General features: G+C 34.9%; 9 protein-coding genes across 21 annotated transcripts in view; 3 read left to right on the top strand and 6 right to left on the bottom strand.

The window, feature by feature from the left end:
- LOC134276612 (complement C3-like) overlaps positions 1–610 on the top strand; it is a 25,019-nt gene extending 24,409 nt beyond the window's left edge. The window contains exons 37-38 of the mRNA XM_062758844.1: positions 1–3; positions 297–610. The exon at positions 1–3 is cut by the window's left edge and continues 136 nt beyond it. Coding sequence (XP_062614828.1) covers positions 1–3; positions 297–435 — 142 coding nt within the window. The 3' untranslated portion in view covers positions 436–610. The remainder of the gene's footprint in view (positions 4–296) is intronic.
- A 14,912-nt stretch (positions 611–15,522) lies between these two features.
- Positions 15,523–19,947, bottom strand: LOC134276626 (golgin subfamily A member 6-like protein 4). 2 transcript variants are annotated; one of them, XM_062758869.1, is made up of 5 exons: positions 19,839–19,947; positions 18,047–18,671; positions 17,579–17,779; positions 16,372–16,428; positions 15,523–16,133 (listed from the first exon to the last, which is right to left on the bottom strand). In XM_062758869.1, the coding sequence occupies exons 2-5, from the start codon at positions 18,669–18,671 to the stop codon at positions 15,523–15,525; spliced, it is 1,494 nt and encodes a 497-aa protein (XP_062614853.1). In that variant the 5' UTR covers positions 19,839–19,947. The 2 variants fall into 2 exon arrangements, with proteins under 2 accessions (XP_062614853.1, XP_062614854.1); XM_062758870.1 differs by having other exon boundaries at positions 16,378–16,428.
- A 3,223-nt stretch (positions 19,948–23,170) lies between these two features.
- On the bottom strand, positions 23,171–25,428 carry LOC134276627 (transcription factor HES-1-like). Its single transcript, XM_062758871.1, has 4 exons — positions 25,031–25,428; positions 24,584–24,679; positions 24,224–24,314; positions 23,171–23,940 (listed from the first exon to the last, which is right to left on the bottom strand). The coding sequence occupies exons 1-4, from the start codon at positions 25,106–25,108 to the stop codon at positions 23,336–23,338; spliced, it is 870 nt and encodes a 289-aa protein (XP_062614855.1). The 5' UTR covers positions 25,109–25,428; the 3' UTR covers positions 23,171–23,335.
- Positions 25,429–26,341: 913 nt separating this feature from the next.
- On the bottom strand, positions 26,342–46,930 carry LOC134276625 (E3 ubiquitin-protein ligase MIB2-like). Of its 4 annotated transcripts, XM_062758864.1 has the most exons (27): positions 46,856–46,930; positions 45,540–45,791; positions 44,478–44,649; positions 44,049–44,155; positions 43,028–43,201; positions 41,311–41,432; positions 38,873–38,983; positions 38,573–38,677; positions 36,403–36,550; positions 36,108–36,173; positions 34,017–34,250; positions 33,451–33,625; positions 33,054–33,160; positions 32,648–32,842; positions 32,093–32,277; positions 31,872–31,973; positions 31,682–31,786; positions 31,136–31,571; positions 30,870–30,961; positions 30,620–30,765; positions 30,205–30,358; positions 29,831–29,985; positions 29,338–29,464; positions 28,988–29,090; positions 28,778–28,869; positions 28,332–28,516; positions 26,342–27,874 (listed from the first exon to the last, which is right to left on the bottom strand). In XM_062758864.1, exons 2-27 carry the CDS (start codon positions 45,748–45,750, stop codon positions 27,703–27,705), a joined length of 3,981 nt encoding a protein of 1,326 aa, XP_062614848.1. In that variant the 5' UTR covers positions 45,751–45,791; positions 46,856–46,930; the 3' UTR covers positions 26,342–27,702. The 4 variants fall into 4 exon arrangements, with proteins under 4 accessions (XP_062614848.1, XP_062614849.1, XP_062614850.1 ...); XM_062758865.1 differs by lacking the exons at positions 45,540–45,791; positions 46,856–46,930 and adding an exon at positions 45,257–45,276; XM_062758866.1 differs by lacking the exons at positions 45,540–45,791; positions 46,856–46,930 and adding an exon at positions 45,044–45,063.
- Positions 46,931–51,114: 4,184 nt separating this feature from the next.
- Positions 51,115–80,574, bottom strand: LOC134276623 (unconventional myosin-Ic-like). 7 transcript variants are annotated; one of them, XM_062758862.1, is made up of 30 exons: positions 80,554–80,574; positions 71,677–71,868; positions 69,716–69,831; positions 68,469–68,667; positions 67,415–67,495; positions 67,131–67,310; positions 66,802–66,900; positions 65,550–65,663; positions 65,310–65,381; positions 64,912–65,031; positions 64,539–64,712; positions 64,220–64,300; positions 63,936–64,076; positions 63,701–63,796; positions 63,471–63,551; positions 63,243–63,348; positions 62,797–62,914; positions 62,121–62,234; positions 61,950–62,026; positions 59,587–59,740; positions 59,041–59,200; positions 58,187–58,270; positions 55,939–56,032; positions 55,632–55,702; positions 55,376–55,517; positions 54,371–54,441; positions 53,475–53,504; positions 52,559–52,659; positions 52,093–52,192; positions 51,115–51,897 (listed from the first exon to the last, which is right to left on the bottom strand). In XM_062758862.1, exons 2-30 carry the CDS (start codon positions 71,800–71,802, stop codon positions 51,883–51,885), a joined length of 3,117 nt encoding a protein of 1,038 aa, XP_062614846.1. In that variant the 5' UTR covers positions 71,803–71,868; positions 80,554–80,574; the 3' UTR covers positions 51,115–51,882. The 7 variants fall into 7 exon arrangements, with proteins under 7 accessions (XP_062614846.1, XP_062614845.1, XP_062614842.1 ...); XM_062758861.1 differs by lacking the exon at positions 80,554–80,574 and adding an exon at positions 80,458–80,479; XM_062758858.1 differs by lacking the exon at positions 80,554–80,574 and adding an exon at positions 78,976–79,086.
- Positions 80,575–85,885: 5,311 nt separating this feature from the next.
- LOC134276622 (uncharacterized) lies at positions 85,886–94,941 on the top strand. 3 transcript variants are annotated; one of them, XM_062758854.1, is made up of 13 exons: positions 85,886–85,985; positions 87,289–87,422; positions 87,695–87,785; positions 88,120–88,260; positions 89,043–89,198; positions 89,451–89,564; positions 89,946–90,126; positions 90,536–90,636; positions 91,730–91,817; positions 92,026–92,225; positions 92,653–92,793; positions 93,233–93,244; positions 93,549–94,941. In XM_062758854.1, the coding sequence occupies exons 2-13, from the start codon at positions 87,372–87,374 to the stop codon at positions 93,728–93,730; spliced, it is 1,458 nt and encodes a 485-aa protein (XP_062614838.1). In that variant the 5' UTR covers positions 85,886–85,985; positions 87,289–87,371; the 3' UTR covers positions 93,731–94,941. The 3 variants fall into 3 exon arrangements, with proteins under 3 accessions (XP_062614838.1, XP_062614840.1, XP_062614839.1); XM_062758855.1 differs by lacking the exon at positions 85,886–85,985 and adding an exon at positions 87,089–87,124; XM_062758856.1 differs by lacking the exon at positions 93,233–93,244.
- Positions 94,942–101,870: 6,929 nt separating this feature from the next.
- On the bottom strand, positions 101,871–108,792 carry LOC134276621 (SPRY domain-containing SOCS box protein 1-like). Its single transcript, XM_062758853.1, has 3 exons — positions 108,635–108,792; positions 105,553–106,462; positions 101,871–105,348 (listed from the first exon to the last, which is right to left on the bottom strand). The coding sequence occupies exons 2-3, from the start codon at positions 106,253–106,255 to the stop codon at positions 105,218–105,220; spliced, it is 834 nt and encodes a 277-aa protein (XP_062614837.1). The 5' UTR covers positions 106,256–106,462; positions 108,635–108,792; the 3' UTR covers positions 101,871–105,217.
- Positions 108,793–114,066: 5,274 nt separating this feature from the next.
- Positions 114,067–126,915, bottom strand: LOC134276618 (DNA mismatch repair protein Msh2-like). Its single transcript, XM_062758850.1, has 2 exons — positions 126,808–126,915; positions 114,067–116,914 (listed from the first exon to the last, which is right to left on the bottom strand). The coding sequence occupies exon 2, from the start codon at positions 116,880–116,882 to the stop codon at positions 114,135–114,137; it is 2,748 nt and encodes a 915-aa protein (XP_062614834.1). The 5' UTR covers positions 116,883–116,914; positions 126,808–126,915; the 3' UTR covers positions 114,067–114,134.
- Positions 126,916–127,565: 650 nt separating this feature from the next.
- LOC134276617 (DNA ligase 3-like) lies at positions 127,566–143,602 on the top strand. The gene is made up of 24 exons (XM_062758849.1): positions 127,566–127,615; positions 129,111–129,311; positions 129,460–129,731; positions 130,062–130,187; positions 133,225–133,392; positions 133,675–133,781; positions 133,997–134,041; positions 134,225–134,311; positions 134,483–134,562; positions 134,786–134,863; positions 135,175–135,334; positions 135,676–135,831; positions 135,917–136,048; positions 136,153–136,232; positions 136,933–137,020; positions 137,398–137,475; positions 137,736–137,859; positions 138,248–138,402; positions 138,629–138,838; positions 139,226–139,531; positions 139,625–139,705; positions 142,124–142,209; positions 142,467–142,539; positions 142,906–143,602. Exons 2-24 carry the CDS (start codon positions 129,118–129,120, stop codon positions 143,020–143,022), a joined length of 3,003 nt encoding a protein of 1,000 aa, XP_062614833.1. The 5' UTR covers positions 127,566–127,615; positions 129,111–129,117; the 3' UTR covers positions 143,023–143,602.
- The last annotated feature ends 577 nt before the right edge of the window (positions 143,603–144,179 follow it).

Here is a 144,179-nt window from a genome sequence, read left to right as displayed (position 1 = left end):
AAGGTTATCTTAACAACTGTAATATTCTATCTCAGAAATAAGTTACTGAGGGCTAGTATATTATAAATCATTATAAACATATCCCAGATATTGGTTTTATCTTTATTTTAGATACTAGTATTAATTTTACCTTTTATTCTAGATATCGGTTTTACTTTTATTCTAGATATCGGTTTTACCTTTTATTCTAGATATCGGTTTTACATTTTATTCTAGATACATGTATCGGTTTTACCTTTTATTCTAGATATCGGTTTTACCTTTTCCCTAGAAATCGGTTTTACTTTTTTTCCTAGATACCGGTATTACCTACAGGGAGAGACAGCTTTTTTTAAGGATTACATCAGGACTGAGTACGCCGTGGATTCTAATTTACGTTTCTGGGGTCGATATCTCCGGCGCCTGGAGCGCTACATCAGAATCCGTGGCTGCTAAACTGGAACTGTGTAATTTTGTAAATATTATTAGATACTCTATTTTAATATTGGTAACTGAACTGTAAATTTAAAATTGTATGTTCGATGTTAAAGTACATGTACTTAAGTTTTTTATTTATATATTTAATTGTCATATTTTATCAATCAAGGAATTAAAATACAGACCCTGTACAATACAGTGCATATATTATTTTTTTTTATTTCAAGTTAATACTTAAAACTGGTTTAGATAAGAACATGAATTGTCTAAATAAAACTATAAAGAATACAAATTCTGTGAACAGGACTAAAAAAATCCAGAGGTGCCTAGAAGGAATAAGTATCCCCTGTCGAACGCTCTCACGCGCTGTAAGCCCTATGATTTACAAGATAAACGGAGTGATTTTTGTATACAAATTTAATATTAAATCAAAGGCCTATCATCTCAGTCAAAGTAAGATCCAATGAGAAGTTGTATTTGCTAACACGGTCAGTACACGCAGGAAGTGGTCATTTTCTTTTCAGTAAGGTTGCTGAAATTTATCATTAGCTTTCCTTTGTTGCGTGGAACCTGAGACCCTCAAAATCATATGTCAGTTTTGAATATTTTTAATATTCCAAACAACCAAAATGGATTTGAATGACCATATCTATATTGGGTTTCGAAACTTCATTGAAATCCTTACAAACAAAGATACATAGCGGGATCCAGTAAATGTTCAACCAAGCCTCTTTCTTTACTCCTCACTAAGACATTAAGGACAGATGATACAAACTTTTGTCAAATAATTTGAAAATAACGACTTGACTCATGTTCTAATGAATAAAATGAACAAGTTTCACCGCGTAGTTTTTAAACTTTTAGTCAAATTTTCACAAAAATATGATTTGAAGTGAAAAATATTTGTATAGATTAATAAGGATGGTTTCAGAGAGGCTGACTTTTGAACATCATAGTAGGTTTCCAATTTCTTTATACTCTAGAAATATATTATTTGCATCATTTTCAATGAAATTAGACCACAAAATATATACCAATCCAGGCATTCAATGTTTGTTTGTATCATCTGTCCTTAACAGTAGTGAATGAGAAAAAGAGTACTGTGCAACAATATATTCGGGAAGTGGTGTAATCAGATGTGGATACTCAAAAATTCCAAAGAACTTTTGGACAATTTAAAATCACAAGATTTTTCCAAAATCAATAGCTTAAAAAATACGACTTTTCATCTTTATGTATAACTTTTCACCCACGAGAAATTAAAGTCCAGGCTTTCTGAAATAAATCATCTTCCCAAGTCAAGAGTTTCTGATCCGCTCCGCTCCACATAAACCATTGACCGAATAGACTAAGTTTGACGGGGTTAGAAATGCGTTCTGTGATTGGCCTCATGCAAGTCTGCATGAACCAGTCAAAATCATTGTTTTATTTAAACTTAAACTAAATTGTAAACAGAAAAACAAGCCAGTTTTAGTCCCAAGGATAACGTCTTTATCATTGAATAGCCCAGTTAAAGGCTTTGTCTCAGCTTTTTTGTTGAATTATATTGAATTTATTAACAACTTCCAGTATTATCTTGTATTCTCTGTTGAATTCGTTTCATACATGCCAACTTTTCCGATTTAGGCGGGATCCTCCCGATTTTACCCTTTCATCCCGCCTTCCCGATCGGGAGAGAAAAATTGCCCTAATTTCCCGATTTGAAAAAAAAATCACCTTAAAATTTCAGATTTTAAAAGTTTCCCTACCGTGAATTTTGACAATCGGGATAACAATGTCAGACTTGTATACTCAATGCACACAGATAAGTTTCATTGTTTATTTAACCAGATGTTAATTACTAATTAGCCACAGGAAATCACTTCACGCATGAACGCACGCAGTTGTCCAGGTACGAGTAGCTTATAGCTTGGGGCAATTAGGGTATTATCTTGTCAGTTTTAAGGGGTATGCAAGGTGAAACACATAGATTAACGTGATAACTGTTAGTCATTTATTAAAAACATAAATTAAAGACAATAAAATACTAATCAAACCATAAAATCGGAATCCAAAGAGATCGTTTTTTGAAAACGAAAGTAGAAAACTACAAAGCATAACTGATGATTTTATCTACCTATAATGAAAACTATTTCTAAGTTGCCAATTAAAATATCATGAAAAAATTAAGATGAAACAATCAAGTGTATTTCAGTTACAATTTCTTTTCCCTCCCTTCTCCCAGAAGTAATGTGCATGACTTAAGGAAATACCCACATGGCACCATCAAGCCTGACAAATTTCATGACTGTAAAAAAAAAGTAATTTTCTTTTATATAGGTGGTATAAATTTCTGTAAATTTAATATTTAATTAGAATTTCTAATATATATAAAAAAAATCTCAAAAATGTTTCCAGAAACAAGACTTTACAGTATCAAAACTTCATATTTTTTAGCCTTTGAAAAAATGATTTAAAAGTTGTAAAATTTTCAATTTTTCACTAAATTATGTGTTCTGGTAGAAAAAAATGTTGTTTACATATGTAACTAAATACCCCTTCTTCAGTGAAAGAGGCACCTACTTTAGCAGAAATATTTCAATTTTGGAAAGAAAAACATTATTTTTTGTGTTAAATTAATTCTTAAGTTGTATTGATAAGTAATATCAATATTATAAATTAAAAAAAAAAATCATTTCATAATCATTTAATTTCACGACAAAATGTCGTGAATTTAAAGCTTTGAAAATTGTCGTCACGCGCTAAATCCCCCATGGGAATTTTCAAAAGTTGGCATGTATGACGTTTACTCTGATTGGCCAATAGCAGAGGTCAGTAGAGTTCAATATATGTATTCTCACTAGATGGCATGACAGTAAACCCCATCAAACTTAGCCTATTCGGTCAAGGGTTTATGTGGAGCGGAGTGGATCAGAAACTCTTGACTTGGGAAGATGGAAATAAATGACAGTTGAGTTTTCAATAAAAATGAAACTCGTAAATTAACTTACCTTGTCCATGGTCATTTGCAGTATTACTTTGTTAAAAATCATTCTGAATGTACACAAAAGTACTCTGAAATTGATATAAAAAAGATGCTTGAATTTCTGACTGACAATATTTATGTGGTTTTTAGTACCAGGTCTTCCAACAATCTACTGGAATTCCCATTGATACCAACTGCACCCTGCTATTAGCTTTTTTTTATCTTTTTGGTATTCATATGAAGCGGAACTTGTTCAAAATCTTGTACGTGTAAAGAAAAAACACTCGCTGTGGCCTTCAACTCGACATTTAGATATATCGACGACGTATTGTCAATTAATTAACATTGCATGGTTACTTTCATTCTTGTGTGTCGATACGATATATCCCGGTGAACTGGAGATAAAAGATACCACAGAGTCTGACACTTCTGTTTCATATTTGGATATTTTACTAGAAAAAGACGTCAATGCTTATCTAACAAAAAAAACTTAATGATAAACATGATGATGATTTTCACTTATTAATCGTTAACTTCCCTTACTTATGCATCTATACCTTAAGATTGTCACCTGCATATGGAGTTTATATCTCTTAGTTGATTCGATACGGAGGAGCATGTTCTACGTATTAACAGTTTCTAAAACGAGGTAAGTTATTGACAAACAAGTTGAAGAAAAAAAATGTCATCGGTTTCGTTTAAAGTCATCATTTCATAGGTTCTCTGGTGGATATACAATAATATTATCATCTTGTCAGCAAATACAATTTACTAGTATCATTTAGCAAATGGATTCACATTTTTTTCATATGCCAATTGCTAGGCCACTATTTACACACTGAGTTGTCCACGGATTTTTCCATGGTTTTTTTTTCAGAACATGACAAGGAGTGGGTGTGACCGGTCGGCATGGGATGCTCACACTTCCATGGCACCTGATCCCTCCTCTGATGTTTTGGAGGTCCGTGTTTGCTTTGCTCCTATTTTGTAATGTTTAATGGACTTTTGACTAAAATACTTTTCGTTAATTTCATATATTTCAATTCATTTTAGTGATTTTACAATATCCTGCATCGTTGCCTTACCTCCGCAGTGCTGGATTAATTGTTAGGGATGTCTAGTTTTGGCGATTTCAACGCCCTTGTTAATAATAACAAACTTGATTCCTTACTGAAAATTCTGCTTATATGATAGCTATTTTTAGTACTTTTCCGTCATCAACTTCCCTTATTTTTGTAATTATATACAATCATCATCTCCATGAAATATATGGAAATAACAGTTTTCAAGCTCAGAAGTCTGTTGAACAATACAACATTGGAGTTTGTGTCTCCTAGCTGATATAAATAAGAGCTTGTTCGAACTATATACAATTTGTGAAATGACAAAACCTTTTGTCAAATAAGTTGATGTAAAAAGATACCAATAGTCTCCTTTAAAATCAACATTTCTTTCAGATTCTATGATAGACATGATCTTGCCAGTATATACAAATTAAATCGAATGTTTACTGATGTTTTTAATACAAACTGTAACTACATATCCTTAGAAACTGTGAAACTTAGAAAAGTGAGTCAGCACACAAGCGACAAAACAAGGAATAAAAATCATAACATGGCACCTGATTCCACCTCTGATGTTTTGGAGGTCCGTGTTTGCTCTGCTCCTATTTTGTATTGTTTTATGGACTATTGATCTTGAATACTGTTCGTTAACTCCATATGTTTAATAAAATCAAAGGCCTGAAGGGCCACAATGGCACCGCGCTTTAGATATGGCAGTGATACCGTGAAATAATTATATAGCTTAGTTGTACATGTATATCTAGATAAAATACCCCGATTTCAGCATTTATAAAATAAAAGCATTCAATTCATATGGTCCAACTGAACAGCTTGAGAACAGGTTTTAATGTGTAGTCACTAGTCAGTACCCCGGTAAGAGAGTATTAGGACCATACTTGCCAACACCCAAGATGTAAAAATTTGGTCATTTGTGTACATGTATTGATAATTCTTCTATTTAAAAAAAGGCTTTACTGAATTATTTACTTACAATGATGAAAAATTATTGATTAAATTGACATGTTAAATAAGAACATTGGTTTCATTGTCCAGCATTGACCTGAATTATGGTAAGTCTGCATTTAAAAAAAAAAGCCTTTTCGGTTTGTGCTCACAGGGACCTATATCATGTATATACTAATATACATATTGTTTATATATAGGTCCCTGGTGCTAAATTTGAAAGTAATTCCAATTTTAGAGGATTTGAAATTACTTTTCCTCTCTCATAATTAGGCCTAATTAATTTAATTAACCAGTGTAATGTGTACTAAATGTACAGTAAAACCTACACTGTTTTCGAACACTATTTTATGTGATGAAAGTTGTTTTCCAAGATTCCTTGACATGTACATAAATATTGTTTCTCTTTCTTCAACTTGTTCCTGCTGGTCTTGATAACAATCTTGTTCTACACTGTATCGGAAGCCATTTTAAATTTTGATTTGTCAAAACAGTACCAGTTAATTGTTTACACCTCCACCGATAATTTACTGGCCTACTGAACCACATAGCCAACAGGTTTGTTTACGTAGATCAAGCTGGGGTTGTAACTGGAAGTTAAAAATACAACCTAATCTACGAACCAAATCCGGAAATCGGGGATTCGGGCGATAAACATGACTCGCCGTGTCATAGAAAGTAATCAGGTTAATGGTCGAAAAGTAACCCGACGAAAGTGAGTGAGTTGTCAACTATGTATAGGACTGTTAGTCAGGCGGCATATCTAAATTTTTTGAAAGAATTGTGCATTTTGTGATAAAAGCGTAGAATTTTGTATGTAAGTAGAGTAGTTCATTACAGACATATTTTGATATTGGGCCATTTCAATCGGTACCTTGTATGACCTTGACGGCCGAGTTTCAAAATGGCTTACAAATGCAAGCATTTACAAGCACATTTTCTTTTAAAAGTTGAAAATAAAAATAACTTTGCTATATTTATTAATGTACGTATGTTTGTACATGTTCTATGATTTAGAAAAATTGTTAACGCTGATGATTCATTAACTCATCATCGCCTGCGCATGCGTGGCACAGTGGTTAGAGGGTCTGCTCTAGACTCGCGAAGAAAGGAGTTGATCCTTAGTCGCGGGTTTGAATCCCGCTGTGGGACGTGGAGACTGGTCCTTCGGATGAGACTATATTCAAACCGAGGTAGTGTCGCAGTCGGTGCTGGCACGAAAAAGATCCTTCCCTGATCGATGGCCCTGAGTGCCGAGTATAGGGCAACATTTCCACCGGCAAGTGATTGCATCTCAATATGAGTGAAAAATTCTCGAGAGGGACGTTAAACAATTAACAATCAATAAATCATCAACTCATCGGTGGCTAATATGTGCCAGCTGTTGCTATTTGTAGTATAATCTTTCTAAACTGGCTATACTAAAAATCTATGATAATTTTTTTTTTAAAATACACCTGCATATTCTTTTAAAAAGACATTTACGACCTATCTTTAACTAAATGTGCCGGGCAAAGACAAAATGCCAACCCTTAAAATTGACTACATTAATTGTTTGATTAACTTGCATCGTTCAACGTATACCTGTTGTTACTATTTATAGTAAAATTGAACTATCATTCGGCACTACTTATTCAGTCAGATGATGGCCATGCAGATTGAATGAAAATCAACATAAAACATCATTGCCAATTTAATTGTGTTAAATATGTAACGCTTTACAAAATTAAACTATAGTAAGTAGTATATTGTTCAGTAGCTTTATGTATAAGATAAATACATTCATAATAGAGTTTGAAAATGTCTACTAAGGGTTTTAAACTTGTTGATTCTGGATCATTAGCACCTTCTTCATCAAAAGAAGGTTTTCCTCATACAAATTGGAAATTGTGTATGATTTGCCAAGAAGAAAAAGCAGAGGTGCTAACAAGTCCGGTACAATCGAAGAGAAAGAACATCAGAAGCGGCTATATTTCATTGGCTAAAAACTTGACGGAATTCCAGAATCTTGGGCAATTACCCTTTCATTTAGAGAGACTCGATGAAGGGCATGGAATTGAGGAAACTATGGTTAAAAACAGTGCGGTTTACCATCAATCATGTAAACTCAGATACAACAATACAAAGTTAGAGAGAGCGCAAAAGAGATCACTACAAACAAACAATGAGAGTGAAAATTTGAGCAATGTTAGCAAGCGTACAAGGTCTCAAAGTTCCGCCAACAGGATTGAAAAGGCAAAATGCTTCTTTTGCGAAAAATCTGATGGCACAGGTGATCTGCATGAAGTAACAACGCTAGAGATGGACAAGCGGGTAAGAGACAGTGCCGTTTATCTTGAAGACACAGAACTATTAGCAAAACTTAGCCCTGGGGACATGGTGGCCCTGGAGGCGAAATATCATACAAAATGCTTAGTAGGCCTCTACAACCGAGTGAGAACGGCAAAAAATAAAGTGTGCAGGGGTGTTGACAAAAGGGAGATAATGGAAGGTATTGTTTTTGCTGAGTTAGTGATGTACATTGAAGAAGCTGTACTAGATGAAGAAACTGCACCAGTTTTTAAGCTTGCTGATATTGCACAACTATACATGTCCAGAATGGAACAACTTGGCATCATTCTTGATACCAGGGTTCATACGACTCGACTCAAGGATCGCCTTTTAGCTCATTTTCCGGATATGCGGGCACAGAAGAAAGGTAGAGATATTTTGTTGGCATTTGAAGATGACATCAGTAATGCCCTGGCTAAAGCATGCGATTTTGACAAAGATAGGGATGCAGTCCACCTTGCAAGAGCAGCACAAATTGTTCGGCGGAATATGTTTGAAGACAGTAAACCTTTTACTGGGTTCCAAGCATGATGTCAACAAGACTCTGTGCCACCCACTTTACTGGCTCTTGTCAATATGATACTTGAGGGTCCGAGCATCAGTGATCAGATTAAAGAGCAAACGCCTGCTACGCTTTCTATAGCCCAGCTGTTAAAGTTTAACAGCGTCAAACATAAACGGGGAATTTTAAAACCCTCAAGCGTTAGAAACAGCACTGCTCAGGAGACGCCAGTTCCTGTATTTACTGGTTTGATGCTGCACTCTCAGACTCGAAATAAAGAACTTATAGACAGACTGTCTCACTTGGGAATGAGCATTTCATATGATCGTGTTCTCAGGCTGTCAGCTCAAATTGCAAACAGTATATGCAATCTTTATCAAAGAGAACAAGTTGTATGTCCTCCTAAGTTGCGAGGAAGGGTGTTTACATCAGCTGCTGTTGATAACATTGATCACAATCCGAGTTCAACAACATCTAGAGAGTCATTCCACGGAACAGGTATTTCGCTTATCCAGCATCCCCGTTTTGATGGCGAAGGAATAGATAGGACTATTGTCATTGATAAGGAATCTGCAGATTCACATTCCAAATCACTGAATCATCTGCCACACTTTTACACTGATGTTTTTCCAGTCACAAGCAGCATTAAAAACCAACCTGTTCCTTCTACTAGTGTAACAACCTTTAACAGAGATGGCCTCAAGCAGCATGTGAATGAAGAGTATTTGTGGCTTGATCATGTTCGAAGGGTTCTGAAAAATGATCCATGCGAATCAGAGACATTTGATAATACAACATGGGCGGCATACCATTCTAGTCAACAGCCTCAAACAGATCTGCCCACATGTACCAGTGCCTTGCTTCCTCTATTTTCCGAAAGTGCCCATACAGTAGCAATGGTCAGGCATTCAATGGATGTAATTTGGAGAGCGGTGGAATATCTGAATCCAGGACAAACGCCCGTAATTGCTTTTGACCAGCCACTTTATGCCATGGCAAAAGAAATCCAGTGGAAATGGCCAGAGAAATATGGAGAACATAGGATTGTTATAATGTTTGGTGGCCTTCATATTGAGATGGCTGCTCTGAAAATTCTGGGCGATTGGTTGCAAGGCAGTGGGTGGGTACAAGCTCTGATACAGGCGGATATTGCGACACCTGGAATAGCCGACTCATTCTTACATGCATCCCATGTTTCTCGTACAAGGAGAGCTCACGAGGTTACCGTCTCTGCCTTGTATATACTTCAGCAGCAAGCTTATGACTCTTATCGTTTAACTTGTTCAGACGAGGGAAGCGAAATCCTAGAGTTTAAAGACTGGTGCAAACATAGAGCTCAATCCTGCCCTCATTTTCAGTACTGGTCAATTGTTATGGAACTTGAGCTGTGTGTATTGACCTTTGTTCGATCTCTGCGACTTCGATCATTTCCGATGTATCTGGAAGCTCTTACAGAGCTAGCAACTTGGTTCCATGCCTTAGATCACACCAATTATGCAAGATGGATTCCTGTTCATCTCAGGGACATGGCGGAACTCCCTACAAAACACCCTGAAATAAATCAGGAATTTAATGATGGAAATTTCACAGTGCAAAAAACCAAACGCGTTTTCTCTGCTATTCCCATCGACCAGGCACATGAACAAAACAATGCGTATATCAAGGACGACGGGGGAGCAATAGGTCTTACTAATAACCCTCAAGCCCTCCTTCGATGGATGATATCTGGGCCAGAGATTGCGAGATTGATACAGGAGTTTCAAGATGAACAACCCAACAGGAGAGGGTCAGAGGATACCCGTCATCATGATCAAACACCTAGTATACAGGCTTCGTTTGCTAAAGATGTACGCTCTCTTGTCTGTGTGATCAATGACCTTGGCAATCCTTTTGAAGAATTAAGTAAAGATCTTCTAGTTCTAGATACAAAGGAACTTGCAGACCAATCTGCAGTAAGCGCAGTACAATGTATAAAGAGGGTTGGAATCGATAAATTTACAGAGTTCTGTAAAGAACGTCTCATTAACAGATCAAGACCAATCGATGATATTATTCATCGCAATAAGCTGAGCTTATTCAAAAACACAGGCAGTTTAAAATCCAGTAAAAAGAAAGAGGATGTTACTTTACTCAAATGTGATGTGGCTCTCTTTTCTAGACTTTACATTGGTTGTCAAAACAGACAAGGTAATCTTAGAGAATTCTTTCGACATGAGAATCAACCATGCCCGCCTTCACTCTCTGATGGATGTAACATCCACCTTGGAACTAAGAGTGACCTTCTCCAGTGCTTGGAAGAATATGACGAGGAACAATCTGAGCCTCCATTGACAAGCTGTGTAATTCTGGATGGTTCAGTTGTTGTTCAGATGCTTAGGCCAGGTACTGCTAAGACCTTTGAAGATTATGCTCATCAGAACTTCATTCCATATATTTCCTCACAGTTTCTAAACGCTTCGCGTGTAGACCTGGTATGGGACAAATATATAGACAATTCATTAAAAGGTACCGCTAGAGCAAAGCGAGGCAAGGGTGTACGAAGACGTGTGACTGCGGAGTCAACAGTACCTAGAAATTGGCAAGATTTTCTCCGGGTAGACAGCAACAAGACGGAACTTTACAGATTCCTCTCAAGATCTCTCATTAGGACTTTTGAAGAAGGTGTCAACCAAATAGTTATCACCGATGGTGAATATGTTCTTTCAAAACCCCAAATACAAGATGTCGATTCGATTTCTCCATGTAATCACGAGGAAGCAGATAGCCGAATGTTGTTACATGCAGCACATGCATCTCGCCAAGGCCATAACAGAATACTGATCCGCACTGTTGACACTGATGTGGTGGTCCTGGCTGTGTCCGTGGTGCAAAGTTTGAACGCAGAGACGGAACTATGGATAGCCTTTGGAACTGGAAAAAATTTCCGTCACTTGGCAGCCCATGCAATTGCACATGGCCTTGGACCCAGAAAAGCTTTGGCACTTCCAATGTTTCATGCGCTGACCGGATGTGACACAGTGTCCAGCTTTGTTGGGCATGGCAAAAAAACTGCATGGAAAACTTGGAAGGCCCTACCTGAGCTCACTGACGCACTTGTTAAATTAGTTTGTGCACCAACTAACATACCAAGCGAGGTTATTCAAACCATTGAAAGATTTGTCATCCTTCTCTATGACAGGACCAGTACATGTTATGACATTAACCAAGCTCGACAAAAGATCTTCGCAAGGAAACCAGATGTTAAACTAATTCCGCCGACTAGGGCTGCCTTAGAAGAGCATGTCAAGCGAGCAACCTACCAGGGAGGACATGTTTGGGGACAGCTACTGCAACCAAATCCATTGTTGCCCTCCCCTATCGAGTGGGGCTGGATTTTGACAGATGGTCTGTATGAGCCCCAATGGACAACACTGCCGGAAGCCTCCAAAGTCTGTTATGAGCTAATAAGATGCAATTGTGACTTGAAAAAGAAAGGATGTACGTCAAAAAAGTGTAGCTGCAAACTTTCAGATCTCAAGTGCACTAGCATGTGTGGATGTGAAGGGGCTTGCTGAGAGTCAGGACAAACGACTTTTTTTCAAAGCTTTTATTGTGGTCGCCTGATATTGTCTTACTTATGAAAACATGTTGTCTTTAGTCTGTTTCATTACTTAACAGTACATGCATTTATAATTAACCATAGGGTTAAGTCTCGTTGGGTGGTGGTTTTGTTCTAAATTAAATTTGTGAATTAGGAAATTATAAAAATGCTAGTTTCAAACCTGTGTACGATTAGACAAAATAAATAGATGTTTTGAGTCGAAGAAGGCGTTGGCATAAATAAAGACCCAACACTTAGCAATATATTGTGCCGAGTATGGGTTTTTTTGCATACACACACCTCACACCACACGCCAAGCAGAACTTGATGACGTCATAGTACTAATGAAAAATTGTGGAAGGAACATATAATGCTCACGAATAAACATATTTAAATCATAGAGAATATGCACATAAAATGCAGAAAGGAAATATGCATGTGCTTTAAATGATCAATAATGAGGGAAAAGTGGGTATGTTTTTTATTTTATTTCACTCATCATTTTATTTTTCTTTTAAAAGATTCAGAGAGTGTTTTTTGTTTTTTATATACTATGATAATCACTTATTTCGATGTGATGTAGGTAAATTTCAAATATAACGAAAAATTCTGGCGGCCATTTTGTAAAATGGCTGTCATGTCCGCTATGGCGTGATTCTGCGATGGCCCAATATCCAGATTTGTTCAGACAAGAAATGTCTATATTTGTACAAAAATTGGTGCTTTTATCATAAAATGCACAATAGGTTGTCTATGCCGCCTGACTATGTTGAAATTGTATAATTTTCAAGCAATTTATGGAATAAACGCAAAAAGTGGCATGTATATTCCTACGCCAGATACATGAAGGTCTTGGTTCGAGTACTATATTATTTGGCGCATGAAGAAAGCGGTGAACAGTCAGAGATATTTCATCATAGCTATATGTGCACCGAGCTAAAGCTCGACGCCATAAAAACAATGAGGGAGAACACAGGTCATGACAATGGGCATGGGTGACGTACAGATGATAATTTCTAACTCACTCTAACATTGTTGTCCACACGATTCTCTCCATTACATTTAATACATTTTCCCTTGTATTGTGTTTCCCCTTGGAATAAACCAAATACCCCGGGTAAATACTTTGGCAATATTTGTTACACCAAATAATGACATTCCTATGGCTCATCTGTAAAGGTATTTCTTTTGTGTGTAACTTATAAACCAAAAATATACACCTTTTAATATACATATTTTTTATTTATTAATGTATCTTCAGTTCAATGAAGTACATAAATTGCATAGATTTGTCTACAATGAAACTACTACATTATTATTATGTACAATTCTATGTATATACATGAATACATGAAAATTGTAGGAAATGAGTCAGTAAAGAGATAGAAAGAATACAGATCTCTAAGTAAGTAAAACTCCTAAAATGAAATCAAGTCACACAATCCATAATGGATAGAAAATCAATCTGATACATCAGAATAAAGGGATCTGAGAATGTAGTTCCCCTGAAGTCCCATAAAACTAATCAAACATTTAACACATACATATAGCAATCTAAACGTAAAGCATATATACATAGCACTACAGTAGGTATATATATGTACATGTACACTACAGTAAATGTACATAATTATATTTTCTCTGTTTTTTAAAAGACCAGAATTTTTATACTTGCTACACTGTACATAATCAGCACAAAAAATATTACCCCTTTATCAGGTAATTTTGGTGTGCTGCAACAGTTGGTTTTATTGGCAGATTATACTTAATCTCCAGAAAATAAAATGTCAAAAATTTCAAAAAGTTTTAGAGGGTTATTACACAGACAATAGTTCAAGATGTAAAAATCGCCATGTGTAATGAAATTTAATATATTTTTCAGAAATATGTCTGATACTTAAAATCTATAAAAGCACTGATTTACTTAAATTCTATTTTATCATAATTTACAGAAATATAAATAATTTACATGAACTTCATGTACAGTGTACTTTTAAGTAGCAAACTGCCTTGGTACCCTATGCAATGCTTAAAAAACCTGAGCATTTTGTTAAACCTACTAACTTTACAAGATGATGCTGATTTTGGCAGTGTTATAAAAATGGATGTATTTCTTTAAAAATACAGCATTACCGGTAGTCTTTTCTACAGAAGTAGCTAGTAAAAATCTAACATTACATTTCTTAATGACATTTGCACCAAAAAACAATAAATGTACATGCAAAAGTTACAAAATGTCTAATGTTATTAAATTAATGATAAAAAGGTCATAGCTATCAATAATACCAGTATATACAAGTTAAAATGTAAACAATCTCTCACACTTGTTTTTTTTTTGGAAAATAAACAGTTTTTTCTATAAATTGCTGAACTTCTTATTTTGTGAACTAGAATCTTTTTACATACAAAAGTACTTGCTGCCATTCAAAATCGTTTAAATAAAATTGTACCATTTCTTCAGCTCTAAAGCATACACTCAGTACACACAACAAACAGAGTACATATAAAACAAATGACCACATTATCACAGCTCTGTTGCTTGGATTCATACAAAAGTATATTCCTACTCGCACACAATAAAAAGAAGTTAAATCTTCTAACATCATTAAAGTGTTGTTTGTTTTCTTTGTTACATTCATAAACTTAAAAAAAAAAATTCCCAACACAAAAGTATTCATAAATTAGAAAAATCAGATTTAATGAAAAAATTTTGTTACTTAATTGATATCACTGCATCAAAATAATCTCATTCTTACCTTCCTGATGGGATATTTTAGTTAGCCCCCAGTATTAATGATCATGTCTTCACACTCATACGTGAACAATTTCCACAGTTATACAGTTACATTTCCAATCATTACATCAATATATAAGACATGTATACCAAGAAATGAGGAAGAATAAAAATGAATGATGTCATATGATTTAAAACTGGAAAGAGCTAAAATTAATTGCATGTATAATGAAATTTGGAAATGTATATATCCTAAAATGAAACTCTTATATGAAACCCTATGGTATATATACGTGTAAAACTCTCATTCTATTGCACAGGCTGCCCTTAAGTATTAAAATTATACACTGTCAGGTAAAATGAAATTTTATCATTCATACACAAAAGCAAAAATTGCAAGAAAATCTAAACTTAAAAATTGGAATCCTAACAACAGCAAAAATCTTACCAAAATCAGTTTTAAAGACAAAGGAAAATTGCAATAAATTATCAGTTAAAACAAAAATATTATTGAAGAAGGTCCAAACTATGAAAATTTCGTGGTTGAATCAAAAGTTCCATTAACGGTACATAAGGTCCAAACTATGAAAAAGGCTCAACTCTTTTTTTCAACTTAAGACTGCAGAATGTTAACTGGCAAGATTGGAAATATGCAGCTTATGACATTTTCATCTGTAGTGGTCAAAATATTTTAGACATTGAAATGGGTGGGTACAGTTCGAAACAGACATTTGAGAAAACATACAAACCCATTTCATTCTCTATCAGTTAACTTTTTCACTATGAAGATGAAAATGGTGAAAACAGCATATTTTGAATCTTGACAATTAATGTTCTGCAGTCTTAATGAAAGCACTTACAAAGAAAGAATATCAGACAATAAAAAAATAAATGAGAGAACATTGAGAAAAAAAACACCATAATGAGAAAAACAGTCAGCACTAAAATCTCGAATTCCTCACTTTTTTATGCAAAGAACACATTGACTGTACCCTGAATTTGCTGCCTACACATGGGGCATTTTCTCTCTGGTAGACTGTCCACACAAGCCTGACACGAGATGAGGTGGTTACACGGTGTGAACGACACCTGTACCTCCTCCACGCGGCAGATCTTACACTTCGCACGTTCAGACTGGGCTGACAGTCGACGAATCTCATCTTCCATCTCCCTCAGTCTCCTCTGCCACACTCCCTCAGGCAGACACTGAGTTCTCTCCTCCAACACTCTCACCCGTTCTCTCTCTTGATCAAGGAGGCGGTCCTTCTGTTGAAGGGCCTGCTGACTTTGCTGCCTCTCCTGCTGTAAGGCCTGATCTCTCTGCTGTAAGGCCTGCTGATGTTGTTGGAGGGCCTGCTGATTCTGCTGTAGGGCCTGATCTCTCTGCCTCAGTCTCTGTCTGAGTGACTCGTTCTTCTGCTGGGATTCCCTCACTTCCTGTGTGGTCTCCTCCACCACCCGCATTGTCCTCTCTAGTGCCTCAGTTGTCTCCTCCATCTCTCTATCCTTCTCCTCCATCTCTCTATCCTTCTCCTCCATCTCTCTATCCTTCTCCTCCATCTCCCTCTCTAATTGTACTACAATGACATCTCTCATATTCATAAGAGTTGATGAATTGTTAACAGTTCTTAAATCATAATTTTCATAACATATAAGTCTATAAATGATTTAATACTTTTTGTAAAATTAGAAAATAAATTATAAAATTCTTTATTTTAAGATAAAATTACAAGAATGAAATAAAAGTTGATATCATACATGTACTTCTTGCAGATTTTTTTAGATTGTCATGAGAATTCTGAAACTGTTATTTACCTATACCTTTCATGTCATGGTGGATTTCAGCAAACTCCTCTGGAGAGGGGAGGTAACCTTCAAAACAGAAAATTTAACTATGTATACTCTAATATGAATACTCTGTTAAAGTATAGTTTTACCTGCCTTTAGTTGTAACCTAAACCATTCAACTAATTTAAGGACGTTTGATCCTGCACTTTTGAGTCGATATTGGTCTGGACTTTTATTTCTAAAATTCTGTATCGTTTTTAAGATTTAACATTGAATTTAGATTCTATAGTGCAAATTGTACTATATCAATTGCAAAAACCGCAATCAAATTCCATTCAAGAAGGGTTAAGCCAGCGACTATATTTTGTGGCGGAAGGTTTTTTAGAAGAAAATTATCAATTTATCCCTTTTGAACTTTACAGAGTACTGCTAATTTTAGATTCCTATTTTTACATGCTGGTTGCACACAAAGCTGTTTTTTTGCAGTGAAATTGTTATGTGTGTTCTGAAATATCTATTAAATCATTTCTGATGAATTCTTTTGACGAATAATGACAAATATAGTAAATATATTCTGAAAGTCCAGGAAAAAATCGAGCCAATTTTAACAGAAAATTGACATATTTTTCGTAATATCTAAAAATTTACATCATATACCCCCACTTTTGATGTTCTTTTCTGAATATTTAAGATAACTTTGACCTCTCTGCTTAAATTCAGCAAAAGTTTAAGACTTTAAAATAATATTCTTGCTTATTAAATTTTTAATGCCAGAAAAATCACATTTTGTGAGTGCAGAAAGGTCAAATAATTAATTATGCGTAGCAATTTGAAACTTTTTCTTAGTCATAATTTTAAAGTGTCTTTTTTAAAATAGACTTATAGTTTATTTTGTTCCATGCTTTATTTGGATAAAAATATTAGAGGGAAAACGTTGAAGATGTAATTTTTTATTAAGACAGATTTCAGTGCAAAAGGGTCATACTTAATTTACTGTAGTGCCAAAAGAAGCATATTGACCCCTATATTTTGATTTGATTTTTAATTAAGCTATGTGTGTAGAAAGTAAAAATATACTTGACAAAAAAAGTTTAAGACTTTAAATATCAGGATAGAACGTTGTTAAGGGAAACAACTCCATATCAGAATTAAAACTGAGGCTTTGTTTCTTCTCATGAAAACAAAATTGTAGAAAGTAAATTATCAAGCTACAAGTGACATTTATCAAACCTACTGTTGTTTTCCAGCCACTTTTCCACCACTCTCTCAAAATCCTCCAGTAGATAGCCCTTCTCCTCTACTATGATGTCACAGAGTTCCTCATAAGAGAAATCCAGGGGGAGGCCGGAGTCATCCAGGCGTGACATCTGTCCCATCCTCTGGATATGGTCCACTGCATCAATCAGTTTGTCACAGCTTCTGTTGGCTTCTATACCTAGGTAACACATAGAAATAATTCGGACATAAGCTTTTTTGATATACACAAGTCAATAAACATTCAATACAAATTACATACCTATTTTCTTTTTCAAAATATCAAAATGGCTTACTAAAATTTACAAATTACGCATAGTGATAATAAATATTAATAATAAATAAGCATATAATGGTAAACTAGTTTGTTTAATATCTGTGTCTAAAGAGACAAAGCACAATACTGGTAGGTACCAAATAAGTACATGAAAAGTAACACTAGACTTACCCCCCTTGAGTGTGTTGAGGTAGTTTATGGCTGTGATCAGCTCCTCCTGAGTAACCTCCTCCTCATCCACCTGTTTCCTGAACTCCTCCACATACCTCATCCTCAGCTCCTCCTCAACGTTCACCTCAGACTGAGGTCCTGCGGCTGGGGGCAGGGGTGGAATAAACCGAGGCGCCCTGGCCCTGCAGCAGGTGGAGGCGGTGCTCTCCTGGTCCCTGAGGGTAACGGAGGACCTGCCCACTGATTTGTCAGAGACAGAGACTTTGGAGGTTCCTACACATTTATCTGAGACATCTCCTACAGTTGTTTCACTCTGAAGCCAAAACGACAGCAGGACTACAATAGCAGCCCCAGCAATTCTACAGTTCTCTGTGTTGATGGCGAAGTTCTTCATGGAGTTGCTGTACATTAACGCCAGCGCTGATCCAAACAGACAGATGTAGACGTCTTGTCTGATGTTCCTCTTCCTCCACTGAGGGAGGTAACTCTGGATCAGCCTCAGGAGGGAGGTCTCCAGGAAGCTGTGGTTCCAGTCGACGAGGATCACCAGCAGGGAGGAAGACATAAAGAGGGACTCCAGGAGGACCGGGAAAACCGAACTGAGGTGGCTGACATCAGGGCTCATCTGAAGGTAAGAGGTTATAAACATGAGGGTAAGATCAGTAATCAAACACAAATTACAACAATAATATGAAACAACATAATCATTACCCCTCAGCAAATATTTCTTCAAAACAATGTGTAATCAATCTCAAAAATATGAACATGAGAATTAAATGCCCAAGTAATAGTTTGAGCCATGGATATAGGCCTGTGTTGCTTAGTTGGTAAAGCATTTGACAAGAGATTCTTCGGGTTCGATTGCTGGTCCAGCCATACATTTTCTCCTTTCCTGTTATAAAATTTGATGTTATGACCACCCCCTGTATTTAAAGTTTAACATCTTGCCATGGCAAATTAGTACATGTACCTGAGTTTTGTCTTTGAGAGCAATGACAATTTAAGGAGGGAGGATTGTAACAGCTTAGTTGGTAGGATGCCTGACAAGTGATGAAAAGGACTAAAATTCATTTCCCATTCCAGCTATAATAATAAACAAAAGTAGCCATTTGGCACCAAATGTCACACGTAATAAAAACTGGGGTTCGAACCCTGTTCTTCAGGTGTACAGTGCTAGCACTCTAACCACTGAGCTATTGAGACAGGGTGTATTGACTGACTTCTATACACCTGTAATCTAGCGCATGTCATCTACGCATACTGCAACTGGGTATGATAAAATTTACTGCATACTTCTAATTCCTTATAGTTATCATTAGTGCATTCATTGTCATGATTGTGCTAGCTGTTTATCAGTTAATCATGTTAATTAATAAAACTGTTTTTGGAAAGAAAAGTAATATTTTGTGTTATGCAGAGGATAAAAACAAAAAAATATATGAACCATTGATTTGACGCTTATACATGCATTCGAAATGAAACTGACAATTTAATCAAAAATAATGTTGCTACCCGAATTTCCTCTGTGTGTAACATGTATACCTATTAGTACATAGAAAAATGAGTTTTCCTCTAATATCTCCAATCATACCATCACAATCGGTTTTTTACTTGATATTTTGGTGTAAAAAGTGCCTGATTTTAAGTTTAATCATTCAAAACAGATCTTTGGATACATTTTACCGAGAGAAGGGAGTACTCAATGCAAGGGATAATTAAGGTGCTTAGAATTTGCTTCTGCGGGAAATAGCAAATCAGTTACACAGCTGAGATATCAATATATGTGACTTACCTTTGCTTGACTATAAATCCAGTTGTAAAATACTAAAAATTAAAAACTTAATAGAGTAAAAATTTCCCTCGAGATAAATATAAACAAACAAAATGGCGTTCGCCTTTCGGAACCTTTTTTCATTGAAAACGTCCGAGAAAAAATCCGCGAAATATGAAAACTGTCAAAACAAACAACACGTGTTTCTAGCATTCGCAACAATGAATATCAGCTTTGGGGAGCAGCACAGGCGTATAACATCAACCTTACAGAGAATATTGAAACATTGTGGTCCCTATTATACAGTGTTCTGGGTGAGTTTTGGTTTATTTGTTTGTGTGTGATTTGAATTTGACTGAAAAGCCGACTTAATCGACCAATGGTTGAAATAAACTGAACTGATGAGGTAAATAACGACAGAGACATAAATCAGTGGAGGTGATGTGGAGCGCACCTAACGATTCAAGCAAACCAAGTTTATTTAAAATTCATAATTTGTAATTTTGAGCATATAATATCCTACATTTTGTCTTTTTATCTTTTAAGAAATATTTTGATGCTAATAAATTGATCCTTTTCTTTGAATTTCATTTACAATCAGTTTCATTACTTTATTTTGATTAATATACTTAACAAATTAAACTAAAATCATAGGTGCTAAGGGACGGGAAAACTAACCCCCCCCCCCCCCCCGATGGTCCATACGTGCTTGGGGATGGGACAACTGACACCCCCACCCCACTCCCGATGTTCCATACGTATCCCTAATAAATGATACTCTCTGATACTTAAACAATACTTGCAGTTTATTATCACAGAGTATGAATTTTTAGAAAAGACTAGTGTTTTAGCTTAAATTTTGGATTTTTCAGTTTTAATACTTTGTGAATATGGCAAATTTAATGCAAAATTCATAATTTTAAATAATTTAGATATGTCAACTTTTTTCCTGTCTCTCCACTTACATCGTCTCAAGAATCCACACATGGAGAATCTACATTTAATTTTCGGCAGTGATTTGCGACAATGCTCCTCTTAAGGTAGATCGCGGGTTTGCTGACGTCACAATAGGATCTGACGTAAAAAGATTACCGCGTTCAGATTAGCAAGCAAAAAATATCTTCAGCAGTACTGTATGCAGTAAAAAGTGAAATATATATTAAAGGTTGTTTGGTGTTTTTAAATATTTTGTTATGTAATTGAAAATAATTGATGTTCTGATCAAGGTTGTCTTTAACATTATAAGTAGTTTTTAACGCTGAAATCTGTTGTGTACATACGTACCTTTCTAAAATACTATTGACAGTATATGGTAAATCAATATGCTTATCATTTGTACATGAGTTTCTCTTATTGATGATTTTTTTTTTGGGGGGGGGGGGGGGGTTAAATTAGATAATTATCAACAGGAGAGACGTTAATGATTTAGGTATAAAATATGTATGTCCTATAAATTTTCATCTATAATTAACTCAGGCCCTTTTTATTGAAAATCAATAGCGATTCGGCGTACAACTGCGATTTGTGTTTTGTGTGGAAGTTGGGGTATCAAGGCAAGAGTTTCAGGCCCATAGGAATCAGTTTCAATTATGGGCACAGCTACTTGTATATATTTTCAGTTATCAACAACCAAAAATTCCTCGACAAGCATAAAAAAAGGAGGGGGGGGGGGGTTATCAGGCATTTTAATGGAGAGGACACGAGCATGTGGTAGCATTGTTTTCTAAACTATTATTACCTGTTTTCTATAGTACACTGTATGCTTTCTATAGTATTCTAATTATCGGCAAAGTAATGATAAGAAATTGCCTTTACGACATTTTGAAGGGAAAACTGAAGTCTTTAAATTCAGGGATAGACAAAAGTAATTCATTCTATGAAGTATAAATGTATACAACGTAGTTTATAAAGCTTTTTTCATACAACTGCAATATTTCCGATTTAAAATTGGGTCTATTTTATTAATAGATAAAAATGATGCAAAAATGTATATGTTTGAAAATGTTCTCAAATCCGGTAAGATGTTTCTTTTTTTTCTTACATCCATGTACATTTGTTATAATTTTTCTGCACCCCTAGCCTTACGTTTATTACGAGTGCCACGCTGTTGGTTAACTATGACTATGATTTAATATATCGGGAAATTGAATTCACGGATTGCATATTTTATTTTGAGTGAATTGTTAATTAATTCATTTTTTTTTTCGAGTCATGCAGGCATACGAAAATAATGACGTCGCACCAACGTAATATATCGTCGTGATGAAAATATAACACTTTTGCTGAAAAATTATAAAACTTTAAAGTTTTTTTGCAAGAAATTGAGCGAGAACACATATTAACTTTTTTTTAATAAATCGATTCTAAATTTACTTCACATTCATTGTATCGAGTGATATAAAATTCGTCTGCTTCGTTTTAATGTTATGATTATGGTTTTAAAATGCGTATACCGGTAGAAAAGGGACATTTTACTATATATTTCATTGAAAAAGCATCATATGTTCTCATCAGCATTAGCGCATTTGAATTACGATTACAATCTTACCACGCAGACGAATCTCATAAAAATTTCAGAAAGAAAAATTTAAAACGAGAGGAGCTAGCTGACAAATTTTTAGCCGATGTTTTCAGGCAGATAGTAAACCCGCGATCTACCTTAAAGTTAGTTCCATATAATATTACATAAAAATAGAACTCAGTTTATTACGGTCCACGAATTATTATGAAGTACCAAAATAAATTACAGTTGCTAAGGTTATACGCAAACTAAATTACGTATCAAAATAAATAATTCAGTTTACGTATAACCTTAGCAGCTGTAAAAAAAAGTTTTAAATGAGAAAGTTCGAATTCTGCACATAAATAATTTATGTGAAGAGTTAAAGACGAAAGGAACAGAAGGATACCATTGTGGGACTCCACTTTTCTGTGGAATATAATATTTATCTAAAGATATTACTGAATTTATATTAATACAATTAAATAACTTAATTTTATTCTAAATGCTGTCGGACATAAATAAAGTTTGGTTGACATATCTTTAAATTAGTCGATTAAAATATTAATGAAAGAAAATTTGTAAGACATTTAACAGAAAGAAAAAGTTTTTTGTACTAATTATAATCGAAGTCTGCGATACATGTAGGTAAATTGCTCATTTTTCCGAGCTATACCTTTATGACAAATTTTAAGTGTGTATTCTTACTTTGGTTGAATATCATATTCATTTAAGAATGAAAAGACAGTTCTTTTTTACTGGTATTTGATAACACGACAATTTTCCTTTTTGTACCTCAAAAAAGCCTATGAACTTCAATCCCTGTGTTCAATGTAGGAAATAAGAAGAAATTCATGTTTAAAAACTTTATATTTCAATCATTTGGACACATCAAGCTAATAAACAAGTAACGAAACAAACTCAATAAATAGTACTATTCACATAACAACACAAACCAAAAGATAAGGTTTGAATCGTTCATTGGCACTAAGTCATTTTGAAGCACTAGTGTAACTGGTTACCATGGACGCCAGGGCCCGGCGGAACTTCCGCTATCGGAGGAAGAGGAAGTGGTCACACAGTCACTGAGGTTGATGTCCTCCAGAGCGGGGAAGCTGGGAATCACGCTGAGTCTCTTCTTGGCTACAGGGGTGGAGGTGTGGAGAGGAACACCGATGTCTGAGTGGAAGGGAGAGCGCGGTGGCTGGAACTCTGTCGGCACACGATCGGGGATGGCGGAATACACTTCCGTTGGACGGACATCGAGGGGGGCGTTGTAGAAGTCCATGTACATGTTCTGATCCTGGAAGTAGACCTCGGCGTACTTAGGTTGGACGAATGGCGGCACTTCCTGGACACCCTCGTGACACAGAACGTTGCTAGGATACAACTGCTGGCCGGAAGTGGAGGAACTGTCGCTGTGGCTGCTGAGTTCGAACCCCTGGTTGACGTAACCCGTGCTGTGATTGGTGGCGGAGAGATGGCGGAGGGATACGGTGAAGTGGTTGATGAGGTTGGTCTTGGTGACGTTGTCGATCTTCTGCTCAGATCGGAGACAGTGGAGGACCTCGCTGATACAGCGGCTGTACCCCTCTCTATACCTGTCGTCTGGCTCTCTCGTCTCTGGAACAACAAATCAAGACATTAGAACTTTAGAATCTATCACTTAAATAAAATAATATATTCTGAAATGTTCTAAATATTACTTTTTATTTTGACGATTAATCAGATTAAAATCAAACCATCTTTTTAAACATAAGAAATATTGCGTGGATCAAATTCGAACTTTTTCTAAGTTTTCTTTTACCAATATTCAAAGATTGTGAACTCAATGTTTTTCTTTTTGTTTTTTTTTCTGACATACATATAATTTTATATTTTCCTGTAATGTAGATAGATACTTTACCTTGTTTTCCGTCCTTGCTGTTCATGGCGTACAGGTGATTGACCGCCATCTCCAGGATGTCTGCCTTCTCCAGCCGGGGAAACTTCTTCTCCTGGATAAAACAAAATATAAATCAATGTTCAGTTTACATACTTAAGAACTTTGTCATTCATATGTATTCAGAAATTGTTCTTTATATTTTATTCTTTAATAATGTGCCTTTTCTTAGAATTGTCTGTATAATTTAATTATTGGTCGAATATAAAATTTTTACACTTTTTTAAAAATGAGAAAATAGAATTTAAGGTTATTTTCTCTTTATTTCACTATAGTTTGAACACCTAAAAAGTACAATATATAATTTTTTTTAAGTTGACTTACATCTTTGCCTGTGGCTTTCATGACGAGGGATTTAAGTTGTCCCAGACATTTGTTGATTCTCTCCCTTCTCTTCCTCTCTGTCTGAGGTTTGTTAGCCTGAAATTACATTAAAAAAAGATTATTACAAATTCGATAAAAATATCACAATCATATTTTCAACTAATATGTTCTGTTTTGATATAGCAAGTCCTCTTAGTTACTTTAATTAAGACGAAACATCTCGCTAAATAATAATTAAAGAGATTTTTTAAATCAGTAATTTAAGAAATAACCATAGATTAGATTAGATGTTCAATGATTTATTTCCTTTTTTTAATTTTCACGATTTCATTTGCTTCCTCTAAGATTAATACAATTTAATTTGCTTTTTATTTATTTTTTTTTTCAAATGCAAATTTCTTTTTCAGTCTGTTTTCCATTTTTATTTACAAATTGAAATCAATATACCTTTCTGAGGGGAGTTTGGATTTCGGAAGCTTTCTTCATTTTTTCTGCCAAACTAGGTCTCTTTGCACGTACACTCATTGCCTTCTACTAATTTATAAAGTAGTTATGTCTGCGAAAGTTAATTTGTAAATGACCCTGTTCAGTTACTGTCACCTATTGTAATGTATGCAAATCACCACTATTGTCCAATCAGAACGCGCGCTTGGTTCACGTGTCAGCCGTCAAGTGACCCGTGTCGGTAATTAACTGGGGGCACACGGACCTCATCAGCGTGATAGGGTTTTAATCCTGCTAATCACTGTAAAAACAAACCTCGTGTCATTAGTCAGTTTTCGCCACTAACGATGACTTGAGCGCGTGTTTGACGAATTCGTGGACGCCAACATGAAATTTTTAAAACAACATTGGGGTAGCACTGTTTGTCTGTCTTATCTTACGTTTACTCTGTTATAGCTTCTGGCTTCCAGTCCATGAGTAAACTTTATATCAACAAGTGATTTTGTCGCATTAAAAATATATTTTATACAAAGAGAGATTTATTGAGTATATAAACTAAAAGGAAACCATGGTTTTTCTCTGTAGTTTTATGAATTACAGAAATTTTGAGATTTTTTTTTTTAATTATACCATTTCAGTAATATAGGCCCCATAAAGAAATCATTTGTAATTTTCATTTTATTCTACTTTTAATTCTTTTTTTTTCTCTCTTTTTTAAAATAATTTGTTTTAATTTATTCTTCTCTTTTTAATTCTGAATTTATTCAATAAATTATTTTAAAGTTTTTGTTATGATGCAAAACATTATAAACGTTGTTAACTGTGCTCTAATTTATTAGTACATTTTAAGTAAATTAATTTTTTTGAGTAAAGAGTTTTCAAAATGACTTCAAGGTACAAATGTCAACTTGTAAATAGACTAAAACTGAACAAAATTTACTGTGTCATTAGAAATTGACACGTGGTTGACGAGGATGGAATGCTCAACGAACCGGTAATATCACTCGACAAACCGTTAATGTTAAATAGAGCGGAACGGTACACAGGGTCATCTGATAACCCATGACATCTGACCCTCACGGAAAATTAAATTACAATTACATTTTTTTCTTTTGCTAAGGCAATTTTTATAAAAATAAAATTGTAGATAATTTTAAGCAGTCGTAAATAATATGAAACGAGCTTAATGATATAAATCATAACCAAAGTATAATATATTACTCGGTTTGTAATACAAATGTATATTATAAATCTTTAATAATTAGGTTGGGGAAAATCAATAAGAAATCTTCGAATAAAAAATGAAGTAACAACTGAGTCATAAGAATTTATAATATTTAAAATGGCTTTGATTTAATGTTTATGCAAGTATCAGAAACTAAATGACTAATAATACAAGTAAATTTCAGTGTATGAATTGAAACTTAACGTATGTATGCAATAAGTACAATGTAATATATAATAATTAAAGCAATTTCAAGAGGGGGGGGGGGGGCATAAAAGGTTTTCAGTGGACGAAGGTGACCAAAGCAAATGAAAAAAAGGGGGGTCTTCTTCAAGCGTTATCATTGAGGAATCATAAACACATTGAAAGTAGCAGTGTTTTTAATACATGTAGTATGGCAAAACTTGTTTGGGGGCCCCTATCCCTGGTTTTTATGGCCCTAAAGAATATTATAAAATTATTCATTAATAAAATTAACAAAAATAAACAAATGTATTTTCATATCATCCACTTTGCTGGTTATAAGTTTTTCAGTTCAACACAGTCAGAAATGGATGAACAACACATATTTTGCTCTAACAGACGGACTGGCTACAAAAAAAGACAGATGAACAATGTAATTCTTGAACAATGCTAAAGGAATCTTGCATATTCGGTTGGGGGACCTTATTGAACATTTTTCAAATGATTTAAAGTTAGTCTATCCAATAAGTTTAGAGTGGGGAGTGAAATCAAAGAAGTCCATTCTATTTAGTAGAAATCCTTGGAAAAATTAAGAACATACCGTTCATGTCTTTATGTTAATAAATTAAAATATATTAATTAAAAAAAAGAAATTCTTTTCAACCTTTTACTCAGTTTCAATAATTAAATGAGAAAAAAATTCAAACAAAAACATAAATTCATAAAGTGAAAGAATTTTATTTCTAGGAAATAAAATACATGTACTAGTAAGTATATGCATGCAAATAATAACACCTTTAAAAAATTTTGTTACAAACTGAAGTATGCAATCTTTGTTCCAAACATCAGATTTAATGATTACCAACAATCAAATTCCCATGAAGACAGATAAAGGGTATTTTCATTTAATAATTTTATAAAATGAAATCTTTCAAAATCGAAAAGCATTAATGATTTTTTAACATACTTTTCTTAAAGTGCAAACATGGGCATATATTTATGTACATGTACTACACAATATAATTTTTAAAATATTTCAGAATGCAGCCTAAAAGAAAAATGTAAACAAAAAAAAAAACATTGTCACAATAAATTTAATCATTTCTATCAGATTGTTGTGACGTGTACAAAAGATTCTTTTTAGAGTCACATGAGGCAAATGCTTTGGTCCCACTTTGTTTTATGTCTAGTATGAATAAAACATGTAATTTTTTGTCACTTAACCATCAGAGAATGTTAACACCTAGGTGACTTGATCCATATGACTTCACATTTGGCCTTTACCGGCAGCTAGTTCACCGCAGTTAGGACATTTTTTGAGTCGCTTTGGTATGCATTCATCACAGACTCGGCAGCCACAGGGTTTTATTTTTAGTGTGGCATCCTCTTCCTCACAGGCTTGACATTGTGGTGGTTTTTTGGGGCGTACTGATGGACTCCTGTTGAAATTAAACAAATTGTACTCTAATAATGTTGTTCTGTAGTTTGTCATCCTTTTTACTGATTTGAATGTCAATCAGATATTCTAAAATCCTGAAATTTGCCATTTTGAAAATAGACCTCTTTGATTACTTTTACAAATTACTTTGTGATTTGTATAGAACAAAGTGTATTCCAGGTGTTTATTTTGAAGAAGTTAAAGAATTTACAAAAGGGCATGGTTTGTTGTTTATGATTGTAGGAAGTTATATAAAACTGTTTCCATAGTGATAAATTTTACTAAATTGCAGAATTCCCTATAATCCCCCCCCCCCCCCCCCCCCCCCCCCCCCCCCCCCCCCCCCCCCCCCGCATACATTTCTACACAGTTTATGTATTGAAATTTCCCCTAACAGCCGAGTAATTCTTTGTGGTTATACAATTGTGTTTATGTAGAGGGAGGCGTCATTAACTCACAGTTTTTCCTGTATGAGGTTCTCCACCTTCTCCCTCAGGGATGGAGACACGGCGACCTCCAGCGGCGTCTTCCCCTCGTTGTTCCTCAACTCTGTCTGTACGTTATGTTGGATCAGCAGCGCCGCGATCTCCAACTTCTCCTTCTCCAGAGAGCTGTCTGTCTGGCCCGAGTCCGCCTTCTGCATCTGTAAATATAGCATATCATTGTAACAGATGAGGAGAAACATGCAGCAGAGCAGACCGGGATTCTAACCTGGGCCCCCTGAATCTCCAGTCAGGTGCTCTACTGACTGATCTATCCGGCCTATGGCGATGGAACCTGGTTGACTGCCACATCATTATACAGAATGGCACATCTGCTGCTATGTCTTAACTACAGTATGACCAGCATAACCAGGTACCTCAGTCCTTATTAGACCTCAGTAACTCAATCTCACAATGATTACCTTTGCAAACTCCATAACAGCAGGTCTCCCCATCAGACAAAGGTGAAGGGCATTGTTTCCATTCTCGTCTGGGGCATTAACATTGGCCTTCCCTATCAAAAACAATTTATTTATTCATAAGATGTAAAATCATAGTTGCAATTAATATCACAAAGAGACTAGTTACTGAGATTAAATGGAAGGAAATTTTTATAAACTTAGAATCCCTACCTTCTTCAATGAGACATCTCGCTGTTTTGTAGCTGCCATAGATAGCCGCGATGTGAAGTGGTGTCTGACCCTCAGCTTCTGTCTGTTTCGTTGTCCTTGCACGCTGTTCATAATTAATACAGTAAAATAAGGTTATACTGGATGAGATTATACGGTTATGTGATAATCAGGAATTCACTATAATGAAGTTCACTTTAAACAGGCTCTACTGTATCTTTTTACAAATGATGCTTAATAAACTGTAAAATAATATCCTGATTATATTTTGCAATAGGATTTTGAGATGAAAGCTCAAGTGAGCTAAAATCAATCAAATTCTATAAAACTATATACACATATATCATAATTACATTTTGCAGCAGGATTTTGGCGATGTCATCATGATCCATACAGGCGGCGAGGTGGAGCGCTGTGTACCCATCATCCTTCTGTGTATTGATGGCTTTAGGACATTTCTGTAGGATCTGCCGCATAGCACTGAAAAAAGGAGTCTCATTTTACAGATTTTTAAATTCAATCTTAATTTCTAACTCTGCAGTTAGAATCTAAATAATTGAAATTTCTTAGAAGAATTAGGGTTTTTTTTCATGTTAGCAAATTATTCTTTTTTTTTTTAACCCAAGATTTTTATAAAATATCTTTAAAATGAAGTTATGAATCTCACTGTAGCTTAAAAAAAAAGAACTGTCCCATTAAAAAACGATCACTATAAATTAATACCCTCCCACTTTTCAAGCGGGGAATGAAGTCTGATAAAAATGTTATGCCATTCAAAATGCAAGAGGGGGGGGGGGGGGAAAAACTGCTCATGGAATATATTATATCTAAATTTAATAAACTCACTGTGTATCTCCTTTTCTGGCAGCCAGATGGATGGGTGAGAAACCCAGCTTATTTTTAAACTCCAAGTTAATTCTTGGCCAGTTGAAGACAATGTCTATGATTTCAGGGTCCCCTATAGTAATGGCGTCAGACACAGGACTGTCTCCAAGCTTATCCTAGAGCGGCATTACCAAATTTGTCATTATTAAAACTAAATTAACTTTTTTTATCAAAGCTTGTAAAATCCTAGTTACATATTCTATAAAAGACTAGGATAAATTATGTACATGTTCATGCAGTATTAATTAAGGGTCAAATGTTATTTGAATGTTGAGAATAATTTACCAACATCTCTCATTAAAAAGCGAAATTCCTGTAGAATTCCCAGTACTTACAGTGATGTTGAAGTCAGACTTTTTCTGGAGGATCCTGAGGATGTCCTTCTTTTCCCGCTGTACCGCTATGTGGACCGCGGTCTGACCGTTATTGTTAGTGATGTCAGGGTTAGCTCCCCTGTCCAGCAGAAGTTGTACTACTTCTTTATGACCTCTACAAATAAAAGATTTCCAAAATACTGAATTACAATATTAATTATTAAAATGAAGGTTAGATACAACATATAATCTTATTTCTCATTTGTTTTAAAAAAGCTTTAAACTGCTTCTGAAATAACTTGCACAACTTTCATTTTATAGTACAAGAATGGAAGCATGGCTCTTTACGTATAAAAGAAGTGGGTACAATGAAGGAGAGATATTTGCTTTAGATAGAATACGATTGCTGACAGGAAAAAAAATATGGTGATCTTACCTCCTGACTGATATCAACAGAGGAGGTGCTGCCTGGTGGTCCATTTTGGCCCCAAACTTCAACAAAGCCTCCACAATGGCGGGATCGCAGTTCTCCTGATCACAGGCCAAGGTCAGGGCAGAGTAGCCGTTCTCAAACAAACAATGCTGCGGAAAAAAACAGTTAAATGAAATATAAATCTCCAAGCACTAAATCTGTTCTGATGAGCACTTATCATCTTGTTAAGCATTTGTTAAATGAATCTACTCACTGCGAGTGCTGGGGTCTTCTGTAACATTTCTAACACCTCTTTGGTTTTCCCTTTCTTTAAAGCCACCTTAAACTTGTCTTTCACACCTGAGTCTGCAGATTAGATTTAGATTCAATGTTTTGAACAATTCACCAATACATTTCAAATTTACCTTCATATTGCTTGATTTATTTCTCTGTCTACAATTCAGCCATGTCATTAGAGAGAGGGAGGAGAAAATGAACTGTAACAGAAGCTGAATTTATCAAAGAATTAAGTTGGTTTACCTGGTTCTTCATATGACCGTTCATCTGAAGAGCTCCGTGATCTCTGTTCATCAGGGGAGGGAGAGCGTGACCTTGGCGGGGTACGCTGAGGCGTGTGATCTGGGGTGCGCTGAGGGGTGCGCTGTGGTGTACGCTCTGGTGTACGTTCTGGTGTGCGTAGCTGGGTGGTGGTAGAACTTTCTCCCAGATACTGTCTTCCTGTCTCAGAACTTGAGAGGTCCTGGACCACACGTTCCTCCTGAGGTGGTGGAACGTCCTCAGCTGTCTTTACTGTGTCCTCTGCTTTCTGTGGTGTCTCCTCCTCCTTAAATTCATCAGGGCTCCCACTAGATGGCGTCAGACACTCCGGGTTAAACTTAATCTCCTGGATCCCAAAACTGACTATAACATCTCCATCTGAATCCACACTCACAACTCGACCCTTCTTCCCCAGGAACTAAAATAAGACTTTTTATATAATTTCTGGCAATAATCTGTTAAATCAAATCAAATATATCATCTAAAACAATCTTTTAACAAACGCTGTGACCTGATGCATAGATGTACCTTTTTCATGCTTTCCTCCCAGGGTCCGTGGCCATTCTGTAGATGGTGTACACTTGTGGCATCACTTTCCAACTTCACCACTTGGTCCTTCACATACTGCTCTATCTGAAATTAACACAGAAGTGATTAAGACCTGCTGCACTGTTGCAACCCTGACATTCTACAGTTTCCTGTAGCACCAGATTTTTACCTTGGCCAAAGCCATTTCATTAAGAGTCCACTTTTTGCCATCAAAATCCACCGTGACCTGTTGTCCATTGACAAGCAGCACTGATCCATTCACTCCAATACACTGAAGAAAAAAAGATGTAAGGAAATATTTACTATAGGATTAATTAGATATTTTATTAACATCAATCTGATATTAAGTTATTAAATTTCCAATAGATAAGCACTGTATTCTCCGTGTACCTCTATGATTCTCTCGTTCCAGTTCTTGGACTCTTTGAGGATCATCTGGAGGGTATCTAGATCCACCCCTATCTTGACCTTGTCCCCCTTCTTCAGTCTCACCTCCTCCTCCGGAGGAACAACCGCTGAGGCTCCCCCCTCCCTGGCCGCCTGGTTTGGTCCTGGGCGAGGCTGATCTGGTAGCTCTGTTCCCAGAATGCATCAGTCAATGAAAAACTTTAAATCAGTGAACTATTGGTCACATGCCAAAATACTGTAGATCACTAAATTTTCACGACACCTCACATGCCAAAATATTTTCAAACCTCTATATAATCTCTTTTGTGTTGCATGTGCTAAAAAGTGATTTACAGTATTTAAACCAACTCTTTTGTGTTGCATGTGCTCTTCTTTTGACATAATCTATGTATAACTTAAATTTTATTATAAGCTGGCTTTTTATTAAATTAAAGAAACAGTACAAGACTGAACAAATAGGTATTTTACATATCAATCATTTTAAATTGCTGAAAACTAATTGTTTTCTGTACATGATTAGTAGACATCAAGACTCACTAAAGATAGGAAGATGATCCTTGTAATAGAACCCTCCACTGGAAGCTTCCTCGGCCTTGACATCGACGCAGCCTTTGTAACCAAGGCGATAGACATTAGTGTGACCCGAGTCCCAGGCCACCTCGACCCCGTCATGATCCGTGTCCAGCGTAAAGTTCACAATAGCGAGCACCGTACCCTTATTTCCATCTCCACCTTTTAAATTCAATGAATCACAGTTATCATTGTGGTCATCTTGATCAAATATTAACTCAGCATTTCAAATCATAAATGTTTGCCTGACATTTGAAAAAGGATGGACAGAAAAAGATAAAGAAGGATACATCTTCTATCTTCCAAAATAAACTCCACACTTTTGTCTCTTAATCTTGTAAATCCAGTGTATAGAGATTTTGAGAAAACCTACCATCTTGGTTTTCCCATCTCCAGTCAATTCCGCGAGTCACCTTAGCGTCCTCAAAAATCCCAAACACCTTCTGTCTGCTGCTCAGCTGTCTCTTAGGAACGGAGCATCTACAAAAATACGGGAATTCTGAGAACATCTGCTATCAATGAGAAGATTTACCTCCCTTTAGAAAATCAAGTTTGTACTGAAAAATGACTTTGTACTAGAACTTCTCTGAGCCAGTTTTTATTTTCAGAGCTACTTAGTTTCTGTGACATTTTAAAAGCAAATATATTTTGCGTAAGAAAATATTGTTGAATTATTATATTAATTAATTAAAGAGAGTAGCTGCAAAAGAACTTGAAATTGATTAATTATTTTCTTTATATTTCATAACAGATCTAGTAAATCTTCTCACCCCTTGTGACTGGGATAGTCAAACCGTGTGAACTTGTGGATAATGTCATGCTTGTCGCTATGGTAACAGTGACTACACAGGACGACATTGGAGCACTGGTCACACTGCCACAACATCCCGAATATTTCCGGTTCCTCACAGCCCGGGTTTGTACATTGTCTGTCATGCTTAATTCCTGAATCAGAATTATAACTTGGATCAGGTACTAGTATTTATAAGTGGATTTGCAAAACACTGCTTTGTGCTCACACAGCTTTCCATGTAATGGATGCAAAATTCACAAGCAACTCTAGTCATAGATATTTATGGTTATGGAAACAAAGGAACACAGGAAACAGGAAATTTGATTACTTACATTATTTGTGTGTTATTTGTTGTAAATAGGTTTTTCATTGGATGAGTTGCAAAAATTAGTTATGTTTTTCACAAAATAAAATGTCATGTATTTTGGTGTCTTAAGCATGGGCACTGGTAGTTAATGTAAATATTGGGTATGTGCATGTATAAAAACTTAATATTTACATAAACTTCCTGTACCCCTTGTGTCTAGAGTTAATTATACTAACCTAGGGCTGACGTATCGTAGATCCTGAGGTCGTACTGATCTTCATACCCCACCCTGTACATGTTCCTGTACCCCTTGTCCCACTGGACCTGAGCACACATCGGGGGCACCTTGCCAGAACTCTCCTCGTGTCCGATTTCTACCACGGTCCCTAGGTGCCCCTCCCCTCCATCCTGGTCCCCCCATGACCAGTTCTGTCCCCTCACCACACGGATTCCAATGTCAAATACCATACCTACAGGAAAATGTAATATACACAAGTCTTACTGAATACTTTTTTAAGTGATAACTTTTCAAGAGGGTTAAAAATGATGAGTTCTACTGAGTTATATAGATATAAAGAGGGTTCATAATAAAAAAAAGTTACTGGTATTGATAACAATAATATTTATTAGTTTTAACAGATCAGAATACAGTGAAACTTGTCTAATCTAAATGTTGTTTATTCTGAAATCTTGTCTAACCTGAAGCTCCTTTTAGTTAATTCAATGTTCAAGATGTTGTCTTATCCAGCCAATTCTTTTATAAGGCCATGCAAAGTTAATTCCTTGGTTCTCAGGCCCTTTTACAAGAAATATGATAAGGGAGGGATTTTTTTTCTTTTTTTATTGTCCCCAAAACATGATGAGGCAGCTTTTTACATAGTACAAAACCTCAAAAAATGATGAGGGAGGTGATCTGTTGTTTTTATTTTATTGATTTAGCAATAAAAAGGGTCAATGAGGCACCCTTGGAAGAGATGAGGGAGGGCCTGAGAACCAAGAAATTAAATTTTTTTTGCGTAACCATTGGTGTTTAGATTAGACAAATTTTACTGTATATCTTGTTATACCAAGATGGAAATACTGGCCTTGATAATAAAAGCTGTACTTTGAACAAAATTAAACTGAAAAGAATTTATACCTCCATGATAAGGAGGTAATTAAATAAAAATTAATATGAGGTACATATTTTCTAGGCTGCATTATCCCCCTTTTTTCTGCAATATATTTTTTTTTTTTAAATCAAAGCATATACTTTACATTGATTATTTTAAGGAAAAACTGTATTTTTCTTAATCTTTTAAATATGTATTTAAAAAATCCAAGCATATAATATACCACTGAATAAAAAACAACTCTATATAAAAATATAAATCAAATCATACAACTATCAAAATGAAAGTTATGCGTTAATTTACTTTTATATACATGTAAAATGATTAAATTTTATATGGGCCGGGATTGCATTAAAGGCTAGATCATTGTTTGTTTTTTTCCATTAAGTCATGATTGTCTGTCTTTAAAACGGTTAAAAAGAGACTTCTAAATGATTTTTCCCCTAATGAAATACATGCATCTTTTAAAGTTTCCTTAAAATAATTCTGAACAGCTGTATGACTATTTATAATAGCTATTACATTAATTACTACAGTACTAAATAAGTTTTTAAAACACTAAGATTTCAAATAAAACCAAGTGTATTAATTAAAAAAGTTTTAAAGTAGACCTACCCAACAGAAAAAGACCTTTGATTAATCAAACTGAAAGTGGAAATTCACACTGAAGGAACAGGAAATTTTTGTTCTAAAAATAAATCCTGTGGATTGAAATTCCAGATATAGGCTACATTGTCTAGGGAGTAGTAATTATTTACAAAATGGTTTGAAAAGCAGATGCTGTTAAAAAAAATCTAGAGAGGTACTCACAAAAGCTTAAAATAAAATTATTATAATAGCTCTTCCTTTGGTCTTATATAAATTAAACTTTATTGGACAATCAATACCAGGTATTCTTACTTTGGTTGATAAGTTCCAAATAACTAACAAACTAGGCTCTTAAAGCACATTGCATAATTTAACACCAAAATCTCTGAAGTTTTCTTCCTCTTTCCTCTTTCAGAGTTTTTGCCTTTTTATTTTAGATTTGCAAGCTTGATTATGGAGAGGATCATGCAAATGCAAACTCAAGTAAAGTATGTAATCATAATTTCTATGTTGACTGATTGAATTTTATGAGCAAAAAATATCATACTGTACAGAAAACAATTATATATATGCATGATATATAAATCCTAAAATTATTCTTATGAATAAATATAGATGTTATTTTACCACATTTGTTTTGTGAGGCTGCTGCAGTACTCCCTTCTGATTCTAGACTTCCACTCGCTCCAGCACCTGAAGGAAAAAAACAAAGTTGAAGTAATTATCCCAAATTCTCTGTCTATTTATCATCAATCATCATCATCATTACATTAGCAGCAGTAGCATCATTTACATCATCATTATCATCACATTATTATCATCATCATCACCATTATCACAATCATCATCATAACCAACATCATTTACAAAATCATCATCATCATCACATATTAATCATCATCATCACATTATTATCATCTACCTTCCTCTTCCTCAAACAGAAGATCGGGAGGGTTGTACTGCTTCACACAGCAGGAGGGGCTCAGAAGGTACTCTCCCAGTTTGGGGAATCTCACGTACAGTGTCCCATCTCTGTCCACATCAAACACCTTGCCTAGTTTCCCGGGAAGCTGAAAAAAAAATTACATAAAAATTCATTTAAATTTTCATCAATACAATGTATCCAAAATTTATTTTTTTTAAACTATTTAAATCAAGTCCTCTTTCTACCTTCAATGTATCAGGCTGACAGGTGTTTTTGAGCTTTACAGTCACACCTGCTGCTAGAAGCACACCTGATTAATTAACTACAGTCAACTCTGATATCTTGTCATATTTTGTTGGTCCTTCTGATGTTGAGATAACAAAGATGACCTGTTAATCTTTCTACTCCCTTACCGCCTTCATATCCTCCAGCCATCCCCCGTGGTTCCCCTGTAGTCTCAGTATCTGGTTCACTTACCACCTTCATATCCTCCAGCCATCCCCCGTGGTTCCCCTGAAATCTCTGTATCTGGTTAACTTACCGCCTTCATATCCTCCAGCCATCCCCCATGGTTCACTTACCACCTTCATATCCTCCAGCCATCCCCCGTGGTTCCCCTGTAGTCTCAGTATCTGGTTCACTTACCACCTTCATATCCTCCAGCCATCCCCCGTGGTTCCCCTGAAATCTCTGTATCTGGTTAACTTACCGCCTTCATATCCTCCAGCCATCCCCCATGGTTCACTTACCACCTTCATATCCTCCAGCCATCCCCCATGGTTCCCCTGTAGTCTCTGTATCTGGTTCACTTACCGCCTTCATATCCTCCAGTCATCCCCCGTGGTTCCCCTGTAGTCTCTGTATCTGGTTCACTTACCACCTTCATATCCTCACTTAACGCCTTCATATCCTCCAGCCATCCCCCATGGTTCACTTACCACCTTCATATCCTCCAGCCATCCCCCATGGTTCACTTACCGCCTTCATATCCTCCAGCCATCCCCTGTGGTTCACTTACCGCCTTCATATTCTCCAGCCATCCCCCGTGGTTCCCCTGTAGTCTCTGTATCTGGTTCACTTACCACCTTCATATCCTCCAGCCATCCCCTGTGGTTCACTTACCGCCTTCATATCCTCCAGTCATCCCCCGTGGTTCACTTACCGCCTTCATATTCTCCAGCCATCCCCCATAGCTCACTTACCGCCTTCATATCCTCCAGCCATCCCCCGTGGTTCCCCTGTAGTCTCTGTATCTGGTTCACTTACCGCCTTCATATCCTCCAGCCATCCCCCGTGGTTCCCCTGTAGTCTCTGTATCTGGTTCACTTACCACCTTCATATCCTCCATCCATCCACTGTGGTTCCCCTGTAGTCTCTGTATCTGATTCACTTACCATTTTCATATTCTCCAGCCATCCCCCATGGTTCACTTACCACCTTCATATCCTCCAGCCATCCCCCGTGGTTCCCCTGTAGTCTCTGTATCTGGTTAACTTACCACCTTCATATCCTCCAGCCATCCCACATGCTTCACTTACCGCCTTCATATCCTCCAGCCATCCCCCATGGTTCACTTACTGCCTTCATATCCTCCAGCCATCCCCCGTGGTTCACTTACCACCTTCATATCCTCCAGCCATCCCCCATGGTTCCCCTGAAATCTCTGTATCCACCTTCATATCCTCCAGCCATCCCCCCATGGTTCACTTACCACCTTCATATCCTCCAGTCATCCCCCGTGGTTCACTTACTGCCTTCATATCCTCCAGCCATTCCCCATGGTTCACTTACTGCCTTCATATCCTCCAGCCATCCCCCGTGGTTCCCCTGTAGTCTCAGTATCTGGTTCACTTACCACCTTCATATCCTCCAGCCATCCCCCGTGGTTCCCCTGGAATCTCTGTATCTGGTTCACTTACCACCTTCATATCCTCCAGTCATCCCCCGTGGTTCACTTACCGCCTTCATATCCTCCAGTCATCCCCCGTGGTTCCCCTGAAATCTCTGTATCTGGTTCACTTACCACCTTCATATCCTCCAGTCATCCCCCGTGGTTCACTTACTGCCTTCATATCCTCCAGCCATTCCCCATGGTTCACTTACTGCCTTCATATCCTCCAGCCATCCCCCGTGGTTCCCCTGTAGTCTCAGTATCTGGTTCACTTACCACCTTCATATCCTCCAGCCATCCCCCGTGGTTCCCCTGGAATCTCTGTATCTGATTCACATCCTCAATCACTCGGATTACGTCCCCCTTCAGGACGACCGACACCTACAGATAAATGAAGGCTCACATTACTAACATAAATACTGTACAAGTAATATATCACACCCAGGACTCTGTAATGTTATTAACCTTTGTACAAACTTATAAATGTTATAGTGATATTTTCTTTTAATTTTCAGTGGTTAGACACCTTTGTTAAAACTTGTTAAGACAGTATTTCCCTTTGCAATTATTCCATACCTTTGTACAAGCTTGTCTGTAGATCAACCAGGGTCGTCCAGAGACTTCAAAGTGGACCAGGAGTCTGCTGTTGTCTTGTAGCTTTTTGACGACTCCTATCTCACCTACAATCTAGAAAGTTACAAAGTACATATTAAACATCTGTTCATCTGAGTATTACCATGGTAATATTATTAGCTCACCTGAGCCGAAGGCTCAAGTGAGCTTTTCTGATCAAAATTTGTCCGTTGTCTGTTGTTGTCGTCGTTGGCGTCGTTGTCGTCGTCGTTGTAAACTTTTCACATTTTCATCTTCTTCTCAAGAACCATTGGGCCAATTTCAACCAAACTTGAAACAAAGTATCCTTGGGTAAAGGGGATTCAAGTTTGTTCAAATAAAGGGCCACACCCTTTTCCAAGGGGAGATAATTATGAATTAGAGAAAAATTAATGGCATTTTTAAAAAATCTCCTTCTCAAGAACCACTGGGCCAGGGAAGATGAAACTCATGTGTAATCATCCTCAGTTCGTCTAGATTCAAATTTGTACAAATCATGACCCCCGGGGGTAGGGCAGGGACAAAATGGTCGATCAAAGTTTTACATAGGAATATATAGGAAAAATCTTTAAAAATCTTCTCCTCAAGAACCACTGGGTCAGGAAAGATGAAACTCATGTGGAATTATCCTCAGGTAATGTAGATTCAAGTTTGTTCAAATTATGTCAGACTCCCGGGGGTAGGGTGGGGCCAAAATGGCTGATCAAAGTTTTACATAGGAATATAGAGGAAAATTTTTTAAAAATCTTCTCCTCAAGAACCACTGGGTCAGGAAAGATGAAACTCATGTGGAATTATCCTCAGGTAGTGTAGATTCAAGTTTGTTCAAATTATGTCAGACTCCCGGGGGTAGGGTGGGGCCAAAATGGCTGATCAAAGTTTTACATAGGAATATAGAGGAAAATTTTTTAAAAATTTTCTTCTCAAAAACCATTGAGACAGGAAAGATGAAACTCATGTGAAATTATCCTCAGATAGACGTGTAGATTCAATTTTGATCAAATCATGACCCGCGGGTATGGCATGCCAAATTCACAAAAATGAGATAAACATAGTTTCACAGTCGATAAACTAGGTTTATCGGTTGTAAACTGTAGTTTACGGACTGTAAACTATAGTTAACAACGTTAATCTATATTTTACATCCGTAAACCATAGTTAACGCGATAATCTATGTTTCACAACCGTAAACTATACTTAACACTGAAAACAATCATTTGCGATTGTGAATCATAGATTATCTGATAAATACAGTTTCACGATTTGTAAACTATAGTTTACAAACCGTTAACTATAGTTAACGATCTGATAAATATAGTTTCACGATTTGTGAAACTATGATTAACAACTCTTAACTATAGTTTACGATTGTAAACTATAGTTTACAAACGTGAATCTATGTTTATTAACAAAATCTATTGTTAACGCTTATTACAGACAGATAAACTTAGATTATCATTCGTAAACTATAGTTAACAACCGTTAAATATAGTTTTACAGATGAAAACTATACTTAACGAATCGTTAACTATAGTTTACGGTTTGTAAACTATAGTTTACAATCGATAAACCCAGTTTATCAAATGTGAAACTAGGTTTATCTCATTTTTGTGAATTTGGCGTGCCATACGCGGGGGTAGGGTGGGGCCAAAATGGCTGATGAAATTTTTACATAGGAATATATAGGGAAACCTTTTAAAATCCTCTTTTCAAGTACTTCAAATCCATGCTTATTGATATTTATATGGAATCGTCCTCAGGTAGTGTAGATTCTAGTTTGTTCAAATCATGACCCCCTGGGGGTTAAAATTCAAGCCCCCCCCCCCAACTCAGTAAACTTTCAATTCTGATCTCATATGTGCTTTTTTCTAGCCAATTGCTCAAGTGAGCGATGTGGCCCCTGGGCCTCTTGTAAAAATATTGCAAGTAGTTGAGTGTAACATTGAAAATGTTCACCCCTCGAAAACCATTGTCAACCGCGGTGCAGCCAAGGTTTACAATGGTTTTCTTGGGGTGAAAATATTCAATGTTACACTCAACTACATGCAATATTTATTATATTATACTGAATGTTTTATACAAATACATATTACAGTGAACCTTGCGCGCATAAATTCCGCGCAGTCGCTATTTTTTGGAATACCACCCGTCGTCAAGCAATGTTGACTGTTGCTACGCAGGAGGGCATGGCTTCATTATTCAGCGGGTAGTAGTGTTTTTAATCAAATGTATCTCAACGAATCAAATTCAAGTAATTTACATGAAAGTATAATATAACAGTATAATAGGCTATCACTTTCTGTGTCTCTGGTCAATATCAATTGCAATGGGTCTTTATAACCACATATTGACTGTTCACTGAAGTCCATAATTGTATAATATTACAGAGCGTTGATACTGACCTGTTCCATTTCGTTGTTCCATCCCCCGAACTCTTTGTTGAGCTGTTTAAACGTGTCTGTGTTGATGTTCACCTGTACCCGATCTCCAACATTGATGTAGGAAGGTTTCACACAAGACAAGTCTGAAAACAATGAACGAACTTTAATTTATCAGACTCAGTGCTTCAGAGAGTACCAGTACTCTTACTGACTTAAGGTCATACGCAACGTAGTTTGAACTTTATTGGGTTCTTTTCTGGAGTTGAAGAGTACCACTAAATGAAAGACCTGTGTGCAATACTAAATTTTAATGTCTCTATATGGATTTGTACACCTCTTCTAAAAAAAAATTTGATGAAAAAAAATCAAGAATTTATGATTTGTAATTTTTGTACATTTTTCTTTAAAAAATGCAAAAATTTTCATAATTTGATATCTTTTCAAAACCCCTGGTAACGCATGCTGATATTTTGTCTAGAAACATGTAATGGTATTATAAGTTTAAATTTAGAATATCTTGAAAAATTATCAGTAGGTAACGTACCTTGCGTATTTTCTTAAACAATTCTTATACTTTTTCAGCAGCAAAAATTCTTGTATTCTTGTAAACTTTTTTGTTACACATTAAATGTACAAGCTTTCCCTATTCAAAACCAGTTATATGCTTCTATCCTTGGATAGCCCAAAGAGTCCAAATATCTAAACAGAGTAAAAATATCTAGACAAAGAGTCAACAATATCTAGACAAAGAGTCTAAATATCTAGACAATTGAGTCAAGATATCTAGACAAAGAGACAAATATATCTAGACAAAGAGTCAAAAATATCTAGACAAAGGGTAAACTAGAAATATGTCCATAGGACATGAATGCCCCGCCAAGGATATATTAGTAAAGCAACATGAAAATTTGTATGTGTATAAAATTTGATCAGTTTGGTTCAGGTAGGACTTATAGGGAATAAAAATGTAGGTCAGATCCAGCATCCGAAGCAAGTCTGGTAGTGTCCATCCCTAGATGCATGATCCATGCAAGTTTGGTTCAGGCAGGGCTTATAGTTACTTGGGAATGAAAATATAGGTCAGATCCAGCATCCGAAGCAAGTCTGGTAGTGTCCATCCCTAGATGCATCATCCATGCAAGTTTGGTTCAGGCAGGGCTTATAGTTACTTGGGAATGAAAATGTACGTCAGATTCAGCATCCAAAGCAAGTCTGGTATGTCCATTCCTAGATGCATCATCCATGCAAGTTTGGTTCAGGCAGGGCTTATAGTTACTTGGGAATGAAAATGTAGGTCAGATCCAGCATCCGAAGAAAGTCTGGTAATGTTCATCCTGAGATGCATCATCCGTGCAAGTTTGTATCAACATGTGAAGTTTGACAACACCATCTTGAATGATATGTTTAAAACCGAGCTAAACACTACTTAAAGAAAAGTGAGGTCAAGGTCAAAGGAAAGGTCAAGGTAAAAAAATCTTGATGCAGTTGCATAGCTCTCATCAATATCTATCAGCATATGAAGTTTGATGAAAATAACTTGGATAGTTTCTTTGAAACTTATCTTTGAACAGAGCTAAACGCAAAATGTGACGGAAGACGGAAGGACGGAAGACAGACATGACAAACACTATATGCCCCGGCCATATTCATGGCGGGGCATAAAAATATCTAGACAAAGAGTCCAAATATCTAGACAAAGATTCAAAATATCCAGATAATTTCTCTCACACACAAATACCTCCTAGTGGTAGATGATCAGCATACACAGCCCCCACTGGGAAAGGTTCCACCATTATGAGTTCTACTTTTCCATCAGCTCCTAGTTTGTGTTTTGATACGGTCCCTGACCAATCTACCATTACTCCACCATTATTTGACCTCCCAAAATTTGTATATTCCACCACTTTACCCTCTGAAAATTTAGTCAATTTGTATATTCCACCACTTTACCCTCTGAAAATTTAGTCAATTTGTATATTCCACCACTTTAACCTCTGAAAATTTAGTCAATTTGTATATTCCACCACTTTACCCTCTGAAAATTTAGTCAATTTGTATATTCCACCACTTTACCCTCTGAAAATTTAGTCAATTTGTATATTCCACCACTTTACCCTCTGAAAATTTTGTCAATTTGTATATTCCACCACTTTACCCCCTGAAAATTTTGTCAATTTGTATATTCCACCACTTTACCCTCTGAAAATTTAGGCAATTTTCAACTGTTTTTTGTAGAGTGCATTTACAATTATAAAAGATGCTCATAAAAAATTACAAAGTTTCCTTCTTAATAAATGTATATTTGTAATATCCATTACATTTACAATATATTTTTAAAAAATGAGGAATGAATATCACTTCACTTTATGTGTTACTTTATTTTCAGCATGTTTTACTGTATATGGCAACAAAACCTTTTGCCCATTTGTGCTGAGACTTTTACAGCATTTATAAAATATATATTACATATACTGCAAATTGTCTTTTTACTACCTCTTTTTAAAATTAAGTCAAATAATATAGAATAATTTTGCTGAAAGATAAATACAGAAAAGATTTTTCATACCTTTCAAGGAAAAGAACTAATACTCTAAATACTAAATTCACAAATTATGACTTTCATACATTTGAAGCTATGGGCCTACTGCATGCCTTGTTTGCCCATCTTCTTTAAACAACCACATTAAAATCCTACACTTCCCCTTGTTCTGCAGTTTGGCTATAACCCTTGCTTCTATTATATACTGCTCTACCAGTACCTTTCTGTTCCCCCTGTGGCTCGGGTGGGAACCTTTTTACAACAGCATTGGGTCCTATTCCAAATATCTTGGTTTTCCTGCTTCTGTTCCGAGCTGGACAAGGGAAGCTAAACACAGCAAAAAAGAAAATACTGTAAAAGTAGTTTTTTCCGCGTGGTATTAATTTACGCTATGTACGCGGCCTCAAATTTTCCGCGGAAATTTGTCCAAGCATACTTAATATAAATGTAAGGCATATAGTGACAGTCTAAGAAATCCGCGTAATTTTCTACCCGCGGATTAAACGGAAATTGAGATTCCGCGGAATTATGACCCCGCGGATAAAAGTACTTCTACAGTACTCATATTAAATATATATCTTATTCTTTGCATTGTAGAAAGAGAAACTTCATAGATGAAATAACACAAACAATGGTGGGGTTACTTTACCATGCTGTCATACTGCTGTCATATCTAACAAACACGTGACCTTTATCGTGTTTGTCATCCATGTAGCATGCAGTACAGAGGTCAAAGTCATTACACTCCACACATTTCCACCGGAACCCTGTCAAGCCCTGCTGTCCACACTCGTCACATGTGATGGTGCGGAAGAAAATGCCTAAAATATTATGAATATCCATCATCCCTGTTCAAACCACATATTTACCCGTATTAACCTGAACTTGACGCTTGATTGATTTACCTGTCTGCTGATGTCAATAAAGTACCTGGTCCTTACCACATACTAGTATTTAACTTACCTGTATTTACCTTTACTTGTTATGCTTGACTGACTTACCTCATATTTACCTGTACTTGTTACTTGTTACACCTGACAGACATACCTGTCTGTTGGATGTCAATTATTCTAGTCCTTATCATATATGTAATATGTAATTTACCTGTATTTACCTGTACATGTCATGCTTGACTGACTTACCTGTTTGTTGGGTGTCTATTATCCATGTTCTTACCACATATTTACCTGTACATGTTACGCCTGACTGACTTACCTGTCTGTTGGATGTCGATTATCCTGGTTCTTACCTGTATTTACCTGATTGTTACGCCTGACTGACTTACCTGTCTGTTGGGTGTCTATTATCCATGTTCTTACCACATATTTACCTGTACATGTTACACCTGACTGATTACCTGTCTGTTGAATGTCTATTATCCTGGTTCTTACCTGTATTTACCTGTACTTGTTATGCCTGACTGATTACCTGTCTGTTGGATGTCTATTATCCTGGTCCTTACCACATATTTACCTGTATTTACCTGATTGTTACACCTGACTGATTACCTGTCTGTTGGATGTCTATTATCCTGTATATTTACCTGATTGTTACACCTGACTGACTTACCTGTTTGTTGGATGTCTATTATCCTGTATATTTACCTGTATTTACCTGATTGTTATGCCTGACTGACTTACCTGTTTGTTGGATGTCTATTATCCTGTATATTTACCTGTATTTACCTGATTGTTACACCTGACTGACTTACCTGTTTGTTGGATGTCTATTATCCTGAGCTCGTTCTTTCCCTCCTCCCCCTCTGCCAGACATTTGGTCACGTTGCCATGGTAATCCCACTGGACCATGGCAGCTCTCTCCTCCCGTGAGATCCTGATCACCGTCCCTACAAACCCCTGCCCCCCGTCCTCGTTACCATGGTCCCAGTCAGGTCCACGTATCACCCGCACTCCCACCTCCATCCTTCTCAGTCTTAGTTAGCAGCGGCTTTGCCTTGTTTTGACTGAATACAAATAATGAAGTCCTTTATACTTGCTTAATTAAAAGACAATATTTAAGGTCAAGATCTAGTAAATGAAAGGTGCCTACAGATTTATCAAATTTGAGAAATGAATTCCTTTATTGATGCTTTACAACTTTAGCTTGGTCAAATAAGGTGTTTCGGGCATAATTTGTAGATAAACAAGATGAAAAACTGTATTTTAAACTGTCATTTTTTAATGAAAATTAAGAAAACCAGTCATGAATATGGGAGTTTTTTTCGTATTAGGCAAAGGAAATATATCCAGCTTGCCTACAGTCTCTCAGAAAACGGTAATTAGTATGTTCATGGCCTCTTCACTAAATCAATATCAAATTTAATATAGGTATCCGGTTTACTTTTCATATGATTTTGAATTGAATGACATGAAAATACCCTATTTTCTACAAAATTCTACTAAAGCCGTAAAGTACGGGAAAAAGAAAGTTGAAATGGATTATGACGTCATAATGGATCTAGCACCAAAAAAATAGTCTCAAGTTATTTACTAGATCTTGACCTTAACATCAGATTATTAAAAATTTATAATTGAAAAAAAAAGATAGGGACAGCTGTCTGAAATGTTCAGCAAGGTATAAATAAACATGAAAACATCATATATTGCTCATTCAAAAATGTAGTCACTTTTTAAATCAAGATTACAATTACTTAAATAACTTTTCTTTATAAATAGATCCCTAATGCATTAAATCTGCAATCGTCCTTACTGCTATACCGAATTGTGTGCGATATATACAAGAGTTATCGCCCTTAAAATGCGTTGGTCGACCAAACGGACCTTGACTAAAATGTGCAGCAGGTCAAAGAGCACGAGACGATTTCTTTCTTATTGATAAGTTTTAATATATTTTTAAAATTTCTACTCGGCCTATTAACTCAATTAAAACACAAACCAAAAGTGTAAAGATTATTTTCTTTCTTTATTAATGTATTTTTCCGAATTTACACCAAAACATTTCATCAATCTTTTTTTTGAAATGTAAAGATTTTTTATTTAAAAATGTGTATAAACAAGCTTACTTTACCTTATTTAGCAAACTGTCAATGTACTCGACAAGAAAACAAACCGAAAGTAGGGTTTACCTGTACGTACGCGGGGGATCGTTCATTGTATTCCTCCTTTTTTCTTGACAAAGTAATCATATTGAAAACAAGATTTCTGAAAACCTTATTAATTCCTTCACTGCCTTTTACATTAATAACTATACGGGTTCTTTCTTTTCTGAGTAAAAACATTCATGCATTTAAGGGGGGGGGGATACTTTCCACACTCGAAAATTCACAGGTGCTTGAGGACAGGAACCCCCCCCCCCTTATATAGACCCTGAGCCTGTTAGACTTTTTTTCACATAAATTATATATGGATTACACATTTGTGATATAATCTATTCTATCAATTCAGAAAATTTGCTTAAACTTGCATTTTATATAAAATATCTACCATCTCTATATATAAATTAACAAGGTTGACTTTTATATAGAGAATGTAGGGTAGATCTAATAGAACGTTTGTTTTAGGTAATTTTTCGATTTGCTGGTATAGATCTTATCACAAATATGACAATGAAAGATTTTTTATGAGAAATAAATCAAAAAAGCCCAGGGGTCTATATCGAAGGGGGGGGGGGGGTTCCTGTCCTCAAGCACCTGTGCGAAAATTAAGAGAGAGGATACACTCCCATTACTGCAGTTGCCCACGTCTCAGTATGTGTGTGTGCGGGGGTTAGTTTGTCATTGTGTGCGTAACGGAAGTAACGTAAATTGCATCAGGATCGAATATTATGCTTTTATTGCGAGAGGATGTATCCTTGTTCATTTATAGAAATTTTATAACACGGGAGAATGCCATGCATGATCAGAAAAACGTGAAAATGCATGATTGATCGTATGTATTTGCTGACAAGGTCAGTTTATCGACCATATAACTTGCAAAATCATACGATTTTAAAAGAAACTGTTAATATTCTTTCAACAAATTGTTTGTCAATAGTTTGCCTCGTTTTAAAAATTGTTCGTACGTTGAGCATTCTCTTGCGTATAGATCTAATCAACTGTGACGTCACAGTGAGGTACAGAAACGTTGATAAACACATAATAAAACATGACGATAGAAGTTCAAATATTCAGTTATTTTTGCAGCTTTTAAACATGTAAAATGAAAATATGAGGATTTTTTTTAAAGTTTAGTGTGAAGTAGCGTGCTTTATGAAATATGCAAATACAAATACAAATATTTATTGGCAATACAATAATTGGCAAAGGCACATCATCAATTTTTCATTATATTTAAACAATAATCTGGTAAAGAATGTGAGGCTATACATAATCACAGCTAAATTGTACATCAATTGTAAAATAATTATGATATGCAGTCATTTCTAGATGTAATACATTTTTTTTAATAAATGAGTTTGTTATTTTCAGTACTTCTGGACAATGGATATTAAAGCAAAGTTTACCTTTTTGAGTATTAGACATATTTAATATTTTTTCATGAAAAAAATTCATCAAATTCCTTTCAAAAGTTAACCTATAATTCTTGTATTTATGGCAGATGAAGAGAAAATGAAATTCATCTTCAACCTCCCCTGTGTTACATATTTTACAAATTCTTTTATCTGTGGGTATAGAAGAATGTCTTCCTTTTTCTATTGCAAGGTTATGCATACGTGACAAGTATGTATTGTTTACACACCAAAAACTCAAAGAAAACTTTAAAATATTTAGAGAATGTATTCGTGAGTCAGTAAACACGAAAATGACATTAAAAAAATCTAATTTATAGTTGGATATAAAGAAACACGGCAAATGAAAATACATAAATATATAGCAGTTGACGATAGAAAAATTGGTCATCCATTAACACCATTACGTCACAAAGGCTATTGTGACGTCATCCATCCATTACGTCATAAAGACTATTATGACGTCACTCATGGTAACATGAGAGAGGCGAATGGCGGACATCAACTTAGCCTCTTCCAGGGCGATATGTAGAACATGTGGCATCTCCGATGACTTGGCTCAGGAAATTGTGCGGACGCGGCGGCGACAGGGTGCCTTTCGCTCTTTAGCGGATCTTTGGAAGGTTGAGGGCATGACAAACACCGCAGCGGGGGTCCTATCGTCAGTATATCCCATTAGTATCGGCACGCGGCGCTCCCCAGCAAAAAAAGATTACCCCAGAGTCTCGCGGAAAGATTCCCCAAGTCCTAAAATAAGAGACCAGTCACAATCAAGGGACAGGAGGCAACGATCGCGTTCGACCAGTCGGAAAGGCAGAAGAGGAGAGGGGAGGCTAGAATCAGACAACAAAAAAGAAATGGTTTCTGTTGCTGTTATTGATGTTAATGGCCAAGAACACTGCACTCTGGCAAAGTCGGTCCACATGGAGAAATCCCCTTCTGGAAACAAACTCTACATCAAATGTGAGGGTATCCAGGGTTATCGGGTGACGGAGGCGGATCAAGGGGGTGAAACCACGACACCGTCAGCCACGACGGCTTCCAGCAGTACAGGACCAGGAGATAGAAACGATGTTTACACGGAGAGGAAAAGTAATGTAAGAGGTTCTAATGCTAATAAAAGCTTATCTAAATCAAAGAGTCCCCCAAGGGACCGAAAATTCGAGCAGATTCGTGATGATTTCTCCAAAACAGAATACAAGTTTTGGGACCACATAGAGAAAAGTCGACAGGAAATGGAGTCTAGTTTACGACATCTGAACTCGATAAAAGGAAATCAAACTGCTAACTGGGTCCGCTCTTTACCGGATAACTCGGAAGTCAACGTACAGAACTCATGGTTTGACCCACAACCCGCCGAAAATCATCCAGGGACGAGCAAGCAACCACCCCCGAAAGTTAAACGACTGAAAACTCGTCACCATCATCATCAGCATCATCGGAAAGACAAGCATCACCATAAAGCCAAGAAAAGGAGAGAGAATCGCGTCCAGGATATAGATAACGCCGATATCGCTGTTTGCACAATATTGTAACTTAAAACAACTTTTCTTATTAATGAAAATAAAATACTGCTCTTAAACCATACCTCATTTAACAAATTAAAGTTTCCATTTTATGATTTTTTTTGTTTTCCTTCATATTTTTTCCATGACGTAAAGAGGAAATGGTGATAATTATCCTCCGATGATGGAAATGGGTTGTTTTTTTTCGAATTGAATGAAAAGTGTTTCTTCCGCGAATGTAATGTTGATATTTAGCGCAATTTTTTATAAAGTGGTATAAAATAAAATTGCATTTTCTGAAAAGGCTTCGAATTCAATCGTGGTCATACAATCACAGATCAAATAACAGTTTTACGCACATTGGCGTCGGAACCGGGAGGGGGGGGGGGGGCTTAGCCCCTCACATTTTGGACCAAACTTTAGATATAGTATACACATGGTATAGACTTTAACATTGCGGCGTAGGTTTAGCCCCCCCCCCCCCACCTTCCACAGACACGTTGCAGTATAGGTTAATACCGGTAATTATAGGGAAGGTGGTGGTGTTTGGGGAAAAATGGTACTGAAAGAAGTTCGAAACTCAGGTATCTAACTCCATCCTTAACGCCAAATAATACGTCTTCTACATAGTTTTTTTTTAAATTTAAACGCATAATATATAAAAGATTTTGGGGGATATACGCATAAATAAATAAAATAAAATAAAGGACAAGAGGATGCTCCCTCCCATTTAGCAAATCACGTTATAGTATCAATGTGACATGCTCTTTTAATGGGAGCTTAAAAGGTTGTTTTTCATATTTGCAAAAAAAAATAAATATTAAATAAATGTTGGGAAATGAAAGAAGCCTCTCACACGAATTTTGCTATTTTAATGCCCCAGGATCGAAAAATACCGTGGGTATATTGTTAGTCCTGTCTGTCTGTTGTCAACTTTAACCTAGTTCATAACTATTGCGCTGTCAAAGGTAAGACTTTAATATTTGAAATAAGTGTCCATTATGACAAGACCTTTCTTTTTGGTACAGAAATTTTTGATCATGTGATCTCAACTGTGACCTTTGACCTACATTTGAAAAACCCTAGAATTGTGTTACCATCTGGGACATGGTGTTTCACAAACACATCTTGTTTTCTTATTTTTTCTGTTATTTTTTCGACTTATTATAAGAAAAAAATTACAAAACAAGGTGGACAAGTCACCAGAGGATGCTCACTCCTACATGACACTTGATCCCCTATATCAACACATGATAGATCTGTATAAATTCATAATTATGTGTGATCAGGAGCTTTGGGAACAACACAACCAAGTTAGGAGAAAATAAACATTTAATTAGATTGAATTATACAATAATTTAACAAATAACAACAATAAATGTTTCTATAGGATTTGCAAACCAGCAAAAAATGGAGGGCAAATCTTGCAACATATCACGACTTAGCAATAGGCACAATATAGTATAGGATGTATATATATAAATAGAAATGATGTATACAATATGCTACAAGTTAAACAAGTGCAATATAATGGCAAATGTATAAGTGACCCCAATGCATATCCCCAAACACAAAATTTATGGCATCATATAACAAAATCTTATCTAGGTTAACTTCTGGAGCACACATTACAATTAGAAATCAAGCACCAGCATTAATTTCCTAGACACATTAAATGATGTATTAACAAATGAGACAATATCACAAAAGAGTCAATATGGGTTATAAAGTAAGCATGTACAGTTCTACAATGGCAGTATAACTATAGGTCTACTGACTGAACACAGGCAGGATATAGAAATGTTGTGGACACAGTCCTCATCAGCTGGCCACATTTCATCATGGATTCTTGTTCACTAAAGTACAGAAAGGATGTGGGAAAAATACAGCAACAAAAATTGACATTTATGAAAAATGAGTCCTCCTGCAGATTCCTGTAGCAGACGGTACTGGGACACACAGGTGTAGATGTTATATAATGGATTCTTTTGAAGATGGTTGAGGTATGTCAGATATCTGGATATCAGAAGTTTAGATATCTGGATATCAGAAGTATAGATAACTTTGGCAGGTGCTTGGATTTCACTGAGCCACCATCTAAAATAAAACATACTCTGAGAATCATACACATCAAAACAAGACTTACATTTGCAAATTGGTAACTGATTTGAAAATGATGGTATAGTTAAGTTTATTTAAACTGGAAGTCTCTACTTTTTATATATCACCACTGCATTTATAAAATAAATATTAAATGTTTTATTTGAGTATCCTCTATTTATGTTAACTTACCACACAGAGATTGCCGTTCTTGGCTTTTTTGACGGCTGACGTCTGACCTCGTGTGAACTCGATACACCCCTTCTTCCCACCAGATATACCATGGGTAATGCTGAAATTAAAATGTGTTCTAGTTGAAATTTAAAACGCTTATGCTAATTTGTATATATTTGATGAAACACCATAAAGATTGGAAACAAAATCATACTTTATCTCCAGTTTGTATTGATATCAATCATTTCGTTTTTAATACGATTTGAAAATTCTCCAAATGCAACTTCAAATTTAAAGATGCCCAAAGTAAAGCATGGTTATTTTTCTCATTTCACATATGAACCACGCTCCAGAGCCATAAAACTTTCATGAGCTTTTTTGTGACCTCATGCAGTCTCGCTTTTAAAAAAAATATATAAATGGTGAAAAAATGAGAGATCAAAAGTATGCTTGTTAAGATTACAGCCCCCTGACCTAGATTTACCTTGCATCACTAATGACCCTGAAGGCCTCTGACTTCTTTCCATGGATGACCGTTTTAGTAACAAGTTCTATAACTCTGTCAGAGTGTAATATCAAGTCTCCCTGAAACAATAAAACCAAACTGTTAAGGCCATCCAAAAGTTGTAGAACTATTTATTTATTTTAAGAACTTCAATATCCTCTAAATGTCGGTGATGTGCTACTAAAATTAAAATCCACTTTTCTGTTACAGTGTACTCTGCAGATACGAACATAACTTACTATGTGTATAATTTATGATATTTAAGATGTAAAACAAGAGAATCTATCTGAACACTTGTAGAGAGGAAAAATATGATTAAAAATCTGGTTTACCTAGGAAAATGTACTAGTTAGCATATAGAGAAAGGAGAATACTGATTTTTATTTTGTTTTTTAATACAGAAAAGCCAATTGAAAAGGAACAAATTGGTATAAAAGCTACGAACAGCCAAAAGAAATTTTTAACTGACAATTTCCAAAAGCTTTCTAAAATAAAATTAATCAAGAATTACACTGAAACATGCTTTATATAACAGGTACATGTACTGATAAAATATTTAATACTTTCCATGCTTCCCTGAATGTTAAAGAAGGTCACTTAATTTTGACTTTTTACTTTTACCCACCAGTTGTCTAAAAGGTAGTCCATACATGTACAACAATAGAGAGAAAGATGTATATGTTTAGAACTCCTAGGTATTAATTGATAAGCATTTAACTGATGCTGAACAAATTCAAGGAGAACTTATTTTCCAAACAAGATTAAAAACATAATATACATATATAATGAAAAAAAGATTTTTTAAATCATGAAAATGGCAGCTTATAAAAGAGGAGACAATATAATATACAAGTAAATAATAATTAACAATAACATCAGTTTTTATACATGATACCTTAGAATCCAAAGGTCCATCTATATTTTCCTGTTAATTAAAATAAACTTCAAAATTTATTTTTTAATTAATTACACATAATACCAATGGTGCCTTTAAGCAGAATTAATTAGAGTTTTATAAGCGTACACAAGAACGTGTATTTTCAAAATAACGAGCCTTCCTTCCTGTCCACATAAAGCACCTGCTTGACTGAATGTTGCTCACTTTAGTTTGAGTGTACGTCAGGTTCACAATTAACAATTTCCTGTACTACAGTCCATAGACAGGTAAGTCTTTTGACAGAGAACACCTGCTTATGATTATGATTTTTTAAGATCTACTTGTTAAATGTACACAAATTTTCTTTTTTAGCACAGGCTTAATTTGCCCTTGTTTAATATTGAAATATTTGATGACATTACATTTTTTCCCAATATTTAGGCCTATGTTGCAATGATTATACAACAAGAATTTATTGGTAAACAAAACATTTTCACAATATGTATTCAACATCTCTTCACTACATATTTTGTTACTGAGTGTAAATACATATAGTTTGTAAATGAATAGTTTAAAGTAGGTCTAGGTAAAAAGAAATGTCACATGTCACCCGATCAGCCACTTTTGATATTAACCCCCTACTGATTTTTTTAATAAAGTTGAGTGGAAGGGGGTGGTGGGTCTTTTAACTTGGCTTTTTTTCCAAATCTAAATACTGTTGAAATTAGTGTAATATTTAGGGAAACATATATTTAATTTTTTTTTTTATTTGGGAAGGAGAGGGGGGAGGTGAGAATTGTTCAAAATAAAAACTTTGTAACCCTGAATCCTTGAAGCATATGTTACAGGAATCAAACAGATATTTTTGATTTGCCTGACAGTAAGTGACAGACAGACAGACAAAGTGTTCTCACCTTGCTGCCGTTGTCGTCCATGTTGATTGTGATAACAAACAGACCGTCACTGAGACTGCTGGTGAGGAGGCCTGAAAAAAACAGTCACACACTGTCAATAAACAATAAATGTCAAGAGTTACTCATTTATATCAATTCTATACTAAATTTCCTAATGTCAGAACTGAATTTTAATGGAGAGTAAAATTATGTACAAACAGGGAAGTCCCTTTTTTTCTACTACGTGTATATAAAATCTATAAATTACAAAAATGAAGTTCAGGAACTAATATAAACACAAAGATCTCTCAATCAATTCCATTTCACACCCCTCTACACATCTACCTCAGTAAATTAAAATTAATAAGTGAATCGAGTTAGAATTTGTTTAGCTATATACATGTAAAATTACATTTATTTCCTCAACTCATATAGCCTTCAGGATCTAATTCAAGAAACAGTCCCTGAAATCTTCTACTTTCCCATTTGAACAGTGAACAAACGCAGAGCGAATGGTGAGTGAACGATGTGGGAACGCTGAAAGCAACTTGGTGAACGATGTGTGAACTCTGAGTGAACGCAGAACACAAACGTAGCGCAAACGGTGAACGGTGAGCAAACAGAAAAATGGGAAAGTAGAATGTTTCAGGGACTGTATGACACAAAATTAATTTTGCTTTATTTGTTTTGCTACCCTGTAAAAAAGTCAGTCCCTATAGCCCTGAGAGTACAAAAAAGGTAACAGTCATACCTGTCATCTGTAGGAAAGGTAACAAGGTCAAGGTCATACCTGTCATCTGTAGGAAAGGTAACAAGGTTATAGACATACCTGTCATCTGTAGGAAAGGTAACAAGGTTATAGACATACCTGTCATCTGTAGGAAAGGTAACAAGGTCAGGATCATACCTATTATTTGTTTAAAAGGTAACAAGGTCATGGTTATACCTGTAATCTGTTGGAAAGGTAACACAAAGTCAAGGTCATATCTATCACCTGCAGGATAGACAACAAGGTCAAGGTCATACCTGTGATCTGTTGGAAAGGTAATTTGTCCTTCACCAGATCTGATTTCTCGTCCAGTAAGTACAGATGTTTGTCTGTTAACACTAGTAGCCTCTTCCTGGACTTGTAACCATGGCGATCAAACTTGGTAACAGGTGCTGAATACTAGGAGAGTAGAGTAAAACACTTTATCAAAGCCTTTGTTATACTTAGTCATTTATACTCTGATCCTCACCAGTGATCATATTTTACTAATTAGTTAATTGTTTGAGGGCTTACCTGGACTTTTTCACCTGGTTCTTTAATCTTAGAGTCAAATGTGCTACAGAGCATGTCTTGTTGTGTGCTGTCTGAAAAAAATATATGAAAGATCAAATTTTGCAGTTCATTTGTCAAATGAATTGCTATTCAAACATTAATGCCCATGGTCATGTTGCAAGAAAAGTTTTGTATATAGTCATGTAATTGAGAGACAATCGACTTAGTACTAAGTAAATGCTTATAGTTGTTAAGTAAACTGCAAGGTAAAAACTGGGAGTTAACACCCCTCCTAGCAATGCAGCTAGAGTGTCAGGAACTGACTTACCTAGACGGGTCTCGGCAAACATTTCTGCCACACTTTTGGAGTAGCTCTCTTTCTTTCCTCTGAACAAGGACTCAGCTACGACCTTCTCTTCCATCTAGATAACAGAATCAAATAATATTTTACAATGGTTATTTATATTTACTTGGAGAGGATTGTAATCTTATTCTATTTGATGAAGCAAGACAAAATTCTATTTCAAAAATACACAACTAGTTTGTTAATATCATTGTATAAATAGATATTTTTCATACTGGAATTTCTGTAAAGTCTGATTAAAAAAAGTGTAACTACATATCAATAGCAAAGAGAACCTATTTAAACGACGGATCTATAACAATGATAATAAATTAGTTCAGCTGTTCAAGTTCTATCAAAGTTCAATAGTTTGAAAAATAATTCTACTATCCAGTCTGAACTCTTGATGTTTTCAATCGTCAATTTTTTTTGTTTGAAGGAAGAGTGTGCCCCTCGGTGTTAGCTATGGAGTCATGCCTAGATCACCCCTCCCTGCCTTACGTCATGTGTTGTCAACAGTGCCATCTTCCTGTTTGTACCAGCTGCATCGCAGACCAACACAAAGGTCATTTTTTTCAAAATATACCTAGTTTTTATAGCTCTAAAATAGAACAATGTACAGAACAACTCATATTTCTGAAAGAGGAAATCCTGGCAAAATGCAAAGAAACCAAGTCTTTGGTAGAATCTCTAATACGAGATTGCACGAATCATTTCGCACACATCCGGTCATCTATGGTGTCCAGGGCTAATGAAATAAAGGAAGCCATTGATGAAGTTCTATCAGAGATGCTAACAACCGTAGATAAAGCTGAGTCAGATGCTTACAACCAATTAACAGCTGGAGGAAGTAAAATCAACAACCACATCTGTCACCTACAGAACACATTTCATCTCCACCAGAAACGCATGCAGGAGACAGACAAACCAGCATCATTCCTGTTGTTCTGTAGGAAAAATCAACTGACAGACTTAGAAAATATTCCAAAGGTGCCCAAAGTAGATCTGCCAAAATATTCCGAGAACCCTATATCCTTAGAGGAATTGTCCAAACAATTTGGAGTGCTTCAGGTACAGAAGTCAGAGAAAATGTATGAGGAAATGTCTCTGGAAAAAGAAAATGAAGCTGGTAAGTCAGGGGAGGAAAGTAAGAATGCGGCCTTGCTGGGATATCTGCTGACACCAGGACTTGAGAGCTGTCATCATATTTCTCATGTGAGATTGGGCAAAGTTTGGATCAGTGATCACATGGGAAACCTGACACTGACGGACAGCTCGCGGAAAAAATTGAAGAGTATCTACTGCAGCGGGGGCTATGGATTCCACTGCGGAACAAAGAAAGGAACGTTACTTATAGCAGATCACAGAAGGAAGCAGATCACCGAGATACACGCTGACTACTCATCTCAGGTTCTCTTCTCCACGGGAGAGTGGACACCACTGTGTATCCATTGCTCTAAACGTAACGGTGACCTCCTGATAGGGATGAAGAACAAATCTAAAGGGTGTGTGGCTCGATACGACAGGAGGGGCCAGGAACTGCAGAGAATATCCTCCACGGTCGAGGGGAAAACCCTCTACAGTGAACCGTTCTACATCACTGAAAATAAGAACGGGGACATCTGTACGTCGGACTGGTACCAGGAGGCCTTAGTTGTCGTCAATAAATCGGGATGTCACCGATTCTCCTACCGCGGCACCAAGGGAAGCAAACTGTGTCCTGGTGGTGTCTGCACTGACAGAAGAGGCCACATACTGCTGTACGAAGCCTCGCGTCCCAGCGTTCACCTGATCAGTCAGGACGGAGAATTACTGGATATAATTATCTATCTATCTACGGGATTCTCCTATACTCCACAAGGACTGGATATAGACCAAAGTCACAACTTGTGGGTCGGAACTTATGTGGATCAAAGTTGTGTTAAAGTATTCAAATATGCAAACCTCAAAAATAATACTTAGATGAAGATTTTAACCATAAAATCAAAAGCATTTAAGTGAAAACATGACATTTTAATACACTGTGAAATCAAAAATTTTTGTTGTATTCGAGATGTGAAGAGACCCACAAATTTATGTCCACCACGAAATGTAAAATGTGACATTTATACTTCTCAACAATTCTATATCCACGAAATCAAATACCCACGAACCAAGAGTTTTTTCTCAAACCATTAAAATTTGACCAATGAAAATATATCATTGTACAGTACTACTTTTGAATACAACTCACCAGTGCCTTCCGAGCAGGTGTAATGGATTTCACATAACTGAGAGTAAGGTTTCTCATACATAGGTCTCGTAACAATTCAGAGGTCTGGAAAAATAAAATCAGTTTATAGCTCAGTAAAATCTTGCTTCAGGATATTTCTCTCTAATAAATCAGAGTCTCTTAAAAAATCAAATTCATCATAAGCTCTTCTATAATCTCAAGTATCAATTATACAGATTAATTAAATTCCTCAAAATAATCTAATCATCACAAGTGATTTTTAATATTTGACAAATTATGGTTATCCTTTCAGCATATTTTTCCTATGATTATTAATGAACAGAGTACTAATTACGTGAGTAATGAAGTAAACAAGTATCATTTACATATGCAAGCTCTTCAATACGTTTTATTAATCATAAGGAAATTATATGCAGAAACATAACAAACATTAAAAAAAACTAAAGTATAATTTCTCTAAAAAGTTTTAAACATGATTTTTTACAAATCTTAATCTCAAATTAAATTGACTTCTATATGGTAGATATATGTATGTGTGTTGTCTTGCAGATAATTTATGAAACTCATGTTTGTTACTGAAGATGTCATACAAATATCTAGAAATGTTTTTTTTTATATAGGTTTGAATTAAATGTATAACTAGACTTGATGTTTTTGTTTCTGTCACACTTCATTTTACACTTCAAAATGCTGATCTGAATAAAACACAAAACAAACTACTACTCATAAATTGTGATAAATAAAACAATATAACTAAGAAGTTATCTCCCTTAAGCTGCACCAATAGAATTTTCAATGTTTCACTCAACTATATGCAATACATATATATATTAGAATCTCTCTATAGAGCTTACCTCCTTTAATAACTGTGGGGCGGGGGGCCAGTGTTTGTCCAGGACGTTTTTGGGGAGTTGATTTTTCAGTTTCGTCAGATAGTTATATTTGGTGTACTGGATAAAGTGCTTGTTTTCGTCACACTCGGGCTCCAGGCGATGAATGAATCCTTTGATGAATCTACAGATTAAACAATTTCTGGCTAAAAAAACCTGCTAAAAGATATATAAACCTAGAGGGGAGAGACTTGTTTCTTGTAAAAGCATGAAATATTAACCTTGCGCCAATACATATACACTGTTTCATGTAGGGACTTTCAAAAATCTTTTCCACTTGATCATTTACTGTTAACTCACTTCTTATATTTTATTTTCTTTTTAAAGCATCATTTTACTGTTAAGAGTACTTGTGATTTACAGTTATTAGTTTCCTTGAGAAAATCAGAGTACATGTGATTTCCTGTCATTAGCCTACCCTCTGAGTAAATCAGAGCACATGTGATTTCCTGTCATTAGCCTACCCTCTGAGTAAATCAGAGTACATGTGATTTCCTGTCATTAGCCTACCCTCGGACTCTCTCCGCTGCCTGTTTCCGTCTCCTCAGTAGTCTCTGAGCGGCGACGCGTCTCCAGTGACTCTGTAGTCGGATCGCAGACAACTTCCACGTCTGGAACTTCTTCTTCTGAGCAAACCCTCGGTAGCGAGCCTGCACCATAGTGGCTGAAAGAAAGACATTACAGAATCAGAAAGTTTATAGTTATACATCACCACCTGTGAAAATTATAAGACTTAAATACTTCCTAAGGCACAGAAAATCTCTTTTAATAGCTAACACTTATGGTACAATGAATTTATCCTAACAGCAAAATGATTTTCATTCCCTGTAACTTTGTTTGTTTGATTGATTGTATGTTGTTTAACGTCCCTCTCAAGAATTTTTTACTCATATGGAGACGCCACCACTTGCCGGGGGAGAGCTGCAAATTTTGTCCTATACTCGGCACTCAGGGCCATTGAGCAGTGAGGGATCTTTTTTATGCCAGCACCTTCTGCGACATGGGACCTCAATTTATATGGTCTCATCTGAAGTTACCTGTCTCCATGTCCCACTGTGGGATTCAAAACATGAGTATCAGCTCCTAACTTTTCCACTCTAGAGCAGACGCTCTTACTGCCCCATGCGGGCGACCCCTGACTTTAAACTAGAACTGTCCAAACGGGACAAAATACCCCCCGCTGGGTTTTTCAGAGGTACGTTTTTCCATAATAAAGATATGTTTCAAACAAAAATTATGAAATTTTTCACAGTGACCTTGAACTTCCCCAAATGACCTTGGGTCAAGGTCATGACACACCCTTGGGTCATGGGCAATCTTTGTGTGAAATGAGAACCTACCAAGTTTTTCAATAAGAAAGATATTGACCGGACAGGAATTATGAATTTTTTCTTCCAGTGACCTTGAACTTCCCCAAATGACCTTGGGTCACGGTCATGACACACCCCTGGGTCATGGGCAATCTTTGTGTGAAATGAGAACCTACCAAGTTTATCCATAAGAAAGATATGGACCGGATAGGAATTATGAAATTTTTCTTCCAGTGACCTTGAACTTCCCCAAATGACCTTGGGTCAAGGTCATGACACACCCTTGGGTCATGGGCAATCTTTGTGTGAAATGAGAACCTACCAAGTTTATCCATAAGAAAGATATGGACCGGACAGGAATTATGAAATTTTTCTTCCAGTGACCTTGAACTTCCCCAAATGACCTTGGGTCAAGGTCATGACACACCCTTGGGTCATAGGCAATCTTTGTGTTAAATGAGAACCTACCAAGTTTATCCATAAGAAAGATATGGACCGGACAGGAATTATGAAATTTTTCTTCCAGTGTTCTTGAACTTCCCCAAATGACCTTGGGTCAAGGCAATGACACACCCTTGCATCATGGGTAATCTTGGTGTGAAATGAGAACCTACCAAGTTTATCCATAAGAAAGATATGGACCGGATAGGAATTATGAAATTTTTCTTCCAGTGACCTTGAACTTCCCCAAATGACCTTGGGTCAAGGTCATGACACACCCTTGGGTCATGGGCAATCTTTGTGTGAAATGAGAACCTACCAAGTTTATCCATAAGAAATATATGGACCGGACAGGAATTATGAAATTTTTCTTCCAGTGACCTTGAACTTCCCCAAATGACCTTGGGTCATAGGCAATCTTTGTGTTAAATGAGAACCTACCAAGTTTATCCATAAGAAAGATATGGACCGGACAGGAATTATGAAATTTTTCTTCCAGTGACCTTGAACTTCCCCAAATGACCTTGGATCAAGGTCACGAGACACCCTTGCATCATGGGTAATCTTGGTGTGAAATGATAACCTACCAAGTTTATCCATAAAAAATATGTACCAAACATGAATTTTGAAATTTTTCTTCCAGTGACCTTGAACTTCCCCAAATGACCTTGGGTTTAGGTCATGACACACCCTTGGGTCATGGGCAATCTTTGTGTGAAATGAGAACCTACCAAGTTTATCGATAAGAAAAATATGGACCGGACACGAATTATGAAATTTTTCTTCCAGTGACCTTGAACTTCCCCAAATGACCTTGGGTCAAGGTCATGACACACCCTTGGGTCATGGGCAATCTTAGTGTGGAGTAGTAGATTCTAATGTCCCTCTGTAAGAAAGATATGGACCGGACACGATTGCACAGACAAACGGACAGACGGACAGACAGACAGATGGACAGACAGACAGACGGACAGACGGACAGACAGACAGACGGACAAGGTGATTCCTATATACCCCCCCAAACTTCGTTTGCGGGGGGTATAATTACATTGTGAATCTAAGAAGTACAGTATACTTGATTATTTGGATCCTATTCTACATAAACATAAGAACTATATTTACCTAAATCATGCTTGCGTAATTGGAAGGCGTCTTCTGTGGCAAATAGAACCCGAGGAAACCTGATAAACAACTTTGTTCTGCAAAAATAAGATTAAATCTTTTCATATTTTGAGCGACTCCATATGTTAATCAGAGCTCATTTAAATCACTACATCAGTGAGAGATGCCTACTTTCCCAGTCTGTAGTCATCATTGCTGTACTGTAGGTGGTTAACTAAGACCTCCACCCCTTCCTTGGCCGTCCCATCAAAGTGAGGCCAGGTGGACGGACAGAGGCTCTTGTACCTGGAGAATAAATCAATTAAACTCAGATATGTATGAGTAAAAAGAAAATGGTAAAACAGTGTACTGTAAACCAACTATTATTTGCGTTATCTTTTATTCACGATTGGTCAGATTAAAGGAGGTCGCGGAACTCGCGGATATTTCTTATACGCGAATAAAAGTTGGTTTACAGTAATGTATCTCGTTCTCTGTTCCCTAGTATCCAAACAACCTTGAAGTTAGGGTTTGAGGAAAATATCATTGAACATTTGAGCAAATCTTGAGACTTAGCAGAGATCTAAATATACTGTAAATCACTTTTTATTCGCGAGAATTTTATTTTCGCATAATTACGCGAGACGGTATGCTCGCGAAATTTTTATTCTCGCGTATAATAGAATTCCTTAAGATTATGTAAGGCAGTGACCACAATTCGTGAAAATTTTGTCTCGCTAATAAAGAGTCAATGACTATCTCGCGAAAATAAGGTGTCGCGAAAATAAAGTGATCTACAGTATCTATTACCTGTTGAGAAATATTTCGTACGGCCTTCTGTAGGCAAAGACTTAAGCATATTTAATACCTGTTGAGAAATATTTCGTACGGCCTTCTATAAGCAAATCCAGCTCTCCTGACTCTAAGGTTCTCCATCAGACCAAGGTACTTCACCTGATGGTGGACAATCTGGTCATCAAATTGATCTGTAACATCAAAATATCAGGCTCAGTTATAGGCTACAGAGATTGCCAGGCATTCAAATGAAAATCTCAGTTATGTAAACTCAACTATAGGCTAGATACAGTATGTGTACTTTAAAAGCAGGCTTCATATTATAGCGGCTTTGGCGCAGCAAACGATATGCTAATTCGAGAATACCACTCAGAAATCATTTATTAACAAAATAACAGGCGCGTTAGTGTGTAACATTAATTCATGTCTATGCCAACAACTCAATACCCATTGATTTTGCTAAAATTTGAATATGCCAATTTATGTACACGTACAGTCCATAAGTTTACTAATGTATACCTGATCTTTTGTAATCATTGGGCTTGATACACCTGACATATGAGGGCTCTTTAGACATCAGGATCTCCATAAGTTGAGCCAGGCTGGTCTTGAACTGTGTGGCGGCCTGTATAAATTGTATCAGTAGTGCATGTTTATTTGTAGCTGGCCATGTAATCAAAACAAAGGAAAGTGTATCTCTTCTAAATAGGACATTATAAGGGGGAGACAACCCCTGGGTGTACTTACCGTGTTTGGTCTCTTTTTATTCTGTAATTCTGCCTGAGGGAAACACTGACTGGTGATCTTGTTAGAGGTCTGGCTCATCGCCTACAAAGGTCAAATCAAAAGTGAAACCAGTGGTAGTAACAGTCAAGTATAAAGGTCAACTGATTACTAAAATTCCAAATAGGGTGAGAGTCTGATATCACAACTGACACAGCTACTTCAGTGGTCATCGTATGATTTTCAATATTTACCTCTTTCAGATCTCTAAATAATGTGTCATTGTTTTTGTCGAGGAATCCTTGTATGCTGTAGGTGACCTGACCCGCAAAATGTAGAAGACGGAATTCCTGAAAGTCAAGTTTTAAAATAAGACAAATCTTATCCATAACCCTGAAACAATGATTATGGAAAACATGACAAATAAAATATTTATTTAAGTAAACTGTAAAACACTTTATTTTTTGTTTTTATACATAAGAATCTTACGTCTCGGCCGATGGACTTGCGAGCGGTTACGTCTGTCGCGGAGGAATGGCTGACATAGTGAGGGTGCTGACCCAGATTCAGGTTCAGTTTCTCTAAAAACGTCCCGTCGGTTGGCTCACCTGGCCGCAAACATTCCTCATCCTATAGGTACAAAGCAACAAACTTTAAAATTTATTTACGATTAATCAGTTTGAAAAGTACTTAAACATTATCAAATAGAAGAAAATTTAGATGGACTCAATATCTGTTACTTTCAGATTCCGGGAGAAGCTGTAACAGCTTACCATGATAGCAATGATTCCTACAGGTTTCCCCTCTACAAGGTCACAGATGATTTTGTTGTTGAAATAATCCACTTTCTCCCACTGAAGGAAAAAAAACATAATCATTAACTATATACTTTTTTTTTATCCATCACAACTTAAAAATAATCAACTCCTCCCAAAAATAATTGTGTTGAAAGAAAGACAACTCTTTTCTCTTAAATCCAACAAATAAAGTTTCCAAAATCATTTTAAATATCCGTATAAAAAAAAATATTGATTCAGTATGTTAATGAATGAAATCTATGTGCTTAGTTCTTGCTAATAAAATTACACTTACAGCGATTCCCTCCCTTTGATACTCCTCCTGTTCAGATTTGAGCGTCAGTTCGATAAAGAGTTGTTGTAGTTTCTCGTTACAGTAATTAATACAGAACTGTTCAAAGCTGTTCACTCCGAATATCTCAAAGCCATAGATGTCTAAAATACCCATCAGACTGCATTTCATTCGCTTCTGGAAAAAAATATTAAAATACCTTATCCAAAAAAATTTTTCTCTAAATGGGAAATCTCTAAAATACAAAATGCTTTAAATCTATGAGACAACTTCCAAAAATTCTCTGCACACTTGAGTATTCTCATTATGTGCTTTACCATACTCCATAAATTGCACAGCTCTTCTCAATGTTTTTGTGAAGTTAGTAATGGCTCACCCTGCTGTTTAATGAGTCGTTGACTTTCTTAACAATCCAAGTAAATAGTCTGTCATAAACTCCCTTGGCAAGGGCATCTCGGGCGTACAGGGCTTGGTCCTTGTTTAGTGGGGATTTCATCTACAAGTTTACAAACAATAGTCTATCATTCAGCTAACCAACTTATTTTTTACTAAATTCTTAAAATCAGTGACTAAATTTTAAAAGTGAATTGCCGTATATCTTTCATATCTGTTCTTTCAAAGTTGAGAATTCTACATTAAATAAAATATTTTACAAAATTCTTCACTAATCATCCAGGAAGCCAAAATATCAGATTAAGTGGAGTTTTCTATTATCTTTGACATTAATTGAAAACCATATCCACATCATTGAATATAGTAGCTAGGATATTTGACCTTTTCTCCTTTAGCCTCGATGGTCCTATTCTGTAGAGCTGATTGTAACACACCCTCTGGACATCCCAGCAGCTATAACACAGGAAAACGTTCAGAGTATGTTTTATTAATACAATTAACACAGTAGCCCTGAAGATTATTTTTATGAAACCTTTTTAAATGATCTGTCTGAGAAGTTGTGACTTAATACTTTTTTGAGAATAGTAATATTGAAGCAGATTACAGAATACATGTATATACCTGTGATATATTTTCCACTGGAGAGAAATCTGTAATATTAGCCAGTCCGTCATCATTTTCCTCAAACCGAATGTTTCCCAGATGTAGAACTGAGGCCACAATGGAAAACAAGGCCTAAAACAAATTTCATATTTAAGAAATTTCAGTACCATCCAAAAGGAGGTATACACTGGACAAATAAATAAAAACATTGTACCAAAGTAGATACAGCATACTATAAATGTAACTCTCCTGTGACATACAGTAAACTCTTTTTACTAGTGTTGGCAACGAGTACCCGGTTAACCGGTTAACCATCGAACAATGCGAGTATCGGTTAGTAAAACTGCTATTCGGTTACTCGGATAAAAATGTATTTTTCATAGTAAATACGTATGAAATAATTTTTTTGCTATTTGTAAATGTATATTGACACATTTCCCTAATTTAATTACTGTTAGACTTGCTCTAGTGGTTCACAAATAGGATCGATTTGTTTTGATTAGTGTAATTAATGACTTTAATTGTCACGGGGTACAAGTTTTGAAGACCTGAGTTATAATTGCCCCATTAAGACCTGTGTAAGTCAGAGGAACATACTTTAACAAGATGCCGCCGCAAACATCTAAAGCGTGGAAATATTGTTAAAGAATTTCTGTGAATCTGAGTTGTCGTATACGGGTGGAACTACAAATATGCTAAATCAAATAAGATTGAAAAATAATTCGATAACCAGTGACTTAAATGAAACTCAACAAATATAATCAGTAACTGCAAAGTGTTACAGAGTAGGTTAGTTTTCCTCGATCGTGACATATATCTCCTTCAGGTGTCGATAAAATTATTTCTTAAACAATACAAATTCCCCGTTTCAAGTGACTTTTAAAATCAAAATTCTTCGAAGGTATTATGTTTTTGGAGTTTGTATTTGTAAATGAAGTTCATATATGTAACATTTATTATTTACTTCTATCAATATATAAAAGGATGAGATTCATAATAAATACGGAAACTATAACAAAAAATCATCCGAGTAACCGGGTACTCGATCGGAAGAGTATGCGAGTAACCGGTTACTAAAAATCGTCCGATTTGCCAACACTACTTTTTACTGAACCACTAAAATCTGTACACTGATTAAGTTTCAATTAACATATCCTATTAAGATGTACAGTAATACTTATTTTTTTAATCAATGAATATAATGCCACTTTCTATCTATTCATTGGGTAAGATTTGTAACTTTAAAAGTATACAGAATCAGTCACACTACCTCTTGTTCCTGAGCTGTGAAGTCACAGACATCCAGTGCATGTTTAACATGGTTAAAGTCTTTGTGGTCATTTAATGCATCCACTCGAACACTCTTGCCCTAATTTTAAAAGTTTTCAAAACAATGTAAAATAAATTAACAATAATATACTTCTAAATAAATATTTCATTTTTAAACATGGTGGGACAATAAGATCAAATTCTTGAAAATGTTCCACGTAACTTTTTCAATTTTTCATATATCAAAATGGAGAACATAAAGATGTATCGGTATATCCATAATATAATATATTCATGCATCCTTTTGATTATGTTTAACTGTTAACTGACCTGTGTCAGATAATGGTACTTTTCAGCGTCCTTGGTCAGCCTGAGTTTACTCAGCAGTAAGGGGGTTCCCCCTGCGATCAGCTGATAGAAGATGTGAAAGTTACGTTCCCCATCAGAGTGGTGGCAAACTCGGGATTTCTCCAGTAAATAGTTCAGAATGTGACCTCCCACAGGAACTCCCTGACAAAACAGAGGATTATGGGTAATATAATCATAGTCACATAAAGTCTTTGATAGAAATTTCAAATATTTGCTGACCAATAATAAATAAATGTACTAAGTACCTTGAAGTCAAACTGAATGTCCATATATTTTCCAAATCTACTAGAATTGTCATTCCTGTTGGTTTTTGCATTCCCAAACGCCTGAAAATAAACATGATATTGAATAAACGAGTTAGGTTCACTTTTTTCATAAAATGGCTTTGAAGGTATATCGATTTATGGACCAAAATTTTTTGTCCTAGCTTAATAAACATTAATATAGAGTAGAAACATGATACTTTTATTTCCTATTTCTCTGAGATTTCAGGCACAGAAAAGCAAGCTTTGTGAAATTGCAACTTCTGGAACTTTGTAGAAAACATTCATTTGAGCAATATAAGCACAATCCAAAATAAAAAAATGTACATAGGTAACGGTAATTTCTGCAACTTTAAAGAATTCTTTGTGCAATTTTGTTCTAAGGTTCTTGTGAAAATTTTGATATTTTCAATAATATTCTTGAAGACATGATGAGAATTAGAAATTTGATTCTTTCTCAATTCTGGCAAATTTTTCTGTACTTTATTGAACTGTGAAATACCAAAATTAACTGAAAAACCATAAAAATGGCTTTTTACAGAATAACAATAAAAGCAGAATTAACCTCTTTATATACCAGTCTTATTGATTTGAAATGTTTTATAACTATTTTAGTTGCCATGAAAAAAAGATAATGTCAGGCTCTTTAAAAGCATAGATTTTGAAAGGATGGAGTATTATCAGGGAAAACTGACAGCTGAAAAAAAAAATTTTGTTTAGTAAAAGTGTAGGAGGGGGGTCCCTGCATCCCTTCCTACCACCCTCCTCTGAAAATATATATTCACTTATGTTTTGTTCACATGAGAAAAGGTCGATAGCCGGTGAAAAAGCTTTCCAAAACAAATCGTATCAATTCAAATTTTCCTAAGCTACTTTTAGATCAATGTAGAGAAAATAAATCCTTATATATTGTATTCACCTGGAACGTCACAAGCAGGTAAATATAAGGTAGTATTTTTTCCACAAAGTTGGATCTCAGCCAATCAGAAAGATAGGAATAAAATTATTTAATCATATAATAAAAGTAGATTTTGACCTCCAGTATGGGATTTGACTGCAGCAGTCGATCTTTGACTTGCTCCACATCTCTCATGTGTTTGGAGCTGGCCGCGATGTATTGCAGGATTTTTTTGGATGCCTCAGTTTTCCCGGCCCCGGATTCACCAGAAATCAAGACACAGTGATTTCGGTTTTCCCCGCGCATTGACCTGTATGCTGCATCGGCAATGGCAAATCTACAATTATTAACCTATATATCAGTTCCATACAAATCATAGTGAATTTCTTGTAAATAAATTGAAAACATCCTTTGTTAAGTTCAGGAAGGAAATATTTAAGATGCTGTTTTTAGCAATACTTTATTTTAGATATAAAATGAAGTCTGTCTGTGTACATGTACTTTACAACTGAAATAAAACTTGAAATGGCACTGAAGTCACATGGCCTTCTTGAACTTACAAATAAGCATTTAAATCAAGAAGAGTCATGAGCCTGCCATAAATCATGCACTATCAGCTAACAGTACAATATGGGAAAAATGGTTATGGGATTGACATCACAAAGCGAAAAATATAAAACACCAGTGATAAATTGTAACAATATGGTTTTTTCAGTTTCAGAGAAATTTTAATTTTGAAAAGATGTTGGCCTTGCCCTTGGTATAATTTTTCTGACTTCATTGTCGTAAAATACCAGAAAAAGATAAAAATTCAGATAATTGGATTTCCCTGGATACAATATTCTCTACTAATTAGAAAAGTTTACATCTCTTTTATGAGAAATATACCTGGTATTACAAAACATCCATTTTACATTGGACTTTTAAAAAAATTTCATTAATGATTCTACATCAGGTAATAATGCCTTAGAGAGATTTCTAGTAAATCTACTCAGCACATATCTCATAATCTTTCAGAATTTTCTCAACCAAAGAGCTACAGTTCTGCAGCTAATTAACAAATGTACTCACATATTTATGAGTTTGGGGCTCATGAATGTACTCACATGTCACCTTGTAGATGAGCTTGTTAATGTACTCACATGTACTCACTCACATATGAGATGACAGTTTATATGTACCCAACTCTGGGGTATGAGCTTCTAAATGTACTTGCATTTTGAGGTGAGATTTCTAATTTAAAATGTACTCGTATGAGATGACATTTCTAATGTATTCACTTTTGAGGAGAGATTTCCGATGTACTCACTTGCGACTGAGATTTCTAAATGTACTCATATACTAGTGTACTGTAACTTTTTAGGGGAGATATCTTATGTACTTACATATGAGGTGGGAGCTCGTAAAAGTTGACATTTCTGTAGATCTGTACATATTCCTCATTATAAATGTCAAAATTCTGGTAGGGATTCACGGACACAAGCACTGGTCCAATGTAGGTCTAAAAAAACAAAAAAAAAATGGTTCTATAACTGGGGGAAAAATCTTATGCTAAGCGCAACTTTTTAACATTATACAGATTTTTATGAAAAAAACTTTTTAAAAAAGTATCTCTAGATGAATGTATTTTTTAATAGGTTTTATTAGGAGCTGTATGTTTATTAAAAGAAGAATTTTATTACATCTATATCCTTTTTTTGTAAACTAGTTTTATTGCATTAGAAATGATGCATTTAAAATTTAATTTAAACTCCACCCAGTACGGATGACAGATATTTACTTTTTCTGATTTTATCAATGTTTACACTCTACACCAAACCAACAACAAAATACCTGCAGACCAGCTGTTTTATAACAGGTATGTGTGATAAAATCACTGTTATAACAGGTATGTGTGATAAAATCACTGTTCAAACATGCAGTAAGATGAATGGGGAGAGATGTTATTGATATGCATATGTCATAAACCATCCGACATTGAGGGTCTGTAATACAGTACAAATCTCTTTAACACCACTGTACGTGGCGATTGATTATTTTTACAGTGGACATGTAATTGACTGCATGTACATCTCTCTATCATGAACGAGGAATTGATTATTTTTACACCTTTCTTCTAATATTCCATCACCTTCGATCATCATCCATTAATCACCAATCCATCTTATTTGATCAAATTGATTTTTTTTCTGTTCATTACATTAAGTCAAATTTCTGATGAATGTTGCACTTTTTTATGCCCCCATAAATGAAGATTCTGGGCTATATAGATTTTGCCCTGTCCATCCGTATACCTGTCTATTCGTCTGTTTGTCTGCAAAAACTATAACCTTGCCCAAAACTTTTGAATAAGTAGGGCTATGGCTTTCATTTTTCACGGGTGTATTCCTTGTGACAAGACCTTTCTTCAGGTATCACAATATTTGACCTCTTGACCTTGGAGTTTGACTTACTTTTACAAAAATATATAACGTATACAGGGAAATTTTCGCCCCTTTCACCCTAACCTCCTTTGGGCGAATTAAAAATGGGGCAATTCAAAGAATACAAAATAATTACTTAAATTAAACTATGAAAAGGCAAGTTTAAAATGGGACAAAATTGTCTGCAAGTGTTAAAGGGCGAAAATAACCCTGTATACAGTATTATAAACGTTAACTTTGGCCATAACTTTTGAACAATTAGTGTTAGGGCTTTCATACTTCACATGGGTATTTATTGTGACAATATATCAATGGATATAAATATTTTTTACCTTGGCTTTATAGTTTGACCCATTTTTTAAAACCTTTAACCTTGGTCATTACTTTTGAACAGTCAGTACTAGGGCTTTCATATTTCACAGGAGTATTCCTTGTGAAAAGACCTTTCTCTGGATACCAACAATTATGACCTTGACCTTGGATTTTGATTTGCATTTGAAAAATTCAATCTTTGCCAATAAGCCAATAAGCTGCAGTGTTTCACAAAAAAATCATGTCTTAATTTATTACTATTTAAAAAAATTATTCTATAACAGTACTTTAGATACATTAAAAAGTGAATGAAGAAAATCTTGACTTAACAAACAAATTCACCATTACATAAAAATGATAATTTTAGACGTACATAGCAGAATTAAAGAATATTCATGAATAATTATTCAAGTTATGGTTACAGACAAGAATTGTACAATTTGATAAAATGTTTAACAGCTGAACAACTCTTTTCCAGGATGCAACATGTTACAGTGAAAAGAATCAGTTTTGATGTTAATTCAATACCCCAATATACACAGTCATGTACATAATAGTTATTGGTACATTATAAATTTTAGGCTAAATATTTAAAATCTTCCAACACTTACATATATGAGATTAGCATTGAATCTCTTCCTCAGATTTTCCACGAAAGCCTCAGGATTGGTAAAGTCCTCCAGTAAAACAAAGTCCTGGACTCCAGTATGATCCCGCTTGTGAAGTTCATTCTCCATGGTAACCAAATTTAAATATTTCAGATATTCTCCTCCTCAAGTTTTCAGTTTTTATTGATCCATTACCTAAATCAAGGATCAGAAAAAACAATGTTTGAGATAAAAGTTACTTTTCACAGACGGAATTCCAATTAAAAGATGAAAAACTAAGCATTAATGACTAAAAATCTAAAAAAAATCTGACAGTAATTAATAAGTATACATTATCGTCCTACAACATAGGTCTATGCATTCCAGTTTGGTCAAATTTAAAGTTATTGCAAATCAAACAGGTATAAATTTTTATAATCCAGGGCAGATTCAGCATCGTTAGCCTGGTGAGTCTTCGAAATGAAACCTTCAGAATTCTCAAATTATTATAAATCATCAGGTGTACATTTTTATTACTCAGTTGAGGACTAATTCATCGTTAGTGGTGAGGGTCATTGTCATTAAAAAGGTCAGCTGACAGAGCACAACACAAATTAACACCTCAAAACACACACCAGATCATTGGATCATCCCGCAATAAAACAACCTGTCCCTATATATATACAGCATATAGAGGTTAACCAAAAACAACCCCAACCCAATATATACAGCAAATAGAGGTTAACCAAAGAAAACCCCCAACCCAATCCACTAATATCAACCAAAAAAATCAAATAAAACACTCTGACACACGCGTATATGCACTGAAATAATGTTCTATCTGTTGAAAAATGTTTGTCCTCTCACTCAAGATTAAAAAAAAAAAATGGTAGGAAAAAATAATTCCCCCCTCCCCCCGAAAAATTTTAACCATCAAATCATTCATATGTAAAATTTTATTAAACTGATGGCATTAATAAAATCAAATTTTCTGACAGGATGAAAAAAAAAATTCTGGCATGAATAAAAATTGTTTTATATCCCAGAAGTTTATAAAAAATTGGAGTCAGTGAGGACAGATTTAGTCAGTTGGTCAGTATCGAGGGCCAACAGAGAATTTTTTATAGATGGCCTAGATTATGTTTTATAAACAGTTGTAAATATGGATATGGGGGTTATAACCTGGTGAAAACTCATAAAACACATTGGCATGGAAAGACTGAACATCTCTACAAGCCAGTCTATATCAAACAATGCTAACCCTGACTACTGTTTCTAGTAAGACCTCGTAGTCTGACAGCTGTAAAATTGTCTTCTGTTTTATTTACATTTTCCTGTTTATACACAAATCTCAAAGTCACATACTTCAAATTCCACAGAGATGAGTATAAAAACACAAGTGGATTTAGATTAAGGCTAAATTTAAATAAGGAACACTGAAACTGCTACAGTATCTTGCATTATCTGCAGGCTGGTATCATTTGGTTCATCACAGTGATAGATTTAAACATCTTACAATGAACTGGAAGGAAAGCTTTGCTGCACAAAATTTAACATTCTTTATTTTTGAAGTCTTTAACTGACATATACCAGTTTATGCATAGATGTCTTTTAAGTTCAGGAACTGTTCATTTATAAACAGAATACCTATATGTTGCCTTTCAATAATAAATAATAGTATGGTCAGGTATGAAATTTATGGAGATAATTAACTAACAGTATTCAAGCTTAATATAAAAAATTCTCTATTACAATGTCTATTTCCGGAAAAAAAATAATTTCTACATAAAGATTATACTTTATCCAACAACACAGGCAAGGAAATTCAAGAAATCTTATAAATTAAGTGTCTTTAATAGAAAAATACTCTTTCTGCCATTAAAATGTTATTTTTTTATCGTAAGAATATCAAATTGATATATATGTACTTCATAACCTTTTCCTTATTCAATTTATTTAGTAAAAAACACAATTATTATAGAAAACACTGAAAGCATACAGTGTGTATCATAATTTAATGAAAGATATTCCAGTAAACAATTAATATATAAATTACCTGAGTGTTATCTATGATAAATCCTCCAACATTACACCTGGTCAAACTTCTTGTTAAATCTAAAACCACAACATTCCTTGACGACCATGAAATAGCTTACAAGACGGAAATGAATCACATATCTGCCTCCTAGAAATACAGAATAATGTAACCTCCCTTCTTACAGAAGAAGCACTTAGAGTGCAACGGCCCTTACCAAATAACAGAACTCAGTCTATATATATAAAAAGATAGGCCTGTACATGTGTTCAATACAAAATTTAATGAGGAGGAGTGTTATTATGGCCTCTGACAACTAATTTTAAATCAGAAATGTTCTCACTTTTCACATGAAATTGTTTCCATAATGTTATCCACACCTAAAGAACTCACAACTTACAAGGTTTATAATAATTATAGAACATCTATCTCATTAAGCCTATTGATCGGTTAATACAATGATGTAGTGGTGCTAGATAAAAGTGAAGACAGATACATGTATTATAACACTGTTACTTCCACATATTAAAAATATTGACCATCTCAGAGTGGATAAAGAGCGACATTTAATATGTATAACATTACATGTACCACACGCAGAGCTAATATTACTAAATGCCGGATCATTGCGCCACTGAATGCACAACATTAGAATCTCCTGAACAGGCTGTTAACAACAATAAAAAAAATTAAATGCATCTTTACATGCCTCCATTAACAAAATATTCTATCTCCTTAATTTAAGAGCAAATCATAATTAAAAAAAAAAACTTAATGAAATTAACTACATACATCTGCTAATTGTGATGCCAGTCTCTAACTGTCTAAGTTGGTGAGTCACTTTGTCATAAGTTGAGGGTCTTTATCATGAAAGATATCAAATGAATTACAAGTAGATTAAAAAACTTAAGTATATACCCGGTAAACATGCAGTTGTCCCATATTGTAAACTTCTGTAGTACATGTATCACAGATGATATTAATGTCCAGGAATTACAGAGAACCAGTACATATAACTTAACACTTACGTCTTTTTCATCCCCCTCCAAGGTGACTGAACACAGAAAAATGACGACGACAATAAATCGTAAGTGGACAAATACGTCAAAGAGAACAAGGATGTAAAATCTGTCTCCCTATCAGCTCCATTCTCGTAACAGCTTACATAACAGACTTTGGAAATTTACCCTGATTAAATTCACATAGCACGATCTTCACAAAATAGCAATTCTCATTCAACTCTATAAAAACAAAATAAAGTCAGCCAATAAAATGAGAGTTATGATTAATTTTATAAGGTGAAATATCATTTTATTATTTCAAAGACAACTCTACACTACTTTTAAATTAATAAGAGGGAGACAACTCTATACTGATATTGAAAAGTAACTCTTGTTAAAGGCAGACAACTCTATACTGAGATTAAAGAGTAACTATTGTTAATGGGAGACAACTCTGAAGAGTACCTGCTTTTAAGGGGGACAACTCTATACTGCTGTAGAAATGTTCTAAGAGGGAGATAATTCTTCACTGCTACATAAATTCATCACTACTTACTTAGAATGTAAAAAGGGAAACAACTCTGCAATAATCATGATCAACTCTAACTTATAAATATCTTTTTTTTTCTTCAAAAAATGCAAATTTCAATCCTGAGATCTATTTTTAAATTAAGTTTATGCATATTCTACCATGAACAACAGGGATCTACAAAACAGATAGTGGATGTCTGATCATTTCTAAGAGCAGATTTTTTTTAATCTTCTCACTGTGTATAGAGGAAAGCAGGAAATGCATATACAGTGTATATGTATAGAAAATCAGAATTTAAAACCTAAAAATGTTCCTAAGACTGCACATATTACACCAGATCAAGAATTTTATTCAATTTCGATGTGATCAAAAATCTTTTCTAGCTTCTTCTTAATGAATTTAAAGGGCTATTTAAAAACTTGAAAATAAAGTTAAAAATAAAAAAATCGAACTAAGAGTAAACTGTTAACAGGAAATAATAAATTCTGAACCGTAACAAGGAATTCATTTTTTTTCTCGCAAATTAAATGCAATGGATCGAAGTAAAGCATGATGTATCAAAATCTTGCCTGTATTATATAAAGCAGAATCTTATTTAGAAGGTTAAATATTTACATTTTATCCATGCAATCTTCAGCTTTGTGGATTCAGTGTCACAGATTTTAAAAGATTTATGAGGTGAACGATGGCATTCTATCTGTCTGAACCTCATGTCCAGCATTTATCACCTCAACATACCCACAAAACATGATAGACTGTACATACCTGAAACAGCTGTCAATGAAAGAAACCAAATGTTCCTATTTCATGAATGAATGTGAGTTTTCTATATACAAATGCAGTCAACTTTGTAAGCAGTGAGTCACAACCCAGGGAAAAGCCAACAGCTATTGATCCTAGAGAAATGAATGGAAGCAGAAAAAAACCCAAGTCTTACACGGAGAATAATAAAACAGTAATAAAGTAAATCAGGGTTGGTAAGATAAGAATTCCATTGTATCTATGTGGAAGAGATGTTAGGAATTTTCCCCTCCATTAGTAGGTCATGTCCAGGTATCAACTCCCCAGATAAGATGCCTCATCATGTCACAAACAACATCCCCACTTCCTGGGGCCGGTTCCTGACAGTCTACCACTAATCCTGCATCACAGAGGCCTGTATACAGGGATCAAACACTGCACAGGTAAATCACCTGGTCCACAGGTAAATCACCTGGTCCACAGGTAAATCACCTGGTCCACAGGTAAATCACCTGGTCCACAGGGAAATCACCTGGTCCCCTCTCCAGGTATGTCTGCAAAATGATGCAACCAGCAAGTGCAGCAAGCTTAGCAAAAATTCACTGAGTTCACCAGATGTATGAAATAATCCATAACTGTGAATTATCAAAGCACCCTGCCAAGTTTGGATAAAATCCAAATAAGAATACTGAAAATTCAATCTTAACATACAGAGCTATAATGAAGAAATTAAACCAGTTTTAAGTTCGTTTAGCTCACATTATATTCTCCATAAATTACTAAAATTCCAAGTTCACATTAATGTCTTTGCCACAAACTTAGACATGCACTCTTCTCACACGGGAGCATCAATAAGACACTTAAGTGTGCTGTGGGTGTATAAAAAATAAATATAGTCAGAACAACTTGTGCTAAATAATTTTTACACCTTTTTATAAGGAGACACCCATCCCTGGAATATTGCTTCAGACATCAAACATTCACTGCATGATGACCATTTAAGAATAATTTAAAAATTTAAGATTTTCAACTCACTTTTTACTCTCAAATGCAACATTTTAATTTTGAAGTAAATGATTTTATTTCTATCTCAAATCACATATCTTTGTCCTGGAGGGGAAATTCAATATTAAAAAGAATTTTTGTAATTTTTGCTAAATATTTTCAAAATTGAAATACATATTTTCCATTCAATTCTCCGAGCAATGGGCAAAGTTTTTACATGGGTAAAGTTATATACAAAGGTACCAACTTCTTGAAATAAGTCAAATAAGGGAAAGGCAATAATAAACATTTCCTTCTGGTAGAGCAATATTTATAACAGAAACCTCACAAAAATAACTTCCAATAAAATTGGGAAGTTGACATGAGGAAGATTTAGGTACCAGTGGGGTTAAATCCAGGTCAGATTTCTCTGTCATTAGATATTTCATTCTATTATGATACATAGATATTCCGGTAAGTATGCAATACTATGTTTTTTTAAAGCCGCTTAGTCCGATTCTAGTTGCGAAAAAATATATTCGTTTTTCTTCTTGAAAAATAATTGTCCATAAATTGTTTCAACTTTTGTCAAATTATATCCCCAAAGTCTTTTTCTTTTAAAAGATATCAAAATTCAAAAGTTAAAAAAATAATTTTTGTTAGGTCACACAAAAAATAATCCTATTTTGATGAAATCACCTTTGAAAAATTAAATTTATCGCTTATACATACCTCATGAAGAACAAACCCGAGCATTTTTTTCACATCAAAGTACTTATACTTGTACATGGACAATATTATAGCCTTCGTTACTAAACTTCCTTTAAAAAAATATCTGATTTTCCTTTATTCTTTAAATATGCACATTAATATAAAAATGACTATGGATTATATTCAATTAATTCCTTAATTTTTAAAAGATACATTATAATGGGAAAAAAATACTCAGGTATGAATTATCTTCATAATAAGATAAAACCGATAAATTTATTTTTTCCAAATGTGACTTCATAACAGATCTTAACTTCCTGTCAGGAATATGATTTTTGATCCATGTTTTCCTTGTAAGGATTGTTGTAATAAACTATTAAATCAATCTTATAATTTATTTTTATATATTTTCTATGTAATGACGTGTAAGGTAATATGTGCCTGTTTCGGATTAAGCGACTTTAATAGTTTAGGTGCTGATGTAAGGTATATATTTTAAAGATACTATGAAAAGTTAAAGACTTTAAAGATTCATAGAAGTCAAATATATCTAACGAAATTGTCTGATGCATACATGTATGTCCATAGGAACCTGGGGGAAGGATCCACCCCCCTCCTTAATTTTCCAGATATATAGACTATTATAGAAAACTTAGCTTCTATATGCTTGTGCCCCCTCAATAAAAACATCTGATGACTTTTTTTTTTTTGTCTAGGATTTTTTGGTAGTTGATAGTACTAAAATGTTTGGCTGTGCCATCCCTCCCCCCCCACCCCCAAACTGAAATAGCATCCTACGAGCCTGTAATTGTCCGAGAGTATTTTTTTCTTGAACAATTCTGGCTTAAAAGTGACAATTCTCACGACTTGATAAAAATAAAACAAGCTATCAGAATAATCATAGCAGTGTCTGTCAGCACCAATCACATTATTTCTGTTTCTAACAGCAGCCCCAGAGTGACACAGAAGCAAAAGAATTTTCTGAATTAAGAAAATTTTGTTCAACAGAATTCCTGTAGCTGTGAGAAATGACCTTGATTTGAGTTAAACCTTATCTATCTTCTTTTATCTATTTTACATAAAATTACTATGTCTTTTATATGTAAACAAGCATGATACACAAAATATCAAACTTTGACATTTGAAGTTTTTAACAAAATGTAACTATATGTAAATTTAAGTACCTTGTGACAAATGAATATTATTAACTTTAACAGGTAAGTGTTGATTTCATTTTAAAATTTAAAGATAAAATCTGAAAGTATATTGTAAAGGACATATATGTTTTCCTCGTTAAAAACAAAACCAGTCCACATTACCATATCATAACACTGATCAGCCATCAACCAGAAAATCCACTCAAACGAAGGACTTTACTGTTAGAACATGGAGAGGAACATTACAGGACAGTAAATTAAACATCACCAATTCTTATCACAAACCAGGAAGTGGGCACTCACAGACAAATTACCAAAGATATTTACCCTAGCTCTGGGGACAATAAATTGTTCAAAATCATTGATTCAAAGCAGGAATTTAAATGCACTGCACATTAAAATACACAAATATCTGCATGAGTTATTCCCCTTTGGCAATTTAACTAAAATGAAACATTTTACATGAATACCTAATTATGGTGTACTTACAGCCTAATTGCCTTGAAATGTATTCCACTTAAGAACACTGCAGCCATCTACAAATGACTTGATAAATATATCACAAATATTGAACATTAAAATTTAACTGTTGTAAAAATGTGGCCCCACCTTAAACACTAGTGAGATCATGATTGTAAATTTTATTTTCCAATAAACTCTCACCATGCATTTAAACTACAACAGCACCATAAACATTGGTTGGATTTCATTGAATTGACTTCACTATAGAGAGTCCTTATTAATTCTTGATAATATACCACACAATCTTAATATTTCTTTCTTGTACATGTAACTGTTTCCTATTGCTTTTTATGTTATTATTTATTACTGATAAAGAATAGATTTTGAATTTTACCAAGAAAACATTCAATAATACATGTACAAGAAACTTGACTAGCTAATTTCTTCAGAAAATTAATTGATGGAATTTTTTTTTATTGGAGGGGGGTGTTTCTAAAATTGGACATTTTTTTTTATTGGGGGGGGGTCTAAAATGTTTGTTTTCATTTGATTCTTTTTTAGGGGGCTGCACAATGAGGAGGAGGAGAAGGGGTAATATGCAAAGATAGGAATTTTCAAGTGACTAGCTAATGACTGAATTTCATTGATTGATTTTATTGATCACCTGAAGAATTAAGTTTTCCAGTTTGCATCAATTGCCAAAGTTAAAATTGTAGACCCCCATTCTTCTCCCTCAGAAAAAATGTACAAAATTGGCTTCCAATTCAAAAGAGTTGAAAAAAAACAAATACTTGCAATGACAAAAATAATGCACTCACTTAGTTCTGTACAAAAAATAACTGAAAACTTTGTATTTGACTCTTTTCAAATCTTAATTAACATGTCACTTTTTCAATGTGAGCACAATCAATGTGTACAATATAATTTATCCATAAGTTAATACAGCTTAGTTCAATATTTTTTCATGCTTCTTACAGACAAACAGACAGAAGGACATAAAGCTATAGAAGTACAGATTAAGTTAAAGATTTCTAAATCTGCAGATTTAATTTTTTTATGTGTATGGTTTATATCAGTAAACCCCACCCATCTTTATATATAAAAAAAAATCTCACAGACAAGATAAAAGAAATAAAATAATTCCATGCCCATATACCAAAAATCTGAATAAATCACTCCTACCTGTTTTTCAAAGACAATCTTCATTGTCTTAACACATTATACAGACTATCTTTCCTCTCTAAGCTAACTAACAGAGCAAATTAAAACACTGTTTACCTTAAAGCAATATCTGAGAGGAAATTTTGTTTTTAGCTTGGCAACCAAGTTCAGGCTGAGCAGATATCAGTGAAATTCACCTCTGGCAATATACAGATCCAATTTATTCAGGTGTGGATCCCACCTAGATACTCAACTCTGGTGTGGATCTCATTTAAATTCTATTCAATTGTGGTTCCACTTTTTTCAATATCACAATTATTTAAATTTCCTTTAAAATACATATTTATTTAATAAAAAAAAAATTAAGGAATATATGATACAGGAAAAAATATGGAGACTTAAATATACTGGTGTTTAGAATGCAATTATAAATTCCTGAAGTAAATATTTTGTTTCAACATTTAAATAAAAATTTTTAAAATTTGTGTTTTCACAATATATTTATTAGAAAATTTAAAGAAATTTATCTAAAATCATTATAAATATGCAAACTTTTAAAAATATCTTCAAAATATCATTGTGGAAAATTTTTTTTTTTTATTGTGATATTGGGGGGGGGGGTATCACAATACAAAATCTTTGAAGATACACATTGCTAATTAAAAATTGTTTACCAGATACATAATAATCTCTATGTCTGTTATGATATAACAAAAAAAAAATCTACCAATTACTTGCTGTTTCGTGAATTAATAAAACAGCGTTATATTGTCAATTTTCCTTTAGTCAGTGCCTATAGAACAGCTTACCTGAAACAAATTGAATGTTGCCATGGTTATTCTCATGTTTATTTCTTTTCTGTTTTTCATCTCAGATTTTCTACACAAACATCCAATTAAACCTTGGAAAATCCAAGTCACTGCAATGAAAAAAAAAACATGGGTAATCTTAGATTACAAAGCTCACTTAAACAATTAAATGCAACAAACCAATAGGCAAAGCTTCAGACCTGAGTAAGGTGAAAGGATTTAAACAATATACCAGGTACATCAGTAAATTATTCATACTGAAGTACTAAAAATGAAATATTGTAGTGAAAAGATGACCTATGAAATGCAAAAATATTTTCATCATGAACTCTAATAAATTTGAATTCATGGTTAAAAAATTGAAATGAAAATGCACTCAGTAACTATTTTAAATTTCATTGAGGTCTGTTTCTTCATACCACATATATATAAGAAATTACATCAAGTAAAAAATGTTTATTTAACAGTAAGAAGTTCACCTCAGTGAATCTTTCTTTTGTAAGACTTGGGCAACATTTCACACACATTGAATGTTCTGCTAGTGTCCATCCCTACTGTAACATCCAGGCTGCTGATGCACTGGTTTGTCCAGGCAGGGCTTGTAATTTGGAAATAAACCTGTTCCAAAAATTTAGTTGGGTCACTTGTCTGGAATTGTAGGTTGGATCCAGCATCCAAAGAAGGTCTGGTAGTAAGCATCCCTAGATCCAACATCCATCCAAATAGTATTCAAAAGTAGGTCAACTCCAAGGTTTACATTATGAAGTACATATTTCATAAAATATCTTGCTGCAAGGAAAAAACATGTGAAATATGACAGCCATAACAACAAACATTCAAATCTTATGGCCAAGATTAAAGTTTACCAAATGTAAGTTAAATTCTAACATGTCTAAGGTCAAGGTCAAAATATTTATACCCAAGGTAATTAAGGTTTTAAGGTCATAAGCAACATACCTTACCTACTTATAATTTTTCAAGATATTTGTAAATTAAGGTTCTAGTTTCATCAGATGTTCATAGACAAAAATCAGCAAGCATTACCAGGGGTTTGTGAAAGATATCAATTAGTGAAAATTCTTGGATTAAAATCCAAAGAAAATTATATAAAAATTACTATTAAAGTTATATTCTAGATGTTTCTTTTATCGAAACTTGTTTAAAAGAAGTGTACAACACCATATATAAACATTTAAAGTAACACAATGAGTCAAAATCATGTGCTTCTTTTATATTTGTAGCATACAGAGAAAGACATGAAAAATATGAGTATATAGCTAAAATATAACAATTAAACTGCCAGAAAAAACTACACAATATAAGTGCTGGAAAAACAAAGGTTGTGATCACTTGTTTTAAATTTTCATATGTCAAGGTCACATCACTTTTATTTTTACAAACTGTTCAACAAGTTCAACTGTCCATGCAAATTGAGAAATATGTTTTAACAACACTTTTAAAAGATTGTCAAAATTTTTCAACCTCAAATTTCAGGGTACTTGAGAGGTAACTTAAACTTGTTTAACAAGGAATACACATGAGAAATGTCCTTAAATTTTCTGTGCAAGTCTTGTTAAGTGAATTAATGCACCCCTTAATTTAAGAATTGGTCAAACATTTCACTTAATTGAGGCAATTATAAATGGTCCTGGTTATACCTGGGAAAATGGGTCAGTACATCATGTTTTATCCATTTTAAGGATTATTTTTAAGTCAAGATATTATCATTAGAAATCTGTATATCAGTATCGTGATATACACTATATAGGTCCCTGTATTAAATTATCACACCCCAACCCTCCCCCTAAAATACTCCCCCCCTCCATTTTACCCCCATGCATTATCCTCTAGGGAAAGGGATACTGTAACTTGTTAGTTTATATGGATTTTACGTAAATGATATTCCCAGATGTAGGACCTGTGTTTTAACAAACTTTTTTCATCTTGTAATGTCAACGGAGTAAGAGAAATGCCCTTAATGACCAATTTATCTTTTCATGTTTGCTAAAATTGCTTGTTGAGCTAGTTTGCTGGTGGTGGGCTTCTGTTGCAGGTAGCTATGCAATTTGTTGTATCTCTATTTCGCACCGACATTAACTATTGATAAAATTGTTTAAAATGTATTAATGTAAATTATTAAGTATAGAACATGTACTATAAATAATTTAATTCAAAAGTCAAATAAAAAATTCCATAATAGTTTCTACGAGGTAAACTGTCAACATTGCACGAGATGAATTTTCGTAAGATTTTGGATTCCAGAATTTATTATTCTCCTTCCGGTTTGAAAAAAATGGTGACCGTAATGGTGTCACTACACTCATAAAACATAGTAAATCGTAAGTATATTGAAGTTCTCACGAATTTGCTTTTGATCATTGTTTTTATTTATATTTACGTTTGATGCACAATTGAACATTTTATGAATTGTAATTATAAATAATGAAGATGATATCACCATGTTTGTTTTTCAAACAAACAAATCAACACAGAGACGTAAACAGTATTTTGGGTGTGATAAGACAGATAGATTTGTATATCTATATATACACAATTTTGTCTAATGTCCACGTTTTGTTTTCTTTAGACTGTAACTTTGTGTATTTTCGTTCATCAAGAACAACTTCAACCCCCCCCCTTCACATTATCTATATGTTGCATGAATAAATTAATGTATTGATGCTTCATTAACAAGCTATTTAGAATAAACTTCCTTTACAATGTTGATGGTGCGAACCTTACGTCGAGTGCAGTACATAATTTCAGTGTACTGTTAAAGAATTTATTTAGACCATCTCTTCAAACCACATGCGACGCACAAGGTATTTGGTATGTCTATACTCTGATGTTGAATGTAAGTTACATTACCAAACCAAAGCCTTAACAATGCTGATATTAATAAATGAAATGTTTAATTTACTATTAATCTACAATATACATGATATATCTATTAAATCAGAATGAGTTTATTTTTGTTGAACTTTTGTTGTTACCGCAAGAACACAGATAGCATCAAGATGCAAATTCACAAAGGATTATGTGTCCAGAGGAGAAAGTTTCAACTGTCGATCAGTGCAAAGTCCGAATTTTCTCTTGACCAGGCATTGGTTTAGAGCTTGCAGTGCAAGCAGATAGGCTGAGCAAGTTGTAAACTGTTGATCTTTTTAGCTTCTTTTTCTTGGACCCTTCAGTTATTATTGTGGTAGTGTTAGATTAACGGCATCCTACTAGCTTGGGCTAGTGGGTTAACCCTTTAGCTCAATCGGTAGAGCACTGGACTGGTAAGCCAGAGGTCCCTGGTTCGATCCTCAGCAGAGGCACAAACTTGTATCTGTTACATTTGGCGCCCAAGTTGGGACCTGGGTGTTCTCTGGCGGGTGAGAGTGATTGCCCCCAGAACTTCGCCCCACAGGCGTCGGTACTCCGAAAGAGATGAGGACATCTCATTCTCTGGAGGGGGACAATGTGGTAGTGTTAGATTAACGGCATCCTACTAGCTTTGGCTAGTGGGTTAACCCTTTAGCTCAATCGGTAGAGCACTGGACTGGTAAGCCAGAGGTCCCGGGTTCGATCCTCAGCAGAGGCACAAACTTGTCTCTGTTACATTATCAGTCAGTTTTGTTGTGGAGCATCTATCATGGATGTATTATATAGAGATTAACAAACATTATGAAAGCTCTAAATTGAATATGACCAAAAATTGTGAATTTCTTGTCCCCTTTCTCTCTGGAGGTGTTCGTTTGCTTTACTCTAGAACTTCTTAGAGATAAGTGCAGGCACAAATTTTCGTGGGGATAAAATTTCATTGATTTGTCATCAAAAGTAGTTTTGTGGGCATTTAATTTCATTGTTTTTAAAGCAAATCCATTCAATATATACTTATATAGTCATATTAAATTTCTTGTGGAATTAAATTTCGTTGATAATTGTTAACAACGAAATAAATGAAATTTAATCCCCCACAAATATTTGTGCCTTTACAGTATTTGGGTCCCGAGAAAACTGAAGAGTTTTTCCAGTTTAAGGTTCATAAAACTCTGGTGACCATCAAGTCCTATAAGCCTCTTATTACACTAGAGTTGTACAGATAAATCTTAATGGTTGATCGTATTGGACCTGATGAACATCAAGATTGTATTGTGTAGCTTCTTTGCACTAAACATGTTTTTTTTTTTTTAAATATTGATTTCTACGTAACTGGATCATATATAAGTTAAAGTGTGATCAATCAGTCAGGGTCAAAATAAACAATATTTGTTAAATAATTAATTTGATTTGATAAGCATGATAAGAAATTATCTATTATGTTGATTTTTTTCATGGTAATTTTATTTAACCAATGAATGATCAATGATAGAGGGTAGATAAAAAGGAAATTTATACATATGAATTGGTTGTAACATCAGTATTATGTGATATTTCATTATTTGGTTGAAAAAAGAAATGATTTGTATTTTAAAAAAAAAAAAGTCATTTGTTTTCATCATAATACTGTCTTAACATGACAAACAATTATAAAAATATACAAATATAACAAATATAGGTACATGTATATACTTAAGTGTGTTTTTGTGAAATATCACATGTTTATATGAATTACTCTTGGCAGAAATATTATCTATGTGTTCAATATTTTTCAGAATGTCAGAAAAGAACTAAAATTTGATGAGTTCCTCAACTAAAACAAAGAGAAGATCACACATGATAACTTGATTTGTGTATCAAATTAAACACACCAAAGTAATTATAGACTAAGTCCTCATTTGACCTAAATGTCCTCTCTTTCTCAAACCTCCTGTAACGTGCGGATACGCTAACTGGACTGTCTTCAACAAGTCAAGAACTCCATTGAAAGTTTATAAATTTATTTAACAGGAAACAAAACAATACTGTTCAACATTTCACAAAATCTCTGGTGTTTCACAAACTCATAAAAAACCTCTATAACTGGAGTCTTATCCAGTAATTAAATAATTCATGTGCAAGTCTAACTCTCTTAGACCTCTTAAAATCCTAAGTTTAATCCTAAACTGGTAATAAACCAGTAATCATGAAAATCCACACCAGTAATATACTGGTAAATAAATATTATTCAATCTCTGAATAAAGTTTTCCCCCACACCACTTAATACTATCAAATTATTTAACCCAAAAAACTAAATTAAACACACACCTTTACACTGGTGTAATCTACTGTCTGTAATCTAATCTCTGTCTACAACTCTCATTCTTACTATATATACGTCATGAAATACTACGAAATGACGTAGAATACGATAACCAATCAGAAACATCGCGCACCTGATCAACAACCAATCACAGGCGATACGCGATAACCTTATTCCCATGACTACAAAAAGTTGTACACATGTTTCACCATAAAATAGAAACAAGTAAAATATTATAACTACTTTATAAACAAAATAACTTTCGTAATAATTAAAGAATATTGACATACAATTAATTAAATAAATCGCCGCTGACAACTTTTAACATTTTAAGAAAAATGCATTCTGGGAAACTGCACTTCCGGAATAACAAACCATGCGGCGAAAGAGAAAACATACCAGGTAACAATTTACCGAATAATCGCTAAACAAACACCGTTTTAATTATGTGATCATGTATACAATATAGGAAACTATAGATAACAATTAATTTAATATCACAACAACATTAAAATCTTGAAAAGCAAAGAAAATAATGTATGCGGCAATACATATCGTCTGACAGTATTTGGGGGTCGTATCAAAACACAATGTACAAAAAAAATGTATTCAAGTAATACGGTTAAAACTTCGTGATAATAATATCGCTGTCACTACATTTGTCACACCTACTTGTTCTGCTGACCAGAAACCAGCGGAAACGAAGCATTTGTAAGCTGACTGCTGTTTGTCTGTGTGTCTGTAATGATTCACCATCTCCTATAGTCTTGTATAAAACTTTACAAAGATACATTTTCTATGTGAATTTAATTTTCATGAACGGTGATACATTGGTTACTTAAAATAGAATAGTGTGTTTATTTTTTTTTCTTCAGATGATCTAGAAGTAGACATAGAAAAAGCATTACATATATACAGTTCCTATACCATGTGAAACCTTGGCAACTTATTAATCACCATGGTGATTACACAGTTTTGTATTGGTGCATTATTGGTCCTTGGAATTCAGGTAACCTTTAAGTTGACAAATTCTGAACATTTATTGAGAAAAAACTATTTTTATGAATATTAATTTTATGGAGAAGTCAAAATTGAACTAGATTATGTTTGTCAATTTAATAGATTTAATAAGAATTTAAAAATTTTCCCATATTTTATCATTATGTGTTTTGTTGTACTGAAAATTTACTAGCATTGGTAAGAAAAAACTTTGATAGTAAATTTAATATCATCTACATGTACATCCTTAATGTCTATAGCAATATGATTTTAAATTTTCAGACTTTTGCACAGTCTTGCCCCGGTCCAGGAGAATTTTATATTCATAGAAATGCCAACATCTACTGCAAGAAAATTTACAACTGTCCACCAGGTAAAGTTCCCTGATCAAATTATTTTTCCTGTTGCTGACAAACCTCTTAGACTTATGGTTAGGGGGGTAAGTTCTGACTTGGGAGAAGTAAAGGACTCAATTTTCTTGCCTATCAGGGACTCACCAGTTTCACTTATTATTAGTTAGGTTGGGAAATGTTTCCTATGAAAGGCTCACCAGCTTAACTTTTTGTTTATAGATAGTGGAGAAAATCTTTTCATTGAGTTCAAGGAATGAATTACTAATCACAGAAGTCATAGTAACAGCTATTATTTACCATTTTCTTGTTTAAGATGATGTATATATAATGATTTTTTTCTGTTTGTAATTTCAGGGCATGAGATTATTCCATGTAATAAAACCTGCGCAGAAGAGAGGTGCGTTCCATGTTCCGAGGGGAAAGCTCAGCCATACCTAAGTCACTCCGATCAGCGCATGGCCTGCTTCACACCAGAATACCAGTGTAACAGTAGAGGTAATTTACATAAAACCAGAAACCTAGTGTAACAGTAGAGGTAATTTACATATAAAACCACAAACCCAGTGTAATATTAAAGGTAATTTACATAAAACCAGAAAACCTGTGTATTGTTAAAGGTAATTTACATAAACTAGAAACCCAGTGTTATGTTAGAGGTAATTTACATATAAAACCACAAACCCAGTGTAATATTAAAGGTAATTTATATAAAACCAGAAACCCTGTGTAATGTTAAAGGTAATTTACATAAACTAGAAACCCAGTGTAATGTTAGAGGTAATTTACATATAAAACCACAAACCCAGTGTAATATTAAAGGTAATTTATATAAAACCAGACACCCTGTGTAATGTTAGAGGTAATTTACATAAACTAGAAACCCAGTGTAATGTTAGAGGTAATTTACATAAAACCAGAAACCCAGTGTAATGTTAGAGGTAATTTACATAAAACCAGAAACCCAGTGTAATGTTTGAGATAATTTACATCAAACCGGAACCCAGTGTAATGTTAAAGGTAATTTACTTAAAACGGGAAACCCAGTGTAATGTTAGAGATCATTTACATAAACTAGAAACCCAGTGTAATTTTAGAGGTAATTTACTTAAAACCAGAAACCCAGTGTAATGTTAAAGGTAATTTACATAAACTAGAAACCCAGTGTAATGTTAGAGGTAATTTAGGTAATTTACATTATTCCGGAAACGCATTTTAATATTACAGGTAATTTACATAAACTAGAAACCCAGTGTAATGTTTAAATTTTAATGTTTCAGATACAATTCCAATAGAAAATGGAACATTTTCTCCAAGCTGTGCAATGCAAAAATACTGTGATTGCAATAACAGTAAATGTTTCTATGGCAGTCCATGTATATGTGAGAGAAATTTCTCTCCGTGTGGTGTAAACGAAGAGATGAACTCGAAAGGAAGTATGTATACCAAATAACATAAAACATTAAATAATAAAATAAATTACACAAGAGGCAAAACATCAGTACAAGAGCAGAATACATATGTTGAGAATCATTTGAATTATCTTTATTAGCAAATTATTCAATATCAAAGCTGAATACAAGAAGAAAAAATGACACATGTGACAAATTTTCTAATAATTATTTTTTTGTAGAAAATGAGATGATGAATGTTTAAGGTAAATTAAGATTGATACCTTGTGTTTACAGACTGTGTCCGGTGTAAGAAAGGTTATCAGAAGCTGTATAAAGGTTGTGACCAATGTGAGAGAATCGTTCCTGAGCTACCGTCAACACCTGCCCAACAGACAAACGGAACAACAGGTACAGCGATTCAGCTCAGTATTCAAACTTAACAAACACAAGTAGATATCAGAAAATATTACACCTTACTCATGATAGAGGTTCCTTTTCTTCTTACAAGTACATGTATTATCACATCAGACATAATCTGTTATGTTGATGCTGTATACAGGGAAGTTTTTGCCCCATTTTATTTTCGTCCCTTTCACCCTTTTATTTGGGTGAATTTAAAATGGGGCGAATTCAAAGAATACCGCATGCATGTAATTTCTTAAATGAAAAACTGTGACTTGGTGAAGTTGAAATGGGGCAGAATTGCCTGCAAGTGTCAAAAGGCAAAATAACATGAGGCAAAAATAACCCTGTATACAGTTTATAAATTACTACTTTCTTTGTTATTAGCTTCAAAACCAAATCCAGTCAAAACAGAATTGACAAGCCCCAGCACAAGGGTTCCTGTACCATACACCACGACAAAGACCACACAGAAACCAGAAATACTGGTGTCATCACCACCAGGAGGCTCCCCACAGGGGCACCACCCAGAGAAGGGCGAAGACAATAGCGGCACCATCCTCATAGTGTAGGTTAAAGGTTAAAGTCATTGAAAACATGGATATCGGGGATGGGGGGGATAATTATGGCATCATCATAAATGTCATTGAAAACATGAATCTCAGGGATTGGGGGGATAATTATGGTACAATCCTCTTAGTGTAGATTAAAGTAATTGAGAATGTATCCGCAGGAGGGGTGTAATTATGGGGCACCATCCATAAATTTTGCTCATGAAAATATACGCAAGAATGAATTTATATGAGCAGACGTCTTGCATAAACTAATAAATAAAAGTGATATACATGTGTATTGTCTTTTCCCACATTTTGAAGGCACATCTTGTGTAATGTAGTGGATATAGAAATCTTTTGTACTATTCCTATGTTATCTGCTAATGTTTGTTTTATTTATCCCTGATTTGTAATCTATTTCAGGGTTTTTGTCGTGGTTGGAATAATCCTGATTGCCCTGATTATAGTTGTGCTGTTAATGCGTAAATATGGAAGACGTCGCTTTATAGCTAAAATATGCAGAGGTCGGTGATGCAGTAAACAATAAAATATATTTAAGTCTGCAGTAAATTAATTTTTTAAAGATTTTTTGCCTCCCTGAAATCTTTTTTTAAAAAAATAGTCATCTATCCCAATTTTAAGAAAAATCTGAAGAAATTTTAAAAGCAAAGTTTACACTGTCTTTGTTATAAGTCAACAAACATTCATTTTCAGTTATTGTATCAAGACACGTAGAGGTAGTAAATTGTCATTTATTATTGATGTTAAAGGTACTTGGACACAGATTTGAAGTTAATATTTTCTCATTTTTTCTGTATAATATCACGAATTATATATTTTAATAGCATTTCACACAAAAATTAATTAAAAATCTTATTTCATTTAAAAGTTATGAAAACTTAAAATTTTTTGGCGGGTTTGATTGACACATCCTTGCACTTTCACAAATTTTAACTTTATTCTTAATCCTTAGGAAAAGTGGCAATTTTGATGTGTTTTAATGAGAAATATTAAAACTTTTATCAAGAAAAATAATTTTATTCAGAGTAGAAATGTTAGAAAGCAAAACACCTTCACAAGTATCGTCATTCTGAACTAAGAGATGCATACAGAGTTAAGCAAATCGAGCACACTCATGTTATGTACACAGTTTTTGTAAACAGGGCTCGAGTTCTGTTATTGTTTACATGTATATTTAGAATTCACCGGGTGCGATCAATCGTCACAGTCTGCTTACCACAACTGCACGGACTGACAATATATTGTGCGTTTGTTTTGCTTTCGAACGTGTGTACTCTGAATTTTCTGGATTATAGTATTAATATTTTTCATTTAAACAAAACGAGATTGCCACTTTTCCTAAGGATTAAGAATAAAATTAAATTTGTGAGAGTGCAAGGATATGTCAATCAAACCCGCCGAAAAATTTGAAATTTTAATATCTTTTAAACGAAATAAGATTTTTAATTAATTTTTGTGTGAAATGCTATTAAAATATATAAATCGTAATATTATAGAGAAAATAATAACTTCAAATCTGTGTCCAAGTACCTTTAAAACAGTCATGTAATACATCCTGGTTGTACAGATTTGTTATTAGTGTGTTGTGTGTTACAGATAGAGAAGCTGCTGATCAACCAGGGAATCACGTTAATGGTGATGCTGGTCGGGTACCTGAATTAGAACGTGTTACCGTCCCCCCAGAGTAAGATTATTTACCTACGTTAACATCACAGATATGCAAACAAATTGAAGTTGGTCACAAGACTTAGTAACTCTCATGTATACAGTCTTGAGAAGATAGTGATATTCATTTCTAAAACTTTCTCAGAGTATTTACCTGTGTATGAGAGCAAACTTCCTGCCTACCTTACTCCATTATAATTCTGTAAACAATTTAATTGACTTTACAGGACTGATATATCATGTAACATTCGTCCAGAACTGATGCGGTTGGTGTCGTCTGATCGTAGCGACAGTGGCTATGAACATCACCCTAGTCTGGAGTCGCAGATTTCCCATAATTCCCACATCTCTGTCTCTACCCCGGTCCAGGTAACGGACGGGGTTGAGGATCTTCACCCCCTTCTGAGGACGGTCAGTCATGACCCAGGTAGGTGTGCTCAAAACATGGGGTTCTAACTGTGTTGTTATTTGTGTGAATCTGCATGATAGACCTATGTGGAAATGAAACACAAAGGGGTTGCTAAATGAAGGATTCATTGAGTAGAGTCATCACTTATGAATTAGTACTCGGATTTATTTCCTTGGTGCAGTGTTGGGTTTTTTTCTGAGAATCTTAACATTAAATAAATTGCTATTCTTCAATTTTACTAAAATATTGAGAAATTTTTTGTATTTGTAAATCTTTGAGTATTTAAGATTTGTACCCAATTTACAGGCATATAATGCAACTCTTCTGACTTGATAAGCATTGCTAAGGTTTATTTGAAAAGAACCATTCACTTTTCACTTTGGAACTGCACTGTGTTTATGTGCCTTCCAAATGGTGTTTTAATTTGTACATGTATACATTGTAGATGCCTCAAATTACATTGGGACAAACAGCTCCCCCGTTTCGGCCTCGCTTGACCCTGCGTCCCTGCGGACCAGCACACTGGACACACCCAGTGTGGGATCCATGGCCGTGTCTGAACTCATCAATGAGGACATCAATCTAGGTACTGTGTCTCACTTGCTTACCAATGATAGGTCTAAATACTTAGACAAGATTCACAATGTAGGTATATGTTTACCTTCTGTACACAATCACAGTTTGTCCACAATTTGTCATTAAAAGCATCTGTAAAAGCAGAAATTTTCGTTGGGGATTAAATTTCGTTTTTCATTGTATACAATTATCAACAAAATTAAATCCAACCTGAAATTTTCTTATTACTATATATTGAATAGTATTACTTGCAAAACAATGAAATCAATGCCCAAGAAACTGTTTTAGATAACAAATCAACGAAATTTGATCCCCGTGAAAATTTGTGTTTCTACTGTATTTAAAATGTATTTCAAACAAAAAGTTTAAAGTACCCAAGATTGATTGCAATTTGCAAATAGAAATGAAAAATATGGCTACATCAGATAACATAACTTATCATGTTTCAGGCACAGGAAGTGGTAACATTTTATTCACTGTCAAAAGTTTAAAGTGTAATGCATGTATATTCAAGTATATAACTCTAAAACTCTATATAGGAATGCAAAGAAAGGAAGACAAACTCTCACGATTTTAAATTTCTTTACATATTATGCTTTTAAATATAAGTTTGAGAAAATGTAAACAGAATACTAACAATTACTAGTACCTATATTAAATTGGTACAGTATGTCATAAGAAAATATTTATGTATAAAATAAATGTCATTTACATGTTCGTTATCTTATGTAATTTAAAGAATTTTACTTTTGGTTTGAATTTCAGATGTAAAGGGAGCTAATCCGACCAGTGGTACGTGTCTTACAGAGGACATCAACAGCGGACACGAAGACAATGATGTAAGGCTCGGGTGTACCGCCGTGGAAAATGAGGAGGACACGCAGGAAAAAAGCAAAGACTCTACGCACCTGGACAGTCTACAAATACAAAAACAGCAGATCAGATAGTGCTACACACTGCTAGGATTATAAAAAGTGCTACAGACCATTCAAGTAGTGCTACAGACTATTTTAATTTTAGCAAGTGCTGTGGACCAATATAATAATAGTGATTGGCAATGCAATAAAGATAGCAAGTGCTACAGACGGTTATGATTATAGCAAGTGCTACAGATTGTTATATTTATTGCAGGCGCTACAAGACCATTATAATTATCTAACCATATCTCTATGCGTTGTATTCTTCGTCCTCCTGTGCACTTCTCAATGTGTTTCCTGACCTTTGTGCACCAACTCTACAGTTCTTCATTGACTCAAGTTTGCCAGTCATTGTATAAAATTTTTAGATGAATTTTAGAAGGTTACAGATACTGTGATATGAAGAAGTACATTCATGCCTTATTTTTAAAAGTTATTTGAAGGATTTTTTTATTATATGGAGTTGCCTAGTGACTAGTACTTGATATATGTAATTTACAGCTTTGTTACTTTGGAAATGAAGCCTTGATTACATCACAGGTCACTAAGTCAGGAACTGTTCCTATGGTTGTATAATGTTACGTGTACGGAAATTGAGCTTAATATGTCGGCATTATCTTTGAAAAGTAGTGCTGTATCACCTAAAAAAATTTATACTACAGTGTTTTTTTGATCACTACAATAGATTTAATATTTCAAGGCATTTCTTTTTAGTTTTATTGTAATTTCCTTATATGAGTACTGCTACTAGCAGTGAAATTGTATATGTTTGTTTTGTTTTGAACAACTGCATTGGGAAGCTAGCATTTTCTTAGAACTACTAACCAAGAAATAAGAATCTTCAATATAACTTTAACACCAGGTGGTTATACATGTGTACATGTGTATATCTGTCTAACTGCTAACAGAATTTTATGTATTCTCTTTCTGAAAATGCTCAAGCCAATATTTCAAAGGTTGTAATAAAATTTTTGTAGATATTGAGATAATAGAATTTTTAGATGAATATACTAACAATATATGTAACAATACATGTACAATGTATATGTGAAAGTAGAGATATCGTTCTACATGAAGAGAAATTAGAAGTCATTGTGGATTGACTAACTAGTTTGTATGAATTGCCAGTGGTGAGTTTGTATGACTTGTGACTAAGCAGTGGTCAGTGTATAAATTGTGAAGAATATTAGTGTCTATGGAATCTCCCCCTACAATCAACTTAAGTCCCTTTCCATCACTATTCATTAGGGATGTCAAATCGGTCAATTTTTAGTACTCGGTTACTCGGACGTTTTTCCGATCGAGTACCCGGGTACTCGGTAAAAGTGTAAATAAATATGAACAAGTAAATTGAGGATTGTAAAACATTGTAAACTCTTGTAGAAATAAAACCACATGCTCTGATTGGAGGTTTACCCCTAAATGTATTTCTGTTGTAAGAATGATGAGCACTTGTTACGACAAAATTTAAATAACATTTTTTGAAGTTCAATTTAAATATCAGATAAACACAAGAAATAAAATTATAAGAGGTTCACAGTGTTTTTGTAAAAAAAAAATCTACAAAAAATCAGTTGTCAGAGCTACGTATATCAACTTATCAAGTTCATTATGATTTTCATACACTTTTTCATTTGTGTGTCGATGGAAATCGGTATTTTAAAGCCTTTGCCTTCAGCCATTTGTATTGGCATGTAATCAAACACAACCAATCAACAATCGCACATGTAATATCATTTACGGCTTCTCGAAGAATTGACAAAATTATTTAATTTATTTAAATAAATTAGACCTTAAACGATGTTTAGTGAAAACAAATAATTAAAGCAAACCAAAAATAAGGGTAGAAGACAGCCGAAGGTGAGAAAAGCCAGGTAACAGGTGCTTGGTCACGATAATTACTGTATAAACACTGTCAGAGGCAATTACGGTCATTTAGAGGCGTAGCAAACCCTAATTACTGCATGTACAAGTGCAAGGAGCATTTTAAGTTATAAAACAGATTGTTTAATGCATTAATGAATAAGTTTATAAAAATATACATTAACCGAATTTAAGTATTCGATACTCGTTTTGCTTGTGTGTCATTCTGTAAAGAAAGTGGTTCATTTCTTACATTGAAGTACATCCATATTTCTTAAACCTGCAAAAAAAGTGCCATATGAATTCATTTGACTATGTGTATTTATAAAATTCAATAGGGTTTTGCTTGTGGTTTGATGATCTCGTACAATTTTACTTAAAAGTTTGGACTTAGAGGCTTGTCACTTTAAAGGAAAAACAAAATTTATAAATGGCACTTCTTGTAAGTTCCATAAATTGTAAATATTAATAAAGGTCACTGTCCAGATTATTTGTACAAAATGATCATGAAAAAAAAATTGAAAGAGATTTTTACATTTCTTAAAACATAAAATAATTTCTGTTTAAATAAAATGAATTTTAGAAGGCAGATGAAAAAGAAGGGAATTTTTCAAGATTGCTTGATTAGAAAGATATATTATTAGTTTAAAATATATTTTATTCATTGAATTGGATTAGATATATTGTTGAATATTACCAACTCAAAACCTAGTGTGAAAAAATGATTTAGTACATGTAACACCAACTTTCAGCAATATTCCTCTCTTTACTCTTAGATGTTTAAAGATGTGTAAACTTTAAAGTACTAAACCTTTGTTTGAGATATCAAAATTCAAGTGAAATGCTTGGGGATTGCTGTATTTGTCAAAATACTATAGATTGTAGGCATTGTATATTTGCTCCAATCTTTTTTTTTAAACATATATATATAACTTTGGCAGCGTTGAGTGATTTAGAGAATTCAAAATTTGAATGAAATACAGATATTTTTATAGCGATGTTATGGTCAGTGTGTTGATAATGCTGTTTTGTTGAAATCAAGTGTGTAAGAGGTAAACAAAATGTTTGGACTACTTCTGATGTTCTTGTATGTTTTACAAATTGTATCAAATGATTAATTCCAAAGGCATTTTTAATCTATGTTTTGATATCTAGATCATAAATCCAGACAATTTATTTGGGAACACAAGTAAGGCTCAATGTATTTGTAAATAAACACATATTTATTTTAAGAAATTTGTTCAGGTGGCAATAACCTAACTAAAATGGCATTGATATTTAAAATTGAAATTATACTGATAGCATCAAGATTTTAGCTTGTTTGTTTTTAAATTGAAAAATTATAATGTTTACATTGTTTTTTTTTTTGTACTACATCTCTCCAAGAGAGAAATGAATGAGAGTCAATTCTCTTGCAGATGGTTGTTTGTGTTTAGCACGATTCTCTGTAAGCCTGTGTGTGTCTGCTGAGTTTGATGCTTTGTGAGGAATTTCTTTGTTGATGTTTGTTGTTTTATAACCATGACGTTTATTAGTTTTAACAATGGATATAGCAGAAGAGTGAATGTGTTTTTAATCTTGAAGTTTAGTAGTTGTTATATGCTTTAAGTACATGTACATGTATATATACCAATATATATTTTAGATTGCAGTATATTATATAATGTGCAATCCTGCTTGTCTTCGGAATTTATCATGAGTATATTATTCATTTAATAAAGTACATTGTATTGCAATTAATTCATTTGTAAACAAACATTGTTTAAGTTAAAATGAATCTTTCTTTTTATGAAAAAACTTGATGTCAATTTGGATCAAGAAACTCTGTATATAAAAAAAAAAAAAATTGGTGACAGTCATTTGGAGCATGAATTAACCAGAGTAAAAATTCATAATTTCATGTGATATAATGTCTGCAAACCACTTTATACTAGTATATCTTGTCTCCTTTGCTTCAGTAGATCTTTTACCATGTGACATAATTAAATGACAAAAAGAGAGAGATTTTTTTTTGTTTTTTATCATGTCAGCACAATAGCTGACAAAAATATAATGTAGAAGGTTATGCTCTTGCCTTTAACTAAAATGTGTTGTGATCTTGGTTAAGGTAGGATTCTTCTCTGGTTTCTGACTAGATGAAATATTCAAAGTATATTTGTTTGTCTTATATGATTAGGTGTTAGAGATTTAAAAGATCATATTTTTCTTTCCTCATCACAATTGTACAACTTTTAAAAGAAATGGTAAACTGAGTTTGAAAACTAGCATGGAATATATTTTTATCGGAATGGTGGTATATGAAAATATCTTTTTTTCTGCCTCTCAAAATTGTTATAGAACAATGAATTTAGTTTTGATTTTTACATAATCAAAAACTTGAAAAATTTCAAATGGAAGTTGAATTAATAATAAGGGACTAAAGTTTCAAAATATATCAAATAAATAAAATTTTTCAAACAAACTAGAACTATTTTAGCTTTTAAAAGCGAAGTACAGATTTGAGCCAAAAATCTGTAAAAAGTATTTTTTCTCTTTTAGTAAACAATGAATTTTTTTTGTTTTTGTATCATTTTGTTTCTTTATGTGACAACTTTACAATATGTGAAAATAAGAAAAATTTAAATATAAGTAGCATATGAAAATAACTAATATATCCTAAAAATTTAAGAAAAATAATCGAGATTCAGATAAGCCAATATCTATTTTAGTTAAATTATTTATGTCAGTTTGGTGATCTCATGTTACAGGCCATATATGGTAATATCTTACAATGCAAAAAGAAAAACATTCAGTCTTTTGAAATTGAAGTAGGGATCCTTTGATTGACAACAGTATTTTTTATTCGTAATGTCCAAGAAAAAGGTAATGACCTTGACCTGACCTTGCCTCTAATATAAAACGGTCAAATTTAATCTCACTGATACCGTCACTTTGTGATATTGTCTTCTTACGGAAGCCCATTTGGGACCTATCAAAAAATGTTTTTGAATTCAATATAACGAATTGCAAATTTATTATAACAAATTTAATTCATTATAACAATTTCTTTGAATTCGTTATTACGATTTTAATCTGTTATAACAAATTTGTTGAATTTGTTATAACGAATTCAAAAATTTGTTGATACGAATTAAACTCGTTTAAACAAATTCTAAAACTTGTTATAACAAATTAAATTTGTTTAAATGAATTTTTAGGTCACCTGAGTAAACTCAGGTGACCTATTGCGTTAACATTTGAACATTTTCATCTTCTTCTCTGCAACCACTGAACCAATTTCAACCAAATTTGGCACAAAGCATCTATGGGTGAAGGGGAACAAAAATTGTGAATTTCATGGTCCCTGCCCCCCTGGGGCCTGGGGGGTGGGGCAAAAACCACTAAAATTAATGCAATCTTTAAAAATCTTCTTCTTTACTCCTGGACATCAAGCAGTCAAACTGTTTGCATGATTGTAATCAGCATTGAGTCCTCTACCAAAATTGTGAAATTCATGGCCCCAGGGTCAGGGGTTCTAGTGCTAGGGCGGGGCTAAATAAGTATATAGTGAAAATGCATTATTTCTTTTAAAATCTTTTTCTCTGCTACTGGGTATTAAATAAACCAACTAAGTACATAGTTATGATGAGCAAGAGTGCTTCTACCAAAATTGTGAATTTTATGGCCCCAGGGTCAGGGGTTCTGGTGTTAGGGTGGGGCTCTATTGATTATATAGTGAAAATACATGAATTCTTTGAAAATCTTCTTCTCTGCTCCTGGGTATTAAATAAACTAACTAAGTGCATAATTATGATGAGCAAGAGTGCCTCTACCAAAATTGTGAATTTTATGGCCCCAGGGTCAGGGGTTCTGGTGTTAGGGCGTGGCTCTATTGATTATATAGTGAAAATACATGAATTCTTTGAAAATCTTCTTCTCTGCTCCTGGGGAGTAAATAAACTAACTAAGTGCTTAGTTATGATGAGCAAGAGTGCTTCTACCAAAATTGTGAATTTTATGGCCCCAGGGTCAGGGGTTCTGGTGTTAGGGCGGAGCTCTATTGATTATATAGTGAAAATACATGAATTTTTTGAAAATCTTCTTCTCTGCTCCTGGGTATTAAATAAACTAACTAAGTGCATAGTTATGATGAGCAAGAGTGCCTCTACCAAAATTGTGAATTTTATGGCCCCAGGGTCAGGGGTTCTGGTGTTAGGGCAGGGCTCTATTGATTATATAGTGAAAATACATGAATTCTTTGAAAAAAATTCTTTTCTGCTCCTAGGAATGAAATAAATTAATTACATAGTTATGATGAGCAAGAATACCTTGTCCAAAATTTTGATTTTATGGCCCTAGGGTCAGGGGTTCTAGTGATAGGGCGGGGCTCTATTGATTATATTGTGAAAATACATAAAATCTTTGAAAGTATTCTTCTCTGCTCCTGGGTATTAAGCAGATGAACTACCTATATAGTTATGATGAGCAAGGGCGCTAATCTTCCAGAATTGTGAATTTCAAGGCCCCAGGGTCAGGGGTGCCATGGGGGGGGGACTGTACTTATATACTGAAACTGGATGAATTGTTTGAAATCTGCTCCTTGGTATTAATCAAATATTTTTGAAAAGCAAGGGTGCCTTTTCAAAAAATGTGCAATGTGTGTATCTAGGCTTAAGGGTCAGGGGTTCATGTGTGATAGGGGCATTACTGATTATTGCTGAATATTACTGATTACTTGAAATGCATTTTTTGTTCCCCTACCCTGCCTATGGGTATTAAGTAAACAAACTAAGCAACTGCGAAGTGTATTGTTATGATGATCAATGGTGCCTCTTTCAAAATTGTGAATAGCATAGCATCTGGCTTAAAACATGAATCAAATTCAATCACTGGAAAGTTGTTGCATAATGCTCAGGTGACCTATAAGGCCCATGGGCCTCTTGTTTGATTTGTTATAACAATTCAATTTTATGCTATGATATCTGCTCCTTGGTGAAATGTGTGGCTCCAGGGTGTGAGGTTGGCACTATTGATTATTGCTGATTACTACTGATTAGTTGAAATGCATTATTATGTTTCCCTGCTCTGTGTATGGGTATTAAGTAACCAAAGTAAGCATGCTAAGCGTTAATTCATTATAAGCATGTTTTACTGTATATAGGGAAAATGCAGTAAAATTTTCTCCTCTGCTTCTGGCTAAAAAGCCCATGAACTAAGTATATAGTTATGATGAGCAAGGGTGCTTCTTCCAGAATTGTGAATTTCATGGCCCTTGGGTCAGGGGTACCAGGGTGGGTGGGGTGGGAGCTCTTAAATTCAAACAGAGCACTTGATTGCATGTACTTTAATGAAAAGGCTTTATAAAGGATTCTTCTCATATTTTTTCTATTTAAAAATTAATAAAATTTTCACAGAATCAAGATGATACGGAAGCCAATTTAGGACCTATCAAAAAATATTTTTGAATCCGATACAACGAATTGTCGAATTTGTTATGACAAATTTAATTTGTTATAATAATTTCTTCGAATTTGTTTAATCTGTTACAACAAATTTGTTGACTTCATTACAACAAATTCAAGAATTTTTTTGATATAAATTTGTTTTCAGAATAGGATTATTACCCCCCCCCCCAACCCCACCACCACCAATGTGATGCCCTTGATCCAGGCCCAGGGGCTTTAAAATTCACAATTCTGGAAGGAAGACCTTGCTCATCATAACTATGTAGGTAGTTACGATTGCAATTGTGCCTCTTTCAAATTGTAAATGTCATGGCCCCTGGTTTAAATCACAAACCAAATTCAATTGTTGAAGAGTTGTTATTTGATGCTCTGGTGACCTATAAAGCCCATAGGCCACTTGTAAAATGACACCATTTCATTTTGCCTTCTTGACGATTTTCCCTTGGAAGGGGGTTTTGTTAATCCCCTTTACCAAAGGATGCTCTGTGTCAAGTTTGGTTGAAACTGGCTTGAAAGTTTTTAGATAAGAAGCTGAAAATGTGAAAAGTTTATGCAAGGCAGATTGAAACCCACAGCCACAGAACTTGGGTGACATTATTATAGTATAAAGACCTCTATTCCCCCTCTGAATAATAAATGTAATACAGTGAAACTTGTTTAATCTGGGTGTTCATGGTGCGATGCAAACTTTAATTGGGACCCTTTTCAGTAAATTCAATTGTTTCAAAAACGTGTATTGCCAATTTTTAATGTTGGTTTGTCTGACCAATTTCTATGGAAGCAGTGGTCTCTTGATTAGACAAGTTTGACTGTACACGCACACAGTTATGATACTTCTCTTTACCCTCAATTAAGATCAACTATTCCAAGTTTTACATCATATTTATTATGTCAGTTAAGATTTGGCTAGAATTGTCTTACAACCATTGCTTTTACAAGGAAAAACAAACATATGAAATGAAACAAACACATGCAATATGGCCTGCACATCTGTTCTGTGCAAATAAATATAATGCTTAACAAATGTTCATATATCTGAAAAGGTGTGTCCTAGCGAAATGTGTCTGTTAAAAAAATGCATTGAGGCACAATCAACAATATCATAACCCATGCTTTTACAAAGTCATCGCTCATTAAAAATCTAAGTTAATTAGAAATAAAATTACAGACTAAGACTGCGACATATTTATATACTTGTGGAGAAATCTTCTCCATCAATCAAAAATCTTGAGGGATTTCAAGTTTAAAAGATTTCAAACAGCAACAGACCAAATGGCATTTAAACAAAAATAATTATTTAAAATAAAACATGCTACAGCACAGCTACAACATTAAGACTGCAGTGTTTAAATCAATTTACAACATGCACATTTGTAAAATTCATTATTTGTGCCAAAATTTAAATTAATATCCATATTTTTTCATAACATACCCCTAAAAAACCCCATTAATTTGTATCCATGTTAGAAAGACCATGCAAAAATTTATATTCTGTTGTGGTATAAAACATGATGTAGCTTTGAATTCAGAATCTGTATATATTAACGGACATTTAAGTACTAACACCACACTTAACTGAAGAGCAATGCACAAGCCCTATATCTACTGCAATAAATAATAATCAAATGTAACAATAAACCACTGTACAATTCCTCGATCCATTCATCAGATCATTTCAATTCATGATTTAAATTATTTTGTCTATCATATAAAATCACACACATTCAAGTAACAGTAGAGTCACTAAAAATCAAGATTAAAAATTCTTGTATCATAATACAATAATGTAAGACAAGCATCTACATAAAACTGGGATCAGTCCAAAGATAAAATTTCATATATATTTTTTTCATAAAAAAAGAGAAATATCAAAGATATTAAAAATTTAGACCTTTATATACGGTAAGACAAATTTTGTGTATGTTTACACCATTGGCATGTTTTCTAAGGCTTCTTCAACAAAATTTTCAATTAATCAATACATGTATATTGAACATGTTGAATACTAAATTTTTACTGCAGCACTTCAATGTACACATAATTCACAGTCAACCTCAAAATTAAAATGTGTCATAAGATGGGCCTTATGGTGCAATTTGTGAAAAACATCCTTGAAACATTTTCTGAAAAATTCAAGTTGAAATGCTAAGATATCTTGTTGCAACTTTCCCCATTAATCAAATTGAACTTAAAATCTATTTTTTTAACCTAGAAGACACCTGACACTGCACTTTAGAAGTGGGTGTACTACTGTGTACTATTGTGCTACGTCATACAATAAATGAGAAATATACCCAGACATTCTTCACAAACAAATCACCTCTTTACACATTGACATGATATGCTCTCAAATCCCCCCCATTATAATCTAGAGAAGTAAAAAAAAGAGTTGTATTTTCAATCAACAAATCGACTGATAGCTTTTAAGATTATTGTATTATTTCTGTTTCTCATCCTTTTTGAAAAGATTTGAAATATAATTATTGCAGAATGACTTCTGCATAGGAATTTATATATCTATACCAGGATGATAGCACAAAAAATGATTATTAAATTCTACCTTCCAATCTTGTGTAAAGTTATGAATATCAAATGTTTAACATAACACCTTTTTTTTCTTTACATTAACCTCCCCATCCCCTTTATAAAGCAAAGGTGTGCTCTTTGAAAATATATTTAAATCATTGAAAAGAAATGTACATATTTTAAAAAAGATCTTCAAATTAAACACAAAGAATGTACCCTAATAAATTTTCTTCAGATACACTAAAGAGATCTTTCATAAAACTTGTGATGATTTTTGACACATATGAAATGTCATTTCCTTTTGTATAATATTAACAAAGATCCGAGGTACACAATGCTCACCCAAGTCACTGTACAATATGTACCCCTTTTATTACATTCTACGCCTCTTGACCTTTAAAATTTAAATAAATTTATTGACATACACTATTTTAGAATATTACCTATAAGTTATAAAGAAAATTTTAGAATTCCTTCAGTTTATTAATAGAAAACAAACCCCTTTTTAATGAAACCTATTCTGATCTAGGGACCACGATTAGTACATATTTATCGCTCAGAAAAGTTCATTTGTGTTCTCTTTGTTGTAATTATAATCCCTTGTTTATTTCTCAGCTCTTGTGATTGAAACATTTTCCTTCCCTACTTGCTGTAAATGCATTTGTGTTCTCTTTGCTGCTAATACACCCCCAACCCCTTCCTAACAAGGACTGTCCAATATTTCTTGGGTAGAACTTGATAATATATAATATATACCAAACAGACAAGCAGATATCAAAATGTGATCAGAAAAATCTTACTTGAGACTTTATCTCAAGGGAGGTAAAAATTATAAAAGACAGGACCTTGTACAGTTAATCACCAGCTAGTCCTGATGTGCTTTCTCAGAAAGCTTTCATAATAACATAAATAATCCTCTCAGCTCAGATTGATACCACACCTACAAATGGAAGTAAGACATCGCTATTGACTAGACTTACAACACACAGGGCAGGGAAAAAAACACAACTCTCATTCACACACGCATACAATCAGACACACAAACACACACACACACAAACACACACGTACAATTGTGAGACAAAGGCCTTTTACACAATTTATCATCCATTCCTGCACTTGCTTGTTGTTATAACACAATATTAACACACATGATAAAATAACACACACACACACATAAACCTGCAGCCAGGAGATTACTCTTCGCATAATGGCCCTTTTGAAATTTTTATGATGTGGAATATGCTCTATCTGTCCTATCTCTGACCTAAGTTCACAGAACCCGGTCAGAATCAAATGCAATTTACAATTGTCTAAAGAACTTAGATCAAAGGATAATTTTAAAAAATTTGAATTCACAACATTACGGAATTGTTTGACATTAATTCCATCAACATATAAGTCCTTCATAGATATTTGGTTCTAAATATATCTTTGTCAATATTCCTAGTGACCTGTGTATTGTTTACAAATATCAGGAGTTCCTATGAGATCAGACATTAATGACTTGTTTAGATATACATCTTCCTTTGTCTTTGAGGACTGCCTTTAAACATTTATGTCCTGTTGGCCATGGACTTGCTTTCTCTCCAAGAGGACTTAACTCTGTTTTATCACCAAGCACCAGGTCCTCACAGACAGACAGACCCACGAGAGTATAATACACACACTACACCACGATGTACTAAGACTGGTACAGTAGGTAACTTTTAAGTGGGTTTGGTAATGGTAGTCTAGGAATTTCGTGCAGTCTATTTTTACCCAGTTGATGTCTGATGATCCTCCGGCAGATGTCCATCAAGGGTAAGGGCTCCGCTGAGGATAAATAAGAACTCGTTACCATACAATGTTTAAAAAAGAAAATTAAACAAAACTTCAAATAGCAACTTAGCAGTCTTAGATATAAATAACATATCTTTAAGAATTCTCTTAATGAGAATTTCATTGTATGTGATTGTCATTAACTACAATTTTCATTAATTGTGGACAAAGTTCACATAACAGCTGTAAATTACTTACGATCCAGCCCGCCTATGTATTTCATTGTTATTTCACAATGCCCCCACACTGCACTGACTATTGGATACAGTTTTCTCCCTTTGAGTCCTCTGAAGGCCACTCCTAGGTATTGTCCGTCCACTACAAAACTGAGCGTTCCTTCGTCCATATCCAAGACAACCAAGAAACTGTCTGGGACCACAAAGTTCTCGTCCGAATTCAGACTAGGATATGTCACACCAGGATTATTTTTTACGTCATGGTAAAGTTTATTCCGCCCAAGATCCCATCCCCAGGATTCACAATTACTGCCCACGAGGGACTGATACCCCACACAATGTAGGGGGGCATCGCTGGTGGCTACCCCAACCACCGCGTGGGTGCCACGCTGCCTCGTGCTCCAAATGATCTCCCACACATGTAGTCCTCGTGTGTAACCCACTTTCCCCCGAATACAGTCTGTACTTTGAGCAACTGGATGACGATGAAATGTCAACTTATCGTCATCTTTCACAAATATATTTAGCGATCGATCGTCCGCGTTCCAGGAATGGTTGACCTGCGACTCCTTGTTGGGGGACGGCATGTCTAGGAGCATGTCCAGTCGACTTGGCTTCTGATAGTCTGGGTTGTACACCATGTCACCTTTATACAGGGCTTTGTACGATGATTCTCGAGCTGTCACGGTTTTTATGCCACCAGAAACTTTCTGCCCCATGCTCATTTCTTGACAATGATATTGGGGCAGGTTCACCAATGAAGAAATGTGCTGACTGAGATTGAATGTATTTCTATAGGGATTTTTCTGTTTTATATCATTTGGGAATTTTGTCACAATTTGTAGGCAAGGGTTTATATCAAAACATTCTAGTCCTTAAGAATTCTGTAAAGCTGTCCTTGTTCTATCTCCCTGCTTTCACTTATGTTTAACCTGAAATGAAAATTACTGGAAATTATAACTATAACTTAATCTATTAATCTAAAATGGCAGATTTTAGGAGATGTAGTCAATATTTATTACTTGTGAACTTCTGTGTATTATTATATGGGAATTACAGGATTTCTTCCATACCACCTTCCAATAAATCTTATGATGATGTTCTTTTCATTTGGTCTCTGTAATAGCACTCCTTGTACATAGGTTAATTTTTAGAAATGATTCAGATTGGAATGTTACTTCATATAAATGAGAGAGGTGAAGATAATGAACATTTATACTCAATATCATAAAACATAAACTGATTGTACTTGGAGGTGCTCTTCAGTAGTAAAACCATACACAGGCTATAGCAGAATATTGCTAAATAAAACATAAACCGATTGTACTTGGAGGTGCTCTTCAGTAGTAAAACCATACACAGGCTATAGCAGAATATTGCTAAATAAAACATAAACCGATTGTACTTGGAGGTGCTCTTCAGCAGTAAACACCATACACAGGCTATAGCAGAATACTGTAAAATCACATATTTTCATGGGGTCAATTTTCCGTGGTTTGAGGAAAATCTCTTGGTTTGTGAGGAATTGATTTCGTGGATCAAGAATTGTTGAGTAGTTATGTGTGTAACATTTTACCTTTCATGGTAGACATGAATTCGTGGGTCTCATCATGCCTTGAAAAACAACGAAAAATAACCCCCCACGAAAATTTGTGATTTCACACTATTGCTAAATAAATAGGGAAAGTTGGCGATGGAAAAGCTAGTCAACTTGTTGTCAGTTCAGTTGGTATTGGCCTTTGTCATTAATAGTCATTAAAACACCATATATGAAATAGATGTGGCCAACTCTGTGGGTTACAAGAGTATACAATATGTGCAATATAATTTAACATATGACTTTTCATTTTCTAATTTTTAAAATCAAGTTGTAAACAATAAAACACAATCTGCCACTCTGTCAAACAAATGAAATTTAAATAGTCCCTCTTCTTATTTACTTTTTATTTGCCATGTGAAATTTTTAATGGCTAATAGTCAACCTGAATCAATGAATAGATCTCACTCACTTCCTTCTGTGCTTAACCTCAATTTTCCTTTGAATTAAAATCTGAACATTATCAAATCACAATCTAACTGAAAATAAGTTGATAAATCCACCCTGAATTTCCTTGAAGTAAAAGACTAAATATTGCTTCACTATAAGATCAGACAAAAGTGCAAAAAAAGATTTTCAAAAAGTAGGTCACTGGGACTATCATAATTTAAGTAAAAATGGTACATTTTAATTCATTCACTACAGAGCTGCATTTATTTTGTATTATAAATCATATTTTAAAAAGTAATGGGAATGGACATGCTCCAATTCTGTTGCACAATTGTTACTCTGTAACTGTTACTGTTTCCATCAAGTCTGTCCCGACTCCAAATGGATATATTTGTGTGTGTGTGTATGTCCATTTCATACATGAAATTAGTACAAACACTACTCCCTCCAACAAGAAATACAGACATATTAATTATCAATTCATTTCAATGCTCAATGTTTTCAGGTTTTAACAAAAGTCTAAGACTTACCTTATCAAAGTCAAAGCGGCTTTTAAGCCAAAGAAAATTAATGTTTCTCAATATAAACAATACCAAATGTACATTTCAAACCTCCATGTGTAATATGATAGTACACAGAAAACATGATACATGTAAAACACAGATAACATATATACTAGTAGTGGCAAGATCCCAGTAGGTTTATATTAAACTCGTTTTTTTTTCCTTTTCTTTGTGTTATACAATATTCCACAAGGAATCGTCAGTGTGTCTGTTTTGTTAACTTTGTTATGTGATAATCCCCAGCCCCAGCAGACAGACAAAGTACCGTTACAAATCTCCCCTTTGTCTGACCCATCTCTTTGTCATCAGCTGATCAGGCACGAAATTTACCGCCGATCGATTAATGTTGGGTGCTCTACCCTTAAATATTACAAAAATAGTCCACTTAACTAGTCAGAAAATCTAGAACTGGTATAAAATGTCTTAATAAATCGTATTACATTCTTTGTCTATCTTAACTACATAAACGTGCTGTTGTACATAAACACCCGCACTTTCCGCTGTACACGGGTGTCTCAAAATTAGCAACAGTTTTCGGGCGATCGTAAACTTACCGTTAATTTCTTGTACTGTTTTCTGATAGATGATATACCTAGCATATTATTTATGATTGTGAGATCTTAATGGCCGAATCGGGGCTCCACACATGCTTTATTTTCATTGCCACTTTTGTGAATCACAGCAGGCAATGATCAACATGGCTGCCAAGCTAGTAATGATCACGTGACCTAATTTTTCGTGACATCACAATGTAGGTTACCTGCGGGAACATCTCATAATAGAAATGAAGAATGGTGATGCTTAGAACTAATTCAATAACCGTGGGCTGTTTTTATGGGTTAATTATTTTTTTTAAATCTCTTTAAAGAATATAGTTTCTAGTCACTTGGAAGATGAAAACTGATATTTTTAAAAACTTTTTTTTTTGCTAATAGCTAGCCTAGCTTTACACTTTTACCACTGCTATAAAAGATAAACTTGATTTTCCCCTAGGTTTTTGAAAAATAAATAATAAAAAATTATTTGAGGAAAGAATTCAACAGAAATCAATATCTACTTGCTGTGATAATGAATAACTTTTTCGGAATTACAAGGTTTTCATTCGAATACCCCAGTCGTGAATATCACGTGGTTCTGGTATTTTAAGTCTATGTGAGAGGTGAATAGTGGTAGGACGACATGTAGAGCATGATAGAAATTTTAATTTCATCATTATTTATTCAATCTAACGATACAATCTATGGTAATAAACCACATGTATATAAAACTGATTTTCATATTTTGCATGTTATATAACATCATACAATAAAGTTGCTACGTGTCATTATGTCCAAATGATGTGTTGTTGTTTATTGTACTTTCATCTGAAAGTATGAATGTAATAAGTAGAAAAATAAATTTATGGAAATTACTTAATTCATAATCTTGTTCAAATAGCCGTTGCTATAGCAATGGTATTTAATTTTTTTTCTATACGTAAATTTTGAATTTTACCAGTTTACGCAGGGACGTACATGTACATGTAGAAGGGGACACCGAGATAGTGAGAATAAAGAGAGAGAGAGAGAGAGTGGGGGGGGGGATAAAGAGATAGTGGAATAGAGATGGGGGGAGGGAGAGGGGCAGAATTCAACATACCAAAAAAATCGACAACAAAAAGGAATTAATAAATAAATAAAAATAAATTTAAAAATGAAAACTTGTCCAAGATCAAAAATCTTATTTTTTTATTTAATTGGTCGTGAGGGTGTGGATTGAGGTCTAAGATCGAACTTCAATCGGTACTGGGTTTTTTTTCCATAACTACATAATACCCTTATTTGACAATACTGCAACAAAAAGGGAGGGCTTTCAAATTTCAAATCAAAATTTTACTAATAATAAGTTATGTTTGAAACGGGGGGGGGGGGGGGGGGGGGGGGGGGGTTACGTGCCTGATAGATATCTAATATATTTATACTTTCACAATTTTTAACATACATATACATGTATAATACATATATACTGCTGTTTGAATTAATATTTTTAACGATACATATATGAAAATAAAAAGAATGTGTTTGTGAAACGCTGATGCCCTCGTATGGTAGCTCATTGCGAGGGTTGGATTTTCCCAAATGCATGTCAAACTCTAAAGGTCAAGGTCAAAATTGTTGATACCAAAACGATGGTCTTGTTCACATGGAATACACCTGTGAAATATAAAAGCCCTAGTTCTATCTGTTTAACAGTCTGATTAAAATCAGATCTTTTGATCCGCTCACCTAGATCACGACCTTATGTAGCGATCTATACGCGTGAGCGGATCAAAGGATCTGACTTTAAATAATCAGACTGAAGCAGGCGCGGATACAGAATTTTTTTCCAGGGTGGGGATGGGGGGTTCCACCTCAGTCAAAAAAAAAATCCAGCCCATAAATTTCTTGACAAGCAAAAAAAAAAAAAAAAAACATAAATTCAATTCTCAGACGTGGAAAAATCTATTTCGGGGAGGGGGGGGGGGGGATCAGTGGATGCTTCCTTCTAATGACTTTTCATACCATTATTGCATAGATCCGTGTTTTCGAGGAGGGGTCATGCCTCTGCAAATTCCAGGGGGCTGACCCCCCGGCCCCCTCTAGATCCACACATGTGAAGGGTGTAAGTTTAAAATGTGGGTCAAACTCTAAGGTCAAGGTAAAAAAATATTTATAATTACTAAAAGGTCTTATCACAATGAATACACTGCGACATGTGAAAACTGAAAGCTCTAGCATCATGGCAGCTGTTCAAAAGCTATGGTCAATGTTAAACTTGAAATTTTTTGTAAAAGTAGGTCAAACTCAAAAATCAAGGTCAAGAGGACAAAGTTGCTGGTACCCAAAGTAAGGCTTTGTCACCGTCAAGGAATACACCTGTGAAATATGAAAGCCATAGACCCAGCCACTCAATTTGAAAGTTCTGAACAAGGTTAAAGTTTTTTGCAGACAGACGGACAGACAGAGATAAAAAAAAAATGTATGCCCCCAAATCTTCAATAAAGGGGGGAAAAAATGAAATACTCAAAATAGCAAACTTTCTTTTAAAAATAATATATGGTGGTGGAGGGAAGACCCTGGGGGGGGGGGGGGGGGGGGGTGTAATCGCCCGAAATTTAATAAATTAGGAGTTACCAGTATATTTTACAAACTCATGTGAATAACAAATTTAATAAATTAGGATATAACGTTTTTGGATCCCCAGCTATTTAAATTTCATGAATTTCATACGGTTATAACTCATATAGTGAATATAACAGTTTTGCTGTAATGATAAACTACCCTTCATAACTTTTTTAAAACCAAACCAGAAATGGACTAGAATAATCATGATCAAAAACTATATTGACTTTATTTTTAAAGGGGCATGGACACAGTTTTAACTGAATTTTTTTATTACCAATTCTAATTTTTACAATTCCAAACTAAGGCAATTGTAATGATCAGCAAAAATTTGAACATTTTTTTGATTTACAAAGGAGATACTTGACTGAGAATTCTTCATAATGTAAACAAGGCTTGTGCCTTGTTTTTGTTTACATTTAGAAAATATCATGTTTATAACAATACGAGATTCAGCAAATCATTAGAACAAGAGGCCCATGGGCCACATTGCTCACCTGAGAAGCTTTGACAATTCTGTCCTTTACTAGATTTCCCCCTTGTAATACAAATTGTGACCCCACCCTACCCCACTGATCATAATTTAGACAATTTGAAATCTACACTACCCCAGGATGCTTCCATATAAGTTTCAGCTTTTCTAGCCCAGTTGTTATTAAGAAGAAGATTTTCAAAGATTTTTCCTATATATTTCTATGTAAAACTTTGATTCCCCATTGTGGCCCCGCCCAATCCCCAGGTGTCATGATTTGAACAATTTAGAATCTACACTACCCCAGGATGCTTCTGAAAAAAATCTGTTTTAACGAACACATATCAGCATGTTTAATCTATGCATTGGCGTCGGAAGCAAATTGAAAGTGGGGGGCTAAGTGTAAAAAAAAAAAATCCCAAACACGAAAATCCTATTTCGTGGGGGTGGGTGGGTGGGTGTATGTTCGAACTTCAGTACCAATATTTTAATTTACCACTACTTTCCCGATTTTTAACCTACACTGCGACGTTTCTGTGGAAAGTGGGGGGGCTAAACCTTTGTTCATTGTCTATATATATATTTGGAAAGAAAAGTGGGTGGGCTAAGCCCCCCCCCCCCCCCGGTTCCGACGCCTATGCTATGTAAATAAAAACATGGCTTCGGCCTTGCTTACATAACAAAGGTTTGGAGTTCTGTCTTGTAACTCGATAACTGAAATTCAAAAATTTGCTGATCGTTAGAAATATCTAAGTTAAGTATTTGTAAACATAACAAAAGGCCCATGGGCCACATCGCTCACCTGAGAAGCTTTGAACATTCCGTTCTTTACCAGATTTCCCCCTTGTTATACATGTTGTGACCCCACCCTACCCAACTGATGATAATTTAAACAATTTGAAATCTACACTACCATAGGATGCTTTGATTCAACATAGTAAAACTTTGATTCCCCATTGTGGCCCCACCCTACCCCTGGGGGTCATGATTTGAACAATTTAGAATCTACACTATCCCAGGATTCTTCCACATAAGTTTCTGCTTTTCTGGCCCAGTGGTTCTTGCAAAGAAGATTTTTCCTATATATTTCTATGTAAAACTTTGATTCCCCATTGTGGCCCCGTCCAACCCCCGGGGATCATGATTTTTACAATTTAGAATCTACACTACCCCAGGATGCTTCCATACAAGTTTCAGCTTTTCTGGCTCAGTGGTTCTTGAGAAAAAGATTTTTCCTATATATTGCTATGTAAAACTTTGATCCCCTATTATGGCCCTGCCCAACCCCCGGGGGTCATGACTTTAACAATTTGGAATCTACACTACCCTGGGATGCTTCCACATAAGTTTCAGCTTTTCTGGCCCAGTGGTTCTTGAGAAGAAGATTTTTAAAGATTTTTCCTATATATTTCTATACACATGATGTAAAAGTTTGATTCCCCATTGTGGCCCCGCCCTATCCCCGGGGGTCATGATTTTAACAATTTAGAATCTACACTTCCCCAAGATACTTCCACATAAGTTTCAGCTTTTCTGGCCCAGTGGTTCTTGAGAAGAAGATTTTCAAAGATTTTTCCTATATATTTCTATGTAAAAGTTTGATTCCCCATTGTGGCCCCGCCCTATCCCCGGGGGTCATGATTTTAACAATTTAGAATCTGCACTACCTAAGGATGCTTTCACATAAGTTTCAGCTTTTCTGGCCCAGTGGTTCTTGAGAAGAAGATTTTTAAAGATTTTCCCTATATATTTCTATGTAAAAGTTTGATTCCCCATTGTGGCCTTGCCCTATCCCCGGGGGTCATGATTTTAACAATTTATAATCTACACTACCCCAGGATGCTTCCACATAAGTTTCAGCTTTTCTGGCCCACTGGTTCTTAAGAAGATTTTTTAATGACCCCATCCTATTTTTGTCTTTTCTTGATTATCTCCCCTTGTGAGGGGACTTGGCCCTTCATTTTCACAATTTAAATTCCCCTTTATATAAGGATGCTTTGTACCAAGTTTGGTTAAAATTGGCCCAGTAGTTCTTGAGAAGAAGTCAAAAATGTGAAAAGTTTACAGACGGACGGACGGACGGACGACGGACAAAATGTGATCAGAAAAGCTCACTTGAGCCTTCGGCTCAGGTGAGCTAAAAATGGTATGAAAAATTTTGGCTTAAACTGTGTCCAGGCCCTTTAATTAAAGCAAATTTATGCGTGATCATGATTTGTCATTTTTTTAATTCAATGTCTCATAACTGGTCATAATTAGTGGATAACCCTACTTAGAGTACTCAAAATTTGAGGGCGAGTAGTACCAAGAGATAGAACTGAAACAATTTTTGAGAGCAAGATTTCAAATTGATAAATGGTTTTTAAAACTCTGATGAATTAATCAAGATTTATTATATACATGTATTATATCAATTTTATTCATAACATTCCCTTTGAGACTTTAATTTTTCTTGGCCAGAACATCTCCAACATAAACATTATTTTGATCAAGAACCTGCTGCTTCAAGGTTTTCAAATTGCAGATAATATCCTGGTCTGACATGCTGGAGTTGGACATCTTCTTCACACTACCCAGGAATTTTCCGATGATTTCTTCACCTTCCTCCTTTTCTATTTTCCTTTTCTTCACAACTGGCTCATCATTTCCTTTCAGAGAAGTTTCCAATTCAACTGACTGGAAGTCCTCCAGTTCTGATGCTTTCTTCTTTGAAAACTCAATCACATGCCGTGGAAAATGAGCTAATTCTGCCACATGAATTCCAAAGCTCTGGTCACAGGGCCCTTGTTTCACTTGATAGAGAAGCGTCAGTGTTTCATTGGACGTCAAAGCTGTTACATGCAAGTTGTTAACGCCAGGAATCTTGTCAGCAAGAGTAGTTAACTCATGAAAATGTGTAGCAAATAGGCAAAATCCTTTGATCTCAGCTGCTATGTGTTCTGATATTGCCCATGCCAATCCAAAACCATCATAGGTAGATGTTCCTCTTCCAAGTTCATCAATAATGATAAGAGAATCTTTTGTGGCAGACTTTAATATAGAAGCTGTTTCTAGCATTTCTGCCATGAATGTTGATATCCCTTTAACCTGATTATCTCCTGCACCAACGCGAGCTAGAATGCTATCCACAATAGTCACTGTGGCTTCACTGCACGGAACAAAGGACCCAATCTGTGCCAGAAGAACTATGACTCCAGCAGATCTGATGTATGTTGATTTTCCACCCATGTTTGGACCAGTGATTATATGAAACATTTGCTGATTTTTTTCAAATATGATGTCATTTGGTATGAAAGAGATATCTTCCTGCAATTCCAGACATGGATGGCGGGCTTCAATCAGCTGAATTTTCCCACTGCCTTTATTCAAAAGTTTCGGACAAACAAATGGTATTGGAGCACTTGCTGCTGAAACAGCAAAACTGACCAACACATCCAGCTGAGCAATCAACTCATTCAACATGAACATGGTTTCACAATATCCAGCTGCAATAGAAATGATTTCTGCTACTATACTTTTCTGCTGCTCACTGTACTCCTCTTTAGCTTTCAGGTACTCCTCGTTGAGCTCTTTCACAGCATTGTTGTGGAAGCGCACTCCACTATTTTTGGTATCTATTGTTGTATAGTTCTTGTTATTTCTCAGTGCTTTTTCCTCCTTTCTAGTTACTCTGAAAAAGTACCCCAACTGACTACTGCTCTCCAGCTTAAGTACTTTGTTTGCTTCAACTCCTAAATCTCTGGCAACTTTGTTGAGTTGACTTTTAATCCTATCTTCTAAATCATTGATTCTTTGGGAAAGTGCTTGTAGTTCTTCATCAAATCCTGGTTTGATAACAAACTCATGATTTTCTACTTGCTGAAGATCCATTGTTTCCTCCACCATTTCTTGAAATTTACAAAAATCCATCAATATTTCTTTCGTTGGATTAACAAATATTTCCATTACAAGACTACCGATTCCTGCGCTATGTTTTTCTAATGTGTCCATCAGCAGTGGTAATTTATCAATAGCCTGGTAGACTCTGTAGCAATCTTGAAGTGAAGCCTTTCTTTGTTGAAATTTTCGAGCTAATCTTTGAAAGTCAGGTATCCTTCTAAGATGGTCTTCAGCCACCAGCTGTCTTAATTCAGTGTTCTTCACAAAAAAATCAACAATTTTCTGCCGTTCTTCAATAAGGTTGACGTCTACCAGAGGCTGTTTTATCCACTGAGCCAGAAGTCGCTGTCCCTGTGTGGTCTTGCACCGGTTCAGTAAACCTAGAACACTCTGGTTCTTGTTACCATCAGAAGTGGAGGGAAACAAGTTCAAAGCTCGCACTGCAGCAGAATCCAGCTTCATATACTGTTTAAAGTCAAATGATCCCAAGCTGAATTGCCCAAAATAATCTTCACTTGATAAAAGCTCTAAGTATTTGATCAATGCAGATAATGCCTCTACAGCCACTTTATTTTCCATTTCACTCAATGTTGAGCTGTTCATCTGCTGTCCTTTCTTGCATTTCAGCAAACGATTCAAATCTTGCACCACGTCTTTGCTGCAAAAATCACCTCTTTTTCTTTCTGTTACAAGAATATTGCTTCTCTCTAGAACCTGTCTCAGCTTTCCAGTTTGTAAATCACCTGCTCCAACTACACACTCTTTGGCTCCTAACTGAATAATCAGTGCCTCTAGGTTTGAAAACTGGTCATTATCCACAAATTCTGCAACTAGTAATTTTCGCAACATGACATCAGCAAATCCAATTCCAATAATCTTTTCATTATTTTCTGTTCCAATCTTCAAAGCCAAGATTCCTACAGATTGAGGAATGTCAGAGTTTCCAAATAAAATGTCTTCAAACTGGGTTAAATTTCCAGACGAGGCCTTAAATGCTATCACCCATTCATTACTCTTAGCTCCAGGTCTGTTTTTAAAGATTTCAACTCTATATTGACGAATCAGCAATAACTCTTTGACGAGTGATTCAAAGTTCAGCTTGCTTATTGTCAAAGACTCCAGCTTGTTCTCCCCTATTCCTAAATGTTTAATGACAGCGATCGTCTTATAGACTTCTTTGGCGACAAACACTGCATCTTGTCCATGAACTGTATAATATTCAGATCTGTCAAAGAATCTAATGGTGGTATTTGGTTTCTCTGGCAAACTTTTGTATGCAGTAATAAATCCTTGGTCTTGAAAAGGATCCATGCTTGAGTACTTCCGGATATCAGAAATTCTTCCTAAAAATTGAATTGAAGAATTCAAAGATCAAATGTTCATTTTTACTTTCCTTTCTGCATTCGGAACTAAATATTAAAGGAAATTCTATTGCTTATTTTGTAGAAATTAAAATAATCACGTGCTAACCATACCCTTCAAAAGTAGAATCTATGACCTACGGGAGGTAATCCAATAGAGTCAAAAAAAACAAAACATTGATTACCATTACAGTGGCGGATTCAGGGGGGGGGGGGGGGGGGGGGGGTTCAGGAGAAAAACGCAGCTCATTGATTTTTTTTAGGTCACCTGAGTCACTCAGGTGACCTATTGCTATCCGTTTTCGTCCGTCGTCGTGTGTCGTGTGTTAACATTTGAACATTTTCAGCTTCTTCTCTGAAACCACTGAACCAATTTCAACCAAATTTGGTATACAGCATCTATGGGTGAAGGGGAACAAAAATTGTGAATTTTATGTTCCCCGCCCCCCTGGGGCCTGAGGGGTGGGGCCAAAACCACAAAAATTAATGAAATCTTTAAAAATCTTCTTCTTTACTCCTGGACATCAAGCAAGCAAACTGTTGGCATGAATGTAATGAGCATTGAGTCCTCTACCAAAATTGTGAAATTCATGGCCCCGGGGTCAAGGGTTCTAGTGCTAGGGTGGGGCTATATAGTGAAAATGCATTATTCCTTTGAAAATCTTCTTCTCTGCTCCTGGGTATTAAATAAACCAACTAAGTACATAGTTATGATGAGCAAGAGTGCCTCTTCCAAAATTGTGAATTTTATGGCCCCAGGGTCAGGGGTTCTGTTGTTAGGGCGGGGCTCTATTGATTATATAGTGAAAATGCATTATTTCTTTGAAAATCTTCTTCTCTGCTCCTGGGTATTAAATGAACTAACTAAGTACATAGATATGATGAACAAGAGTGCCTCTTTCAAAATTGTGAATTTTATGGCCCCAGGGTCAGGGGTTCTAGTGCTAGGGCGGGGCTATATTGATCATATACTGAAAATGCATAAATTCTTTGAAAATCTTCTTTTCTGCTCCTGGGTATTAAATAAACTAACTAAATACATAGTTATGATGAGCAAGAGTGCCTTTTTCAAAATTGTGAATTTTATGGCCCCAGGGTCAGGGGTTCTGTTGTTAGGGCGGGGCTCTATTGATTATATAGTGAAAATGCATTAATTCATTGAAAATCTTCTTCTCTGCTCCTGGGTATTAAATAAACTAAATAAGTACATAGTTATGATGAGCAAGAGTGCCTCTTTCAAAATTGTGAATTTTATGGCCCCAGGGTCAGGGGTTCTGTTGTTAGGGTGGGGCTCTATTGATCATATAGTGAAAATACATTAAATCTTTGAAAATCTTCTTCTCTGCTCCTGGGTATTAAATAAACTAACTTAGTATATAGTTAAAGTGAGCAAGAGTGCCTCAAAAAAATTTGTGAATTTCATGGCCCCTGTATCAGGGGTTTTGCCAATTGGTATAAGGGGGGGGGGCTCTTTTGATTATATAGTGAAAAATACATTTATTCTTGTAAAATCTTTTCCTTTGCTCCAGGGTATTATGCCAATGATCCAAGTATATATATTTATGATGTAGAAAGTTGCATCTAGCAAAATGGTCAATTTCATGCCCCCCTGGGTCAGGGGTATCGGGGTGGGGGTTGGGGTACATAGATTGAAAATAAATTAATGCTTTGAAATCTGCTTTTTAGTTATTAATCAATAATTTCATGATAAAATTTCCAAAATTTTGAAATATGTGGCCCCAGGGTCAATGGTTCCTTTGGGGTGGGGTGCACAACTGGCTTGAAGTGCAAGTCTATTTTCTCTTTGTTACTCTGTTCTACCTCTGGGTATTAAGTAAATAGAGTAAGCATCCTAAGTTTATAATTATGATAAGTAATGGTGTCCCTTTCAAAATTCTGAATTTCATGGCCTCTGGTTTAAAACACGAACCAAATTCAATTGTTGGAAAGTTGTTACATGATACTCAGGTGACCTATAAGGCCCGTGGGCCTCCTGTTTTTTACTAGTGTCATTTTTATCATTTTGTTGCATTCAGTCTTCGAAATTAAGCGGTAGCCCGATGAACGAGGCTAGTAAAATCGGGATCGGGCTACCAAAAATTATTTACACGCATGCCCAATGGGCTAGTTAGTAAATTTCCGGTGGCGAATTTTAAGTACGATTCCCTTTATAAAATATCAAGATGGGCTAACCCAGGTCAGTGATTCACAAACACGACGGCTCGTACAGAAGTAATAAAAGTTTGTTCACAAAATGAAGTACGTAGAATAAAAGTGTCAGCGAAATTGGCTGGAAATCCTACCATGGACTGAATACACCAGTACTACGAATCACCGAAATGCCCATAGGTATCACCAAAATACCCCTTATTTTCTTAAAAATAAATAAAAGAGTAATAAATATATGATATCCACTGTTCTAAAACCTAGACACATAGTTAAATTTTCATAATCTTACTGTAAGTATTTTTATTTAAAGATGTGTGCATGTCACACTGTTGACTGATACAGCAAAGTGTTTAAAACAATTACTCAAAGTGATTTTGAACGTTTAGTGATCAAATTGAATTAAATCAGAAATGCAAATGTGACTGCACTTATTAAAACGTCATTTGTTCATTTGTTATTACTCTTGAGTTGGGCTAGTGAAATTTCGTTTGGGCTACCAACTTTTGTACTTTCACTTGCCCTACGGGCTTGTAGTCAAAAAAGTTAAGCGCGAAGACTGTGTATTGATAAGACTCTAATAAACATGAATCCATTGTTCTGTGCAACTGTGAAATATACATTGACTACGTAACAGGAAATCACTTTCCGCTTGAACGCACACAATACACAGGTAATCAACAGAGAGATTAGGGTAGTCCGTGCATCGTCACAAGGTCATATACATGTACAGTACATGTAGTCGTGCGTATCATTACAGCTACATTTTCAAAATTTTCATTACCGCTACAGTCATTACTGCTACAAAAAACCTTACATTACCGCTATATAAAAAAGTATACATTACCGCTACATTGCCTCTTTCGTTAGCCAGCCACATATGAGTGTACAGTACAACCTATAAATGCATAAGACCCGTTTCCCCTGCTCACCATGGGGAGGTGAAAGTAGGACTTTGAGCTGGATGGTTTTTTTTAGCTCACCTGAGCCGAAGGCTCAAGTGAGCTTTTCTGATCACATTTTGTCCGGCGTCCGTCTGTCTGTCCGTCTGTCTGTAAACTTTTCACATTTTCGACTTCTTCTCAAGAACCGCTGGGCCAATTTCAACCAAACTTGCCACAAAGTATCCTTGGGTGAAGGGGATTCAAGTTTGTTCAAATGAAGGGCCACGCCCTCATTCAAGGGAAGATAATTGGGAATTAATGAAAATTTGGTAGCATCTTTTAAAAATCTTCTTCTCAAGAACCACAGTGCCAGGAAAGATGAAACTTATGGGGAAACATCCTCAGGTAGTGTAGATTCAAGTTTGTTCAAATCATGACCCCCGGGGTAGGGCGGGGCCAAAATGGCCGACCTAAGTTTTACATAGAAATATATAGGAAAATTCTTTAAAAATCTTCTTCTCAAGAACAACAAAGCCATAATTGATCATATTTATATGGAAGCATCCTCAGGTAGTGTAGATTCAAGTTTGTTCAAATCATGACCCCCAGGGGTAGGGTGGGGCCAAAATGGCCGACCAAAGTTTTACATAAAAATATATAGGAAATTTCTTTAAAAATCTTCTCCTCAAGAACAACAAAGCCATAATTGATCATATTTATATGGAAGCATCCTCAGGTAGTGTAGATTCAAGTTTGTTCAAATCAAGACCCCCGGGGGTAGGGCGGGGCCAAAATGCAGTCTACGCGAAAGTTTAAAATTTTTACAGGACAAAATGTCTGGTAAAAATAAAATTTTTACCAGACCGAACAATTTCTTACCAGACCGACTTTTTTCCCCTTTAAAATCCATACATCATTATGATACTAAGATTAAGAGGGTGGGTGGGATGGGGCTAATTTTCACTGTGAAATTTAACCTTAAATAAATCTTAAATAAATACAGAGTTAAATAAGAAAATTAACTATTTATAATTTTCCTTTGTAAAAGATATCTATTTATACAATTGCATGTATTATTTTCTTCATATTTGACTTATACAACATACACTGTATCAAAGATTTTCTTAAAATTTAATATGCACTTTCACTGCATATTTATTTTTCCTGAAACAGTTCATTATGGTTACTCAAGTTAATAATCATTTGAAAATAATTTCCCAACCGAATCTACGTATGAGCTATCTAAATATTTCCCCAACCAAATCTACGTATGAGCTATCTAAAGATCTGCAATCCTTGACAGAGGAAATTCGAATTAGAATAAAAACGATCATGACAGGGTTGTAATACATAAAAATTAATCAGGTATTACTGCAAATTTGGTCAAATAAAGGATATTTGTAGGGAATTTGACCATGTGTACCTCTTAATTTAGATTTATTTGGCCTTATTTTTTATCGGACATTTGGTCTTGTATACTGAAATTTTTTACCGACCCGACCTAAATTTTACCGGTAAAAACCGACGGTCCGGTGACTTTCGCATAAACTGAAAATGGCCGACCTAAGTTTTACATAGAAATATATAGGAAAATTCTTTAAAAATCTTCTTCTCAAGAACAACAAAGCCATAATTGATCATATTTAAATGGAAGCATCCTCAGGTAGTGTAGATTCAAGTTTGTTTAAATCATGACCCCCAGGGGTAGGGTGGGGCCAAAATGGCCAACCAAAGTTTTAGATAGAAATATATAGGAAATTTCTTTAAAAATTTTCTCCTCAAGAACAACAAAGCCATAATTGATCAAATTTATATGGAAGCATCCTCAGGTAGTGTAGATTCAAGTTTGTTCAAATCATGACCCCCCCCCCCCCCCCCCCCCCCCCCCCCCCGACCAAAGTTTTACATAGAAATATATAGGAAAATTCTTTAAAAATCTTCTCCTCAAGAATAGCAAAGCCATAATTGATCATATTTATATGGAAGCATCCTCAGGTAGTGTAGATTCAAGTTTGTTCAAATTATGACCCCCAGGGGTAGGGAGGGGCCAAAACGGCCGACCAAAGTTTTACATAGAAATGTATAGGAAAATTCTTTAAACTCTTCTCAAGAATAGCAAAGCCAGGATTGGTCATGGGACTACTTTTGGATTTAAGCTTTTCAAGTATAAACCAATTCTGCTTTTTCCTAGCCACAGTGCTCAGGTGAGCAATGTGGCCCATGGGCCTCTTGTTTTTATTATTAAAATCAATTTTATTTCATAAAACACAAAAAAATCAAAATCAAGCACATAGATAAATTCTATGTTTTGTCACATGTTTTTACACTATCGGTAAAGCCTTGAAAGCCATTTGCTTGACATACTGTTGTTTTCTAAATTTATAACCATCGATAAGTAAGCCGGCATTCCCTGGATTTATAACAAACTTCTCAATTGTGGTCATAATGTTCAGACAACGCTAAATAATTAAATTTTGACTGCAGAGTTATTTATTTAAATATACCATTCTGATTAGATAGCAAGTGAATTCTGTTGATTAGAACCCATATACTGAACCATACCTGGCTAAATCGATATGTAGCGGTAATGAGTTGTTTTGGGCTGATTCAATATGTAGCCTTAATGTGTTGTTTTTGGCCGGAAAAATGTAGCGGTAATGATCGGTCGAAAATCTGAAAAAATGTAGTGGTAAAGAGTTGAAATTTTTGGCAATGTAGCGGTAATGTTGACCTCCCATGTAGTCAGGTACCGCCAACAGAAAACTGCTAGTTACAGTGCTGCTCAGTAATATTCTTTGCTGATAAAATGCACGTTTATTTTAACTATTGGAATAAACTATTATTCAGTACTTTTTTACCGTTTTAAAAATTAAACAAGAGATGTTTGTAAAACACTTATGCCCCCCTCCCCCCAAATTGGAATTTTTCCAAGTCCAAAAGGGCATAGCTCTGTCAAAAATGGCAGGATTGTACATGTACCCAAAACAGAACTTGACCAAGATAGTCATCTGATAAATCTGTATACCAAATTTCATTTTAGTATGTGCAACCTCTGCAAAGAAAATGAAAGGAAACTGCAAATAATTGGAATTTTTTTGTAAGTCCAAGGGGCATAAATCTGTCAAAAATACTGCAATGGTACCCAAAACAGAATGTAATCTAGATATTCATCTGATAAATCTATATACTGAATTTCATCTCAGTACAGGTAAACTTCGTTATCTCGACATCGACGGTAAAGTCGGAAAATGTCGACATATCCGAGGTGTCGAGATATCAGAGTTGAGACTCGACGACCTTAATTTTACTGAATAATAAAAGCAGAGACCTAAACTGAACAGACGTTTAACTACAGGTACCTATATGACTTTAAATAGACTGTAGCTCGTTTGTTTCAGCTATCCCTCTATATTTATTAGAAAATCTAAGAGGATAACACAATGTTATTTATGAAATGCTTTCTTTTTTATCTGATCTCATTTTACTGAAAGCCGTTTTCCATCCAGCATTCGATCCGCGTGCCACTAGGCCTGTCAGAACAGGATACGAAATGCGCTCTATAAACTCCAAACCGGACGGTACAAAGTCGACTTCTGAGATATGGAAAAAAATTAATGTGTTTATTTTATTAATTATTTCATTTCACTTCTTTTTTATTTCATAATCATTCATTATTAATTTTCATCTCATTTTTAAACCAAAATTTAATTGGAATTGTGCATTTAACATATGCATCCATATTACGGCTGATGCAATAGTCGTGCATGTCGTTGATGTGATTGATTTCTGTTGACTGCATTTTTACCACAATTTAAAAAAAAATTAAGTTCAATTAAATTCATTGTGTATATTTGTCACTGTTATTCAGTTACTTTTTTTCATAAAATGTTTTGTTAGATTTCGACATAAATAAACGGTTGTACATTTACACAGAATCAAGAAGATTTATCAATAATTATAATAAAAATTAATAATACCCAAGCTGAGCATTAAACAATTAAGAAATTGGAGACGTCGAGAGAGCTTGGGATTCCTGTACAAACACATTTCTACAGAGCAGCATGTAGTCAAAACATGGGTGTGAAAGGTGTGAATTTCTGACGACGTCGAGATACCCTGAGTCGTCCGTGCGTGACAAGCGACCAGCTGACAAACAATTAGGTTAAGTAGAGCAGAAAATTGCCCCGATGTCGACATATACCAGGTAAATTTTGCTCTTGGAACTGTGAAATACGTCGAGATAAGCGGGGTAGTCGACATTACCGAGGTCGACATATCAGAGTTTTTGCAAATCATTTATATAGTAAATAATGCCGGGACCGCGGACGGACGTCGACATATCCCAGGTTGTCGACATATCCGATGTCGAGATACCGAAGTTTACCTGTATTTGCAACGGTTGTGAAGAAAATGAATGGAAACTTCAAATAATTGGAATTTTTCTAAGTCCAAGGGGCATAACTCTGTCAGAAATGGTGCGATTGTACCCAAAACAGAACTTAACCTAGATATTCATGTGATATATCTGTATACCAAATTTCATTTCAGTATGTGCAACGGTTGCAAAGGAAATGAATGGAAACTGCAAATAATTGAAATTTTTCTAAGTTCAAGGGGCATAACTCTGTCAAAAATGGTGCGATTGTACCCAAAACAGAACTTAACCTAGATATTCATGTGATATATCTGTATACCAAATTTCATTTCACTATGTGCAACGGTTGCAAAGAAAATGAAAGGAAACTGCAAATAATTGGAATTTTTCTAAGTCCAAGGGGCATAACTCTGTCAAAAATGGTGCGATCATAGCCATAACAGAACTTGACCTAGATATTCATGTGATATATCTGTATACCAAATTTCATTTCAGTATGTGCAACGGTTGGAAAGAAAATGAACGGAAACTGCAAATAATTGGAATTTTTCCAAGTCCAAGGGGTATAACTCTGTCAAAAATGGTGTGATCGTACCCATAACAGAACTTGACCTAGATATTCATGTGATATATCTGTATACCAAATTTCATTTCAGTATGTGCAACGGTTGCGAAGAAAATGGACGGAAACTAAGTGGACCGACAGACCGACCGACCGACGGACCGACAGACAGCAGCAAAGCAATATGCCCTCCCTTCTTCGAAGGGGGGCATAATAAATACTCTTTTTTTTTTACAAAATCAGATGGGCTTGGCAAAACCCTCTAGCTTTGATAGATTCTTCAGTTTATGTATTTTTTCTTCAGTTTGAAATATCAATTTAATAGTACATGTGTGTTTATATTCCAAATCATTGACAATATACTCAAGTAAATTGAAAAGCAATACTTAGTTAGGGATTCTGAAAAGAATTAATTTTTTAAAATTAATTTTTGAAAGTGTTTAAAAATTGCACATCAGTTGTATCTTTTTAAAAAGAGTTTTTGTACTTTCACACAAATTACACAAATACACATCAGTTGTACGTATCATAGAAGTCAGCTTGACATACGACAAAATAAATGGAAGGTGCATTTAAAGTGAAGACAACAAGTCGACTGCTTGTATTCCTAAAATTGTCAGATTTAAAAACTTTTAAAGTAAACTCTTAAGTCTTGTGTTAAAGTTAAATTAAATTGAAACATTTTATTTTTCTAAATTCTTAAAAATTTGTGATGATCGGTCTTAAAAAAGCTACAAAAAGTACCCAAAAAATGCTGGAAAATGCACCATTTAGAACCATTTAAAACAAAATTTTCTCGGGGGAGGCCCCCGAACGAATCCGGGATGTTTCGCGCCGATTCTGTTTCGCACTGAGATGGTTCGTGCCAGGATGATTCGCGCCGATTTCGGTGCGAAACATCTCTCCTCTTTTTTTTTTAATATTTCATTTATTTTGTAATAATTTAAGATCATTTATTAAATCTTAGATAAAAATATGTGTTGTAACTTGTATGCTCAAAATCATGACTTTTAATAATAAGCGGTGCCACAGTTAACGGATCGTAAATGTCAGTGTTTCTGTTCAACAGCTTAATTGTAATTAGTTGGAGATCAAAAGGTGAGAATTATTTCATTAGCAATTATAAAGTCGTACAGCAATTATCTGCGTGAACTTGAAAACATATAATTTGTGTTATTGAGAACATGTGTATAGAATAACCCACCAGGAAGTTTGATTGTCAAATTTAATGTTCATTAATATTCTACAAAATTTCGATACTTACATCAATATTTACAGATATTATAATATATATATATATATTTTTTTTTTTTTTGCAAAACGAACGAAATAAATAGCATACATTTTATGTTCTGGGAGCGAAACATCGTGGGGCGAACCATCTCAGCGCGAAACAGAATTGGCGCGAAACATCGCGGTGCGAACCATGCATCGGCGCGAAACATCCCGTTACCCCCCGAACCCCCCTCCTACACCCCCTCCCATGCCCTCCCCCTTCGGCCCTTTGGGCCTCAACCCCCCCCCCATGAACTTCTGGATCCGCCACTGCATTAGGAAGGATAACTTTATCTATAATCTACAAAGACAATATTTATAAACATCTGATTACAAAGGGGCTTAAGGGAGGTAATTTTAACAACGGAATACCACTTCAGTAGGTTAAAAAAAGATTTCAAAAAATTTACACATTAACAAGATTAATGAGACGTTTAATTTTAACATGACCTTTGTAAACATTTTCCCTAATTTTTAGTTGGCGGGAAACCTCGATCCAGCAGAAGAACATGTGAAATAAATACTTTCTTGTGTCGTACACGTTATATTATAGAATAATTTCACCAAATACATATAGAAAATTATTTTTACTGATAAAGGCAATGTCACATACCACATAAAGGTCTGTTAAGGGAAACACGACTCTGATTCTAGCGGGGTCAGTCGAAATGGCTACAGATATTCCCGGCAAAAGTGCAGAATTGGGTGGTTTCGCCCCAATACCTTGTTCGCTCTGAGTGGTTTCGCCCCATTACTTGTTCGCGCTGAGTAGATTCGCCCCCATTGGGTTTACCGATAATTAATGTGATTGCCGGATGGTCGTTTAATCAGTACACTAATGATGAGCAGCTTAATAAAAATTAAAGATGAAAGGCCGCCTTTGTGTTTTTTTTACCAAAAGTTTTATTCGGTATTACCATAACATTTTTTTTTTTACAAAGGCAACATGTAGAGCTCTGTATCCATTAATGTATCCATCGATAAACTGTAAGTTGTTTTTTTTTTTGTTACACTAAAAATATAGGGGAATATTAAGTATTTATTAATTTATATAGGCCCTATTTATTTGTCTATTTAAATAAATGAATCGAGTATACACATTGCATTATATTTCATGCCGGATGGGTTAATTTTGAATTCGTAAAGATTTTCACTCGATATCAGATATCATTTAATTATCTAATTACTGCTGCATGTGTGTAACATAAATCACTTCATAGAAGAACATATACATACCCTGTAGTTAAAAGGCGCGAAACCATTGAGCTCGATACCACTCAGCGCGAACACGTAATCGGAGCTAACCCACCCGTCACCATAGATTTAAAACAAGTTTAACATGTTGTGAGATGGCCCCTTTGCATAACCGGATGTCCATCTTTTGAATTAGAAGGTAAAAACAATCATTCAATGCTGAGATGGTAAGTTTCATAGTTCGAGTTTGTTTTTCCAAGAAAGTTTGTTTACAACAATTTATAATTCCTCTTTTTGATTTATTATAATTTTCTCATGATTTTTAATTTATGTATGATTCTTCTGATGCAACATAGTTGAAGCCTTTTACACAATGTCATGCTCTTAGCATCTAAATGTACAGTAGTTGAGTAATGTCTAAACCTGTAATTGTGTAGGTTGTCTACATTGTAGCATATAGTCCATGCTTGTTTTTTTAGGTCACCTGAGTAACTCAGGTGACCTATTGCTATCTGTTTTCGTCCGTCGTCGTCCGTCGTGTGTTAACATTTGAACATTTTCAGCTTCTTCTCTGAAACCACTGAACCAATTTCAACCAAATTTGGTATGCAGCATCTATGGGTAAAGGGGAACAAAAATTGTGAATTTCATGGTCCTTACCCCCCCCCCCCCCCCGGGGCCTGGGGGTGGGGCCAAAACCACTAAAATTATTGCAATCTTTAAAAATCTTCTCCTTTACTCCTGGACATTGAGTCCTCTACCAAAATTGTGAAATTCATGTCCCCAGGGTCAGGGGTTCTAGTGCTAGGGTGGGGCTATATAGATTATATAGTGAAAATGCATTATTTCTTTAAAAATCTTCTTCTCTGCTCCTTGGTATTAAATAAACTAAGTACATAGTTATGATGAGCAAGAGTGCCTCTCCCAAAACTGTGAATTTTATGGCCCCAGGGTCAGGGGTTCTAGCGCTAGGGAGGGGCTATATAGATTATATAGTGAAAATGCATTATTTCTTTGAAAATCTTCTTCTCTGCTCCTGGGTATGAAATAAACTAACTAAGCACATAGTCATGATGAGCAAGAGTGCTTCTTCCAAAATTGTGAATTTTATGGCCCCAGGATCAGGGTTCTAGTGCTAGGGAGAGGCTATATAGATTATATAGTGAAAATACATTAATTCTTTGAAAATCTTTTCCTTTGCTCCTGGGTTTTATGCCAATGATCCATGTATATATATTTATGATGAAGAAAGGTGCATCTAGCAAAATGGTTATTTTTTATGCCCCCCCCCCCTGGGTCGGGGTAGGGGGGTTACATAGTCTGAAAATAAATTAATGCTTTGAAATCTGCTCTTTGGTATTAATCAACCATTTTAAGATAAAATTTGCAAAATTTTGAAATATATGGCACCATGGTCCATGGTTCCTTTGGGTGAGGTACAAAACTGGTTATATAGTGGAAGTGCATTTTCTCTTTGTTACTCTGATCAACCTCTGGGTATTAATTAATAGAGTAAGCATGCTAAGTTTATAATTATGATAAGCAATGGTGCCTCTTTCAAAATTATGAATTGTAAATTTCATGGCCTCTTGTTTAAAACACAAACCAAAGTTATTTGTTTGAAAGTTGTTACACGATACTCAGGTGACCTATAAGGCCCGTGGGCCTCTTGTTTAATTTCAGTGCAAATAAGATAATGATTTATAATCATTTCTTTTTCAGACATCTCATGAGTCAGAGGATACTTGGACAAATATGTACTTTGAGTTTGACGTTTAAAAAGCTAGTACATTTTATACCACAGAAATCTCTTTATACAACTTTATTGATTCAGACTGGGAAGTTTGAGGCCTTGAGTTCCAATCTACCAGCAGCTCGCTACAGTTTTCATTCCTCTGTTTTGAGATCCATGGCAGAAAATAAGTATGAAAATTTAATTGTGGACCCCCCCCCCCCCCCCCCCAATTCAGCCAGTGTTATAAGCTGAATTTACTCATAGATCATTGCACATTTACGTTTTGAATTGGTCAAGGCGTGTGTTAATATTTTAATATTCTATAAATTTTGGTAGATATATCACGGGATATGCCAAACTCGGAACATCAAGTTGCAAGAAATGTAAGCAGAAGATTGACAAAGGAAGTCTCCGCATTGGAAAGGTGGTGTCCAATCCATTTTCTGATGAAGGCGGTGACATGAAGCAGTGGTTTCACCCACAATGCATATTTGAGACCTTTAAAAGAGCTCGGGCGACCACGAAAAAGATTGAAGAACCAGATGATTTGGAAGGATTCACAGAAATTGAGCAATCTGATAAAGATCTCATCAACAAATTAATTAAAGGTTTGAAATAAAGGAACAGTACTGTATAAAAAGCATGCTGAAAATGTATGATAGCATTATTTAATTCTCTAGTCCTTCTGTTTTACCTTGGCACAAAATTTGCCCAAAATCATAATTAATTTATACTTATATCTCTGAGAATAGAATATGTTTTGTTTCCGTATTTAAATGCAAAATTAAATGATTAGTGTACACTGACATGAAAATGTAATCAGTTCTGTGACAATATATAATTTCATAATCTACCATCCAAAGGAATATTCACATTATCTACCCATTGAGTGGAATTCAGGTGTTTATTTTGTATTATATTTTGGTGTCTGTTTTCAGAATTTGTTGCCAACTCCAACAGCAAGTCTCCAGGGTCAGCTAAGAAAAAACCAGTTGCCACTGTACAAGCAACTCTCCCTTTCTCTCCCACAAAACCAAAAGTAAAAGTAGAGCCAGATGACGAAGGTAATGAGTGGAGAAGCTGTGTGTATGTACTGTAGACGTACTTTTTTCCAGGGGTCATAATTCCGCGGAATCTCTATTCCTGTTCAATCCGCTGGTAGTAAATTGCACAGATATCTTAAGACTCTCTATATATGCCTTATTATACCCCGTTCTGAAGGAGAGGGGGGTATACTGTTTTACTCTTGTGTGTCTGTCTGTCTGTCCGTGTAGCTGTGTGTCCATCCGAAACAAAATTTCATCGCAGTTTTCTCAGCAACTACTCATCGTAGATGCTTGAAATTTTAACACAATCTTCTATGAGGCATGCCATATGGTGGGATACATTTTTGTTTATTTCCTGTTTGTCTGTGCGTCTGTCCGTTTCATACATAACAAAATTTCGCCCCAGTTTTCTCAGCAACTACTCATCGTAGATGTTTGAAATTTTAACTTAATCTTTTCTGAGGCATGCCATATGGTGGGATACATTTTTGTTTAGATAAAATATCAACTTCCTGTTTGTCTGTGCGTCTGTCCATTTCATGCATAACAAAATGTCGCAGTTTTCTCAGCAACAACTCTTTGCAGATACTTGAAATTTTAACACAGTCTTCTCTGAGGCATGCCATATGGTGGGATACATTTTTTAGCTCACCTGAGCTGAAAGCTCAAGTGAGCTTTTCTGATCACATTTTGTCTGGCGTCCGTCTGTCTGTCCGTCTGTCTTTCTGTCCGTCTGTCTGTAAACTTTTCACATTTTCGACTTCTTCTCAAGAACCGCTGGGCCAATTTCAACCAAACTTGCCACAAAGTATCCTTGGGTGAAGGGGATTCAAGTTTGTTCAAATGAAGGGCCACGCCCTCATTCAAGAGGAGATAATTGGGAATTAATGAAAATTTGGTGGCATATTTTAAAAATCTTCTTCTCAAGAACCACTGGGCCAGGAAAGATGAAACTTATGGGGAAACATCCTCAGGTAGTGTAGATTCAAGTTTGTTCAAATCATGACCCCCCGGGGTAGGGCGGGGCCAAAGTGGCCGACCAAAGTTTTACATAGAAATATGTAGGAAAATTCTTTAAACATCTTCTTCTCAAGAATGGCAAAGCCGTAATTCATCATATTTATATGGAAGCATGTTCAGGTAGTGTAGATTCAAGTTTGTTCAAATCATGACCCCAGGGGGTAGGGCGGGGCCAAAATGGCCGACCAAAGTTTTACATAGAAATATACAGGAAAATTCTTTAAAAATCTTCTTCTCAAGAATGACCAAGCCATAATTCATCATATTCATATGGAAGCATGTTCAGGTAGTGTAGATCATTCAAGTTTGTTCAAATTATGACCCCCGGGGGTAGAGCGGGGCCAAAATGGCCAACCAAAGTTTTACATAGAAATATAGAGGAAAATTCTTTAAACATCTTCTTCTCAAGAATGACAAAGCCATAATTCATCATATTTATATGGAAGCATGTTGAGGTAGTGTAGATTCAAGTTTGTTCAAATCATGACCCCTGGGGGTAGGGCAGGGCCAAAATGGCCGACCAAAGTTTTACATAGAAATATATAGGAAAATTCTTTAAAAATCTTCTTCTCAAGAATGACAAAACCATAATTCATCATATTTATATGGAAGCCTGCTCAGGTAGTGTAGATTCAAGTTTGTTCAAATCATGACCCCTGGGGGTAGGGCGGGGCCAAAATGGCCGACCAAAGTTTTTAAAGATATATATAGGAAAATTCTTTAAAAATCATTTTCTAAAAAATAGCAAATCCATGATTGGTCTTGGGACTACTTTTGAATTTAAACTTTACAATAAAAAGCCATTTTCTACTTTTTCCTACCCTTAGTGCTCAGGTGAGCGATGTGGCCCATGGGCCTCTTGTTGTTTATATCCGATATCAACTTGCTGTTTGTCTGTGCATCTGTCCATTTCATACTTAACAAAATTTCGTCGCAGTTATCTCAGCAACTACTCATCGCAGATGCTTGAAATTTTAACATAATCTTCTCTGAGGCATGCCATATGGTGGGATACATTTTTGTTCAAATCCAATGTCAACTTCCTGTTTTTCTGTGCCTTTCATACATAACAAATCTTCGTCGCAGTTTTCTCATTAGCTATTCATAGCAGATGCTTGAAATTTTATTACACTCTGTGTTGAGGCATGCCATATGGTGGGATTAATTTTGATATGAATCTGATGTCAACTTCATATTTTTCTGTGCATCTGCCTGTAATTGAACTTGTGTATATTAAAATGATATTGCTTATTTACGTCAGAGCGGGGTATTACTAGTGAGCATTGGCTCACAGATTTCTTGTATTAATATTAATTTCGATGGGACAAATTTCTGCGAAAAATTTGTGACCGCGCACATAGGGTAAATTAATACCAGTATATTATTGTAGATTATTAAAGTTATGGGTTACCATGGTTAATGTCATTTCACCCCAAACCAAGGTTCCATACATAAGCATCCTAAAGTTTTATTGCTCCCATGTACATGCCATCGTCGGAAACCCACGGTCGGTCTTTCGCTTCTCTTACCTATAGAGAAGCGAGACCGACCGTGGGTTTCCGACGATGTGTACATGCATGAGCATCACAAATTTGATTCAGGAATGTCTGTCATTTCACAGGTACCTCTTATACATAACTTGATACTGGTCCACTCATGAATTTGATTTATTTGTACATTAATATTATTGACGTATTATTAAGTCAGAATTTAAGACACAATTTACTCTTTATCATTGTTGCTGACAAGTCTTTAGGTTCATGAAGTGAGTATTGGAGGGTGCTTGTGAATTAAGATATTTGTACACATACAAGATCACATGCAGGTTTAATATTGCCTGGGTTGGTTGTTAACTAAAAGGAAAGTCATTTTTTAAGAACAGTTTTTAAAAGCCTTCAACAAAGATAGTACAAAACTAGATTTGAAATGAAGCTCAGGTGCCATGATGAAAGCTTTTAGTACAGCTCCTCACATAATGTGGTTTTCTCTACAAAAAGAAGTCATTCCTCAGTATAGTGTATCTTTGTGTTTTTAGCTGGTCCCTCCACAAGTGGTGCGCCCCCAAGTGACAGAGAGTCAGAAGGCCACAGAGATGATTCATTCCGAGAATTTAGACGACTCTGTGCAGACATTTCCGAAGAGAACTCCTACCTCGCCAAAACTAAACTTGTTCGTGATTTCATCAACAAGGGCTCATCAGGAGGTATTTCTCATTTCCTACATCTGTGTATCATTACTTTGTTAATGATCCGAAGTTCTATTTCCCATCATATCAGGCATTACTAAATTGGTAGTCAATCGGTAAGCATCGGTAGTCAATCTTGCAAAGTTTCATTAGATATGTAGAATATGAAGTTTGTTATTTTAAACTGATAATTCATTTGATTAGAAATAAAGCAAAAAAACATGATATTACTTAAGATTCAATGATGGCAGTACATTCAGAATGTTTTTGATGTAATGTGAGGCCTGCTATCTATTGAAGATGGATATAAAGGTGACCTGTACCTGTTGATGAAGTGTCTGTTACCTGGGGTCGTGAAGCAGGTGTACAACCTTAACAGTAAACAACTGGTCAAGTTATTTAGTCAGGTCAGAATCTTATTTCATTAGTGTATTATTTCTTTGTAGAAAGAAAAGTTATTCTAGCTAGATAATACTTGTATGAACATTTTCGTCTTTTTAAAATATTTTTTGTTTAATAAGTAAATGTAAAACCTACATGTGATGTTAGGATGGTAAATTCATCTGTCACTTATCATTTGTTAGTTGACTGTAGGTATGTAGGTACACATGTATTTTTGTAGATATTTGGTACAGATCAGGATGACATGGTAGCAGATCTTGATCAGGTAAATAAATCACACTGTACCTGATAAACAGGCTCTTCCTTTCTATATTGATGCTTAAAAAATGAATTTTCACATGTACATATTTTTTGCACTTCTGAATTGTACTGGTAAATATTACTGATAGTTCATTAATGTGTAAAAGTTTTATTTTAAAACAAATTAAACAGATTCATTTTTCCGTAGGGTGATGTTGCAGAGACAGTGAGGTTGTATTATGAACAAAGTAAACGATTACCTCCTCAGAAGAAAAGCACTTTAACCCTACAGCAGGTAACTCACTGGGCATTTAACTCACTAATCAGGGGCAGGTAACACAATAATTAGGGGCAGGTAACTCATTGTCCATGGGGCAGTTCCCTAATATGTAATAGTAAAAGACTGTACTTTAAAAATGTACTTTAAGTTTGAATTTAAAATGAATTAATTAACGTGTATTTCTAGGTTGATGACTACCTCACTGAGCTAACCAAGGTCACCAAGGAAGAGGACCAGCAAAGGATTCTCACCAAAGTGGCCAAGCGGTAGGACATTAGACAGAATTTGTCAATTCATTTGATTACTCTCAGTGTTCTGTGTGTTTTGTGACTTAAAGATGAGTATTATCATTACCTTAGACAGTCCTCTCAACCATAGACACAATATTTATGAGTAGTCAGGTTACCATTGTGCCCATATGCAACTTCTTGTCAGTTTTTGGAATTTGGAACAAATAATCTACTGTATGTACCCTTGCTTTGTTGACAGATGTACGGGCAATGACTTGAAGATGTTTGTGAGGCTGATAAAACATGACCTTAGGATTAACTCAGGAGCCAAACACATGTGAGTCTGGAAGTTTTCATCTTAGTAATCCATGTTATATTACGATAAATTTGCTTTCCTTCAGCTCTGACAAAATTAGCCTTGACATCTTTCAGTATATGAATTGTTCTGACTCCATTTCATCTCACTTCAGTGTTAAGACATATACGATGATGACCTATGTTCATATAATTATTTCCAGTATGAAATGTTGACCTATTTCATGATTTATGTTCAGAGTTGATGCATTAGATGACAATGTGTATGCTGCCTTATGTTTGTGTATTTTATCTTCAATATAAGATGTTGACCGATGTTTTTTTTTTCTTCAGACTGGATGCGTTAGATGACAATGCGTACGCTGCGTTCCAGGCATCTCGCAATCTGAGGGATGTGGTGGACAGGGTGATGGAAAATAAGGGCGGGGCCCCGGGGATGAAGAAAACTCTCAGTGTCAAGGCCTCCCTCATGACTCCTGTCCTACCCATGCTGGTCAGTGAGTTATAACCGACCTACTTAAAATAATGTCAAATCGGGGGTTTTAAAAAAGTTCAGTATGTTGGTGGAAAATTTTTTAACCTCCAAAAATGTTTATATAAAATGTTGAAGTTGAAGATTTAAATGGTTGTTAACAGTCAAGGATGAGAAAAAAAATTAATTCTTGAAGGTTAAAAAACAGAGATTTGAGTTGGGCCCTTTTTAGCCAATTTGCCTGGTAGAGGGCAAACGAACAATTATTTAAATATGGCCCAATCAGGTTTCCTGTTATATCAGTGAATTATTTAGAATTGTAGAGGAATGTCATGTAAACAAATCCTTTAAATTGATTTCAGGCAGAAGCGTGTCGTTCTGTTGACCAGGCCATGAAGAAGTGCCCGAACGGATTCTACGCAGAGATAAAGTACGACGGAGAGAGGGTCCAGCTACATAAGAGAGGGAACCAGTTTCAGTATTTCAGCCGCAGCCTGAAGCCTGTTCTACCACATAAAGTATGTAACTTACATTATTATACTTCAACTGTTATTACTCTATTACAAAAAATGAGAATAATTAATGTCTATGTTATACATGTAGGTCCAACTTTTCAAGGAGTACATTCCAAAGGCCTTTCCCACAGGGGATGACCTCATTCTGGATGCTGAAGTTTTGTTGGTGGACAACGAGACCAGTAAACCACTCCCATTCGGAACTCTGGGAGTTCACAAGGTCAAGGGTTATCTTCTATTGTCATAAAGACACTAAAATATGTGTATCAAAGTGACAAAAGTCATATTTCTTATTTAATACAGTTTTAATTTTTTTCCCTACAGAAAGCTGCTTTTAAAGATGCTAATGTGTGTCTGTTTATATTCGACTGTCTTCATTTAAATGGGGAAAATATTATGCATAAGTAAGTAAATTATTTCAGTCTTCACGAAAACTCACTGGTCCGAAGACCAAGGCCAGTGAATTTTGATGTCGGGTCAGTGAAAATCAAAATTCAAGAAGTCAGATGGGCTTGTTGATTATAAAAATTATACACAGTCAATATATTTTTTAACTGTCTTACTTGCGTAAATTTCATTAATATATAAAATAAAAAGAATAAGCACATGTTGTTGAATCGTATTATTATAACCCTATTATAACATGGATGTATTACGTAACAACCGGAACTAGCTAGTAACTATTAACTAGTACATTAAATGTGCGAAGTTCCAACGAACAACTTACCGAAACATGACAAAGGACAAAAAATGGCGCCATTTCAAAAGTTGAAGTACTTAAACATGTATAAATTTACAGTTATGAAAATTTATTTTTTTTGTTTTTTTTTAATTAAGGGGACAGTAAAAATTTTGGTGGGCCAGTAAATTTTGAAAGTTCACTGGTCCGACTGGCCAGTTAGTTTGAAAAGTTTTCGTGAAGACTGTTATTTATTTTGCTTTGTACTTGTAAAAATTAATCATCACATATTGTCTTTAAACTGAAAAATTTCGAATAAAAGATGACTGGAATAATTTTTGTTTACAGTATACTTACAGAATTTACCATAACAAAGTCACTGTATACATAGTTTTTTAATGGCAGCTAATTCTGTGTTATTTTAGACCAATACAGGAGAGAAAGAAGATTCTAGAATCAGAGATGAAAGAAATTCCAAACAGAATCATGTTCTCCGAGGCCAAACTAATTAACGTAAGCAAAGAGTGGTCTATCACTTTGTCACTTGTGTAGCGCTAATATTAATGTAAGCAAATAGTGGTCTATCACGTTGTCACCTGTGCAGCGCTAATGCTGAAAAAAAACTGGAGAAGAGAGGTGTATAAGGAATAAAGATGTACATGTGCCTGTATGATTTCCTTGTTTTCAAACCGATACAATTAGATCTATGAGGGAATATAATGGGAAATATAGAACTTCTCAATTTCCAGTAGGGAAAATAAATAAATCCTGATTTTAGATGTTTTTAGGCCCTGTTGACAGAATTTATAAAAGTTTACAGGTAAAGTGCTGCAACAGAAAGGTCTCTAAGAAATTTGATTTTAACGTGACACTGTTTTCTATTTGATCAGGACCCTGATTCTTTACAAGAGCTCATGACAAAGGTTTTCAGTGAAGGATTAGAGGGGCTGGTGTTGAAAGATATCAAGGTAGGTGTATTCAGATCTATATAAGTCATTTGACTGACTTGCAGTCTACTAAGTACAATAACCTGTTACATTTTACTATGCCTTGGTATCCATCCTGTGCTTTTGCTTGAAGAGAAATGTACATCTTATTGTAATAGTCCTTTGCAGTTAGACATTTATTGGTAACTTTAACTGTGTATGCTGTTTGAGCATGATCTACAATAACATTTTTTAAAACAAATTTATGAAAAGGACATGTAAATATTGTGAATTGATTTCAGAGTATTTATAAACCTGGAAAGCGACACTGGCTGAAGATAAAGAAGGATTACCTGGAGCAGGGAACAATGGCCGACTCGGCTGATCTCGTGGTGTTAGGGGCGTACTACGGCACAGGAAAGAAAGGTACAAACAATCAGTGTCTGGTTTTATGTTTGTTTTCAAGCAGAACTTGATTTATTCTGTTAAAGATGTCTACTTCATTATTGGTCCAATTTTACAACTGTTTTTGTGCAAAACTTGTTCGTTCTAAAGAATTATTGAAAACAGTGTTCTTAAATAAGCCAGGTAAACAAAAAAAGTGTCCAAATAATGAATAGAGTGAAAACAGATTGTTTAAAGAAAGTACTGAAGATGTGTAAAATGATTGTTTTAGAAGTAGAGAATCGAACAGAAATATCTTTAAATGTCTGTTGAAATATCTGTAAGCTAATAGGCTTTGCCTTACATGTGATTAGCTTTATCTAATATTTAGTTGCCTTTATCTTTAATGTTCCTGTTCTGTTCCATTCAGGTGGTATAATGTCCACATTCCTGTTTGGAGTTCACGACCCCAGCAGTGGTAAGTGGTGCACCGTAACTAAATGTCACATTGGTCTGGATGACAAAACATTGGAGGAACTACAGACATCCCTGGACATGGTGAAGATCAGCAAGAATCAAGACAAAGTAAGATAATTAATAGAATCCCAACAAAGTAAGATAAACAACAGAGAATCAGTCTGGTCAATCTTGTTAGTCAAGAACTTAAAACCATTCCAAGCAACTCAAATAATATCCGGTGTATGATTTTAGACTTTTTCTGAAGATATAAAACGTAAACAGTAATTTCCGGCTATTGACAGATCCTGGACGGAAGATTTAAACATAAACTGTAATTTCTGACTGATTACAGGTCCCTGACTGGTTGAACATTAAGAAGCCGCTGGTACCCGATTTTGTGGCCAGGGACCCCAAGAAGTCGCCGGTGTGGGAGATATCTGGAGCGGAGTTCAGTAAGGCTGATATCCACACCGCGGATGGCATCTCCATCAGGTTTCCCAGAATTACCAAGTTCAGGGACGACAAAACCTGGGAGAATGCTACGGACTTACCACGACTTAAAGTAAAAAACCTCATACTGAAAACGTTATCGCTTATTGGGTTTGTTACTGACTATCTAGCCATGTTTTCTATGAGATTAATCAACCCAATATAATTATTTCAGTAGACAGTCAGTAACAAATCTAATAAGTGGTCTATTTCCTCAAGGATTTTTCTTAATCAGACTCTATGAACTGTTAATATACCGATACTCCTGAAAGGCAGATTTCTGGAAATAATTATTTTTTATTTAACAAATTATAATACATGTTTACAGTCATAAATGTTGAGTGTAAATTATCTCTCCTTTTTGTGTTTATTGGGTATGTAATATTGTTCTGCAGATAAACTATGACATTAAAGGTGTTGTCAGAGAGTGAATTACAAAGAGAATGATTATTTTTTACAGAAGCTGTACAAAATATCAAAGGAAACAACAGACCTCATACCCAGCCCCAGTAAACGGGCATCAAAGAAATCATCTAATGACGAGGAAGAGGATGATAACAACAATGAGGGCGATGACAGTGGTACAGACATCAACAGCGATGACGAAATGGACGTGTCACCCGTCAAAAAGACACCTGTCAAGGGAAACTCCACCCCAAAAGTCACCCCCTCAAAAACCACTCCCCAAAAGGGGACGCCCATCAAGAATGGGATAAAGAGACCACATGGAAGTGATGAGGATAAAGAGACAACACCCTCTAAAAAGGTTCTTATTGAAATTAGACGTAATGCTATCAGATTTCAGTTCCTAAAAATGACTAAAGATATCTGTAAGAATGACTGTGTGTTGTATTTACAGTCTAAACCAATGTGTAAATATGGAGCCGATTGTTACCAGACCAACCCTAAACATCAGGGGCAGTTTTCTCACCCTCCCAAGGTCTGTATAATGACTATACAAATGTATTTCTGTCAGCAAAACCTCTTTAATATCTATATGAGTGTGCAACAATGAGCAATGTATGTTAGTTCATAAAAAGGCAAAATTCAAGTGTTATTCAATTGAGTAGTGGTTGATGAATTGGGCATATTTCATTATTCATCATAAAATTTTGTCTAGATCTGTTGACATCAATCCTATGTTGTATTATTCAGTAGTCATTAAGAAATGAAGCAATGCTGCCTACAACAGAATTTATGTTTGGCCCAAGATCAGTTTTTTAGGCTCTGTGATGCTCAGGAAAAACTACATGCTTAAAAAAAGTTGAGATTTTGTTGATTTTTATCTTTACACTTTGAAAAGTGATCAATTTGGAATCATGAACACAAATCAGAAAAACCCTGTTATTTAAGGAGGATCTCTACACCTGTAAAGTATAACTGATTTTTGTTGCATGCATTTGTTTCTAATAATAGGCCCCATATCCGATAAAATAAGGTTCCAAAGTATTTCAATTTATTTTTTAGAAATATTTGAAATATTTTATTTATTTTGTTAAACTCCCTCATATCAATTTTTTTAAATGCCCATTGCTTTAAATTTCTCTTTAAAGTTTAGTGTTATAAAATATTGAAATAATAACCAACAAAGTTAAAAATAAAATCAACATAATTTTTATTTAAATTTACAAAAATAGGCAAAAGATAAACTAAAATAGCATTTTCTTGAGAATAACTGGTTGGATCCTCTTCAATATCTGAAAAGATATATAATATCAAAGGGTAAAAACAATGAAAAAAAGAAATTGAAAAAAATTGAAAAACTGTCAAAAATTTATAAACATCACAAAAATTCAGGTGTGAGAGATCCGCTTTAAGAGTGGACTCAAATATCTTCAATGGTACTGTTTTTTTTTTTATAAACTTCAAATAAACTCTACTTGCACAAGTATTAACAAATGTCACGCAAGGACATTGAAAGAAGTTCGTATTGTACATGTATTGTTTTTCAATTAGTTTAAGCGAAAATCATCGCGTTTCCAGTCAATGACAAAGACATGTATTTAGTGAATTCATGGTATTGAGAAAGGTAGATTTACTTACCATTTTTATCCAACTTGCATGTGTTATCCAGTGCTATATACAACAAAACAAGTTAAGATGGTAAATGGCCAAAAGAGATAAAAGAAATTCCTATAACCAAATGCACACTTCGTCTAAAACCTGCACATTTCCCATACTTGTAAACAGCTGACAATCTTGATCAAACGTTTGGGTCATGCGAAATTTCACCGGGTATCAGTCTTCACGAAAACTTTTCAAACTAACTGGCCAGTCGGACCGGTAAACTTTCAAAATTTACTGGCCCACCAAAATTTTTACTGGCCCCTTAATTAAAAAAAAATAAAATAAAGACATTTTCATAACTGTAAATTTATCATTTATACATGTTTACCTTTTGAAATGCCGCCATTTTTTGTCCTTTGTCGCGTTTCGGTAAGTTGTTCGTTGGAACTTCGCACATTTTATGTACTTTTTATGTACTATTTAATAGTTACTAGCTAGTTCCGGTTGTTACGTAATACATCCACGTTATAATAGGGTTATGATAATACGATTCAACAACATGTGCTTGTTCTTTTTGTTTTATATATTAATGAAATTTACGCAAGTAAGACATTTAAAAAATATATTGACTCTGTATGATATTTAGAATCAACAAGCCCATCGGACTTCTTGAATTTTGATTTTCACTGACCCGACATCAAAATTCACTGGCCTCGGTCTTCGGACCAGTGAGTTTTCGTGAAGACTGGGGTATAACCATTCATTCGGGTGTATACAAATCGTGAACACAGTATCCTCTAGTCGATAGGAAGATAATACATATGTCTTATCTGATCAAATTTGCATTTTTGGGGGGATATATTTTGCTGGAAAGCATATATGCTTATTGAAGAAAGAAATTTCTGAATGTATGGCCTATTGACACGTAATAATGAATTAGCATATGGACAAGCCATATTTTATATCATTTTTTTCACCTAAAAATCTTATTCTAATAAGTTTGTAAATGTATTATTTAATAATTAAATAAGTAGAAATGGAATAAATTGACAAACAATTCATTTTTAAAGAAAGGATACGTATTGGGCAATACACTACATATTAATTTATGTGATCTACATGTAATGTACATTCCATCCACAATATCGCATGTTGTGTTATACTCAGTGATTTATCGGTGTTAGGTGAATTTGAAGCTGACCATTTGGGATCAAAATGGCGTTTTTACGGAAGTACGCCAGGTTGTGACGTTGTAGAAAGCCCCCTTAATATAAGATGACCTCCATGTGAGATTACTAGTATTTTGTATTTAATATGTGAAAGCTAAATATAACCCATGTTCTTTTGTTAGACTCTACCCAATGTATTCAGAGGGTGCAAGATTTACCTACCTAAAGACATAGAACAGTACAAGACACTAAGGAGATATATAATAGGGTAGGTTTTCTATAAATATATCTGTAGGAAGGAGTTGTGATATGAAGTAAAGCGACAATATTAAAAAAAAAGACAAAGAGAAAAAAAATGTAAAAATATGTAATGTGGTTCCCTTCCATACAAAATGACCTCATTCGCAAAATGAAATATCAAGAAGATGTCTTAAATCTGCTGCATTGCAATGTGATTCTTTCCTTGTAAAAAGTTTACTTGCATAATTGATTGCTGTGTGTCAGAAACAGTAATTCTAATTTTAGCTGGGACGGAGAATTGGTTCCGGAGTATGATAAGACATCCGCTACTCATGTTGTAATCCCAGACAGCCAAAAGGTAAAGGAGTCTACATCTGAATATAGCCTAAGTTACTGTAAACAACTTTTATTTGTGAGAGCCTCATCATCACAAATATTTCTCTCTGCAAACCAGTCCTTAAAATCTGTGTCCATTAACAACAGATCAAAAGAGGCTTGATCGCGAAAATTAATCATTGCGAACTAGTTTAACCCCAGTAAATCGCGAAATAAAGGCGCTGCCATTTAAAGTTGGTTTACAGTATCTAAAGACATCATGAGTGAGTTAATTTGAGAAAATTATCTTGGAACAAAAAAGGCATTGTTTACAGGTACATGTATTTCTATGAATGAAAGCTTTTTGATGGCTTGATAATTTATAGCCTTTGTGATGTGCCTTTTTCAGGGAGAAGTCATCAAGTGTGCTGGTGTGTGTGTGACCGTGAATTGGATCAAGATGTGTATAAAAAAGAAAATGTTAGTGAGGACTGATCCCTATATTGTGGGTGATGATGATGAGTGATAATGACTGGTCCCTCTGTGATGAGCAAATCATAACTGATCCTATAGTGGGTGATGATGATGACTGTAATAATGACTGGTCCCTCAGTGATTGGTAATAATAACTGATCCCTATTGATGAACACATGGACAAAGAACTGATCTTTGGTTGGGAATAAAGGGACTGAACTCTTTATAGAAGTGGTTGAAAATGATCACAGTATTGAAAGCAGTGTTTCTGTAAGAGATAAGAATTTACAAATATAGTAATAGTTAATCTTCTTTTAATTATATTAGAGTGAATTAGAAACTTGTGATTAAGACATTAAAAGAAGGTTAAAACTAAATCGTTTACCTTTCTAGATAGCATGATACAACCAGAATTAAATTATTCATAATGGAAATTGATGTAATTTTACACATATTTCAGATTACCTATATTTATGCACGTATTTCTTTTAGAGATGAACATTCTTGTTGTACACTGTAATAGTGTGTTGTAATTTTAATGAGAGGCAGCTATTTGTAGACCTACCTGTTGTGTAGCTGTATTGTGTGTTGTAAGGTTTTGTACAGAAAATAAATTGTTGTTTGTATTGCAACTAGTGCATTCTCTGTTTGTTTATTAATATACATGTTTGAGTAAAAACTAAAAAGTAATCATGGAAGATATGAGAAAGAAAAGAATGATCAAAATTCTCTTCTTTTTTTTTCATTCAGATCATCTTTATGCAATGTAAATATTTAAATAGTCTTTAATCATTATTACTTCTACTTGGCAGTGAACAGAAAAGCTTATGCATTAATATGTTGTCCCTTGCCTGTCTGTCTATCTGTAAAAAAAAAAAAGATGTGTTGTAAAACACTGATGCCCAATTTATAGCTAGGGTTAAAGGTTTTTTTTAAAATGCAAGTCAGTGTCCAAGGTCAAGAGATAAAAAATGCTGATATCCATGAACAAAGGAAACAGTATTGTTGAGTACATTTGCGAAATATGAAAGCCCAAGTTCAAACCATTTGATAGTTTATGCTTAAGAGTAAAAATAAAAGCTACATAGGGAAAGGCTTTGCTATAAAAAATAATACATGTGAAATATAAAAGCCCCAGGCAAGCACAAACCATTCAATATTAAGTGACACGGACAAAACAGGGACGTGGGGGGGGGGGGGGCTTGCAGT

Source organism: Saccostrea cucullata, unplaced genomic scaffold, assembly GCF_032062105.1.
Source record: "Saccostrea cucullata isolate Sc308-1 unplaced genomic scaffold, CSIRO_AGI_Scuc_v1 ctg590, whole genome shotgun sequence".
NCBI lineage: Eukaryota > Metazoa > Mollusca > Bivalvia > Ostreida > Ostreidae > Saccostrea > Saccostrea cuccullata.
This window is presented reverse-complemented; position numbering and strand designations above follow the sequence as displayed.

Bases quoted from the DNA above. Each gene is read 5' to 3' on its own strand.
- LOC134276625 (XM_062758864.1), bottom strand. From the start codon at position 45,750: ATGGAGGTGGGAGTGCGGGTGATACGTGGACCTGACTGGGACCATGGT. The intron at 31,572-31,681 runs GTACATCTATGC...GTCTTATTTTAG, and splicing joins GGGAGGAAAGCATGAAAAAG to TTCCTGGGGAAGAAGGGTCG. The intron at 29,986-30,204 runs GTAAGTACTGGG...ATGCCGCTCTAG, and splicing joins AGTCTGACTTCAACATCACT to GATAAGCTTGGAGACAGTCC.
- LOC134276622 (XM_062758854.1), top strand. From the start codon at position 87,372: ATGGTGATTACACAGTTTTGTATTGGTGCATTATTGGTCCTTGGAATT. The intron at 87,786-88,119 runs GTAAAGTTCCCT...TTGTAATTTCAG, and splicing joins AATTTACAACTGTCCACCAG to GGCATGAGATTATTCCATGT. The intron at 90,637-91,729 runs GTCGGTGATGCA...TGTGTGTTACAG, and splicing joins TATAGCTAAAATATGCAGAG to ATAGAGAAGCTGCTGATCAA.
- LOC134276617 (XM_062758849.1), top strand. From the start codon at position 129,118: ATGAGTCAGAGGATACTTGGACAAATATGTACTTTGAGTTTGACGTTT. The intron at 135,832-135,916 runs GTATGTAACTTA...TTATACATGTAG, and splicing joins AGCCTGTTCTACCACATAAA to GTCCAACTTTTCAAGGAGTA. The intron at 138,839-139,225 runs GTAAAAAACCTC...TATTTTTTACAG, and splicing joins CGGACTTACCACGACTTAAA to AAGCTGTACAAAATATCAAA.
- LOC134276626 (XM_062758869.1), bottom strand. From the start codon at position 18,671: ATGAGCCCTGATGTCAGCCACCTCAGTTCGGTTTTCCCGGTCCTCCTG. The intron at 17,780-18,046 runs GTAAGTCTAGTG...TGTGTTACCTAG, and splicing joins CCTCAACACACTCAAGGGGG to GTATAGAAGCCAACAGAAGC. The intron at 16,134-16,371 runs GTAAATAACAGT...ATGTCATTGTAG, and splicing joins CCATGACATGAAAGGTATAG to TACAATTAGAGAGGGAGATG.
- LOC134276623 (XM_062758862.1), bottom strand. From the start codon at position 71,802: ATGGAGAATGAACTTCACAAGCGGGATCATACTGGAGTCCAGGACTTT. The intron at 64,301-64,538 runs GTAAGTGTAATT...TTTTTCCTTCAG, and splicing joins ATCAAAGGGAGGGAATCGCT to TGGGAGAAAGTGGATTATTT. The intron at 53,505-54,370 runs GTGAGAACACTT...TTTAATTAACAG, and splicing joins TGGACGACAACGGCAGCAAG to GAAAATATAGATGGACCTTT.
- LOC134276618 (XM_062758850.1), bottom strand. From the start codon at position 116,882: ATGGATCCTTTTCAAGACCAAGGATTTATTACTGCATACAAAAGTTTG.
- LOC134276627 (XM_062758871.1), bottom strand. From the start codon at position 25,108: ATGAGTGTACGTGCAAAGAGACCTAGTTTGGCAGAAAAAATGAAGAAA. The intron at 24,680-25,030 runs GTATATTGATTT...ATGTAATTTCAG, and splicing joins TCCAAACTCCCCTCAGAAAG to GCTAACAAACCTCAGACAGA. The intron at 23,941-24,223 runs GTAAAGTATCTA...TTGTTGTTCCAG, and splicing joins CAGCAAGGACGGAAAACAAG to AGACGAGAGAGCCAGACGAC.
- LOC134276621 (XM_062758853.1), bottom strand. From the start codon at position 106,255: ATGAGCATGGGGCAGAAAGTTTCTGGTGGCATAAAAACCGTGACAGCT. The intron at 105,349-105,552 runs GTAAGTAATTTA...ATTTATCCTCAG, and splicing joins ATACATAGGCGGGCTGGATC to CGGAGCCCTTACCCTTGATG.